The sequence below is a fragment of the Telopea speciosissima genome, chromosome 1, assembly GCF_018873765.1.
Source record: "Telopea speciosissima isolate NSW1024214 ecotype Mountain lineage chromosome 1, Tspe_v1, whole genome shotgun sequence".
NCBI classification, from domain to species: domain Eukaryota; kingdom Viridiplantae; phylum Streptophyta; class Magnoliopsida; order Proteales; family Proteaceae; genus Telopea; species Telopea speciosissima.
Genome location: NC_057916.1, coordinates 22,138,743 through 22,255,783, shown reverse-complemented (window position 1 = coordinate 22,255,783; position 117,041 = coordinate 22,138,743). Strand labels below are relative to the sequence as shown.

At 40.0% G+C, this 117,041-nt stretch overlaps 12 protein-coding genes and 2 pseudogenes across 12 annotated transcripts in view; 1 reads left to right on the top strand and 13 right to left on the bottom strand.

Annotated features, from left to right (window-relative positions):
* Nucleotides 1–2,883: 2,883 nt before the first annotated feature.
* Nucleotides 2,884–4,650, bottom strand: LOC122669410 (probable caffeine synthase 4). Its single transcript, XM_043866205.1, has 4 exons — nt 4,579–4,650; nt 4,019–4,441; nt 3,376–3,645; nt 2,884–3,231 (listed from the first exon to the last, which is right to left on the bottom strand). Exons 1-4 carry the CDS (start codon nt 4,648–4,650, stop codon nt 2,884–2,886), a joined length of 1,113 nt encoding a protein of 370 aa, XP_043722140.1.
* A 3,739-nt stretch (nt 4,651–8,389) lies between these two features.
* On the bottom strand, nt 8,390–10,111 carry LOC122669314 (probable caffeine synthase 4). Its single transcript, XM_043866097.1, has 4 exons — nt 10,040–10,111; nt 9,498–9,908; nt 8,846–9,115; nt 8,390–8,743 (listed from the first exon to the last, which is right to left on the bottom strand). The coding sequence occupies exons 1-4, from the start codon at nt 10,109–10,111 to the stop codon at nt 8,390–8,392; spliced, it is 1,107 nt and encodes a 368-aa protein (XP_043722032.1).
* Nucleotides 10,112–13,421: 3,310 nt separating this feature from the next.
* Nucleotides 13,422–14,492, bottom strand: LOC122669231 (7-methylxanthine methyltransferase PCS1-like; the record flags this gene model as incomplete). The annotated part of the gene is made up of 2 exons (XM_043865981.1): nt 13,422–13,717; nt 14,066–14,492. Coding segments are annotated over 2 exons (723 nt in total), but the record flags the coding sequence as incomplete, so codon positions are not given.
* Nucleotides 14,493–19,236: 4,744 nt separating this feature from the next.
* LOC122669145 (3,7-dimethylxanthine N-methyltransferase CkTbS-like) lies at nt 19,237–20,791 on the bottom strand (the record flags this gene model as incomplete). Its single annotated transcript, XM_043865863.1, has 3 exons — nt 19,237–19,584; nt 19,727–19,996; nt 20,405–20,791. Coding segments are annotated over 3 exons (1,005 nt in total), but the record flags the coding sequence as incomplete, so codon positions are not given.
* A 4,479-nt stretch (nt 20,792–25,270) lies between these two features.
* On the bottom strand, nt 25,271–26,423 carry LOC122669072 (annotated as a pseudogene).
* A 3,654-nt stretch (nt 26,424–30,077) lies between these two features.
* LOC122668985 (probable caffeine synthase 4) lies at nt 30,078–31,830 on the bottom strand. The gene is made up of 4 exons (XM_043865628.1): nt 31,759–31,830; nt 31,216–31,626; nt 30,575–30,844; nt 30,078–30,431 (listed from the first exon to the last, which is right to left on the bottom strand). The coding sequence occupies exons 1-4, from the start codon at nt 31,828–31,830 to the stop codon at nt 30,078–30,080; spliced, it is 1,107 nt and encodes a 368-aa protein (XP_043721563.1).
* A 3,639-nt stretch (nt 31,831–35,469) lies between these two features.
* LOC122668910 (probable caffeine synthase 4) lies at nt 35,470–37,225 on the bottom strand. Its single transcript, XM_043865518.1, has 4 exons — nt 37,154–37,225; nt 36,603–37,025; nt 35,965–36,228; nt 35,470–35,823 (listed from the first exon to the last, which is right to left on the bottom strand). The coding sequence occupies exons 1-4, from the start codon at nt 37,223–37,225 to the stop codon at nt 35,470–35,472; spliced, it is 1,113 nt and encodes a 370-aa protein (XP_043721453.1).
* A 3,638-nt stretch (nt 37,226–40,863) lies between these two features.
* Nucleotides 40,864–42,652, bottom strand: LOC122668823 (3,7-dimethylxanthine N-methyltransferase CkTbS-like). The gene is made up of 4 exons (XM_043865403.1): nt 42,581–42,652; nt 42,001–42,411; nt 41,429–41,626; nt 40,864–41,217 (listed from the first exon to the last, which is right to left on the bottom strand). Exons 1-4 carry the CDS (start codon nt 42,650–42,652, stop codon nt 40,864–40,866), a joined length of 1,035 nt encoding a protein of 344 aa, XP_043721338.1.
* Nucleotides 42,653–49,644: 6,992 nt separating this feature from the next.
* LOC122668738 (3,7-dimethylxanthine N-methyltransferase CkTbS-like) lies at nt 49,645–65,460 on the bottom strand. Its single transcript, XM_043865300.1, has 6 exons — nt 65,335–65,460; nt 64,613–64,882; nt 64,440–64,514; nt 59,255–59,665; nt 58,623–58,892; nt 49,645–49,806 (listed from the first exon to the last, which is right to left on the bottom strand). The coding sequence occupies exons 1-6, from the start codon at nt 65,458–65,460 to the stop codon at nt 49,645–49,647; spliced, it is 1,314 nt and encodes a 437-aa protein (XP_043721235.1).
* A 770-nt stretch (nt 65,461–66,230) lies between these two features.
* Nucleotides 66,231–78,472, bottom strand: LOC122668664 (annotated as a pseudogene).
* A 7,898-nt stretch (nt 78,473–86,370) lies between these two features.
* On the bottom strand, nt 86,371–87,900 carry LOC122652614 (3,7-dimethylxanthine N-methyltransferase CkTbS-like). Its single transcript, XM_043846434.1, has 3 exons — nt 87,482–87,900; nt 86,835–87,104; nt 86,371–86,724 (listed from the first exon to the last, which is right to left on the bottom strand). The coding sequence occupies exons 1-3, from the start codon at nt 87,728–87,730 to the stop codon at nt 86,371–86,373; spliced, it is 873 nt and encodes a 290-aa protein (XP_043702369.1). The 5' UTR covers nt 87,731–87,900.
* Nucleotides 87,901–93,838: 5,938 nt separating this feature from the next.
* On the bottom strand, nt 93,839–100,460 carry LOC122668602 (probable methyltransferase ICS2). The gene is made up of 4 exons (XM_043865163.1): nt 100,267–100,460; nt 100,084–100,189; nt 94,528–94,938; nt 93,839–94,156 (listed from the first exon to the last, which is right to left on the bottom strand). Exons 1-4 carry the CDS (start codon nt 100,458–100,460, stop codon nt 93,839–93,841), a joined length of 1,029 nt encoding a protein of 342 aa, XP_043721098.1.
* A 652-nt stretch (nt 100,461–101,112) lies between these two features.
* Nucleotides 101,113–102,836, bottom strand: LOC122668532 (7-methylxanthine methyltransferase ICS1-like). Its single transcript, XM_043865103.1, has 4 exons — nt 102,765–102,836; nt 102,216–102,626; nt 101,567–101,836; nt 101,113–101,466 (listed from the first exon to the last, which is right to left on the bottom strand). Exons 1-4 carry the CDS (start codon nt 102,834–102,836, stop codon nt 101,113–101,115), a joined length of 1,107 nt encoding a protein of 368 aa, XP_043721038.1.
* A 6,820-nt stretch (nt 102,837–109,656) lies between these two features.
* Nucleotides 109,657–117,041, top strand: part of LOC122649165 (eukaryotic translation initiation factor 3 subunit F-like) — a 10,010-nt gene continuing 2,625 nt past the window's right edge. Inside the window, exons 1-3 of the mRNA XM_043842542.1 lie at nt 109,657–109,953; nt 115,069–115,148; nt 116,154–116,383. Of these exons, the coding sequence (XP_043698477.1) occupies nt 109,732–109,953; nt 115,069–115,148; nt 116,154–116,383 (532 nt within the window). The 5' untranslated portion in view covers nt 109,657–109,731. The remainder of the gene's footprint in view (nt 109,954–115,068; nt 115,149–116,153; nt 116,384–117,041) is intronic.

Here is a 117,041-nt window from a genome sequence, read left to right as displayed (position 1 = left end):
TTGTGAGAGTTTTAAGAACCTTGCAGAGTTCTTGTTTTCCAAAGAAACCACGGTGAGTTTTTCCTTCGATCTTGAAGAATTGAGGGTTCTTTTGGATCGATTCCATCAATCATTCTTTTGGTGTGCTCGGAAAGTCGCTCTCCCGATCCGTGCCTTCCAACCAGGCTGCATTATATTAGTGTATAAATATTGTATAGTCTTTTCTTTTTGTAATGTGTCTGTGTGCTGTGTGTGTATAGAGGTAGCTATCAAGTCATTTATGATAATATCTTAAATGGGAGTGTCTGAATGACACCTCTGTAAGTGTCTTAATTTATAACTTGAAATCATCGTAATTGACTCTCTTTTTTTTAATTCTCAAAAGTTCGATATAAAAGGGTTTTAAGAAATAATTTGAAAACAAACTAAGATGAAAAATAGATCTAAATTAAGTACAAGAGGATGTTGAACTTGTTGCCTAACTTTGTGTGTAGGGTATGGGGCTCCTAACATTGTCAACACCCCTCTTCTGTCTAAGCTACAGGCACATGTAGTGAATATGAGTCGGCATGCATTGGTGAAACTCAAGGATCCACATCCTCTACTTCCATGTGTTGTACTTACATCCTACTTCCACGATTTCTCAACACACCACCTGTCTTTATGATCATCCAACGGCTGTACTTGAATTAATTCAAACTTTTTTGAAAACCTGATGAGACCTATCTAGACCACCATAAACCCAAAAAACAACCCAGCCCAACCGGCTCATCTCACTCAAACTAAACCCACTTTTAACCCAACCATTTTCACTCAAACTAAACCCCCACTCATCCCCATTTCTATTAGAAAGAAATGCCCTAAAACTTTGAGTTGCAGAAGAACTCCATCGCTCCACTCAGGTGCAGGATGAGGAAAAATAGTTGTAAAGCATAGTTGTAGAAATAGTTTAGTTCACACAGATTGCAGAGGGTCATCAACCATAGAGGCTGAAATTTACTCTCTTATTCTTCTCCCCTCCAGTTCTCTCATCTCTTATGTTCTATTTCTGCTGCTGCTACTTATAATAAAACATCATCTCCCTCTACCCTCTGTTTCTGTTATCTGGAACTTCATGTTTTTTAATCTGTAAATTCTGATCTCTCTGCTGCAATCTCTTATCACATCTTCTATTCTAAGTAAACTGAACAGATTTGATCCCAACAATCAAAAGGATCAACTATGGACCCTTCTCGACACCCTCATCAACCTTGTTTATTGCAACCATAAATCCAATTTCTTGATAGCATGAACCAGTAAAATCACACTCAGTCATCCCATTTCCACCTCCATCTGACCTCCCTCAAGAACCTTTGCACATGCTTGGTTTTTCCTCGCTTTGTCCTCAACCCAAGACCTTCACATAAATTGCATTTGTAGGTGTGAGAGGAACTATATCACAACCATTGTCCATTTCACAGGGAACAAATAAATAAACCATAACCATCCTAACACTGGAAATTGACCCGTCATTTACTCAGCTCAGAACAAGTTTTAGACTATAGCATTGAAGATAATCATATTTAATAATGGTTTAATACTTACCATAATATAATTTCAAGGCTAAGAACAGGGGTGGGGTTGGGTTTCAGAAGAAGATGAGGGCAAGGCCACAAGGGCATGTTCGTGTTTGCAGAAGAAGAAGATGGGGGTTTTTGAGTGTTCAGTTTAACCTATCCAAAAAAAAAAAAAAAAGAAGAAGAAGACAAATGGAAGATGGCGGAGCGGATGGAGAAAGGGGCAACCAGAGTCTTGCCACAAAGGCATGTTCGTGTTTGCAGAAGAAGATGGGGGTTTTTGGGTGTTCTGTTTAAACTATCAAAAAAGAAAAGAAAAAAAAGAAGAGATTATTCATCCACAGAAAGGGAGTAAAATGAAAAAATACAATTGGAGCGATGGAGTTTTTCTGCAACACAAAGTTTTAGGGTATTTCGTTCGAAAAGGGTTTTGAAGGGAGAAGGGTGGATTGCGAAGTAGGGTTTCATTTTTTCTCCATGATGGTTGCCGCGGCTCAGATGGACGCTGCAATGTCACCCATTTCCGGTATGGTTCAGGCAGATTTGGAGAAGAAGAGAGCGAGGGAAGAAGAAGGTCGAGATTTTGGGAAATTTGGGATTTCAAATCTTTTTGAAACCTTATCACTTGCGTGTAATGGGTTGGGTTTGGTTTTGGGTCGTTTGGGTCGGTCGGGGTTGTTTTTGGGTTTAATAAGGTTTAAAAACCATTTGAAATTTTGAACTAACAACCGTTGGATGGTTGTCAGGACAGGTGTCGCTCCCAGAAATCATGGAAGTAGGATGGAAGTACAAGTGATGGAAGTAGAGGATGTGGATCCGAAAGTCAAACCATCCTCTACTACATGTCATTAGCCCTCATATAGTCTTTGGCATGTCTGGCAATAATGTTTCATTACCACCATTCCTGGTAGAACGGATACCATCCGAAGTAGAAGGACATGTAGAGGGGGCACACGTGTGTGTGTGAGAGAGAGAGAGAAATGGATCCTCTGCTGCCGCTCTCGTCGTGCACCTCACATAGTAGGGCATGGACCCCACCCGATAGGGAGGTGGGGCAGTGGGTAGGGCGGTCATTACACCTCTGCCTTTGTGAGGCCACACAGGCAGAAGGCGAGAGAGAGAGAGAATTAAATGGACAAAGATTTTTTCAGCTAAATCTTCCCTGTTTTTAACCAAGAAACTCGATATTGTGAGCAGTTGTTCCGATAACTTTATTAATGGTGAAAAATTAAAAGTACAAAGATTTTTTCCTTGGGGAAGGACATCCACCTTAACCAGGAGCCAATTATTTCACACTCAAAACAAATCTAAACCCAAACTAGCTTCTTACATTGAAACTCAATTACTTCTAGCCCTTTCTTTGAAGTGTGATGGCAATGCTCACAAGTTCAATAGGAAGCTTCTTGACCATGTCATCAATTACCAAACAAGTAAATTTCTCATACAATGGTTCTATAATCTCATGTCCAAAGTGGTGAGAAATCAGGGGTTCTGAAACTGATCTGATATTTTTAGCTACCTTATCTCCCTTAACTTGCATGTTTGTCTCTTCCTTGTCCCCAATATCTAGAGCAAATGTTACCAATTGTTTTGTGTCGAAGGAGCCTTCCTTGTCTATTACTTCTTGAATTTCCTTGCATGATGCCGTGTAATATGGCACATTAAAAGAATCTAACTTCTCTTCCTCAATTAGTCCCTGTTGCCAAAAAGAAAAAAAAAAAAAAAAAAAAACTCCTAATTAGTTAAAAAGAAATATATACGCATGCATGGAAGGAACTTTAGCAATAAGCTAATGGAGTTTCTTAAAGCCCAAAGATATGTAAGTAGTAGTACTACGTACCTCTGAAACCATAGCTATGAGGGCCTCTGATAATAGTTCCCAATAATCACAGGTAGCTGAGGAGGGGTCGCCGCCTTGTCTACCATGAAGTATCAAGACCATACGAGCGTTGGGGATCAACTCTTTTGATCTCAACATGATGAACGAAGTAAAATCCTCTTGAAATTGTTCCAGGTAAGCTTTGCTGACGGGAGGGGGGCTAGTATTGGAGATGTAGATTTTCCCCTTGTTTATTGGAATACCTACTTCATTTGTGAGCCCTGGTGGAACCTGTCAACGATTTCCATTAATTTATTAAAAAATATTAGTAATTTATGTCGTGATCTAAATTAAGGACTGGACGCTTAAAGCAAGTTAATAAAAAAAAAAAAGAAATATAAAAGAGAACACCAGGCCAAAAATGAGAAAGACATATCTCGACTTGGTTTCGACCGAAACCCCTCCAACCTAGCGAGAATGGTTCCATCAGGTTCTCGTATGAGAACTATTCTCGTACACCAGAGATATGGCATATAGATGGAATCCACTAACTATTTAGGGCGTACCCAGTGCACGATGCTCAATGCATACCGGCCTTGATTTGTTGGTGCTTGGTGGGGCCAAGTGAAATAGTTGGGAAGTGATGAAACTTAAATTTACTTACCCGAGAGAGCCAGTGCGCACTGTAGCAAGAATGGACAAGGTGTAAACTATTCAAGGGGAATAGTCTCTCGTAGAAGGAGCCAGGAGCACCTGCAATGAAACACTTCTTACCATCTTCGCCGATCCTTTCTCCTTCAAGTTGTTGATAATTTTCAAAAAAGAACTTGAACGTTGAGTTGAAATCATTTCCAGGAAGATCATTTAAGAAAACTTGAAGCTCTGGCTGTTTTACACCTAATTCGTTGCACCTTTTCTCTACTTTTCGTTTGATCGTAGTGATCACTGTGAACGTATTAGGACCGAAGGCGCAACCCAAGTCCGCAATGGTTAAGACATTAGAGGGAAGGCCCTCGCTCACGAGATCTTCAATGGCCTTCTCTAGGATAGGTTTTGCAGTTGATATCACCGATCTCTGCTCCAACCATCAAAAAAAAAAAAAAAAAAAAAATATAAATTTAATCACAATATATACAGCAAAAGTAATAGGATATAGATTTCGTTCACCATAAGAGGGGGAAAAAAAAATTTGAAAATGAGTTAGAGAGCTTAAGATGTACTAACATTGAAAGAATTCTGAGCATAGCTTGTATCTCGTTCTCCGTTACTCATGCGTAGGAATTCCTTCACCCCCATGATTTCAGTGATGAATCAATGTATACTCTGATCACTCGATAACGTTTCTATATATGTTTTGAGTTATTACTTCAACTATGCATGTATATATAATAAGAGAAAGTTAGTTTTGTCTTCCACCAGTAGGGAGGAAAGCAACCGGAAGGCGCACATCCGATGGCGTGCGAGACCAATGTTCTTCACATGTGTTCTTCAATCACATGTCGTTGTTGACCATATCTGACTAATAAAAAAACCAAAACATGTATGTAGTTGTTACTTGTTAGAGAAGGAGTTGTATCGGATGTGGCGATAAGGAATGAAGAGACAAGAACCCCTTCAATTATTGTGGCTTGTGGAAAACACTTGGAATTTTCCATGGGGATTAAAATGTATTAAATAAATGTTGATGGAAGACAATTGGAATTTTGCATGGGGACTATAACGCATTAAACGTGCTTTACCCCAAAAAAAAAAATGTATTAAATATGTTAGTGAAAGACAATTTAGTTGTCAAACTGGAAAATACTAGACTTGGGGTGGGGTGTCTTTCTAAGGATCGTTTTTTCTTCTTGAAGGTCCTTTACCTGTACCTTATCTGCTGATGAGTGAGAAGTTATAGTCAGACTGGTGGTGCTCCCTATTTGGAAGGTCCACAATCTGATCGAGATTTGTATTTCAAATTCAAATATTTCGGATCATGGATTTGTGACTCTTGATCTGGGTAGTGGTGGATCCCATGTGATGGGTCATGGTCACGGTGTGGTGTCCTAGGGGCAAGTCTTCCAGGGGCATGCATGGGGATAAACTCTTTTGATCTCAACTTGATGAACGAAGTTCGATCCTCTTGAAATTGTTTGAGGTAAGCTTTGCTTGACGGGGGGCTAGTAGGATTAGGATCCTCTGCAGATCGGCGGGGTGGCAATGCACATCCGACGGCACAACAGAGGCTAGGTGGCACACTTGGCTGGCCTCCGCTCTGCGGGCCGTCGGATGTCCGCCCCCCGCGCGTACTACAGAGGATTTTAATACAAGCTAATATTGGAGATGTAGATTTTCCCCTTGCTTATTGGAATACCTACATCACTTGTGAACCCTAGTGAAACATGTCAACAAGTTCCATTAATTCATTAAAAAATATCAGTAATTTATGTAGTGATCTAAATTAAGGACTGAACGCTTAAAGCAAGTTAACAAAAAAAAAATATATATATATATATATAAAAGAGAACACCAGGCCAAAAATGAGAAAGACATATCTCGACTTGGTTTCGACAGAAACCCCTCCAACCTAGTGAGAATGGTTACATCAGGTTCTCGTATGAGAACTATTCTCATACACCAAAACTATGACACATAAATGGAATCCACTAACTATTTAGGGCGTACCTAGTGCACGAGACTCAATGTACACCTTGATTTGCTGGTGCTTGATGGGGCCAAGTGAAACAGTTGGTATATGATGAAACTTAAACTTACTTACCTAAGAGAGCTAGTGCGCAGTATAGCAAGAATGGACAAGGTGTAAACTATTTATTAACTTACTTATTTTCCAAAGTCCTATTAGGAATGCTATTTTTGTTCCAATACATGACATTTGAGGCCATTCTCTTATTAGGTCAGCATGAGTCCGATTTTTCCTTAATCACATGTTGTTGACAAAGGAAACCATGATCGAGAAGGTTTAATTTCTTAATAGCGAGTGCCGATTGAGTTCCAGAAGATACTTACATTGAGGAAGATGGAGTTAACCCACCGGGTTGTCGCTCACTCAGTCAAAACTCGGGAATTATCTCGGCTGAAGTGGACACAAGTTGCTAGCAAAAGTCTTGCCGTGCAATGTAATTCAAAAGATAAAGCGGTTAGAGATGGGATTGGGGTCACCTCAATTGACTGTAATCTTTTCAAAGGGATAGCTGTTAGAGAAGGAGTTGTAGGATCGGATGTGGCGATAAGGAATGAAGATCGACGCAGCGGGTCCTAGAGATGATAACGTCATTGGCTTATGCGAGCTTATACCGACGCTTCCACGGATTCCACATGTATTAAAATGGCATCGTTATTGAAATGGGACCCACATGCTTTGACTGGTGGTGTTCCCTACATGGAAGGTCCACAATCTGAGATTTGTATTTCAAATTCAAATATTTTGGATCAGGGATTAGTGACTCTTGGTCTGGATCGTGGATCGGGTAGTGGTGGTTCCCATGTGATGGGCCATGGTCGTGGTGTGGTGCCCTAGAGGCAAGTCTTTCAGGGGCATGCATAGGGACATTATCCGGGGGGGTAGGTAGGTCTGTGGGCTGTTCTCCACTACCTGCTCATGGTGTGGAGGCTTCAGCTTTGGCTGGAGGCATCTTGGAGGTGGTTTTGCCAACTGGGGAGTCTCATGTTGTGGATACTATTGCTCCTACGTACGTCTATTCGTAATGGCATGGTGGTGATGCATGGGATCAGGATCGTCTACGGCCTGCTGTCCATAGCAGTCGTAGCAGCCTCTTAATGAGGCACGGTGCAATGACTGCCTTACCCTTGCTCGGGCAAGGTGCTCGGGCAGGGGTAAGGCGGTCATTGCACTGTGCCTCATTAGGAGGCTGCTACGGCTGCTATGCGCAGGCAGGCTGTAGATGATCCAAATTGAGATGCATGCGACAGAGGTTGCGGAAATCGAGCAAATGGCTATTGTAGTTGAGAAGAGGGGTTTACAGAGGTAAACCAAGCAACGTCAAGGGAAGACACAGGATGTTAACAATGCTGGTCGCAAGCATTCTGAGCGGTTGGCATCTAAATTGACAAGTTGTCAATTAAGATCTTTTTTTGGAACATTAGAGGCATCTATAACAATGGACGTCTCTTGTAACAGTAGTATTTGGCTAGGGTGGTTCCAATTTACCCTTAATCAAAGCCGCCTTGATAATTACTATTGGCCATTGGCAGTATTGAGCACTATCAACCCTGTTCTCTTTGTTATCATTGCCCGTTACTACCCATACAAGGATGGTGAAATTGAAGATGAACAACTGAAAGTTTGAGAAACCCCCAACACAAAAAGAGAAAAAAAATAAAAAAAAGCTTTTTCTGCTTGACACCCAATTAATTTGCAACTTTTTCTTTTTTCCAATCATATTACTTAAAATTTCCAAAAAATAAAAATTGAAGTATGTTGCTTCTACAATTCTTAGAAACCGTAATGCCTATATCTCATTTATGGAGTTGTTAAGCCTAATGTTTTAATTATTGCTTTTATATATGTGGATGCAACCTTATGGCGATCCTCAACCCTGCCCCTTCTTTCCAAATTTTGGGTGTCTGTGTGTGAATTCAGATCCTCTTCAATGACATTGAACCATCAAAGTCGATCTCCCACCATCCATGGGGTGTGGTCCCCACATCCTAGATGTACTCCCCACACCCCATGGATAGTGGGAGATCGACTCTGGTGTTTAAATGTCATTAGAGAAGATCCGTAGTGAGTGAGTGAGTGTGTGTGTGTGAGGCAGCACGAGCACAAGGCAACACAGAGAGAGCATGATAGAAAAAAAGAAAATTAAAAGGACAAAGATTTTTTCTGCTAAAACTTCCCTGTTTTTAACCATGAAACTCGATATTGTGAGCAATTGCACGGATAACTTTATTAATGGAAAAAAATTAAAACGTACAAAGATTTTTTCCTGGCAGAGAGGACATCCACCTTAACCAGGAGCCAATTATTTCACACTCAAAACAAATCTAAACTCAAACTTCTTACATTGAAACTCAATTACTTCCAGCCCTTTCTCTGAAGTGTGATGGCAATGCTCACAAGTTCAATAGGAAGCTTCTTGACCATGTGATCAATTACCAAACGAGTAAATTTCTCATACAATGGTTCTATAATCTCATGTCCAAAGTGGTGAGAAATCAGGGGTTCTGAAACTGATCTGATATTTTTAGCTACCTTACCTCCCTTAACCTGCATGTTTGTCTCTTCCTTGTCCCCAATATCTAGAGCAAATGTTACCAACTGTTTTGTGTCGAAGGAGCCCTCCTTGTCTATTACTTCTTGAATTTCCTCGCATGATGCCGTGTAATATGGCACATTAAAAGAATCTAACTTCTCTTCCTCAATTAGTCCCTGTTGCCAAAAAAAAAAAAAAAATGCATGCATGGAAGGAACTTTAGCAATAAGCTAATGGAGTTTCTTGAAACCCAAAGATATGGTAAGTAGTAGTACTACCTCTGAAACCATAGCTATGAGGGCCTCTGATAATAGTTCCCAATAGTCACAAGTAGCTAAGGAAGGGTCGCCGCCTTGTCTACCATGAAGTATCAAGACCATACGAGCATTGAGGATCAACTCTTTTGATCTCAACTTGATGAACGAAGTAAAATCCTCTTGAAATTGTTCCAGGTAAGCTTTGCTGACAGGAGAGGGGCTAGTATTGGAGATGTAGATTTTCCCCCTGTTTATTGGAATACCGACTTCACTTGTGAGCCCTGGTGGAACCTGTCAACGATTTTCATTAATTCATTAAAAAAAATCAGTAATTTATGTAGTGATCTAAATTAGGGACTGAACGCTTAAAGCAAGTTTAAAAAAAAATATATATATATATATATATATAAAAAAAGAGAACACCAGGTCAAAAATGAGAAAGACATATCTCGACTTGGTTTTTAACAAAAACCCCTGCAACCTAGCGAGAATGGTTCCATCAGGTTCTCGTATGAGAACTATTTTCGTACACCAGAGATATGGCACATAGATGGAATCCACTAACTATTTAGGGTGTACCCAGTGCACGAGGCTCATTGCACACCTTGATTTGCTAGTGCTTGGTGGGGCCAAGTGAAACAGTTGGGAAGTGATGAAACTTAAACTTACTTACCCGAGAGAGCCAATGCGCACTGTAGCAAGAATGGACAAGGTGTAAACTATTTAAGGGGAACAGTCTCTCGTAGAAGGAGCCAGGAGCACCTGCAATGAAACACTTCTTACCATCCTCGCCGATCCTTTCTCCTTCAAGTTGTTGATAATTTTTAAAAAAGAATTTGAACGTTGAGTTGAAATCATTTCCAGGAAGATCATTTAAGAAAACTTGAAGCTCTGGCTGCTTTACACCTAATTCGTTGCACATTTTCTCTACTTTTCGTTTGATCGTAGTGATCACTGTGAACGTATTAGGACCGAAGGCGCAACCCAAGTCCGCAATGGTTAAGACATTAGAGGGAAGACCCTCATTGACGAGATCTTCAATGGCCTTCTCTAGGATAGGTTTTGCAGTTGATATCACCGATCTCTGCTCCAACCATAAAAATAAAAAATTTAAATCACAATATATAGAGCAAAAGTAATAGGATATAGATTTCCTTCACCATAAGAGGGAGAAAAAAAAATGAAAATGAGTTAGAGAGCTTAAGATGTACTAACATTGAAAGAATTCTGAGCATAGCTTGTATCTCGTTCTCCATTACTCATGCGTAGGAATTCCTTCACCCCCATGACTTCAGTTATCAATCAATGTATACTCTGATCACTCACTCGATAACGTTTCTCTTTATGTTTTGAGTTATTACTTCAACTATGTATGTATTTATAATAAGAGAAAGTTAGTCTTATGCTCGTTTGGTGATTATAATATAACTCAGCTGATATTTAGAAAAAAAAAAGAAAGCAACCGGATGGCGCACATGGCCTGCGAGAGCAATGTTCTTCACATGTTAGTTATGTGAGAGATGGCATATACAAAGTCTTATTAGGAAGAAGTCATATATAATAAGAAAAAGTTAGTCTTCCACCAGTAGTTGAAGGTGTGAACAGGTTTCTTCTAAGAGACAAACGGTGAATCCCTTCAATGGATCGGGTAGTGGTGGTTCCCATGTGATGGGCCATGGTCGTGGTGTGGTGCCTTAGAGACGAGTCTTCCAGGGGCTGCAATTATCTCCGTGTTTCTTTCTTTTTTGAGTATTTTTCGCAAGAAGTCATTATCACTCCAATATTCTCTCTCTTTCCCACGTTTCCTTATCAACAGTCCCACTCCAATATTCTGTCTCTTTTTTCTCCACGTTTCTTTTTTTGTTTTGAGTAATTTTTTTTCAAGAAATCCTTATAACCACTCCCACAATTCTTACTCCATTTATAAAAAACAAATAAGTTAATTCTCTCTCTCTCTCTCTCTCTCTCTCTCTTCTCTGGTGAGTCCACAAACTAAATGAGAGTTGAAGGTGATTAACTTACTAAATCTTTATCTTTATTCTCAACGACCTCACACAATCAAGTAGAATAAGAAAACATTGTTGAATTATTTTTTGGGTAATTTACACATACCACCCCTAAGGTTTGACGAAAGGATATTTTCACCCCCAGTTTTGGAAAATTCTGCGTACCCCCTGAGGTTTACAAACGGTAACAAATAAGCCCATTCTGTTAGTTCATGACTAACACTATTAAAAATTAGACTTGAATTGACGGAATTGCCCGTCTAAGAAGAACCAAAAAAAAAAAAAATGAATAGACAAAATTACCCTTACAAAGGGGGGAAAAAAAAAAAAAAACCTACAACTCATCTTCCCCAATCGAATTGGGGAAGTTGAGTTGCAGGTTTCAAAACCAAAGGGATGAAATACTTCAAATGTAATTCCAGAACAGCAATTCGATAGAAGGAAATCAAGTGTGCAGAACAGACGCAGTTGAGGGATGAAATTGATAGATTAAAAATTGGGCAATTTGGGTAGGTGCACTTGTAATAACTATGTGGGTTTTCACTCCCTTTCACTTGTTTCTGTCCATACTTTCTCCAATTATACCCATCTTCCAACCTCCTTTGATCTCTAATGGACATAGTGTTCTAAGGGTATTGATTGTCCTCAGATTGAAATCCACTACTGACTTGGGTATTAGTTTGAATCGTGGCAATCTCAGAAGAAAAGCTCTGGTTTGGGGCGAATTCGGATTTCACTATAGGCTTTGAATCAGTTTGCTTGTTGGATTCCTGCAGATTCCATCCTTGTTGCTGTCCTTTCAAGGTTTCTTCCTGTTTTCATCGAAACCAAAATCAATTAAGAAGCTCTAAGACCAAAATTAAATGAAACCCATAAATGGAAAGAAGAGACTAGAGAGAATCAGTATACCATAGAAGATGATGATGTTGCAGAAGTCTGAAACATCGAACCAGAAGACATAGCAGATCTTATTTGGGGCTGGAAAGAGAAATTGGAGTTATTTCCCTCGTCATTTTTTACACTTTGCTGAAAGCTACTCTTCCAATTGAATCCCTAGGCAGGCAATGAACCTTAACAATTAATAGAAATCAAGAACCAGAAAACTTGGCCGGACTTAGAGATTTTAGGGAACTAGACTTGAAGTAGTTCTAGGAAATCGATGGCAGAATCAAATGAAGAACTGAAACCCTGACGAATAGAAGGGTAGAGGGAAAGGAAGGAGAGTAAATTAGGATCGGTTCCATGGTGTTCCCTACAAGGATACCTGCAACTCATCTTCCATGGGTTTTATGGATTATATGATTTTATTTGGCAGCACAACCTTTTCACAAGTTACAGTTGTTGCATTCTTCAACAATCTTGCTGAGAGCCCGCTTTCTTCTTCGTTATTGGTACTTCCCCACCATGAAACCCAAGTAGGAATTAAATTAAGGGTAATTGACGAATCAATGGGGCGCTGGGATGGTTGCAACTCATGTTCCCCAATCGATTTTGGGGAAGATGAGTTGCAGGTTTTGGTTTTATTTTTTTTGGGGTTCTTCTTAGAAGGGCAATTTCGTCAGTTCAAGTCTAACTTTGAACAGTGTTAGACTGTTAGTCATGAACTAGCGGAATGGGCTTATTTGTTACCGTTTGCAAACCTCAGGGGGGTACGCAGAATTTTTCAAAACTGGGAGGTGAAAATATCCTTTTGTCAAACCTCAGGGGGGGTATGTGTAAATTACCCTTAATTTTTTTTTCAATAGAGAGAGACTCATCATTTTTGTTCTAATGTTCTACAACAGTTTTATCATGATCACATAGAGATATTAATGACAGGGTATACTTGGAGAATTTGAAGAAATTAGCATAAAACCAGCTCACATTTGCTAGAAAATAAATGATAGGGTGGCGTTCTCTTTTCCTTTCTATTAATTGAATAGATGAGCACTAAGCCAAAGATAACCAACAATAGGTACCATAAATCAAAATTAGTCACAACTTGGTGCTTTCCAATAATAAGCACCTTAAAAAAACAGAATTAATAAAATCGACTTTAAATTTAGACGAATATTGGAGTGGGAGTACCGGTGATAATTAAGGAAACATGGAGAAGAGAGAGAACATTGGAGTGATAAGGATTTCTTACAAAAAAAACTCAAAACAAGGAAAGAAACGTGGAGAAGAGAGAATATTGGAGTGAGATATGTCTTAATTGTCCCTTGTTTTATTTATGGTAAACCTTAATTAACACAACCTTTAACTTGCACAACAATTATTCAAGTAATATTCAAAATCTTATTTAACTAAATTGAGTATTTTTTATTGCCTAAATTGCATCAAAGGTCATTATCACTTAATTCTAATCCAACAATTCACTAGTTGGTTGATTGTCGGAATTTACAAAATTGTCATTGATCTTATACATTTTTCACATTATTGCTTTGGTGGGCCTTCGATCGCATCAGTTTGGGATTTACAATTTTTTTAATGATTGGTACTTGCATGGAAATTACTTGCTACTGTAAGGGGAGATTGAAGATTGTTTATTAGAGTTTATTTGCAGTTGCTCTTGATTATGTGATTTTTTGTAATGCTCATCCCTTGAAAGGCTAATTATTGGTAAGTAGTAGTACTACCTCTCCGAAACCATCGCTATGAGGGCCTCGATAATAGTTCCCAATAATCACAGGTAGGCGATGAGGGTCGCCGCCTTGTCTACCATGAAGTATCAAGACCATACGAGCGTTGGGGATCAACTCTTTTGATCTGAACTTGATGAATGAAGTAAAATCCTCTTGAAATTGTTCCAGGTAAGCTTTGCTAACGGGAGGGGGGCTAGTATTAGAGATGTAGATTTTCCCCTTGTTTATTGGAATACCTACTTCACTTGTGAGCCCTGGTGGAACTCACAACGAGTTTCATTAATTCATTCAAAAATATCGTAATTTATGTAGTGATCTAAATTAAGGACTGAACGATTAAAGCAAGTTAATAAAAAAAAAAAAAAGAAATAAAAAAGAGAACACATGGCCAAAAATGAAAAAGAAATATCTCGACTTGGTTTCGACAAAAACCCCTCCAACCTAGCGAGAATGGTTCCATCAGGTTCTCTTACACCAGAGCTATGGCACATAGATGGACTCTACTAACTATTTAGGGTGTACCCAGTGCACGATGCTCAATGCACACCTTGAGTTGTTGGTGCTTGGTGGGGCCAAGTGAAACAGTTGGGAAGTGATGAAACTCAACTTACTTACCCGAGAGAGCCAGTGGGCACTGTAGCAAGAATGGACAAGGTGTAAACTATTTAAGGGGAACAGTCTCTCGTAGAAGGAGCTAGGAGCACCTGCAATGAAACACTTCTTACCATCCTCGACGACCCTTTCTCCTTCAAGTTGTTGATAATTTTCAAAAAAGAACTTGAACGTTGAGTTGAAATCATTTCCAGGAAGATCATTTAAGTAAACTTGAAGCTCTGGCTGCTTTACACCTAATTCGTTACACCTTTTCTCTACTTTTCGTTTGATCGTAGTGATCACTGTGAACGTATTAGGACCGAAGGCGCAACCCAAGTCCGCAATGGTTAAGACATTAGAGGGAAGGCCCTCGCTCACGAGATCTTCAATGGCCTTCTCTAGGATAGGTTTTGCAGTTGATATCACCGATCTCTGCTCCAACCATCAAAAAAAAAAAAAACAACATTTAAATCACAATATATACAGCAAAAGTAATAGGATATAGATTTCCTTCACCATAAGAGGGAAAAAAAAAAAAGAAAAAGAAAATGAGTTAGAGTTTAAGATGTAACAACATTGAAAGAATTCTGAGCATAGCTTGTATCTTGTTCTCCATTACTCATGCGTAGGAATTCCTTTACCCCCATGACTTCAGTGATCAATCAATGTATACTCTGATCACTCGATAACGTTTCTATGTTTTGAGTTACTTCAACTGTGTATGTATATATAATAAGACAAAGTTAGTCTTCCACCAGTAGTTGTTGAAGGTGTGAACAGGTTTCTTCTAAGAGACAACGAGAATCCCTTCAATTATTGTGGCTTGTGGAAGACAATTTGAATTTTGCATGGGGGCTCAAATGTATTAAATATGCTTTACCAAAAAAAAAATGCATTAAATATGTTAGTGGAAGACAATTTACCTTATCTACTGATGAGTTGGATGCATAGTTTGAGGTATCGGATCGGATCGGTCGATATTGGTTGGATCGGATCGGTATCAGTCGAGACCGATCGTGATACCGATCTGATCCAGCTGTACGGACAGGGGTAAAAATGTAAAAAATTAAAAATTTTTTTATAAGAGAACAGGGACAAAAGTGTTATATTTGCCCGAGTTGGGCGATCCCGATTTGTATCGGTCGATCCGAACCGATCCAGCCGATACCGAGATCACAAACCATGGTTGGATGGGAGAAGTAATAGTCAAACTGGTGGTGTTCCCTATTTGAAAGGTCCCACAATCTGAGATTTGTATTTCGTCGTCAAATATTTCGGATCAGGGATTTGTGAATCTTGGTTTGGGTCGTGGATCGGGTAGTGGTGGTTCCCATGTGATGGGCCATGGTCGTGGTGTGGTGCCCTAGAGGCGAGTCTTCCAGGGGCATGCATGGGGACGTTATCCGTGGGGGTGGGTCTACGGGCTGTTCTCCTCCACTACCCCTAGTCATGGTGTGGAGGCTTCGACTTTGGTGGAGGATTCTTGGAGGTGGTTTTGCCACGGGGGGAGTTTCATCTCGTGGATACTATTGATGTACGTGCATTTGGTGATGGCATGGTTGTGGTGCATGCAGCAGGTTGCGGAAATCGATCAAATGGCTATTGTAGTTGAGAAGAGGGATTTACAGGGGCAAAGCAAGCATTGTCACGGGAAGACACAAGATGTTAACAATGCTGGTCACAATCATTATGAGTGGTTGGCATCTAAATCGAAGGTGAGCAGTACCTCCTTCATCATTTGGTAAAAGGGTCTTATAAGTTATTTTTAAGGATGTCAGGATGATTTGGCTTAGATGTAGGGCAAAAGTCCTTCTTCAGAGAGATATCGATGTCTGTCCGTGTCCTATTATCATCAGAGCTGGGGGGTGACAAAATTCAGTGTCGACAATAGTCGTTATTTTATCTGTATACAGATAACGAAAATCCCATATATAGCCGTTACTCTGCCTGAAGTCTGAGTAACGATACCCATATAGCCTTTACTTTGTCCGACAAGAGAGAGGCAAGTCGATCATCCGTCTCTACCTGAGCCGTGGGACATCGCATATTTCGTATTTGGTACATTTTCCATTCATTTCTTTTATTTCTTTACAGGTATTTGTCTATTTTCTTTTTATTATTTTTTGCATAATGTAGACCATTAAAGTAGTTCGCTTTAGTGTACATAGTCAATGATTTTTTTCTTTCTTTATCATATTTAGTGCATAATAATTTAGTCTTACATGTTGGTATATGACATATTAAGGGAGAATTTTTTAAATCTAACATCTAGTAGAAAGATCGGTTTAACTGGGAGAGATGGGGTGCTAATACCTTCCCATGTTCGTAACTTGACCACTTACCCATTATCTCCAGTCAGACCATATGGAATCACATAGCCCTTTCCGCTAACTCCGGATGGGGCTACACCCATTGGGTCCTAGGCCCTAATCCTAGGTGGCGACTCCTTTTTTTTTATGAAGCATGATTTCAATCCCCATAATGATGTATCAAAATGATACGTGATAATCCATCGAAGGAAAATCCTGTCGCCATAAGGCCGAGGAAACCTCCTCCGAGGACCACAAGATTTACACATAGGTTGTGGATTGAGTGTGACTCGATGGCGGTGTTGTTGGTGGTCCAATTTGGGTCTATTCCTTGGTTTATGCGTCAACTATGGAATAGCCTTCTTCGTATTTGAAAGCTATCCATTGAAAGATTTCTCACTGTTTCAGAGAAGTGAACTCGGTGGCAGATTTTTTTGCTAAGTACTCGGCAAAGCATCGTTCATCTTTTGTTTAGGATGATGATTTCCCTTTCCCTGTGAAAGGTTATTTATTAGATGATGCTCTAGGGCGCCAAAGAATCAGGTTTGACTAGAACCTCTTTCTTTGGTGCGGACACCTAAAATTCCCTTTTACACTCTTTCTATATTGGCACGGTTATTCAAGTTCGCTGGCCAACAATTTCTACATTACATCAAGGTTAATATTATGTTACTAAAATTCCCCCCACCCCCACAAAAAAAAAGAAGAAAAAAATGAAGGATGCTGTTTTTACAATTCGTAGCAACCGTTATGCCTATATCTCATTTATGGAGTGGTTGAAGCCTAATGTTTAATTATTGGAAAAGCTGGTAATCATAAATAATAGAAAGAGTAATCACAGTAAAAAAAGTTTTCCATAAATCTTTTCTGGTTTGACTGTGCAATTAGAGTTCTTACGGAATACTAATGAAGTGATATGTCAGTGTTATTTGTATGAGATATCTCTAGATATAATCTTAGATATCCTTTATAATTAGGCAATGCCAGATGAATATAGGTACTGGATATGACCTATGTTATATTGATCATCAACTCCCTTGCGACTTGCGACTTGTTCAGATCAGCTCCACATATGTAGAGAGTAGATATTCTTCAAAGAAAAAAAAAAGAAAAAAGAAAAAAGGTTAGCCTCTTAGTACTACATATCCAAAACGCTAACCTCACATATATGTGAGCTTCATGAACATTACGAGCCAATTTAGATGTTAGAAAATAATTATTTTTGATTTTTCATATCACAATGGTACGGGTTTCCTGGGTCAAAGTGTATTATATATATAGTCTTATGTGTTCTTATTGGCTTGCGAGAGCAATGTTTGATCTTCGCATGTTATGTGAGATAGCATGCTGTTTTTGTTCCAATACGTGACATTTGAGGCCATAAATAGATCAGCATGCATGAGTCCCATTTTTTCCTCAAACACATGTTGACCATATATTGAGGGGCATGGAACTGTTCATAACCACCTGTTTTATTTTTGTCATTTACAAGGGGATGAGGGGTTTTTATGGAAACAAAATTAAATTGTGATTGAGTCTAAGATGTACATTCACTTGTTGATACCTGTTGATGATCCATTCTCCTCAATATGAGCATTGAAGGGGTGTTGCACGGTTCATTAATTGGTGCTATCTTTAGTTCATCTTTTGGACAGACTAAATCAATTCTTCATTCGCATCTGAAAATTATTCTATACTTTATATTAGGACTGCTCGGTTGTTTCGTTTTATGAAAAGTTCTGGGGTTGTATTTTCATGAGCCGTAATTACATGTCGCCCACTTGACTCATTCTTTCATAAATGATATTTTGATATTATATTCTTTTGGCACATGTATATATGGAGAATGTTGTCTATCTTGAGGAAATATTATATTATTAAATTTCATGACCTCACATGTTGGAGTGATCCATGCCCTTTCAAATTCATCTAAACGCTCTTATATTCTCTTTCCTCCCTGATAGTGTCTCTCCTCCAATTCCAACCTCCCTCACTTCCATTGACAAACAATGATTTAAATAGTGAATGTGAAGAGGCACAAAGTACGCCTTAGGCTCGAAGAACCTTTTACCTTAGAATATTCACTACACATATCCCTTTAGCAACTTGTTACATGACTTACATCATAAGTTCCTATCCGGTAAGATCCCATGGAGTTTCATGCAAAGCTGGTGGTCTATTTCCCCTTTCCTAAACTCTATCCATTGGAGAATCACACACTGCTACAGGGAAACTAATGCTGCAGCGGATGCCCTTGCAAACCATGCCGCAAGAAGAAAGGAGTCAAGCTCTTGGCAACCCTCCCCGGGTTTCATCTCCCACGTTATAAGCTGGGATGCCATAGGCCGGCCCTATTACAGATTCACTTAGGCTGCTTCTGTGTGGTGGGGGCTTATGCCCATTTTTGTTTTTGTCTTAACTGATATGAAGTCCTTTTTGTAACACATCCTTTTTATTTTTCATATCAATACATTCCTGATCTTAAGCCAAAAAAAAAAAAGGCTTACATCATAAGTAGAGGCGTAAACTGAAAGATATAAAGAAAAAACAAATCTAAGATATAAATAGATGGACTAGAAGAAGCCCTACCATAACCCCCTCCCAGCAAAATAGTGTGAGGCCACACAGGCAGAAGGCGAGAGAGAGAGAGAGAGAGAATTAAATGGACAAAGATTTTTTCAGCTAAATCTTCCCCGTTTTTAACCAAGAAACTCAATATTGTGAGCAGTTGTTCCGATAACTTTATTAATGGTGAAAAATTAAAAGTACAAAGAATTTTTCCTTGGGGAAGGACATCCACCTTAACCAGGAGCCAATTATTTCACACTCAAAACAAATCTAAACCCAAACTAGCTTCTTACATTGAAACTCAATTACTTCTAGCCCTTTCTTTGAAGTGTGATGGCAATGCTCACAAGTTCAATAGGAAGCTTCTTGACCATGTCATCAATTACCAAACAAGTAAATTTCTCATACAATGGTTCTATAATCTCATGTCCAAAGTGGTGAGAAATCAGGGGTTCTGAAACTGATCTGATATTTTTAGCTACCTTATCTCCCTTAACTTGCATGTTTGTCTCTTCCTTGTCCCCAATATCTAGAGCAAATGTTACCAATTGTTTTGTGTCGAAGGAGCCTTCCTTGTCTATTACTTCTTGAATTTCCTTGCATGATGCCGTGTAATATGGCACATTAAAAGAATCTAACTTCTCTTCCTCAATTAGTCCCTGTTGCCAAAAAGAAAAAAAAAAAAAAAAAAACTCCTAATTAGTTAAAAAGAAATATATACGCATGCATGGAAGGAACTTTAGCAATAAGCTAATGGAGTTTCTTAAAGCCCAAAGATATGTAAGTAGTAGTACTACGTACCTCTGAAACCATAGCTATGAGGGCCTCTGATAATAGTTCCCAATAATCACAGGTAGCTGAGGAGGGGTCGCCGCCTTGTCTACCATGAAGTATCAAGACCATACGAGCGTTGGGGATCAACTCTTTTGATCTCAGCATGATGAACGAAGTAAAATCCTCTTGAAATTGTTCCAGGTAAGCTTTGCTCACGGGAGGGGGGCTAGTATTGGAGATGTAGATTTTCCCCTTGTTTATTGGAATACCTACTTCATTTGTGAGCCCTGGTGGAACCTGTCAACGATTTCCATTAATTTATTAAAAAATATTAGTAATTTATGTCGTTATCTAAATTAAGGACTGGACGCTTAAAGCAAGTTAATAAAAAAAAAAAAGAAATATAAAAGAGAACACCAGGCCAAAAATGAGAAAGACATATCTCGACTTGGTTTCGACCGAAACCCCTCCAACCTAGCGAGAATGGTTCCATCAGGTTCTCGTATGAGAACTATTCTCGTACACCAGAGATAATGGCATATAGATGGAATCCACTAACTATTTAGGGCGTACCCAGTGCACGATGCTCAATGCATACCGGCCTTGATTTGTTGGTGCTTGGTGGGGCCAAGTGAAATAGTTGGGAAGTGATGAAACTTAAATTTACTTACCCGAGAGAGCCAGTGCGCCGTAGCAAGAATGGACAAGGTGTAAACTATTCAAGGGGAATAGTCTCTCGTAGAAGGAGCCAGGAGCACCTGCAATGAAACACTTCTTACTATCTTCGCCGATCCTTTCTCCTTCAAGTTGTTGATAATTTTCAAAAAAGAACTTGAACGTTGAGTTGAAATCATTTCCAGGAAGATCATTTAAGAAAACTTGAAGCTCTGGCTGTTTTACACCTAATTCGTTGCACCTTTTCTCTACTTTTCGTTTGATCGTAGTGATCACTGTGAACGTATTAGGACCGAAGGCGCAACCCAAGTCCGCAATGGTTAAGACATTAGAGGGAAGGCCCTCGCTCACGAGATCTTCAATGGCCTTCTCTAGGATAGGTTTTGCAGTTGATATCACCGATCTCTGCTCCAACCATCAAAAAAAAAAAAAAAAAAAAAAAAAAAAAAAAAAAAATTTTAATCACAATATATACAGCAAAAGTAATAGGATATAGATTTCGTTCACCATAAGAGGGGGAAAAAAAAATTTGAAAATGAGTTAGAGAGCTTAAGATGTACTAACATTGAAAGAATTCTGAGCATAGCTTGTATCTCGTTCTCCGTTACTCATGCGTAGGAATTCCTTCACCCCCCATGATTTCAGTGATGAATCAATGTATACTCTGATCACTCGATAACGTTTCTATATATGTTTTGAGTTATTACTTCAACTATGCATGTATATATAATAAGAGAAAGTTAGTTTTGTCTTCCACCAGTAGGGAGGAGAGCAACCGGAAGGCGCACATCCGATGGCGTGCGAGACCAATGTTCTTCACATGTGTTCTTCAATCACATGTCGTTGTTGACCATATCTGACTAATAAAAAAACCAAAACATGTATGTAGTTGAAGGAGTTGTATCGGATGTGGCGATAAGGAATGAAGAGACAAGAACCCCTTCAATTATTGTGGCTTGTGGAAAACACTTGGAATTTTCCATGGGGATTAAAATGTATTAAATAAATGTTGAAGGAAGACAATTGGAATTTTGCATGTGGACTATAACGCATTAAACGTGCTTTACCCCAAAAAAAAAATATATTAAATATGTTAGCGAAAGACAATTTAGTTGTCAAACTGGAAAATACTAGACTTGGGGTGGGGTGTCTTTCTAAGGATCGTTTTTTCTTCTTGAAGGTCCTTTACCTGTACCTTATCTGCTGATGAGTGAGAAGTTATAGTCAGACTGGTGGTGCTCCCTATTTGGAAGGTCCACAATCTGATCGAGATTTGTATTTCAAATTCAAATATTTCGGATCATGGATTTGTGACTCTTGACCTGGGTAGTGGTGGATCCCATGTGATGGGTCATGGTCACGGTGTGGTGTCCTAGGGGCGAGTCTTCCAGGGGCATGCATGGGGATAAACTCTTTTGATCTCAACTTGATGAACGAAGTTCGATCCTCTTGAAATTGTTTGAGGTAAGCTTTGCTGACGGCAGGGGGGCTAGTAGGATTAGGATCCTCTGCAGTACTGGCGGGGTGGCAATGCACATCCGACGGCACAACAGAGGCTAGGTGGCACACTTGGCTGGCCTCTGCTCTGCTGGGCCGTCGGATGTCCACTGCCGCCCCGCCGGTACTACAGAGGATTTTAATACAAGCTAATATTGGAGATGTAGATTTTCCCCTTGCTTATTGGAATACCTACATCACTTGTGAACCCTAGTGAAACATGTCAACAAGTTCCATTAATTCATTAAAAAATATCAGTAATTTATGTAGTGATCTAAATTAAGGACTGAAAAAGCTTAAAAAGTTAACAAAAAAATATATATATATATATATATAAAGAGAACACCAGGCCAAAAATGAGAAAGACATATCTCGACTTGGTTTCGACAGAAACCCCTCCAACCTAGTGAGAATGGTTCCATTAGGTTCTCGTATGAGAACTATTCTCATACACCAAAACTATGACACATAAATGGAATCCACTAACTATTTAGGGCGTACCTAGTGCACGAGACTCAATGTACACCTTGATTTGCTGGTGCTTGATGGGGCCAAGTGAAACAGTTGGTAAATGATGAAACTTAAACTTACTTACCTAAGAGAGCCAGTGCGCACTATAGCAAGAATGGACAAGGTGTAAACTATTTATTAACTTACTTATTTTCCAAAGTCTTATAAGGAATGCTATTTTTGTTCCAATACATTACATTTGAGGCCATTCTCTTATTAGGTCAGCATGAGTCCGATTTTTCCTTAATCACATGTTGTTGACAAAGGAAACCATGATCGAGAAGGTTTTATACCCTAATAGCGAGTGCCGATTGAGTTCCAGAGGCTACTTACATTGAGGAAGATGGAGTTAACCCACGGGTTGTCGCTCACTCAGTCAAAACTCGGGAATTATCTCGGCTGAAGTGGACACAAGTTGCTAGCAAAAGTCTTGCCGTGCAATGTAATTCAAAAGATAAAGTGGTTAGAGATGGGATTGGGGTCACCTCAATTGACTGTAATCTTTTCAAGGGATAGGTGTTAGAGAAGGAGTTGTAGGATCGGATGTGGCGATAAGGAATGAAGATCGACGGCGGGTCCTAGAGATGATAACGTCACTGGCTTATGCGAGCTTATACCGACGCTTCCACGGATTCCACATGTATTAAAATGGCATCGTTATTGAAATGGGACCCACATGCTTTGATTCTTGGTCTGGATCGTGGATCGGGTAGTGGTGGTTCCCATGTGATGGGCCATGGTCGTGGTGTGGTGCCCTAGAGGCAAGTCTTTCAGGGGCATGCATAGGGACATTATCCGGGGGGTAGGTAGGTCTGTGGGCTGTTCTCCACTACCTGCTCATGGTGTGGAGGCTTCAGCTTTGGCTGGAGGCTTCTTGGAGGTGGTTTTGCCAATTGGGGAGTCTCATGTTGTGGATACTATTGCTCCTAAGTCTATTCGTAATGGCATGGTGGTGATGCATGGGATCAGGATCGTCTATGGCCTGCTGTTCATAGTAGTCGTAGCAGCCTCTTAATGAGGCACGGTGCAATGATCGCCTTACCCTTGCTCGGGCAAGGTGCTCGGGCAGGGGTAAGGCGGTCATTGCACTGTGCCTCATTAGGAGGTTGCTACGGCTGTATATGCTGCAGCAGTCAGTAGATGATCCAAATTGAGATGCATGCGACGGAGGTTGCGGAAATCGAGCAAATGGCTATTGTAGTTGAGAAGAGGGATTTACAGAGGTAAACCAAGCAACGTCAAGGGAAGACACAGGATGTTAACAATGCTGGTCGCAAGCATTCTGAGCGGTTGGCATCTAAATTGACAAGTTGTCAATTAAGATCTTTTTTTGGAACATTAGAGGCATCTATAACAATGGACGTCTCTTGTAATGAGAGTATTTGGCTAGGGTGGTTCCAATTTACCCTTAATCAAAGCCGCCTTGATAATTACTATTGGCCATTGGCGTGTTGAGCACTATCAACCCTGTTCTCTTTGTTATCATTGCCCGTTACTACCCATACAAGGATGGTGAAATTGAAGATGAACAACTGAAAGTTTGAGAAACCCCCAACACAAAAAGAGAAAAAAAATAAAAAAAAGCTTTTTCTGCTTGACACCCAATTAATTTGCAACTTTTTCTTTTTTCCAATCATATTACTTAAAATTTCCAAAAATAAAAATTGAAGTATGTTGCTTCTACAATTCTTAGAAACCGTAATGCCTATATCTCATTTATGGAGTTGTTAAGCCTAATGTTTTAATTATTGCTTTTATATATGTGGATGCAACCTTATGGCGATCCTCAACCCTGCCCCTTCTTTCCAAATTTTGGGTGTCTGTGTGTGAATTCAGATCCTCTTCAATGACATTTAACCATCAAAGTCGATCTCCCACCATCCATGGGGTGTGGTCCCCACATCCTAGATGTACTCCCACACCCCATGGATAGTGGGAGATCGACTCGTGTTTAAATGTCATTAGAGAAGATCCGTAGTGAGTGAGTGAGTGTGTGTGTGTGAGGCAGACGAGCACAAGGCAACACAGAGAGAGCATGATAGAAAAAAGAAAATTAAAAGGACAAAGATTTTTTCTGCTAAAACTTCCCTGTTTTTAACCATGAAACTCGATATTGTGAGCAATTGCACGGATAACTTTATTAATGGAAAAAAATTAAAACGCATAAAGATTTTTTCCTGGCGAGAGGACATCCACCTTAACCAGGAGCCAATTATTTCACACTCAAAACAAATCTAAACTCAAACTTCTTACATTGAAACTCAATTACTTCCAGCCCTTTCTCTGAAGTGTGATGGCAATGCTCACAAGTTCAATAGGAAGCTTCTTGACCATGTGATCAATTACCAAACGAGTAAATTTCTCATACAATGGTTCTATAATCTCATGTCCAAAGTGGTGAGAAATCAGGGGTTCTGAAACTGATCTGATATTTTTAGCTATCTTATCTCCCTTAACTTGCATGTTTGTCTCTTCCTTGTCCCCAATATCTAGAGCAAATGTTACCAATTGTTTTGTGTCGAAGGAGCCTTCCTTGTCTATTACTTCTTGAATTTCCTTGCATGATGCCGTGTAATATGGCACATTAAAAGAATCTAACTTCTCTTCCTCAATTAGTCCCTGTTGCCAAAAATAAAAAAAAAAAAAAAAAACTCCTAATTAGTTAAAAAGAAATATATACGCATGCATGGAAGGAACTTTAGCAATAAGCTAATGGAGTTTCTTAAAGCCCAAAGATATGTAAGTAGTAGTACTACGTGCCTCGAAACCATAGCTATGAGGGCCTCGATAATAGTTCCCAATAATCACAGGTAGGCCGAGGAGGGTCGCCGCCTTGTCTACCATGAAGTATCAAGACCATACGAGCGTTGGGGATCAACTCTTTTGATCTCAAATGATGAACGAAGTAAAATCCTCTTGAAATTGTTCCAGGTAAGCTTTGCTCACGGGAGGGGGGGCTAGTATTGGAGATGTAGATTTTCCCCTTGTTTATTGGAATACCTACTTCATTTGTGAGCCCTGGTGGAACCTGTCAACGATTTCCATTAATTTATTAAAAAATATTAGTAATTTATGTCGTTATCTAAATTAAGGACTGGACGCTTAAAGCAAGTTAATAAAAAAAAAAAGAAATATAAAAGAGAACACCAGGCCAAAAATGAGAAAGACATATCTCGACTTGGTTTCGACCAAACCCCTCCAACCTAGCGAGAATGGTTCCATCGGGTTCTCGTATGAGAACTATTCTCGTACACCAGAGATAATGGCATATAGATGAAATCCACTAACTATTTAGGGCGTACCCAGTGCACGATGCTCAATGCATACCGGCCTTGATTTGTTGGTGCTTGGTGGGGCCAAGTGAAATAGTTGGGAAGTGATGAAACTTAAATTTACTTACCCGAGAGAGCCAGTGCGCACTGTAGCAAGAATGGACAAGGTGTAAACTATTCAAGGGGAATAGTCTCTCGTAGAAGGAGCCAGGAGCACCTGCAATGAAACACTTCTTACCATCTTCGCCGATCCTTTCTCCTTCAAGTTGTTGATAATTTTCAAAAAAGAACTTGAACGTTGAGTTGAAATCATTTCCAGGAAGATCATTTAAGAAAACTTGAAGCTCTGGCTGTTTTACACCTAATTCGTTGCACCTTTTCTCTACTTTTCGTTTGATCGTAGTGATCACTGTGAACGTATTAGGACCGAAGGCGCAACCCAAGTCCGCAATGGTTAAGACATTAGAGGGAAGGCCCTCGCTCACGAGATCTTCAATGGCCTTCTCTAGGATAGGTTTTGCAGTTGATATCACCGATCTCTGCTCCAACCATCAAAAAAAAAAAAAAAAAAAAAAAAAAAAAAAAAAAAAAAATAATCACAATATATACAGCAAAAGTAATAGGATATAGATTTCGTTCACCATAAGAGGGGGAAAAAAAAATTTGAAAATGAGTTAGAGAGCTTAAGATGTACTAACATTGAAAGAATTCTGAGCATAGCTTGTATCTCGTTCTCCGTTACTCATGCGTAGGAATTCCTTCACCCCCATGATTTCAGTGATGAATCAATGTATACTCTGATCACTCGATAACGTTTCTATATATGTTTTGAGTTATTACTTCAACTATGCATGTATATATAATAAGAGAAAGTTAGTTTTGTCTTCCACCAGTAGGGAGGAAAGCAACCGGAAGGCGCACATCCGATGGCGTGCGAGACCAATGTTCTTCACATGTGTTCTTCAATCACATGTCGTTGTTGACCATATCTGACTAATAAAAAAACCAAAACATGTATGTAGTTGAAGGAGTTGTATCGGATGTGGCGATAAGGAATGAAGAGACAAGAACCCCTTCAATTATTGTGGCTTGTGGAAAACACTTGGAATTTTCCATGGGGATTAAAATGTATTAAATAAATGTTGAAGGAAGACAATTGGAATTTTGCATGTGGACTATAACGCATTAAACGTGCTTTACCCCAAAAAAAAAATATATTAAATATGTTAGCGAAAGACAATTTAGTTGTCAAACTGGAAAATACTAGACTTGGGGTGGGGTGTCTTTCTAAGGATCGTTTTTTCTTCTTGAAGGTCCTTTACCTGTACCTTATCTGCTGATGAGTGAGAAGTTATACTCAGACTGGTGGTGCTCCCTATTTGGAAGGTCCACAATCTTATCGAGATTTGTATTTCAAATTCAAATATTTCGGATCATGGATTTGTGACTCTTGACCTGGGTAGTGGTGGATCCCATGTGATGGGTCATGGTCACGGTGTGGTGTCCTAGGGGCGAGTCTTCCAGGGGCATGCATGGGGATAAACTCTTTTGATCTCAACTTGATGAACGAAGTTCGATCCTCTTGAAATTGTTTGAGGTAAGCTTTGCTTGACGGCGGGGGCTAGTAGGATTAGGATCCTCTGCATATGGCGGGGTGGCAATGCACATCCGACGGCACAACAGAGGCTAGGTGGCACACTTGGCTGGCCTGCTCTCGCTGGGCCGTCGGATGTGCACGCGCCGCCGGTACTGAGAGATTTTAATACAAGCTAATATTGGAGATGTAGATTTTCCCTTGCTTATTGGAATACCTACATCACTTGTGAACCCTAGTGGAACATGTCAACAAGTTCCATTAATTCATTAAAAAATATCAGTAATTTATGTAGTGATCTAAATTAAGGACTGAACGCTTAAAACAAGTTAACAAAAAAAAAAAAAAAAAAAAATATATATATATATATATATATATATATATATATAAAAGAGAACACCAGGCCAAAAATGAGAAAGACATATCTCGACTTGGTTTCGACAGAAACCCCTCCAACCTAGTGAGAATGGTTCCATTAGGTTCTCGTATGAGAACTATTCTCATACACCAAAACTATGACACATAAATGGAATCCACTAACTATTTAGGGCGTACCTAGTGCACGAGACTCAATGTACACCTTGATTTGCTGGTGCTTGATGGGGCCAAGTGAAACAGTTGTTAAATGATGAAACTTAAACTTACTTACCTAAGAGAGCCAGTGCGCACTATAGCAAGAATGGACAAGGTGTAAACTATTTATTAACTTACTTATTTTCCAAAGTCTTATTAGGAATGCTATTTTTGTTCCAATACATGACATTTGAGGCCATTCTCTTATTAGGTCAGCATGAGTCCGATTTTTCCTTAATCACATGTTGTTGACAAAGGAAACCATGATCGAGAAGGTTTTATACCCTAATAGCGAGTGCCGATTGAGTTCCAGAGGCTACTTACATTGAGGAAGATGGAGTTAACGCACCGGGTTGTCGCTCACTCAGTCAAAACTCGGGAATTATCTCGGCTGAAGTGGACACAAGTTGCTAGCAAAAGTCTTGCCGTGCAATGTAATTCAAAAGATAAAGCGGTTAGAGATGGGATTGGGGTCACCTCAATTGACTGTAATCTTTTCGAAGGGATAGCTGTTAGAGAAGGAGTTGTAGGATCGGATGTGGCGATAAGGAATGAAGATCGACGCAGCGGGTCCTAGAGATGATAACGTCACTGGCTTATGCGAGCTTATACCGACGCTTCCACGGATTCCACATGTATTAAAATGGCATCGTTATTGAAATGGGACCCACATGCTTTGATTCTTGGTCTGGATCGTGGATCGGGTAGTGGCGGTTCCCATGTGATGGGCCATGGTCGTGGTGTGGTGCCCTAGAGGCAAGTCTTTCAGGGGCATGCATAGGGACATTATCCGGGGTAGGTAGGTCTCAGGCTGTTCTCCACTACCCGCTCATGGTGTGGAGGCTTCTTGGAGGAGGCTTCTTGGAGGTGGTTTTGCCAATTGGGGAGTCTCATGTTGTGGATACTATTGCTCCTAAGTCTATTCGTAATGGCATGGTGGTGATGCATGGGATCGGGATCGTCTATGGCCTCACTGTTCATAGTAGTCGTAGCAGCCTCTTAATGAGGCACGGTGCAATGATCGCCTTACCCTTGCTCGGGCAAGGTGCTCGGGCAGGGGTAAGGCGGTCATTGCACTGCGTGCCTCATTAGGAGGCTGCTACTGGCTACTATCTGCAGCAGTATAGATGATCCAAATTGAGATGCATGCGGCGAGGTTGCGGAAATCGAGCAAATGGCTATTGTAGTTGAGAAGAGGGATTTAGAGGTAAACCAAGCAACGTCAAGGGAAGACACAGGATGTTAACAATGCTGGTCGCAAGCATTCTGAGCGGTTGGCATCTAAATTGACAAGTTGTCAATTAAGATCTTTTTTTGGAACATTAGAGGCATCTATAACAATGGACGTCTCTTGTAACAGTAGTATTTGGCTAGGGTGGTTCCAATTTACCCTTAATCAAAGCCGCCTTGATAATTACTATTGGACATTGGCAGTATTGAGCACTATCAACCCTGTTCTCTTTGTTATCATTGCCCGTTACTACCCATACAAGGATGGTGAAATTGAAGATGAACAACTGAAAGTTTGAGAAACCCCCAACACAAAAAGAGAAAAAAAATAAAAAAAAGCTTTTTCTGCTTGACACCCAATTAATTTGCAACTTTTTCTTTTTTCCAATCATATTACTTAAAATTTCCAAAAAATAAAAATTGAAGTATGTTGCTTCTACAATTCTTAGAAACCGTAATGCCTATATCTCATTTATGGAGTTGTTAAGCCTAATGTTTTAATTATTGCTTTTATATATGTGGATGCAACCTTATGGCGATCCTCAACCCTGCCCCTTCTTTCCAAATTTTGGGTGTCTGTGTGTGAATTCAGATCCTCTTCAATGACATTTAACCATCAAAGTCGATCTCCCACCATCCATGGGGTGTGGTCCCCACATCCTAGATGTACTCCCCACACCCCATGGATAGTGGGAGATCGACTCGTGTTTAAATGTCATTAGAGAAGATCCGTAGTGAGTGAGTGAGTGTGTGTGTGTGAGGCAGCACGAGCACAAGGCAACACAGAGAGAGCATGATAGAAAAAAAAGAAAATTAAAAGGACAAAGATTTTTTCTGCTAAAACTTCCTGTTTTTAACCATGAAACTCGATATTGTGAGCAATTGCACGGATAACTTTATTAATGGAAAAAAATTAAAACGCATACAAAGATTTTTTCCTGGCAGAGAGGACATCCACCTTAACCAGGAGCCAATTATTTCACACTCAAAACAAATCTAAACTCAAACTTCTTACATTGAAACTCAATTACTTCCAGCCCTTTCTCTGAAGTGTGATGGCAATGCTCACAAGTTCAATAGGAAGCTTCTTGACCATGTGATCAATTACCAAACGAGTAAATTTCTCATACAATGGTTCTATAATCTCATGTCCAAAGTGGTGAGAAATCAGGGGTTCTGAAACTGATCTGATATTTTTAGCTATCTTATCTCCCTTAACTTGCATGTTTGTCTCTTCCTTGTCCCCAATATCTAGAGCAAATGTTACCAATTGTTTTGTGTCGAAGGAGCCTTCCTTGTCTATTACTTCTTGAATTTCCTTGCATGATGCCGTGTAATATGGCACATTAAAAGAATCTAACTTCTCTTCCTCAATTAGTCCCTGTTGCCAAAAAGAAAAAAAAAAAAAAAAAAAACTCCTAATTAGTTAAAAAGAAATATATACGCATGCATGGAAGGAACTTTAGCAATAAGCTAATGGAGTTTCTTAAAGCCCAAAGATATGTAAGTAGTAGTACTACGTACCTCTGAAACCATAGCTATGAGGGCCTCTGATAATAGTTCCCAATAATCACAGGTAGCTGAGGAGGGGTCGCCGCCTTGTCTACCATGAAGTATCAAGACCATACGAGCGTTGGGGATCAACTCTTTTGATCTCAGCATGATGAACGAAGTAAAATCCTCTTGAAATTGTTCCAGGTAAGCTTTGCTCACGGGAGGGGGGCTAGTATTGGAGATGTAGATTTTCCCCTTGTTTATTGGAATACCTACTTCATTTGTGAGCCCTGGTGGAACCTGTCAACGATTTCCATTAATTTATTAAAAAATATTAGTAATTTATGTCGTTATCTAAATTAAGGACTGGACGCTTAAAGCAAGTTAATAAAAAAAAAAGAAATATAAAAGAGAACACCAGGCCAAAAATGAGAAAGACATATCTCGACTTGGTTTCGACCGAAACCCCTCCAACCTAGCGAGAATGGTTCCATCGGGTTCTCGTATGAGAACTATTCTCGTACACCGAGATAATGGCATATAGATGAAATCCACTAACTATTTAGGGCGTACCCAGTGCACGATGCTCAATGCATACCGGCCTTGATTTGTTGGTGCTTGGTGGGGCCAAGTGAAATAGTTGGGAAGTGATGAAACTTAAATTTACTTACCCGAGAGAGCCAGTGCGCACTGTAGCAAGAATGGACAAGGTGTAAACTATTCAAGGGGAATAGTCTCTCGTAGAAGGAGCCAGGAGCACCTGCAATGAAACACTTCTTACCATCTTCGCCGATCCTTTCTCCTTCAAGTTGTTGATAATTTTCAAAAAAGAACTTGAACGTTGAGTTGAAATCATTTCCAGGAAGATCATTTAAGAAAACTTGAAGCTCTGGCTGTTTTACACCTAATTCGTTGCACCTTTTCTCTACTTTTCGTTTGATCGTAGTGATCACTGTGAACGTATTAGGACCGAAGGCGCAACCCAAGTCCGCAATGGTTAAGACATTAGAGGGAAGGCCCTCGCTCACGAGATCTTCAATGGCCTTCTCTAGGATAGGTTTTGCAGTTGATATCACCGATCTCTGCTCCAACCATCAAAAAAAAAATTTTAATCACAATATATACAGCAAAAGTAATAGGATATAGATTTCGTTCACCATAAGAGGGGGAAAAAAAAATTTGAAAATGAGTTAGAGAGCTTAAGATGTACTAACATTGAAAGAATTCTGAGCATAGCTTGTATCTCGTTCTCCGTTACTCATGCGTAGGAATTCCTTCACCCCCATGATTTCAGTGATGAATCAATGTATACTCTGATCACTCGATAACGTTTCTATATATGTTTTGAGTTATTACTTCAACTATGCATGTATATATAATAAGAGAAAGTTAGTTTTGTCTTCCACCAGTAGGGAGGAAAGCAACCGGAAGGCGCACATCCGATGGCGTGCGAGACCAATGTTCTTCACATGTGTTCTTCAATCACATGTCGTTGTTGACCATATCTGACTAATAAAAAAACCAAAACATGTATGTAGTTGAAGGAGTTGTATCGGATGTGGCGATAAGGAATGAAGAGACAAGAACCCCTTCAATTATTGTGGCTTGTGGAAAACACTTGGAATTTTCCATGGGGATTAAAATGTATTAAATAAATGTTGAAGGAAGACAATTGGAATTTTGCATGTGGACTATAACGCATTAAACGTGCTTTACCCCAAAAAAAAAAATATATTAAATATGTTAGCGAAAGACAATTTAGTTGTCAAACTGGAAAATACTAGACTTGGGGTGGGGTGTCTTTCTAAGGATCGTTTTTTCTTCTTGAAGGTCCTTTACCTGTACCTTATCTGCTGATGAGTGAGAAGTTATACTCAGACTGGTGGTGCTCCCTATTTGGAAGGTCCACAATCTTATCGAGATTTGTATTTCAAATTCAAATATTTCGGATCATGGATTTGTGACTCTTGACCTGGGTAGTGGTGGATCCCATGTGATGGGTCATGGTCACGGTGTGGTGTCCTAGGGGCGAGTCTTCCAGGGGCATGCATGGGGATAAACTCTTTTGATCTCAACTTGATGAACGAAGTTCGATCCTCTTGAAATTGTTTGAGGTAAGCTTTGCTGACGGCGGGGGGCTAGTAGGATTAGGATCCTCTGCAGATCGGCGGGGTGGCAATGCACATCCGACGGCACAACAGAGGCTAGGTGGCACACTTGGCTGGCCTCTCTCTGCTGGGCCGTCGGATGTGCACCGCCCCGCCGGTACTACAGAGGATTTTAATACAAGCTAATATTGGAGATGTAGATTTTCCCCTTGCTTATTGGAATACCTACATCACTTGTGAACCCTAGTGGAACATGTCAACAAGTTCCATTAATTCATTAAAAAATATCAGTAATTTATGTAGTGATCTAAATTAAGGACTGAACGCTTAAAACAAGTTAACAAAAAAAAAAAAAAAAAAAATATATATATATATATATATATATATATATATAAAAAAGAGAACACCAGGCCAAAAATGAGAAAGACATATCTCGACTTGGTTTCGACAGAAACCCCTCCAACCTAGTGAGAATGGTTCCATTAGGTTCTCGTATGAGAACTATTCTCATACACCAAAACTATGACACATAAATGGAATCCACTAACTATTTAGGGCGTACCTAGTGCACGAGACTCAATGTACACCTTGATTTGCTGGTGCTTGATGGGGCCAAGTGAAACAGTTGGTAAATGATGAAACTTAAACTTACTTACCTAAGAGAGCCAGTGCGCACTATAGCAAGAATGGACAAGGTGTAAACTATTTATTAACTTACTTATTTTCCAAAGTCTTATTAGGAATGCTATTTTTGTTCCAATACATTACATTTGAGGCCATTCTCTTATTAGGTCAGCATGAGTCCGATTTTTCCTTAATCACATGTTGTTGACAAAGGAAACCATGATCGAGAAGGTTTTATACCCTAATAGCGAGTGCCGATTGAGTTCCAGAGGCTACTTACATTGAGGAAGATGGAGTTAACCCACGGGTTGTCGCTCACTCAGTCAAAACTCGGGAATTATCTCGGCTGAAGTGGACACAAGTTGCTAGCAAAAGTCTTGCCGTGCAATGTATTTCAAAAGATAAAGCGGTTAGAGATGGGATTGGGGTCACCTCAATTGACTGTAATCTTTTCGAAGGGATAGCTGTTAGAGAAGGAGTTGTAGGATCGGATGTGGCGATAAGGAATGAAGATCGACGCAGCGGGTCCTAGAGATGATAACGTCACTGGCTTATGCGAGCTTATACCGACGCTTCCACGGATTCCACATGTATTAAAATGGCATCGTTATTGAAATGGGACCCACATGCTTTGATTCTTGGTCTGGATCGTGGATCGGGTAGTGGCGGTTCCCATGTGATGGGCCATGGTCGTGGTGTGGTGCCCTAGAGGCAAGTCTTTCAGGGGCATGCATAGGGACATTATCCGGGGGGTAGGTAGGTCTGTGGGCTGTTCTCCACTACCTGCTCATGGTGTGGAGGCTTCTTGGAGGTGGTTTTGCCAATTGGGGAGTCTCATGTTGTGGATACTATTGCTCCTAAGTCTATTCGTAATGGCATGGTGGTGATGCATGGGATCAGGATCGTCTATGGCCTACTGTTCATAGTAGTCGTAGCAGCCTCTTAATGAGGCACGGTGCAATGATCGCCTTACCCTTGCTCGGGCAAGGTGCTCGGGCAGGGGTAAGGCGGTCATTGCACTCGCGCCTCATTAGGAGGTGCTACGGCTGCTATGCGCAGTGCTGTAGATGATCCAAATTGAGATGCATGCGACGAGGTTGCGGAAATCGAGCAAATGGCTATTGTAGTTGAGAAGAGGGATTTACGAGGTAAACCAAGCAACGTCAAGGGAAGACACAGGATGTTAACAATGCTGGTCGCAAGCATTCTGAGCGGTTGGCATCTAAATTGACAAGTTGTCAATTAAGATCTTTTTTTGGAACATTAGAGGCATCTATAACAATGGACGTCTCTTGTAACAGTAGTATTTGGCTAGGGTGGTTCCAATTTACCCTTAATCAAAGCCGCCTTGATAATTACTATTGGACATTGGCAGTATTGAGCACTATCAACCCTGTTCTCTTTGTTATCATTGCCCGTTACTACCCATACAAGGATGGTGAAATTGAAGATGAACAACTGAAAGTTTGAGAAACCCCCAACACAAAAAGAGAAAAAAAAAAAAAAAGCTTTTTCTGCTTGACACCCAATTAATTTGCAACTTTTTCTTTTTCCAATCATATTACTTAAAATTTCCAAAAAATAAAAATTGAAGTATGTTGCTTCTACAATTCTTAGAAACCGTAATGCCTATATCTCATTTATGGAGTTGTTAAGCCTAATGTTTTAATTATTGCTTTTATATATGTGGATGCAACCTTATGGCGATCCTCAACCCTGCCCCTTCTTTCCAAATTTTGGGTGTCTGTGTGTGAATTCAGATCCTCTTCAATGACATTTAACCATCAAAGTCGATCTCCCACCATCCATGGGGTGTGGTCCCCACATCCTAGATGTACTCCCCACACCCCATGGATAGTGGGAGATCGACTCGTGTTTAAATGTCATTAGAGAAGATCCGTAGTGAGTGAGTGAGTGTGTGTGTGTGAGGCAGCACGAGCACAAGGCAACACAGAGAGAGCATGATAGAAAAAAAGAAAATTAAAAGGACAAAGATTTTTTCGCTAAAACTTCCCTGTTTTTAACCATGAAACTTCGATATTGTGAGCAATTGCACGGATAACTTTATTAATGGAAAAAAATTAAACCGTACAAAGATTTTTTCCTGGCAGAGAGGACATCCACCTTAACCAGGAGCCAATTATTTCACACTCAAAACAAATCTAAACTCAAACTTCTTACATTGAAACTCAATTACTTCCAGCCCTTTCTCTGAAGTGTGATGGCAATGCTCACAAGTTCAATAGGAAGCTTCTTGACCATGTGATCAATTACCAAACGAGTAAATTTCTCATACAATGGTTCTATAATCTCATGTCCAAAGTGGTGAGAAATCAGGGGTTCTGAAACTGATCTGATATTTTTAGCTATCTTATCTCCCTTAACTTGCATGTTTGTCTCTTCCTTGTCCCCAATATCTAGAGCAAATGTTACCAATTGTTTTGTGTCGAAGGAGCCTTCCTTGTCTATTACTTCTTGAATTTCCTTGCATGATGCCGTGTAATATGGCACATTAAAAGAATCTAACTTCTCTTCCTCAATTAGTCCCTGTTGCCAAAAAGAAAAAAAAAAAAAAAAAACTCCTAATTAGTTAAAAAGAAATATATACGCATGCATGGAAGGAACTTTAGCAATAAGCTAATGGAGTTTCTTAAAGCCCAAAGATATGTAAGTAGTAGTACTACGTGCCTCGAAACCATAGCTATGAGGGCCTCGATAATAGTTCCCAATAATCACGTAGGCGAGGAGGGTCGCGCCTTGTCTACCATGAAGTATCAAGACCATACGAGCGTTGGGGATCAACTCTTTTGATCTCAGCATGATGAACGAAGTAAAATCCTCTTGAAATTGTTCCAGGTAAGCTTTGCTCACGGGAGGGGGGCTAGTATTGGAGATGTAGATTTTCCCCTTGTTTATTGGAATACCTACTTCATTTGTGAGCCCTGGTGGAACCTGTCAACGATTTCCATTAATTTATTAAAAAATATTAGTAATTTATGTCGTTATCTAAATTAAGGACTGGACGCTTAAAGCAAGTTAATAAAAAAAAAAAAGAAATATAAAAGAGAACACCAGGCCAAAAATGAGAAAGACATATCTCGACTTGGTTTCGACCGAAACCCCTCCAACCTAGCGAGAATGGTTCCATCAGGTTCTCGTATGAGAACTATTCTCGTACACCAGAGATAATGGCATATAGATGAAATCCACTAACTATTTAGGGCGTACCCAGTGCACGATGCTCAATGCATACCGGCCTTGATTTGTTGGTGCTTGGTGGGGCCAAGTGAAATAGTTGGGAAGTGATGAAACTTAAATTTACTTACCCGAGAGAGCCAGTGCGCACTGTAGCAAGAATGGACAAGGTGTAAACTATTCAAGGGGAATAGTCTCTCGTAGAAGGAGCCAGGAGCACCTGCAATGAAACACTTCTTACCATCTTCGCCGATCCTTTCTCCTTCAAGTTGTTGATAATTTTCAAAAAAGAACTTGAACGTTGAGTTGAAATCATTTCCAGGAAGATCATTTAAGAAAACTTGAAGCTCTGGCTGTTTTACACCTAATTCGTTGCACCTTTTCTCTACTTTTCGTTTGATCGTAGTGATCACTGTGAACGTATTAGGACCGAAGGCGCAACCCAAGTCCGCAATGGTTAAGACATTAGAGGGAAGGCCCTCGCTCACGAGATCTTCAATGGCCTTCTCTAGGATAGGTTTTGCAGTTGATATCACCAATCTCTGCTCCAACCATCAAAAAAAAAAAAAAAAAATTTTAATCACAATATATACAGCAAAAGTAATAGGATATAGATTTCGTTCACCATAAGAGGGGGAAAAAAAAATTTGAAAATGAGTTAGAGAGCTTAAGATGTACTAACATTGAAAGAATTCTGAGCATAGCTTGTATCTCGTTCTCCGTTACTCATGCGTAGGAATTCCTTCACCCCCATGATTTCAGTGATGAATCAATGTATACTCTGATCACTCGATAACGTTTCTATATATGTTTTGAGTTATTACTTCAACTATGCATGTATATATAATAAGAGAAAGTTAGTTTTGTCTTCCACCAGTAGGGAGGAAAGCAACCGGAAGGCGCACATCCGATGGCGTGCGAGACCAATGTTCTTCACATGTGTTCTTCAATCACATGTCGTTGTTGACCATATCTGACTAATAAAAAAACCAAAACATGTATGTAGTTGAAGGAGTTGTATCGGATGTGGCGATAAGGAATGAAGAGACAAGAACCCCTTCAATTATTGTGGCTTGTGGAAAACACTTGGAATTTTCCATGGGGATTAAAATGTATTAAATAAATGTTGAAGGAAGACAATTGGAATTTTGCATGTGGACTATAACGCATTAAACGTGCTTTACCCCAAAAAAAAAAATATATTAAATATGTTAGCGAAAGACAATTTAGTTGTCAAACTGGAAAATACTAGACTTGGGGTGGGGTGTCTTTCTAAGGATCGTTTTTTCTTCTTGAAGGTCCTTTACCTGTACCTTATCTGCTGATGAGTGAGAAGTTATAGTCAGACTGGTGGTGCTCCCTATTTGGAAGGTCCACAATCTGATCGAGATTTGTATTTCAAATTCAAATATTTCGGATCATGGATTTGTGACTCTTGACCTGGGTAGTGGTGGATCCCATGTGATGGGTCATGGTCACGGTGTGGTGTCCTAGGGGCGAGTCTTCCAGGGGCATGCATGGGGATAAACTCTTTTGATCTCAACTTGATGAACGAAGTTCGATCCTCTTGAAATTGTTTGGGTAAGCTTTGCTGACGGCGGGGGCTAGTAGGATTAGGATCCTCGCATCGGCGGGGTGGCAATGCACATCCGACGGCACAACAGAGGCTAGGTGGCACACTTGGCTGGCCTCCTCTCGCTGGGCCGTCGGATGTGCACCGCCCCCGCCGGTACTACAGAGGATTTTAATACAAGCTAATATTGGAGATGTAGATTTTCCCCTTGCTTAATGGAATACCTACATCACTTGTGAACCCTAGTGGAACATGTCAACAAGTTCCATTAATTCATTAAAAAATATCAGTAATTTATGTAGTGATCTAAATTAAGGACTGAACGCTTAAAACAAGTTAACAAAAAAAAAATATATATATATATATATATATATAAAAGAGAACACCAGGCCAAAAATGAGAAAGACATATCTCGACTTGGTTTCGACAGAAACCCCTCCAACCTAGTGAGAATGGTTCCATTAGGTTCTCGTATGAGAACTATTCTCATACACCAAAACTATGACACATAAATGGAATCCACTAACTATTTAGGGCGTACCTAGTGCACGAGACTCAATGTACACCTTGATTTGCTGGTGCTTGATGGGGCCAAGTGAAACAGTTGTTAAATGATGAAACTTAAACTTACTTACCTAAGAGAGCCAGTGCGCACTATAGCAAGAATGGACAAGGTGTAAACTATTTATTAACTTACTTATTTTCCAAAGTCTTATTAGGAATGCTATTTTTGTTCCAATACATGACATTTGAGGCCATTCTCTTATTAGGTCAGCATGAGTCCGATTTTTCCTTAATCACATGTTGTTGACAAAGGAAACCATGATCGAGAAGGTTTTATACCCTAATAGCGAGTGCCGATTGAGTTCCAGAGGCTACTTACATTGAGGAAGATGGAGTTAACGCACCGGGTTGTCGCTCACTCAGTCAAAACTCGGGAATTATCTCGGCTGAAGTGGACACAAGTTGCTAGCAAAAGTCTTGCCGTGCAATGTAATTCAAAAGATAAAGCGGTTAGAGATGGGATTGGGGTCACCTCAATTGACTGTAATCTTTTCGAAGGGATAGCTGTTAGAGAAGGAGTTGTAGGATCGGATGTGGCGATAAGGAATGAAGATCGACGCAGCGGGTCCTAGAGATGATAACGCCACCGGCTTATGCGAGCTTATACCGACGCTTCCACGGATTCCACATGTATTAAAATGGCATCGTTATTGAAATGGGACCCACATGCTTTGATTCTTGGTCTGGATCGTGGATCGGGTAGTGGCGGTTCCCATGTGATGGGCCATGGTCGTGGTGTGGTGCCCTAGAGGCAAGTCTTTCAGGGGGCATGCATAGGGACATTATCCGGGGGTAGGTAGGTCCAGGGCTGTTCTCCACTACCTGCTCATGGTGTGGAGGCTTCTTTGGTACGGAGGCTTCTTGGAGGTGGTTTTGCCAATTGGGGAGTCTCATGTTGTGGATACTATTGCTCCTAAGTCTATTCGTAATGGCATGGTGGTGATGCATGGGATCGGGATCGTCTATGGCCTCACTGTTCATAGTAGTCGTAGCAGCCTCTTAATGAGGCACGGTGCAATGATCGCCTTACCCTTGCTCGGGCAAGGTGCTCGGGCAGGGGTAAGGCGGTCATTGCACCGGCCTCATTAGGAGGTTGCTACGGCTCTATGCTGAGCAGTAGAGATGATCCAAATTGAGATGCATGCGACAGAGGTTGCGGAAATCGAGCAAATGGCTATTGTAGTTGAGAAGAGGGATTTACAGAGGTAAACCAAGCAACGTCAAGGGAAGACACAGGATGTTAACAATGCTGGTCGCAAGCATTCTGAGCGGTTGGCATCTAAATTGACAAGTTGTCAATTAAGATCTTTTTTTGGAACATTAGAGGCATCTATAACAATGGACGTCTCTTGTAACAGTAGTATTTGGCTAGGGTGGTTCCAATTTACCCTTAATCAAAGCCGCCTTGATAATTACTATTGGACATTGGCAGTATTGAGCACTATCAACCCTGTTCTCTTTGTTATCATTGCCCGTTACTACCCATACAAGGATGGTGAAATTGAAGATGAACAACTGAAAGTTTGAGAAACCCCCAACACAAAAAGAGAAAAAAAATAAAAAAAAGCTTTTTCTGCTTGACACCCAATTAATTTGCAACTTTTTCTTTTTTCCAATCATATTACTTAAAATTTCCAAAAAATAAAAATTGAAGTATGTTGCTTCTACAATTCTTAGAAACCGTAATGCCTATATCTCATTTATGGAGTTGTTAAGCCTAATGTTTTAATTATTGCTTTTATATATGTGGATGCAACCTTATGGCAATCCTCAACCCTGCCCCTTCTTTCCAAATTTTGGGTGTCTGTGTGTGAATTCAGATCCTCTTCAATGACATTTAACCATCAAAGTCGATCTCCCACCATCCATGGGGTGTGGTCCCCACATCCTAGATGTACTCCCCACACCCCATGGATAGTGGGAGATCGACTCTGGTGTTTAAATGTCATTAGAGAAGATCCGTAGTGAGTGAGTGAGTGTGTGTGTGTGAGGCAGCACGAGCACAAGGCAACACAGAGAGAGCATGATAGAAAAAAAGAAAATTAAAAGGACAAAGATTTTTTCTGCTAAAACTTCCCTGTTTTTAACCATGAAACTCGATATTGTGAGCAATTGCACGGATAACTTTATTAATGGAAAAAAATTAAAACGTACAAAGATTTTTTCCTGGCAGAGAGGACATCCACCTTAACCAGGAGCCAATTATTTCACACTCAAAACAAATCTAAACTCAAACTTCTTACATTGAAACTCAATTACTTCCAGCCCTTTCTCTGAAGTGTGATGGCAATGCTCACAAGTTCAATAGGAAGCTTCTTGACCATGTGATCAATTACCAAACGAGTAAATTTCTCATACAATGGTTCTATAATCTCATGTCCAAAGTGGTGAGAAATCAGGGGTTCTGAAACTGATCTGATATTTTTAGCTATCTTATCTCCCTTAACTTGCATGTTTGTCTCTTCCTTGTCCCCAATATCTAGAGCAAATGTTACCAATTGTTTTGTGTCGAAGGAGCCTTCCTTGTCTATTACTTCTTGAATTTCCTTGCATGATGCCGTGTAATATGGCACATTAAAAGAATCTAACTTCTCTTCCTCAATTAGTCCCTGTTGCCAAAAATAAAAAAAAAAAAAAAAAAACTCCTAATTAGTTAAAAAGAAATATATACGCATGCATGGAAGGAACTTTAGCAATAAGCTAATGGAGTTTCTTAAAGCCCAAAGATATGTAAGTAGTAGTACTACGTACCTCGAAACCATAGCTATGAGGGCCTCCGATAATAGTTCCCAATAATCACGGTAGGCGAGGAGGGGTCGCGCCTTGTCTACCATGAAGTATCAAGACCATACGAGCGTTGGGGATCAACTCTTTTGATCTCAACATGATGAACGAAGTAAAATCCTCTTGAAATTGTTCCAGGTAAGCTTTGCTGACGGGAGGGGGGCTAGTATTGGAGATGTAGATTTTCCCCTTGTTTATTGGAATACCTACTTCATTTGTGAGCCCTGGTGGAACCTGTCAACGATTTCCATTAATTTATTAAAAAATATTAGTAATTTATGTCGTGATCTAAATTAAGGACTGGACGCTTAAAGCAAGTTAATAAAAAAAAAAAAAGAAATATAAAAGAGAACACCAGGCCAAAAATGAGAAAGACATATCTCGACTTGGTTTCGACCGAAACCCCTCCAACCTAGCGAGAATGGTTCCATCAGGTTCTCGTATGAGAACTATTCTCGTACACCAGAGATATGGCATATAGATGGAATCCACTAACTATTTAGGGCGTACCCAGTGCACGATGCTCAATGCATACCGGCCTTGATTTGTTGGTGCTTGGTGGGGCCAAGTGAAATAGTTGGGAAGTGATGAAACTTAAATTTACTTACCCGAGAGAGCCAGTGTGCACTGTAGCAAGAATGGACAAGGTGTAAACTATTTAAGGGGAACAGTCTCTCGTAGAAGGAGCCAGGAGCACCTGCAATGAAACACTTCTTACCATCTTCGCCGATCCTTTCTCCTTCAAGTTGTTGATAATTTTCAAAAAAGAACTTGAACGTTGAGTTGAAATCATTTCCAGGAAGATCATTTAAGAAAACTTGAAGCTCTGGCTGTTTTACACCTAATTCGTTGCACCTTTTCTCTACTTTTCGTTTGATCGTAGTGATCACTGTGAACGTATTAGGACCGAAGGCGCAACCCAAGTCCGCAATGGTTAAGACATTAGAGGGAAGGCCCTCGCTCACGAGATCTTCAATGGCCTTCTCTAGGATAGGTTTTGCAGTTGATATCACCGATCTCTGCTCCAACCATAAAAAAAAAATAAATAAATAAATAAAAAATAAAAATAAATAAATAAAAAATTTTAATCACAATATATACAGCAAAAGTAATAGGATATAGATTTCGTTCACCATAAGAGGGGGAAAAAAAAATTTGAAAATGAGTTAGAGCTTAAGATGTACTAACATTGAAAGAATTCTGAGCATAGCTTGTATCTCGTTCTCCATTACTCATGCGTAGGAATTCCTTCACCCCCATGACGTCAGTTATCAATCAATGTATACTCTGATCACTCACTCGATAACGTTTCTCTTTATGTTTTGAGTTATTACTTCAACTATGTATGTATTTATAATAAGAGAAAGTTAATCTTATGCTCGTTTGGTGATTATAATATAACTCAGCTGATATTTAGAAAAAATAAAGAAAGCAACCGGATGGCGCACATGGCCTGCGAGAGCAATGTTCTTCACATGTTAGTTATGTGAGAGATGGCATATACAAAGTCTTATTAGGAAGAAGTCATATATAATAAGAAAAAGTTAGTCTTCCACCAGTACTTGAAGGTGTGAACAGGTTTCTTCTAAGAGACAAACGGTGAATCCCTTCAATGGATCGGGTAGAGGTGGTTCCCATGTGATGGGCCATGGTCGTGGTGTGGTGCCTTAGAGACGAGTCTTCCAGGGGCTGCAATTATCTCCGTGTTTCTTTCTTTTTTTGAGTATTTTTCGCAAGAAGTCATTATCACTCCAATATTCTCTCTCTTTCCCACGTTTCCTTATCAACAGTCCCACTCCAATATTCTGTCTTTTTTTTCTCCACGTTTCTTTTTTTGTTTTGAGTAATTTTTTTTTCAAGAAATCCGTATAACCACTCCCACAATTCTTACTCCATTTATAAAAAACAAATAAGTTAATTCTCTCTCTCTCTCTCTCTCTCTCTCTCTCTCTCTCTTTTGGTGAGTCCACAAACTAAATGAGAGTTGAAGGTGATTAACTTACTAAATCTTTATCTTTATTCTCAACGACCTCACACAATCAAGTAGAATAAGAAAACATTGTTGAATTATTTTTTGGGTAATTTACACATACCACCCCTAAGGTTTGACGAAAGGATATTTTCACCCCCAGTTTTGGAAAATTCTGCGTACCCCCTGAAGTTTACAAACGGTAACAAATAAGCCCATTCTGTCAGTTCATGACTAACACTATTAAAAATTAGACTTGAATTGACGGAATTGCCCGTCTAAGAAGAACCAAAAAAAAAAAAAAAATGAATAGACAAAATTACCCTTACAAAGGGGGGGGGGGAAAAAAAAAAACCTACAACTCATCTTCCCCAATCGAATTGGGGAAGTTGAGTTGCAGGTTTCAAAACCAAAGGGATGAAATACTTCAAATGTAATTCCAGAACAGCAATTCGATAGAAGGAAATCAAGTGTGCAGAACAGACGCAGTTGAGGGATGAAATTGATAGATTAAAAATTGGGCAATTTGGGTAGGTGCACTTGTTATAACTATGTGGGTTTTCACTCCCTTTCACTTGTTTCTGTCCATACTTTCTCCAATTATACCCATCTTCCAACCTCCTTTGATCTCTAATGGACATAGTGTTCTAAGGGTATTGATTGTACTCAGATTGAAATCCACTACTGACTTGGGTATTAGTTTGAATCGTGGCAATCTCAGAAGAAAAGCTCTGGTTTGGGGCGAATTCGGATTTCACTATAGGCTTTGAATCAGTTTGCTTGTTGGATTCCTGCAGATTCCATCCTTGTTGCTGTCCTTTCAAGGTTTCTTCCTGTTTTCATCGAAACCAAAATCAATTAAGAAGCTCTAAGACCAAAATTAAATGAAACCCATAAATGGAAAGAAGAGACTAGAGAGAATCAGTATACCATAGAAGATGATGATGTTGCAGAAGTCTGAAACATCGAACCAGAAGACATAGCAGATCTTATTTGGGGCTGGAAAGAGAAATTGGAGTTATTTCCCTCGTCATTTTTTACACTTTGCTGAAAGCTACTCTTCCAATTGAATCCCTAGGCAGGCAATGAACCTTAACAATTAATAGAAATCAAGAACCAGAAAACTTGGCCGGAATTAGAGATTTTAGGGAACTAGACTTGAAGTAGTTCTAGGAAATCGATGGCAGAATCAAATGAAGAACTGAAACCCAGACGAATAGAAGGGTAGAGGGAAAGGAAGGAGAGTAAATTAGGATCGGTTCCATGGTGTTCCCTACAAGGATACCTGCAACTCATCTTCCATGGGTTTTATGGATTATATGATTTTATTTGGCAGCACAACCTTTTCACAAGTTACAGTTGTTGCATTCTTCAACAATCTTGCTGAGAGCCCGCTTTCTTCTTCGTTATTGGTACTTCCCCACCATGAAACCCAAGTAGGAATTAAATTAAGGGTAATTGACGAATCAATGGGGTGCTGGGATGGTTGCAACTCATGTTCCCCAATCGATTTTGGGGAAGATGAGTTGCAGGTTTTGGTTTTATTTTTTTTGGGGTTCTTCTTAGAAGGGCAATTTTGTCAGTTCAAGTCTAACTTTGAACAGTGTTAGACTGTTAGTCATGAACTAGCGGAATGGGCTTATTTGTTACCGTTTGCAAACCTCAGGGGGGTACGCAGAATTTTTCAAAACTGGGAGGTGAAAATATCCTTTTGTCAAACCTCAGGGGGGGTATGTGTAAATTACCCTTAATTTTTTTTTCAATATAGAGAGACTCATCATTTTTGTTCTAATGTTCTACAACAGTTTTATCATGATCACATAGAGATATTAATGACAGGGTATACTTGGAGAATTTGAAGAAATTAGCATAAAACCAGCTCACATTTGCTAGAAAATAAATGATAGGGTGGCGTTCTCTTTTCCTTTCTATTAATTGAATAGATGAGCACTAAGCCAAAGATAACCAACAATAGGTACCATAAATCAAAATTAGTCACAACTTGGTGCTTTCCAATAATAAGCACCTTAAAAAAACAGAATTAATAAAATCGACTTTAAATTTAGACGAATATTGGAGTGGGAGTACCGGTGATAATTAAGGAAACATGGAGAAGAGAGAGAACATTGGAGTGATAAGGATTTCTTACAAAAAAAACTCAAAACAAGGAAAGAAACGTGGAGAAGAGAGAATATTGGAGTGAGATATGTCTTAATTGTCCCTTGTTTTATTTATGGTAAACCTTAATTAACACAACCTTTAACTTGCACAACAATTATTCAAGTAATATTCAAAATCTTATTTAACTAAATTGAGTATTTTTTTATTGCCTAAATTGCATCAAAGGTCATTATCACTTAATTCTAATCCAACAATTCACTAGTTGGTTGATTGTCGGAATTTACAAAATTGTCATTGATCTTATACATTTTTCATATTATTGCTTTGGTGGGCCTTCAATCGCATCAGTTTGGGATTTACAATTTTTTTAATGATTGGTACTTGCATGGAAATTACTTGCTACTGTAAGGGGAGATTGAAGATTGTTTATTAGAGTTTATTTGCAGTTGCTCTTGATTATGTGATTTTTTGTAATGCTCATCCCTTGAAAGGCTAATTATTGGTCATTATTTGTCCATGTGTAATGTTACACGTGAAGGAGAGATTGAAGACTATTATTCTTATCTACTCAAGAAATCAGTTGGAGATTATTATTATTTATTTCTTCGTGTCTTCAATAACAGTTTTATATGTGAAGATGCTATCCAGCAGCAAAGCATATTTAATTTAGTTTATAACAACTTGATGTTGTCTGGTCTCTAGCAACATGATGCTCCTAGTTGATTCGTTCCTACTTGGGTAACCTATACTATCTGTTTTTCAATGGATCTGATCTTTACTAATTATGTGATCTTTATTAGTCATATCATTGTTATCATATTGATTGGAGTGCCTTCCTTTAGAAGGAGCAAAAAGAGCTAGGGGTAGGCCTAAAATGACCATCGGAGAAGTTTTGAACAAGGACATGCATAGTCTAGGTCTTGTACCAAGTATGACCTCGAATATAGCCTATTGGAGGGCAAAGATCCACGTAATTGATCCCATTTAGTTGAGATCCTCTTGACTTGATGGGCTGTGCCTCTCACCTCTTACGTTTATCTTTTATCTTTTTTTCTTTCATCGTTCAATTTTCTTTTTATTTTCTACCTCTCTCGTCTGTCAAATTTCCATTTTTCATTTCACATTTCATTTCCCATCCCTTCATTCCCCCTCCCCCCTTTTTAGACCTTAGTTGTCCCTACTTTGTTTGTTAGGATCCATGAAACTGACCCCATTAAGTTGGGATAAAGCTAAGTTTGATTTTGTTGTATAGCTGGGATTTTTAGGCCTAAGGTCGGGCTTGGGCTGAAACCTCTGGTTGACTCCAACCCAACCTGACCCTGATTTTATTATTACATATTAAATTTAAGACTTTAAGCCATAGGGAATATTTTTAAAATGATGGATTTTTTTTTTTTTTTTGAACAAAAGGATAAAATTTTATTTATATTAAAGACCGAGAGAAACTCCCAGCTGAGATTAAAAGATGGATGTTGATGATGTGTATTCCCCCCCCCCCAACCTTTTTTTGGGTGCATATGAGGATACAAATGGTGAAAAAAGGGCTAACCATGATCAATTAGGGCCAGCCCAGCTCTTGGCAAAAATCAGGGTCAATCAGAGCCACTCATGTCCAACCTGGCCCAGTCGAGCTTGATTAGGGACAGTCAAGGCCGGGCTAGGTTGGCTTGAGCCTGATAGGGTTGGGCCTGGGTTGAGATATTTGAGCTCGACCTCAAGGTTAGGTTGGGCTTGGGCTGAGTTAAGAGGACTCAGAGTTGGCTAGGGTTTTAAAAAACCAAGTCCAACCCAACCCTGTTTCACCCTTGCTTTTCCCTTTCTAAAAAGTTTGCATTTGGCCATATAGAGGGGAGTCAATTGGTCGGGCCAGGTCGGTTTCGATCAGTCCTAATCAGGCTTTCCCACTTTAGGACTTCACACTGTGACCGGCCCGTTTAAGTAATTGATCATCATAGGCTAGGCATTGATCTTTAATTGGGTTAAACAGACCTTAAATGGGCTAATGACACATTTATATTTAAAAGAGCCTTTTTTTTTTTTTTGGGTGACATGAAGCTTTACTGATAACCATGTGAGGGCCCTTGAACTCCAAACATGTCTTGGAGCCAAGGAGTGGAAATGGGCCAATCTGTCATACACGCGCTAGGCAGGCCCTCCTGCCAGGTTATCTGCAGTAGTATTTAGATCCCATGGAATAGATGAAAATGAAACAGCAGTAAAAGAATTACATAGGCAGATTACATCATCTAGAATTACAACTGCTTCAAGAGGATGGTGCATAAGAGAACCCTCAAGGTAGAGAATTGCCTCTCTGCAGTCAGATTCTACAACAAGGTGTGTTTTTCCCAGAGTGGCCACTTTAGCAATGGCCATTCTGATGGTAAGAGCTTCACCTGGAAGTGCAGAAGTGAAATTTAGGGGAGCAGATAATGAATGTAAGGACCTTCCCACATTTGATCGAAACACCAAGCCAATGCCTCCCTCCAAGCTATATTGTTTCAAAGCCGCATCACAATTTACTTTTACAAAGCCTGTTGGAGGCGGGAACCAATGCGAGACATGTGGAGGTTGCAAAGGAGTTGTTATCATGTTGTATTGCAACCCTTTCGCTGAAGCTTTGTGGTATTCCAGGAACGCACTCTCCGCCACCAAAATGACTTCTTGAGGGGTCCATTCCTTCGTGCCAAAGACATAGTCGTTACGCACTCACCAAAGAGCTTTAAACTTGTCAAGCTGAGTAAACATGCTATAAATGAGTTTTAAAAATGTTGGGTTGGATCGGGTCGGGCTATTAGTCAATCGGTCTTGATCGGGTGACTGTTGGTTTGGACCCTTGCACCAGGAACGACCGACTGTTATTCAGTCTGAGCTCAAGCCTAACATGTTTAATAAATGGCCTGGGCCAGTGCGGGCCTGAAATTGACACCCTTAGGCCATATTTAACCTTTTCCAAAACCTTTATTCGTTGGATTGGAGCCGGTTGAACCGTCTTGAACCGAGGTGAGCAGTTCAGGTCGCCCTAACTATGTCGCTACTCTCTCTCCTTTTTGGTTTTGGGTGTGGAGGTGCTTAAATTAGAAAATCTCCTATTCTAAAGTCTGTAGGAAACATCCTCCACTATCCATTATTCTTCGACTTCCAAAACCCTAGTCACCTTTTCTCTGTTATCTCCATCTCTACGGCTTGGTGTGCAAACATGGCAGGGGATCGAATGTTTGCAGCTTTGTTCCATCGTCGATGAGTTTGTCCGCGAAGATTCACCCTATATTGATCTTCAACATCTGTGATTGCTACGTTAGATGCCCGGATCAAGCGGAGAGAGTCATAGGAACTCTTCTTGGTTCGATCTCCCCCGATGGAACCGTTGATATTCGGAACTCTTATGCGGTTCCCCACAACGAATCTTCTGATCAGGTTTGTTGCTTCCATCTCGTCCCTTCTGACCTAATTTTTTCTTCCACTCCTATTGTGTTATAGAACCTTGCACTGGGACAATGTTTCTCTTTATTTAAAGATGTCGTATACCCCTCTGATTGTTACGGTTTTACATTATCCAAACTCGCTACCGCGACCTCTGTGGCGGCTCGCATGCACTGACACACAGGTATGGACCCCACCAGCAGAGTAGTGGGGCAAGGATAGGGCAGTCATTTTGCCCCTACATGTGAGGCGCACGCCGTGAGTGAGAGAAAGAGAGAAAGAGAGAGAGAGGGAGTGAGAAGAGAGAGAGAGAGAGAGAGAGAGAGAGAGAGAGAGAGAGATTAAAAGGATAGATTTTTTTAGCTAAAACTTCCCTGTTTTTAACCATGAAACTCGATATTGTGAACAGTTGCTCGGATAACTTTATTAATGGCAGCAAATTAAAACTACAAAGATTTTTTCCTTGGGGAAGGACATCCACCTTAACCAGGAGCCAATTATTTCACACTCAAAACAAATATAAACCCAAACTTCTTACATTGAAACTCAATTACTTCCAGCCCTTTCTCTGAAGTGTGATGGCAATGCTCACAAGTTCAATAGGAAGCTTCTTGACCATGTTATCAATTACCAAACGAGTAAATTTCTCATACAATGGTTCTATAATCTCATGTCCAAAGTGGTGAGAAATCAGGGGTTCTGAAACTGATCTGATATTTTTAGCTACCTTATCTCCCTTAAACTACATGTTTGTCTCTTCCTTGTCCCCAATATCTAGAGCAAATGTTACCAATTGTTTTGTGTCGAAGGAGCCCTCCTTGTCTATTACTTCTTGAATTTCCTCGCATGATGCCGTGTAATATGGCACATTAAAAGAATCCAACTTCTCTTCCTCAATTAGTCCCTGTTGCCCAAAAAATAAATAAATATGCATGCATGGAAGGAACTTTAGCAATAAGCTAATGGAGTTTCTTAAAGCCCAAAGATATGTAATAGTAGTACTACGTACCTCTGAAACCATAGCTATGAGGGCCTCTGATAATAGTTCCCAATAATCACAGGTAGCTGAGGAGGGGTTATCGCCTTGTCTACCATGAAGTATCAAGACCATACGGGCGTTGGGGATCAACTCTTTTGATCTCAACTTGATGAATGAAGTAAAATCCTCTTGAAATTGTTCCAGGTAAGCTTTGCTGACGGGAGGGGGGCTAGTATTGGAGATGTAGATTTTCCCCTTGTTTATTGGAATACCTACTTCACTTGTGAGACCTGGTGGAACCTGTCAACGATTTCCATTAATTCATTCAAAAATATCAGTAATTTATGTAGTGATCTAAATTAAGGACTGAACGCTTAAAGCAAGTTTTTTTTTTTAAAAAAAGGAAATATATAAAAGAGAACACCAGGCCAAAATTGAGAAAGACATATCTCGACTTGGTTTCGACAGAAACCCCTGCAACCTAGCGAGAATGGTTCCATCAGGTTCTCATATGAGAACTATTCTCGTACACCAGAGATATGGCATAGATGGAATCTACTAACTATTTAGGGCATACCCAGTGCACGATGCTCAATGCACACCTTGATTGGCTAGTGCATGGTGGGGCCAAGTGAAACAGTTGGGAAGTGATGAAACTTAAACTTACTTACCCGAGAGAGCCAGTGTGCACTGTAGCAAGAATGGACAAGGTGTAAACTATTTAAGGGGAATAGTCTCTCGTAGAAGGAGCCAGGAGCACCTGCAATGAAACACTTCTTACCATCCCCGCCGATCCTTTCTCCTTCAAGTTGTTGATAATTTTCAAAAAAGAACTTGAACGTTGAGTTGAAATCATTTCCAGGAAGATCATTTCAGATAACTTGAAGCTCTGGCTGTTTTACACCTAATTCGTTGCACCTTTTCTCTACTTTTCGTTTGATCGTAGTGATCACTGTGAACGTATTAGGACCGAAGGCGCAACCCAAGTCCGCAATGGTTAAGACATTAGAGGGAAGACCCTCATTGACGAGATCTTCAATGGCCTTCTCTAGGATAGGTTTTGCAGTTGATATCACCGATCTCTGCTCCAACCATAAAAATAAAAAAATAAAAAAAACATTTAAATCAAAATATATACTGCAAAAGTAATAGGATATAGATTTCCTTCACCATTAGAGGGGGGGAAAAATGAAAATGAGTTTGAGAGCTTAAGATGTACTAACATTGAAAGAATTCTGAGCATAGCTTGTATCTCGTTCTCCATTACTCATGCGTAGGAATTCCTTCACCCCCATGACTTCAGTGATCAATCAATGTATACTCTGATCACTCGATAACGTCTCTCTTTATGTTTTGAGTTATTACTTCAACTATGTATGTATTTATAATAAGAGAAAGTTAGTTTTCTATGTGTTATACAAAGTCTTATTAGGAATGCTATGTTAGTTCCAAATTCCAATCAGTCCGGATTTTTCCTCAATCACATGTCGTTGTTGACCATATCTTACCAATAAAAAACAAAACATGTAGTTGTTAGAGAAGGAGTTGTATTTTTTATCAAAAAAAAAAAAAAAAAAAAGTTATATCGGATGTGGCGATAAGGAATTGGATGTGGCTTGTGGAAGACTATTGGAATTTTGCATGGGGATTAAAATGTATTAAATAAATATGTTGGTAGAAGTCAATTTGAATTTTGCATGGGGACTCAAATGCAATAAACACAAAAAAATGCATTAAATTGGTAGAAGACAATTTGAATTTGATTTTTGCTTGGGGACTCAAATGCATTAAATATGTTATCCAAAAAAACACGCATTAAATATCCTACACTTGGGGTGGGGTGTCTTTCTAAGGATCGTGTTTTTCTTCTTCAAGGTCCTTTACCTTATCTGCTGATGAGTTGGATGGCAGAAGTAATAGTCAAACTGGTGGTGCTCCCTATTTGTAAGGTTCACAATCTGATCGATCGAGATTTGTATTTCAAATTCAAATATTTCGGACCAGGGATTTGTGACTCTTGGTCTGGGTCGTGGATTGGGTAGTGGTGGATCCCATGTGATGGGTCATGGTCATGGTGTGGTGTCCTAAGGGTGAGTCTTCCAGGGGCATGCATGGGGACGTTATCCGTGGGGGTCTAAATCGACAAGTTGTCAATGAAGATCTTTTTTTGGAACATTAGAGGCATCAAAAAGAATGCCGCTTGGTTGGCTTTGTCGGTTCTATTGTTGGAGCGTGGTCCAGATTTGATCTGCATTGGGGAACCAAAGGTGAAGGCTAGTAGTTTTCCTGCGCTATATTTTAATAAACTAGGTTATGTGGCGCGCCAACCTAATTCATAATGTTCGCCCTGGAATGGTTCCTAATATGTCGGTAGTTTGGAAATTGGGATTGGATACGCCTTCAATGATTTCTTTGTCAGATCAACAGATTACTTTTTCAGTGGTTTGGAAAGGTATCATGTCTTTCCTATCTGTGATTCATGCAAGCTGCTTTAGAGTGAATTGTAGGGATGTGTGGTTTGGACTCGGTTCCTGAATCAGTGTAGGTTAAGAAGGCTGTCTGGGATTTAGACCCTGATAGTTCGTCTGGACCTGATGGTTTCAGTGGTGCTTTCTTCAGGCGATGTTGAGATATCATTGAAACGGATGTGTGCAAAGCCATTAGGAATTTCATTTAGGAGAGCAGAATTCCTCAAAGGAATAAACAATAGTTTTATTTTCCTGATTCCGAAGGTGGATTGGGTTGTGGCCTTCAATAAATTTTGCCCAATTTGAATGGGTAATTTTATCTGTAAAATTATTTCTAAAATTCTGGCCAACAGGTTGGGGGTGCTGCTGCCTAGGCTGATATCAGAGAAGTAGGGGGCTTTTCTAAAGGGGAAGGTTATCTTCTCTAATATAAGACAGATGAATATAGCTAGGTACTGGATATGACATGCTATATTGATCATCAACTCCCTTGCTACTTGTCCAGACCAGCTCCACATATGTAGAGAGTAGATATTCTTCAAAGAAAGAAAGAAAAAAAAAGGTTAGTCTCTTAATTAGTACTTGTTGCGTCAAGAACTAGTGCTGGAGCGAACTATTCCTGCAAATATGGAATTTAGCAAGAGAGGCCAGGCCAAGCCGGTTTAGCCACTCCGATGCTTAAGTCAATCCTCTTAGCAACAGATAAGGACAGTAGAGTTCATAGGCGATGAGTGAGGCTCTGGGGACAGAGACGTGCCCTATTAGGAAAGGAGAGTCCGCGGCATGGAGTGAGATAATTTAGGAGTGATTTTAGAAATAAGGTTAATCCCCTTATCCCATTATGCCTTATTAGGCGGCGTTTGAGCGACAATCTTGGGCCATTGAGGCCCATCCGGCTATCGTGCTCTTTCTCAATAAAGTGTGGTGTCTGGGTCATCCCATATAGGTCGTCCTCGTCCCCGTATAGGGTGGTCATGGTCTTGATCTGGTCGTACCTTTTGGACAATTTAGTTTGACAATCTCTCACTGCTCGAACGTGCCTGACCTCGTGCCAACGGTCTTTGGGGTCTTGCGTATGTACTCGACCTCGCTCTCCTGGACAAGGATAGCCTACTCGATCTCGCTCTCCTAGACTGGGATAGACCGTGCATGTTTCGCACGACCTCACCCCATTCCTAATACACATGTCAGCCTCTCATTGGCTGGTAGTTTTATGACGTATCAATACTACATACCCAAAACGCTAACCCAACATATATGTGAGCTTCATGAACATTACGAGCCAATTTAGGTGTTAGAAAATATTTTATTTTGATTTTTCATATTACAATGGTACGGGTTTCCTAGGCCAAAGTGTATTATATATATCTAGTCTTATGTGTTCTTATTGGCCTGCGAGATCGAGCAATGTTCGATCCTCACATGTTATGTGAGATAGCATGCTGTTTTTGTTCCATAAAAACAAAAACAAAAAAGGCTTTTTCTCCTTGACACCCAATTAATTTGCAACTTTTTCCTTATTCCAATCATGCGACTTAAAATTTCCAAAAAAATAAAAAAATAAAAATGACGTATGTTGCTTCTACATGCAACCTTATGGCGATCTTCAACCCTGCCCCTTCTTTCCAAATTTTTGGTGTGTGTGTGTGTGTGTGTGTGTGTGTGTGAATTCAGATCCTCTTCAATGACTTGTAACCACCAGAGTCGATCTCCCACCATTCATGGGGTGTGGTCCCCACATCCTAGAGGTGCTTCTCACACCCCATGGATGGTGGGACATCGACTCTTGTGTTTAAATGTCAATGGAGAAGATCCATAGTGAGTGAGTGAGTGAGTGAGTGAGTGTGTGTGTGTGTGTGTGTGTGTGTGTGTGTGTGTGTGAGAGAGAGAGAGAGAGAGAGAGAGAGAGAGAGAGAGAGATCCTCTGCTGCCACCTGCTCGTGCGGCCTCACACGACAGGGTATGGACCCCACCTAGGTAGGGTGGTGGGGCAGTGGGTAGGGCGGTCATTTCACCTCTGCCTGTGAGGCCGCATAGGCAGGAGGCAGCAGAGAGAGAGAGAGAGAGAGAGAGAGAGAGAGAGAGAGAGAGAGAATTAAAATGACAGATTTTTTCAGCTAAAACTTCCCTATTTTTAACCATGAAATTCGATATTGTGACCAGTTGCTGGGATAACTTTATTAATGGCGGAAAATTAAAATGTACGAAGATTTTTTCCTGGGGGAGAGGCCAACCACCTTAACCAGGAGCCAATTATTTCACACTCAAAGCAAATCTAAACCCAAACTTCTTACACTGAAACTCAATTACTTCCAGCCCTTTCTCTGAAGAGTGATGGCAATGCTCACAAGTTCAATAGGAAGCTTCTTCACCATGTCATCAATTACCAAACGAGTAAATTTCTCATACAATGGTTCTATAATCTCATGTCTGAAGTAGTGAGAAATCAGGGGTTTTGAAACTGATATGATATTTTTAGCTACCTTATCTCCCTTAACCTGCATGTTTGTCTCTTCCTTGTTCCCAATATCTAGAGGACATGTTACCAATTGTTTTGTGTCGAAGGAGCCCTCCTTGTCTATTAGCTCTTGAATTTCCTCCTATGATGTTGTGTAATATGGCACATTAAAAGAATCTAACTTCTCTTCCTCAATTAGTCCCTGTTTCCAAAACAAAAATGCATGCATGGAAGGAACTTTAGCAATAAGCTAATGGAGTTTCTTAAAGCCCAAAGATATGGTAAGTAGTAGTACTACCTGTGAAACCGTAGCTATGAATGCCTCTGATAATAGTTCCCAAAAATCGCAGGTAGCTGAGGAGAGGTCGCCGCCTTGTCTACCATGAAGTATCAAGACCATACGAGCGTCGGGGATGAACTCTTTTGATCTCAACTTGATGAACGAAGTAAAATCCTCTTGAAATTGTTCAAGGTAAGCTTTGCTGACGGTAGGGGGGCTAGTAGGACCAGGATCCTCGATCTGCAGCACCGGCGGGGCGGCAGTGCACATCCGACGGCACAACAGAGGCCAGGTGGCACACTTGGCATACATGGCCTCTGCTGTGCCTTCGGATGTGCACTGCCGCCGGTAATGCAGAGGACTTTAATACGGGCTAGTATTGGAGATGTAGATTTTCCCCTTGTTTATTGCAATACCTACTTCACTTGTGAGCCCTGCTGGAACATGTCAACGAGTTCCATTAATTCATTCAAAAATATCAGTAATCTAAATTAAGGACTGAACGCTTAAAGCAAGTTTACAAAAAAAATATATATATATATAAAAGAGAACACCAGGCCAAAAATGAGAAAGACATATCTCGACTTGGTTTCGACAGAAACCTCTCCAACCTAGCGAGAATGGTTCCATCAAATTCTTGTATGAGAACTATTCTCGTACACCAAAGCTATGGCACATAGATTGAATCCACTAACTATTTAGGGCATACCTAGTGCACGAGGCTCAATGCACACCTTGATTTGCAGGTGCTTGGTGGGGCCAAGTGAAACAGTTGGAAAGTGATGAAACTTAAACTTACTTACTTGAGAGAGCAGTGCGCACTCTAGCAAGAATGGACAAGGTGTAAACTATTTATTAACTTACTTATTTTCCCAAGTCTTATTAGGAATGCTATTTTTGTTCCAATACATGACATTTGAGGCCATTCTCTAATTAGGTCAGCATGAGTCCGATTTTTCCTTAATCACATGTTGTTGACAAAGGAAACCATGATCAAGAAGGTTGTATACCCTATTAGCGAGTGCAGATTGAGTTCCAGAGGCTACCTACATTGAGGAAGATGGACTTAACCCACCGGGTTGTCGCTCACACAGTCAAAAGTCAAATCTTGGGAATTAACTCGGCTGAAGTGGACACAATTTGCTAGCGAAAAGTCTTGCCGTGCAATAGATAAAGCGGTTAGAGATGGGATTGGGGTCACCTCAATTGACTGTAATCTTTTGAAAGGGACAGCTGGTAGAGGAGTTGTAGGATCGGATGTGGCGATAAGGAATGACGATCGACGCAGCGGGTCCTAGGGATGATAACGTCACTGGCTTATGTGAGCTTATTATACCGACGCTTCCACGGATTCCACATGTATCAAAATGGCATCTTATTGAAATGGGACCCACATGCTTTGACTGGTGGTATTCCTTATTTGGAAGGTCCACAATCTGAGATTTGTATTTCAAATTCAAATATTTTGGATCCGGGATTTGTGACTCTTGGTCTGGATCGTGAATCGGGTAGGTGGTGGTTCCCATGTGATGGGCCATGGTCGTGGTGTGCTGCCCTAGAGGCAAGTCTTTCAGGGGCATTCATAGGGACGTTATCTGGGGGGTAGGAAGGTCTGTGGGCTGTTCTCCTCCACTACTTGCTCATGGTATGGACGCTTTGGCTTCGGCTTTGGCTGGCGGCTTCTTGGAGGTGGTTTTGCCAACTGGGGAGTCTCATATTGTGGATACTATTGCTCCTACGTCTATTCGTAACGGCATGGTGGTGATGCATGGGATTAGCATCGTCTATGGCCTGCTGCCCATAGCAGCCGTAGCAGCCTCCTAATGAAGCACGGTACAATGATCGCCTTACCCCTGCTTGGGCAAGGCGCTCGGGCAAGGGTAAGGCGATCATTGCACTGCGCCTCATTAGGAGGCTACTACGCGCAGGTAGGCCGTAGACAATCCAAATTGAGATGCATGCGATAGAGGTTGCGGAAATCGAGCAAATGGCTATTCTAGTTGAGAAGAGGGATTTATAGGGGCAAACCAAGCAACGTCAAGGGAAGACACAGGATATTAACAATGCTGGTCGCAAGCATTTTGAGCGATTGGCGTTTAAATCGACAAGTTATCAATAAAGATCTTTTTTAGGAACATTAGAGGCGTCAATAACAATGGACGTCTCTTCTACCAATAATATTTGGCCAGGGTGGTTCCAAATTACCCGTAATCAAAGCCGCCTTGATAATTACCATTGGACATTGGCAGTATTGAGCACTATCAACCCTGTTCTCTTTGTTATCATTGCCCGTTACTACCCATACAAGGATGGTGAAATTGAAGATGAACAACTGGAAGTTTGAGAAACCCCTACCACAAAAAGAAAGAAAAAAAAAAAAACTTTTCCTCCTTGACACCCAATTAATTTGCAACTTTTTCTTTTTTCCAATCATATTACTTAAAATTTCCAAAAAATAAAAATTGAAGTATGTTGCTTCTACAATTCTTAGAAACCTTAATGCCTATATCTCATTTATGGAGTTGTTGAGCCTAATGTTTTAATTATTGCTTTTATATATGTGGATGCAGCCTTATGGCGATCCTCAACCCTGCCCCTTCTTTCCAAATTTTTGGTGTGTGTGTGTGTGAGAATTCAGGTCCTCTTCAATGACATTTAACCATCAAAGTCGATTTCCCACCATCCATGGGGTGTGGTCCCCACATCTTAGAGGTACTCCCTACACCCCATGGAGGCATGGATAGTGGGAGATCGACTCTGGTGTTTAAATGTCATTGGAGAAGATCCATAGTGAGTGAGTGTGTGTGTGTGTGTTTCAGACCGCACAGGCACAAGGCAACACAGAGAAAGAATGATAGAAAAAAAAGAAAATTAAAAGGACAGATTTTTTCAGATAAAACTTCCCTGTTTTTAACCATGAAACTCGATATTGTGAGCAATTGCACGGATAACTTTATTAATGGGAAAAAATTAAAACGTACAAAGATTTTTTCCTGGGAGAGAGGACAACCACCTTAACCAGGAGCAAATTATTTCACACTCAAAACAAATCTAAACCCTAACTTCTTACATTGAAACTCAATTACTTCCAGCCCTTTCTCTGAAGAATGATGGCAATGCTCACAAGTTCAATAGGAAGCTTCTTGACCATGTGATCAATTACCAAATGAGTAAATTTCTCATACAATGGTTCTATAATCTCATGTCCAAAGTGGTGAGAAATCAGGGGTTCTGAAACTGATCTGGTATTTTTAGCTACCTTATCTCCCTTAACCTGCATGTTTGTCTCTTCCTTGTCCCCAATATCTAGAGCAAATGTTACCAATTGTTTTGTGTCGAAGGAGCCCTCCTTGTCTATTACTTCTTGAATTTCCTCGCATGATGCCGTGTAATATGGCACATTAAAAGAATCTAACTTCTCTTCCTCAATTAGTCCCTATTGCCAAAAACAAAACAAAAAAAAAAGCATGCATGGAAGGAACTTTAGCTAATGGAGTTTCTTAAAGCCCAAAGATATGGTAAATAGTAGTACTACCTCTGAAACCATAGCTATGAGGGCCTCTGATAATAGTTCCCAATAATCACAGGTAGCTGAGGAGGGGTCGCCGCCTTGTCTACCATGAAGTATCAAGACCATACGAGCGTTGGGGATCAACTCTTTTGATCTCAACTTGACGAACGAAGTAAAATCCTCTTGAAATTGTTCCAGGTAAGCTTTGCCGACGGTAGGGGGGCTAGTATTGGAGATGTAGATTTTCCCCTTGTTTATTGGAATACCTACTTCACTTGTGAGCCCTGGTGGAACCTGTCAACGAGTTGCAATAATTCATTCAAAAATATCAGTAATTTATGTAGTGATCTAAATTAAGGACTGAACGCTTAAAGCAAGTTAACAGAAAAAAAAAAAGAAATGTAAAAGAGAGAACACCAGGCCAAAAATTAGAAAGACATATCTCGACTTGGTTTCGACAGAAACCCCTCCAACCTAGTGAGAATGGTTCCATCAGGTTCTCGTACACCAGAGCTATGGCACGTAGGTGGAATCCACTATCTATTTAGGGTGTACCCAGTGCACGAGGCTCAATGCACACCTTGATTTGTTGGTGCTTTGTGGGGTCAGGTGAACAGTGAAACAATTCGAAATTGATGACACTTAAACTTCCTTACCCGAGAGAGCCAGTGCGCACTATAGCAAGAATGGACAAGGTGTAAGGTATTTTTGGGGAACAGTCTCTCGTAGAAGGAGCCAGGAGCACCTGCAATGAAACACTTCTTACCATCTTCGCCGATCCTTTCTCCTTCAAGTTGTTGATAATTTTCAAAAAAGAACTTGAACGTTGAGTTGAAATCATTTCCAGGAAGATCATTTAAGAAAACTTGAAGCTCTGGCTGCTTTACACCTAATTCGTTGCACCTTTTCTCTACTTTTCGTTTGATCGTTGTGATCACTGTGAACGTATTAGGACCGAAGGCGCAACCCAAGTCCGCAATGGTTAAGACATTAGAGGGAAGGCCCTCATTGACGAGATCTTCAATGGCCTTCTCTAGGATAGGTTTTGCAATTGATATCACCGATCTCTGCTCCAACCATAAAAATAAAAAAAAATAAAAAAAATTTAAATCACAATATATACAGCAAAAGTAATAGAATATATATATAGATTTCCTTCACCATAAGAGGGAGAAAAAAAAATGAAAATGAGTTAGAGAGCTTAAGATGTACTAACATTGAAAGAATTCTGAGCATAGCTCGTATCTCGTTCTCCATTACTCATGCGTAGGAATTCCTTCACCCCCATGACTTCAGTGATCAATCAATGTATACTCTGATCACTCACTCGATAACGTTTCTGTATATGTTTTGAGTTATTACTTCAACTATGTATGTATATATAATAAGAGAAAGTTAGTTTTGTCTTCCACCAGTAGGGAGGAAAGCAACCGGATGGCGCACATGTTCTTCACATGTGTTCTTCAATCACCTGTACGTCGTTGTTGACCATATCTTATCAATAAAAAACAAAACATGTAGTTGTTAGAGAAGGAGTTGTATCGGATGTGGCGATAAGGAATGAAGAGACAAGGATCGTTATCAATGTTCTTCACATGTGTTCCCTTCAATTATTGTGGCTTGTGGAAGACACCTGGAATTTTCCATGGGGATTAAAATGCATTAAATAAATATGTTGGTAGAAGACAATTGGAATTTTGCTTGGGGACTCTAATGCATTAAACGTGCTTTACCCCCAAAAAATTAATGTATTAAATATCTTAGTGAAAGACAATTTAGTTGTCAAACTGGAAAATACTGGACTTGGGGTGAGGTGTCTTTCTAAGGATCGTTTTTTCTTCTTCAAGGTCCTTTACCTTTACCTTATCTACTGATGAGTTGATTGGGAGAAGTAGTAGTCAAACTGGTGGTACTCCCTATTTGTAAGGTCCACAATCTGATCAGATTTGTACTTGATGGTTTCAGTGGTTCTTTTTTCAAGCGAGGTTGGAATATCATTGAAATGGATGTGTGCAGAATCATTAGGAATTTTTTTCAGGAGAGCTGAATTTTTAAAGGAATCAACAATTGTTTTATTTTCCTGATTCCGAAGGTGGATGGAGTTGTGGTCTTGAATAAATTGTCTAATTTATATGGGTAATTTTATCTGTAAAATTATTTCTAAAATTCTGACCAATAGGTTGGTATAAACTCACATAAGCCAGTGACGTTATCGTCCATGCCATGAATGATGACCCAATTGGTCAACCCATCCAACTCATCAACAAGGACCTTGAAGAAAAAACAATCCTTAGAAAGACCAATTCGATTCCTCTAATTCTGCCTGCCCCTACTCTTGTGTACGTTTCACACACAAGCAAGATTGAATGTACCGCCTTATCCCTGTCTAAATGCCTTGCCTAAGCGGAAGGTACAGCGATACTTTCCACCGCATTTGATTCGTTTAGCCGTAGGAGCAATCTAATGGCGGTGGTTATCCATCGGATTCCAAGCCTTAAGCAGGTGGGCGTAGATCTGTATTATTGTAGGATTAAAGCCTCTAATGAACTTCACAGTGGGGGATCTAGAACGGTATGGAAAGTCCCCCTTCAATGGATCATCTCTAGGACCCACTGTCTCGATCTTCATTCCTTATAGCCGCATCCGATCGTACAACTCCTTCTCTAACAGCTTTCTCTTTTGAAAGATTACAGTTAATTGAAGTGACCTCCCCAATCCCATCCCTAACCGCTTTATCCTTTTTGTTTTTTGGGTTAAAAGGAGCTTACATATTATAACTTAAAGTAACAGAACCGCTTTGTCTTTTGAATTATTGCACGGCAAGACTTTTGCTAGCAAATCTTTTCCACTCCAGCCGAGTTAACTCCCGAGTTTTGACCTAATTACAGAATGGCCTCAGATGTCACGTATTGGAACAAAAATAGCATTCCTAAATATTAGAATCAAGTGATAATGATCTTTGATGCAATTTAGGTAATAAAAAAATACTCAATTTAGTTAAATAAGATTTTGAATATTACTTGAATAATTATTGTGCAAGTTAAAGAATGTATTAATAAAGGTTTACCATAAATAAAACAAGGGACAATTAAGGTATATCTCACTCCAATATTCTCTCTCTCTCTTCTCCACGTTTATTTCCTTGTTTTGAGTATTTTTTTGTTTTGTAAGAAATCCTTATCACTCCAATAGTCTCTCTCTTCTCCATGTTTCCCACTCCAATATTCATCTAAATTTAAAATCAATTTTATTAATTCTGTTTTTTTTAAGATTATTAGAAAGCACCAAGTTGTGATTAATTTTGATTTAAGGTACCTACTGTTGGTTATCTTTGGCTTAGTGCTCATGTATTCAATTAATAGAAAGGGAAAGACAACGCCACCGTATCATTTATTTTCTAGCAAATGTGAGCTGGTTTTATGCTAATTTTTTCAAATTCTTCAAGTATATACCCTGTCATTAATGTCTCTCTGTGATCATGATCAAATTGTTATAGAACATTAGAACAGAAATGATGAGTCTCTCTCTATTGAAAAAAAAAATAATTCAATATTATTTTCTTATTCTACTTGATTGTGTGACATCGTTGAGAATAAAGATAAAGATTTAGTGAGTTACTCATCTTCAAGTCTCATTTAGTTTGTGGACTCACCAAGAGAGAGAGAAAGTGAATCTGTCTTATTTGTTTTTAATAAATGGAGTAAGAATTGTCGGAGTGGTTATAAGGATTTCTTGCAAAAAACAATACTCAAAACAGAAACGTCCGAAAGAAAGAGACAGAATATTGGAGTGGGATTGATAAGGAAACGTGGAAAAAAGAGAGAATATTGGAGTGATAATGACTTCTTGCGAAAAATACTCAAAAAAAAAAAAAGAAAAAGAAGAACACGGAGAAGAGAGAGAGAGAGAGAGAGAGAATTGGAGTGCTAAGAATTTCTTGTTAAAAAAAAATAAAAAAAATTCAAAACAAGGAGAGAAACGTGGAGCAAGGAGAGAGTGAGAGAATTTTGGAGTGAGATCTACCTTAATTGTCCCTTGTTTTATTTATGATAAACCTTTATTAACAAAACCTTTAACCTGCACAATCATTATTCAGGCAATATTCAAAATCTTATTTAACTAAATTGAATATTTGTTATTGCTTAAATTACATCAAAGTCATTATCCCTTGATTCTAATCCATTGATTCACGGGTAGTATGATGTTCCCTTGCCCTATAATATATGGTCAAACATGTGATTGAGGAAAAATCAGACTCATGCAAAAATAAAAATAAATAAAAAATCAAACTCATGCTAATCTAACCATGGAACAAAAATAGCATGCGTAATAAGACTTTGTGCTATCTCACATAACATGTGAAGATCGAGCATTGCTCTTGCAGGCCAATAAGAACACATAAGACTAGATATATACTTTGGCTCAATAAACCGAATCATACTGATATGAAAAATAAAAATTATTTTCTAACATCTAAATTGGCTTGTACTGTTCATGAAGGTCACATATTTGTGAGGTTAGCGTTTTGGATATATAGTACTAAGAGGCTAACCTTTTCTTTGGAGCTGATTTGGATAAGTAGCAAGGGAGTTGATGGTCAATATATCATACGTACGTCACATCCCGTACCTAGCTATATTCATCTAGCATTGCCTAATTATAAAGGATATATATCTAACCAAACACGCTAATGTTTCAAAAAAAGTCCTACGTTGACAACCTATCGATTTAGCCCCCCACGGATAATGTCCCCATGCATGCCCCTGAAAGACTCGCCTCTAGGGCACCACACCACGACCATGGCCCATCACATGGGAACCACCACTACCCGATCCACGACCCAGATCAAGTGTCACAAACCCTGATCCCAAATATTTGAGGACGAAATACAAATCTCAGATTGTGGGACCTTTCAAATAGGGAACACCACCAGTTTGACTATTACTTCTCCCATCCAACCGTGGTTCATGATCTCGGTATTGGCTGGATCTGATCGGATCGGCCGATACAAATCGAGATTGCCTAAATTCGGGCAAATATAACACTTTTGTTCCTGTTTTCTTATAAAAAAAAACTAATTTTTTATATTTTTACCCTTGTCTGTATAGTTGGATCAGATCGATATCAAGATCGGTCTCGCTTGATACCGATCCGTTCCAATACCTCAAACCATGCATCCAACTCATTAGTAGATAAAGGTAAATTGTCTTCCACTAACATATTTAATGCATTTTTTTAGGGTAAAGCATATTTAATGCATTTGAGCCCCCATGCAAAATTCAAATTGTCTTCCACAAGCCACAATAATTGAAGGGATTCCCGTTGTCTCTTAGAAGAAACCTGTTCACACCTTCAACTATTGGTGGAAGACTAACTTTCCCTTATTATATATGACTTCTTCCTAATAAGACTTTGTCTATGCCATGTCTCACATAACTAACATGTGAAGAACATTGCTCTCGCAGGCCAATTGCGCCATCCGGTTCCTTTCTTTTTTTAGCTAAATATCAGCTGAGTTATATTATAATCACCAAACGAGCATAAGACTAATTTTCTCTTATTAAATATACATACATAGTTGAAGTAACTCAAAACATAGAAACGTTATCGAGTGATTATACATTAATTGATCACTGAAGTCATGGGGGTGAAGGAATTCCTACGCATGAGTAATGGAGAACGAGATACAAGCTATGCTCAGAATTCTTTCAATGTTAGTACATCTTAAGCTCTCTAACTCATTTTCATTTTTTTTTCTCCCTCTTATGGTGAAGGAAATCTATATCCTATTACTTTTGCTGTATATATTGTGATTTAAATTTTTTTTTTTATTTCTATTACTTCTTGAATTTCCTCGCATGATGCCGTGTAATATGGCACATTAAAAGAATCTAACTTCTCTTCCTCAATTAGTCCCTGTTGCGAAAAACAAAACAAAAAAAAAGCATGCATGGAAGGAACTTTAGCTAATGGAGTTTCTTTAAGCCCAAAGATATGGTAAGTAGAAGTACTACCTCTGCAACCATAGCTATGAGGGCCTCTGATAATAGTTCCCAATAATCACAGGTAGCTAAGGAGGGGTCGCCTCCTTGTCTACCATGAAGTATCAAGACCATACGAGCATTAGGGATCAACTCTTTTGATCTCAACTTGATGAACAAAGTAAAATCCTGTTCAAATTGTTCCAGGTAAGCTTTGCTGAAGGTAGGGGGGCTAGTATTGGAGATGTAGATTTTCCCCTTGTTTATTGGAATACCTACTTCACTTGTGAGTCCTGGTGGAACCTGTCAACGATCGAGTTTCATCAATTCATTAAAAAATATCAGTAATTTATGTAGTGATCTAAATTAAGGACTAAACGCTTAAAGCAAGTTAACCAAAAAAAAAAAAAAAAAGAAATATAAAAGAGAACATTAGGCCAAAAATGAGAAAGACATATCTCGACTTGGTTTCAATAGAAACCACTCCAACCTAGCGAGAATGGTTCCATCGGGTTCTCGTATGAGAACTATTCTCGTACATGAACCCACATCATCTATTGTTATAGCACGGTGCTGTAGCGCATCGTGCGGCGCAGCAGAGGCCATGTGGCACAGCAGGACCCATATGGTGCACATGGCCTCTGCTGCGCCGCACGATGCGCTACAGCACCGTGCTGTAAAAGCAGAGGATAAAAATTCCTCGTACACCAAAGATATGGCACATAGATGGAATCCACCAACTATTTAGGGCGTACCCAATGCACGAAGCTCCCTTCCTCTTGCTTTTGCCAACCATATGTGCACTGGTAGCCACTCTTGTGTTCCTCTGTGGAACCTCTTCTTACATCCGTGTCAAACCACACAGAAGCTCCCTTCCTCATGCTTTTGCCTCAAAGATTACTATAAGAATGGTTCCTTTGTTGATGATCCTCATTGTTTGTGGTGTTGTGTTGGCCATTGGGAGCACTTATTTTCTTGAGCAAGCAAACCACATGAATCTTATGGTCGGACACCTAAAATTCCCAGCTTATACATTCTTTCTATTTTATTACGGGTGCTCAAGTTCGATGGCCAAATATTACTGTTACAAGAGGCGTCCATTGTTATTAGGTGAGACAAGACGCACGCAAGTATGTTGCAACAATTGGAATTGGAAGTGGAATGATCATATCCATCTTTTGTTGCATACATGCAGTGAAGGTGGAGGTCAGCAGGATCGATGTTATCGAAAGATCGATATGGTTCAGTAGAGAAGCCTTATGACACAATTCCCATGACCATCTTCAAGTTGCTTCCACAGACAGGGTGGTGGGGCAGTCGGTAGGGCGGTATTTCACCTCTGCCTGTGAGGCTGCACAGGCAGGAGGCAGCACAGAGAGAGAGAGAGAGAGAGAGAGAGAGAGAGAGAGAGAGAGAGAGAGAGAGAATTGAAATGGAATTAAACTGACAAAGATTTTTTCTGCTAAAACCTCCCTGTTTTTAACCATGAAACTCGATATTGTGAGCAGTTGCTCGGATAACTTTATTAATGGCGGAAAATTAAAACGTACGAAGATTTTTTCCTGGAGGAGAGGACAACCACCTTAACCAGGAGCCAATTATTTCACACTCAAAGCAAATCTAAACCCAAACTTCTTACATTGAAACTCAATTACTTCCAGCCCTTTCTCTGAAGAGTGATGCCAACGCTCACAAGTTCAATAGGAAGCTTCTTGACCATGTCATCAATTACCAAACGAGTAAATTTCTCATACAATGGTTCTATAATCTCATGTCCAAAGTGGTGAGAAATCAGGGGTTCTGAAACTGATATGATATTTTTAGCTACCTTATCTCCCTTAACCTGCATGTTTGTCTCTTCCTTGTCCCCAAGATCTAGAGCAAATGTTACCAATTGTTTTGTGTCGAAGGAGCCCTCCTTGTCTATTACTTCTTGAATTTCCTCGCATGATGCCGTGTAATATGGCACATTAAAAGAATCTAACTTCTCTTCCTCAATTAGTCCCTGTTGCCAAAAACAAAACAAAAAAAAGCGTACAAGGAAGGAACTTTAGCAATAAGCTAATGGAGTTTCTTCAAGCCCAAAGATATGGTAAGTAGTAGTACTACCTCTGAAACCATAGCTATGAGGGCCTCTGATAATAGTTCCCAATAATCACAGGTAGCTGAGGAGGGGTCGCCGCCTTGTCTACCATGAAGTATCAAGACCATACGAGCGTTGGGGATCAACTCTTTTGATCTCAACTTGATGAGCGAAGTAAAATCCTCTTGAAATTGTTCCAGGTAAGCTTTGCTAACGGGAAGGGGGCTAGTATTGGAGATGTAGATTTTCCCCTTGTTTATTGGAATACCTACTTCACTTGTGAGCCCTGGTGGAACCTGTCAACGAGTTCCATTAATTCTTCCAAAAATATCAGTAATTTATGTAGTGATCTAAATTAAGGACTGAATGCTTAAAGCAAGTTAACAAAAAAAAAAAAAGAAATATAAACGAGAACACCAGGCCAAAATTGAGAAAGACATATCTCGACTTGGTTTCGACAGAAACCCCTCCAACCTAGCGAGAATGGTTCCATCAGGTTCTCGTACACTAGAGATATGGCAAATAGATGGAATCCACTAACTATTTAGGGCATACCCTGTGCACGAGGCTCAATGCACACCTTGATTTGCTGGTGCTTGGTGGGGCCAAGTGACACAGTTGGGAAGTGATGAAACTTAAACTTACTTACCCGAGAGAGCCAGTCAGCCTTGTGGCAAGAATGGACAAGGTGTAAACTATTTAAGGGAACAGTCTCTCGTAGAAGGAACCAGGAGCACCTGCAATGAAACACTTCTTACCATCCTCGCCGATCCTTTCTCCTTCAAGTTGTCGATAATTTTCAAAAAAGAACTTGAACGTTGAGTTGAAATCATTTCCAGGAAGATCATTTAAGAAAACTTGAAGCTCTGGCTGCTTTACACCTAATTCGTTGCACCTTTTCTCTACTTTCCGTTTGATCGTAGTGATCACTGCGAACGTATTAGGACCAAAGGCGCAACCCAAGTCCGCAATGGTTAAGACATTACAGGGAAGGCCCTCGCTCACGAGATCTTCAATGGCCTTCTCTAGGATAGGTTTTGCAGTTGATATCACCGATCTCTGCTCCAACCATAAAAATAAATAAATAAATAAATAAATGAATAAATCACAATAAATACAGCATAGTAATAGGATATAGATTTCGTTCACCATAAGAGTAAAAAAAAATGAAAATGAGTTAGAGCTTAAGATGTACTAACATTGAAAGAATTCTGAGCATAGCTTGTATCTCGTTCTCCATTGGTCATGCATAGGAATTCCTTCACCGCCTCCATGACTTCAGTGATCAATGTATACTCTCACTCGATAATTTGAGTTATTACTTCAACTATGTATATGTATATATAATAAGAGAAAGTTGTCTTCCGCCAGTAGGGAGGAAAGCAACGGGATGGCACACATCCGATGGCCTGCGAGACCAATGTTCTTCACACGTGTGTTATACAAAGTCTTACTAGGAATGACATTTGAGGCCATTCTCTAATTAGGTCAGCATGAGTCCCATTTTTCCTCAATCACAAGTTGTTGATCACATCTTTCCAAATAAAAAAAAAATGTTGTTGACAAAGGGGACCATGATCGAGAGGGTTGTATACCCTGATAGCGAGTGCAGATTGAGTTCCAGAGGCTACTTACATTGAGGAAGATGGTGTTAACCCACCGGGTTGTTGCTCACTCAGTCAAATATTTCGGATCAGGGATTTGTGATTCTTGGTCTGGGTCGTGGATCGTGTAGTGGTGGTTCCCATGTGGATCGGGTAATGATGGTTCCCATGTGATGGGCCTTGGTCGTGGTGGTGTGCCCCAGAGGCGGGTCTTTTGGGGCATGGCCACGCTTCTTTCTAATGAAAAGCGTGGTTCGGGGGCCTTTTTTCTTAGGATCGGCTTTGAAGTTTGGTGCTGTGAGCGATTCTTGTTCTCTTATTGCTGTCTCTTTCACATGGGAGAAATTTATCTGGTCCAACAACATGAAGCGTGGTCGAGTGGATACGGTCTTGGACCGTAGTTTTTGTAATTCTAAATGGTTGGAAGATTTTCAATCATGTTGTCAACAGGTGTTGCACAGATAGTGGTTTCGGATCACTCTCCTTTGGCTATTGCTTCAGACTCTTTGGGGAGGCTTAAAAATGCTCCTTTTAAGAACTTTATCTGAAACTTACCCCTGAGAGTCTGAGTGAACTACAGCTCATTATGAACTACTAATTACAAATCTTCGTGCCGTAAAGGTTGCTTGTCATGCTTCAGATGCTTTCTACAACAAGGACTACCTGTGTTTCCTAGACGATGATCTTAGTTGGTTCGAGGCATCCTCTCAATGAATCATGACCAAGTTGTGCCCTTTCGTTGTCCCCAATGTAAAAAATGAGGCCCGTGCGGGTGATTAAAATAGTGTGGTATAGCCCCGTGCTAATTTGAGAAATGTGGTGGGCTCTTAAGCTATCAGGGACTCGGGGCTTCATAACTTTATCAGAGATCCCTCTGTCAGCAAATCCTAAGCTCCCAAAGCCCATCCACCCAAAACCAAAAATATGGAGCCATTGTCCACAAGGACTTTCCTCTTTCTCACACAGACCTGCACAAGGTTCAGATCAAAATTTATACCACTAAAATATTTAGTATGTCACCATATGTGACTACAGACTCACAGTCATGGAAAGAAATTGAAGGACAAAAAAGCAAGCAAAAAAAAGTGTCAAGGATAGGGTCCGTGATGTACCAATAAGATAATTAAATTAAGGGGAAAATATAGGGACACCCCCTCAAATATGGCATGTTTTCATGTACACCCCCTTATCTTTAAAACCTTTCAAACACACCCCCTCATCTAGTGAAAGTAAGTAAATTAGTGCATCAAACTAACTGCCGCTAGTTTTAAACGTTAATAATCACCCACCTATTTTTTTTAAGACCAAATTGCCCAAATTAAAAGTTTGAAAACTAAAATACCCTAGATTACAACTGTTATTCTGTCTGTATACAGATAACGAAAATCCCATATGTGGCCGTTACTCTACCTGAAGTCTGAGTAAAGATACCCATATTAGCTTTACTCTGTCCGAGAAGAAAGAGGCAAGTCTATCATCCGTCTCCACCTGAGCCGTGGGACATCGCATATTTCGCATTTGATACATTTTTCATTCATTTCTTTTATTTCTTGATAGGTATTTGTCTCTTTTCTTTTTATTATTTTTGGCATAATGTAGACCATTAAAGTAGTTCTCTTTAGTGTACATAGTCAATGATTTTTTCTTTTCTTTGTCGTGTTTAGTACATAATAATTTAGCCGTGCATGTTGGTATAGGACATATTAAGGGAGAATTTTTTAAATCCAGCATATAGTAGAAGATCGGTTTAACTGAGCGAGATGGGGTGCTAATGCCTTTCCATGCTCGTAACCTGACCACTTACCCATAATCTCTAGCCAGACCATATGGAATCACATAGCCCTTTCCGCTAAACCCGGATGGGGCTACACCCATTGGGTCTTTGGCGTTAATCCTAGGTAGCGACTACTTTTTTATTTATAAAGCATGATCTCAATCCCCATAATGATGTATCAAAACGATACGTGATAATCCATCAAAGGCAAATCCTGTCGCCATAAGGCCGAGGAAACCCCCCTCCGAGGACTACGGTACTCACACATAGGTTGTGGATTGACTCTGACTCAGTGGCGGTGTTGTTGGCTGTCTAGTCTGGGTCTATTCCTTAGTTTGTGTGTCAACTATGGAATAACCTTCTTCCGTATTTAAAAACTATCCATTGGAAGATTTCTCACTGTTTTAGAGAAATAAACTCGGTGGCAGATTTTCTTGATTGCTAAGTACTCGGCACAGCACAGTTCATCTTTTGGTGGGGATGATGATTTCCCTTCCCCTGTGAAAGGTTATTTATTAGATGATGCTCTAGGGCGCCAAAGAATCAGGTTTGACTTGAACTTCTTTCTTTGGTGTGGACACCTAAAATTCCCTTTTACACTCTTCCTATATTGGTACGATTATTCAAGTTCGCTGGCCACCAATTTCTACAACACATCAAGGTTAATATTAGGTGAGACAAGACGTAAGTATGATGCACCAATTGGAATTGGAATTGGAATGATCCTATCCATCTTATGTTGCATAACTGCAGCAAAAGGTGTAGGTTAGAAGGATAGACTTTTTCTCCTTGACACCTAATCAATTTTTAACTTTTTATTTTTTTTTCTAATCATGTTACTAAAATTCTCTTCCCCCACCTCCTCGCCAAGAAAAAAAATGAATGGATGTTGTTTTTACAATTCATAGCAACCGTTATGCCTATATCTCATTTATGGAGTGGTTGAAGCCTAATGTTTAATTATTGGAAAAGCTGGTAATCATAAATGGAAAGAATACTCATAGTAAAAAAGTTTTCCATAAACACTAACCTGACATATATGTGAGCTCTATGAACATTACGAGCCAATTTAGTCCTTCTTGGCCTGCGAGATTGAGCAATGTTCGATCTTCACATGTTATGTGAGATAGCATGCTGTTTTTGATCCAATACGTGACATTTGAGGCCATAAATAGATCAGCATGCATGAGTCCCATTTTTTCCTCTAACACATGTTGACTATATATTGAGGGGCATGGAACGGTTCACTTATTGAGGGGCATGGAACAGTTCATAACGAGGAGAGAGTGTGTCAAAGGGGACCGTGAGAAGGTTGGATTCGTTCAATGTCGATTCTAGCTCTAGATATGTATAATCTATGTAAAAGATTTACAAAATTGGTAGATATAAATTATGTTTTACAATTACAAGTTACAACCTTAAAAAGATTTACCAAATCCCTATGAGTAAAAATTGTTAAATGAACAACCAAAAATACTCTCATCATCCTTCTCTTTTCTTGCTTTTATTTTTAATTGATTCCCACCTTTCTTTCTTCGTCTCATTCTCGGGCCTTCTCCTTCCTCTTGATTTGATGAACGATCACGTCTGCAACCACTCAATCCTCCCTCCCCCTGCAACCCCGTCCCACCCTCCCTTGCAAATCGGGCCCGCACCACCACCGCCAAGCACCCCCTCCCTCCCTGCCATCGCCCCTCTTCTCTTCTCTGCAACTCCACCCCCCACTAAGCCCAACCAAAACATTTTTACCCTCAAAATTCATTGAAAAAAAGAATTTTTTTTTAATTAAAAGGTGGGAAAATACAGAGGAAAAGAGTAACAGTACTTTCAAGTTGACTGGAGGCGATTAGTATTCGGTGGAAACCTACATTCAAGCTGCCACAATGGCGAAGGAATTGTAAAGGAAGAAACAAAAAATAACGAAAATCGATTCATTTCAATTTTTAAAATGTATTTTATTTTAATAAAAAAATGGAAGGAGAAATGAAGGAGTTGAATACTATAAGAGGAAGCATTTAAAAGTGGAAGAAGTTGTTGGGATCCGAGTAAAGTGTTGGTTCAGACTGCAGCTATGGTGAACAAGGCCCTCTTGCGATGGTGGTAGTGGCGGTTGGCTGAGGATGAAATTGGGACTGCTTAGGGTTTTAAATAGAAGAACAAAGCAAATTGGAGGTGTTTCTCCGATATGCAACTTTTCTTATTTCAGTAATATGAAATGGAAATATCTGTTTTCACTTCAATTATTTCTTGCTGGTATAACATTTGAGTCGATTGCGGAAAATTCCCGATGGCATTGAGCAGCCTTCACATCTGTCTTCTTTCCCTAGTGAGCTCTTATGCTAAAGAGGTCATGATCTTCCGAGGATAATGATTTCATTGGATGCGGACTGGTGAAGCTATTGAGAAACGGTTTGAGTTTTCCTATGAAGAATCAATCGTTACATAGATCTCGCTTTAATGCTAGCTACTCCCACCCATCACCATCAAGTAAGTCTTAAGGGAAAACAAAATTTGAGAGTTTCATTATTTTCAGAACTCGGTTTATGAGATTTTAGTGCTACAGTTGCACAGGGATTTGCAGAGATAATGGAGTCAGCTGCGCAGGGTCGAGGCTAATGACAAGGGATCATGGTGGGGCAGGTTTACAGGGGAAGGAGGAAAATTGAGTGAGCAGGAGTGTGCCAGAGGGAAGAAATGATGGGTAGAGGTGGCGGTGGTGATGGTGGTGCGGGTTTGTAGGGGAGGGGGAGGGAGTGGTTGAGGAGGTGTTCATCGGAGGAGGAAGAAGAAGAAGAAGGGTGGGTCAATAAAAATTAAAATATTAGGAAAATTAAATAAAGAATAAAAAAAGAGGGGAGGGAGAATGACACTGATGGTATTTTAGGTTGTTAGTTTGGCATTTTTTAGTCAAATGGGGATTTGGTAATTCTTTTCAACGTAGTAATTTGTATTTGTAAAACATAATTTTCATCTACCGATTTTGTAAATCTTTTTGCTATCTAAGTAGATCTAAGCAATTTCCCCTATATATATTAGGACAGCCCACTTGCTTTGTTTCATTGATATATATTTATGTAAATGAGCCTTATATGTCGCCCACTTGAGTCTTTCATAAATGATATTTTGATATTATATTTTTTTAAATTTCACGATCTCACATGTTAGAGTGATCCATGCACTTTTAAATTCATCTAAACGCTCTTATATCATCTTTCCTCCCTGGTACTGTCTCTCCTCCAACCTCCCTCACTCCTATTGACATAACAATGATTTAAATAATCAATGTGAAGAGGCACAGAGTACTCGCCTTTGGCTCAAAGAACCTTTTGGGTTAGAATATTAATTCACTAGACATATCTCTTTTTTAGTTGCAGTAATGGTTTAGTAGAGAAGCCTTATGACACAATTCCCATGACCATCTTCGAGTTGCTTTCACAGTTTCTCCTGCTAGGGGCTTTCGATGGGCTTGTTCGAGTGGGTTTCAAAAATTTCTTCAGTGAACAAGTCTCTGCCTCTATGAAGACCTATATGGACTCATTCGTGGAAGCAGTGTTTGAAGTAGGCATCATTACCAGTGTACTTTTTGTTTATGTAACCAGCAAGATTAGTGAGACAGGTGGGAAACAGATCACCTCAATTTGTCTGTCCGTCAAGTTCCTCTATTCCCTCTAATAGAGCTAGGGAGGTGGACCCCATCCGGGCAGTGTGTTCGGGCAGGGGGTAGGATGGTCATTTCTGTCTCCCTATTAGATGGAATTGAGGAAATTGATGGGCAGGCAAATTAAAGGGATAAAGATCCGAGCCGGGTGGGCGACAAGGGTGGTTCCAATATACCCTAAATAAAAGCCGCCTTGATAATTACTATTGGACATTCACAGTATTGTGCACTATCAACCTTGTTTTCTTTGTTTTCATTTCCTGTTGTTGCTACTCATACAAGGATGATTATGAAATTGATCAAGATGAACAAGTGGAAGTTTGAGCAACCCCTAGCTACTACCTATGATGGATGATTTGCCCTGACTTCATTTTACATTCCTCCCCCAAAAGCAAAAAGGAAGCTTTGCTTGATTGACAAACGAACCCACACGGTCCATTTGAAGTTTTTTGGTCATTTTTTCTTTTTGTTTTAAAAAAAAAAAGCGAATCAAATCGGTTTAATCGAATCAAACCAAAATGAACCAAATCATACCTGAATAAGTAAACTGAACCGGGCCACCAGCCCACCCAAATGGGTCACCAGGGTCAGATTCCGGGTCAAAAAATGGATCACCATTTGGGTCTCGGGTCGGGTCAGCGTTGACCGGGTCAGGAATCTTTGACCTGGGTAGGGTCTGACCGGGTCAAGCTTGACCCGCAAGTAACCGCTGACGTCAGCCCTATGACGTCAGATGACGTTATAATCGTTACGAGTTTTTTTTTTTTCTTGCAACTGCCCCTGGCGCGTGGATCTCACTCGCGGCTTCGGCTGGCGGTGACAATCCACAGGTCACCACGATCGTCTCTCTGAGCCCTTGTCACCCATCTACAAATTTTTGACTTTCGCCGGTGGAAAAATCCGACAGCTGCCAAAACGTGCGGTTTCGCCCAAAATCCAACCAAAATCCCTATTTCCACCGTCAAAACTCTATCCAAGTTCTTAATCAATTGATCCTAGGTCTGTATAGTCGGCTCTGATGCCATTTGTTAGAACACGTAAGGGTTTTGTCAAACCCGAATCCACCCCCATACAGAGATCTTGAATACAATTGAATCAAATAACGCAGGGAAAGCCAAGTGTACCTGGCACCCACGTGTGCTGATGAATAACAAATAAGATCGCCTCCAATAGCTGCAACAATTCGTTAGATAATGAATGCAATCCGCGATGGGGATCTTCTGCCGTCTCCTAGATTCTCCCACAGCTCCCTTTCTTGTGGAGAAAAGAGAAAAGAGAATAGTGACAGTAGGGACCCCTCATCAGTAGTATTTATATTACTCCCCAACCCTAACCCACTTCCACAATGGGCCAGGCCGGTCTGATCCATCTCAATAAAATAGTAGCAACCACGTCAGCCCTTGTATTTCTTGGTCCCCATCAATGATCATCCTGATAATTAATTAAGCTCACACTCGTTTCATTTTGGGAAAATCCTAAAAAATGGTTCCTTTGTTGATAATCGTCATTGTTTGTGGTGTTGTGTTGGCCATTGGGAACACTTATTTTCTTGAGCAAGCAAACCACATGAATCTTATGGTCGGACACCTAAAATTCCCTTATACACTCTTTCTATTTTTTGATGGGTGCTCAAGTTCGATGGCCAAATATTATTGTTACAAGAGACGTCCATTGTTATTAGGTGAGACAAGACGCACGCAAGTATGTTGCAACAATTGGAATTGGAAGTATAATGATCATATCCATCTTTTATTGCATACATGCAGCAAAGGTGGAGGTCAGCAGGATAGATGTTATTGAAAGATCGATATGGTTTAGTAGAGAAGCCTTATGACACAATTCCCATGACCATATTCGAGTTGCTTCCACAGTTTCTCCTGTTAGGGGCTTTCGATGGGCTTGCTCGAGAGGGTTTCCAAAATTTCTTTAGTGATCAGGTCTCTGCCTCTATGAAGGCCTATATCAACTCAGTCGTGGAGGCAGTGTTTGGAGTAGGCATCATTTCCAGTGTCCTTTTTGTTTATGTAACCAACAAGGTTAGTGAGATGGGTGGGCGACAAGGGTGGTTCCAATTTGCCCTTAATCAAAGCCGCCTTGATAATTACTATTGGACATTGGCAGTATTGAGCACTATCAACCTTGTTCTCTTTGTTTTCGTTGCCTGTTACTTCCCATACAAGGATGCTGAAATTGAAGATGAACAACTGTAAGTTTGAGAAACCCTTACCACCCAAAGAAAACAAAAAAGGCTTTTTCTCCTTGACACCCGATTAATTTGCAACTTTTTCTTTTTTCCAATCATGTTACTTAAAATTTCCAAAAAAATAAAATAAAAATGAAGTATGTTGCTTCTACAATTCTTAACAACCTTAATGCCTATATCATATCTCATTTATGGAGTTGTTGAGCCTAATGTTTTAATTATTGCAACTATATATGGGGATGTCACCTTATAGCGATCTTCAACCCTGTCCCCTCTTTCCAAATTTTTGATGTGTGTGTGTGTGTGAATTCAGATCCTCTTCAATGACATTTAACCACCAGAGTCGATCTCCCACCATCCATGGGGTGTGGTTCCCACATCCTAGAGGTGCTCCCCACCCCCCATGGATGGTGGGAGGTCGACTCTAGTGTTTAAATGTCATTGGAGAAGATCCATAGTGAGTGAGTGAGTGAGTGAATGTGTGTGTGAGGCCTCTCGTGCAGCCTCACACAGCAAAGTATGGACCCCACCCAGGCAGGTTGGTGGGGCAGTCGGTAGGGCGGTCATTTCACCTCTGCCTGTGAGGCCGCATAGGCAGGAGGCAGCAGAGAGAGAGAGAGAGAGAGAGAGAGAAAAAAAGAAAATTAAAGTGATAGATTTTTTCAGCTAAAACTTCCCTGTTTTTAACCATGAAACTCGATATTGTGAGCAGTTACCCGGATAACTTTATTAATGGCGGAAAATTAAAACGTACAAAGATTTTTTCCTAGGGGAGAGGACAACTACCGTAACCAGGAGCTAGTTATTTCACACTCAAAGCAAATCTAAGCCCAAACTTCTTACATTGAAACTCAATTACTTCCAGCCCTTTCTCTGAAGAGTGATGGCAATGCTCACAAGTTCCATAGGAAGCTTCTTGACCATGTCATCAATTACCAAACGAGTAAATTTCTCATATAATGGTTCTATAATCTCATGCCCAAAGTGGTGAGAAATCAGAGGTTCTGAAACTGATATGATATTTTTATTTACCTTATCTCCCTTAACCTGCATGTTTGTCTCTTCCTTGTCCCCAATATCTAGAGCAAATGTTACCAATTGTTTTGTGTCGTAGGAGCCCTCCTTGTCTATTACTTCTTGAATTTCCTCGCATGATGCCGTGTAATATGGCACATTAAAAGAATCTAACTTCTCTTCCTCAATTAGTCCTTGTTGCCAAAAAAAAACTCCTAATTAGTTAAAAAAAAAAATATGCATGCATGGAAGGAACTTTAGCAATAAGCTAATGGAGTTTCTTAAAGCCCATAGATATGTAAGTAGTATTACTATGTACCTCCGAAACCATAGCTATGAGGGCCTCTGATAATAGTTCCCAATAATCATAGGTAGCTAAGGAGGGGTCGCCGCCTTGTCTACCGTGAAGTATCAAGACCATACGAGCATTGGGGATCAACTCTTTTGATCTCAACTTGATGAACGAAGTAAAATCCTCTTGTAATTGTTCCAGGTAAGCTTTGTTGACGGGAGGGGGGCTAGTATTGGAGATGTAGATTTTTCCCTTGTTTATTGGAATACCTACTTCACTTGTGAGCCCTGGTGGAACCTGTCAACGATTTCCATTAATTCATTCAAAAATATCAGTAATTTATGTAGTGATCTAAATTAAGGACTGAACGCTTAAAGCAAGTTAAAAAAAGAAAAGAAAGAAGAAATATATAAAAGAGAACACCAGGCCAAAAATGAGAAACACATATCTCGACTTGGTTTCAACAGAAACCCCTCCAACCCAGCGAGAAAGATTCCATTAGGTTCTCGTATGAGAATATAGATGGAATCCACTAACTATTTAGGGTGTATCCAGTGCACGATGCTCAATGCACACCTTGATTTGCTGGTGCTTGGTGGGGCCCAGTGAAATAGTTGGGAAGTGATGAAACTTAAATTTACTTACCCGAGAGAGCCAGTGCGCACTGTAGCAAGAATGGACAAGGTGTAAACTATTCAAGGGGAATAGTCTCTAGTAGAAGGAGCCAGGAACACCTGCAATGAAACACATCTTACCACCCTCGTCGATCCTTCCTCCTTCAAGTTGTTGATAATTTTCAAAAAAGAACTTGATCGTTGAGTTGAAATCATTTCCAGGAAGATCATTTAAGAAAACTTGAAGCTCTGGCTGCTTTACACCTAATTCGTTGCACATTTTCTCTACTTTTCGTTTGATCGTAGTGATCACTGTGAACGTATTAGGACCGAAGGCGTAACCCAAGTCCGCAATGGTTAAGACATTAGAGGGAAGGCCCTCGCTCACGAGATCTTCAATGGCCTTCTCTAGGATAGGTTTTGCAGTTGATATCACCGATCTCTGCTCCAACCATTAAAAAAAAAAATAAAAATAAAAATTAATCACAATATATATAGCAAAAGTAATAGGATATAGATTTCGTTCACCATAAGAGGAAAAAAAAAATGAAAATGAGTTAGAGCTTACGATGTACTAACATTGAAAGAATTCTGAGCATAGCTTGTATCTCGTTCTCCATTACTCATGCATAGGAATTCCTTCACCCCCATGACTTCAGTGATCAATTAATGTATACTCTGATCACTCGATAACGTTTCTATGTATATTTTGAGTTATTACTTCAACTATGTATGTATATATAATAAGAGAAAGTTTGTTGTCTTCCACCAGTAGGGAGGAAAGCAACCGGATGGCACACAGCCGATGGCCTGTGTGTTATACAAAGTCTTATTTGGAATGCTATTTTTGTTCCAAGACATGACATTTGAGGCCATTCCCTAATTAGGTCAGCATGACATTCTCTAATTAGGTCAGCATGAGTCTGGTTTTCGCTCACTCAGTCAAAACTCGGGAGTTAACTCGGCTAGAGTGGACAAGATTTGCTAGCAAAAGTCTTGCCGTGCAATATAATTCAAAAGATAAAGCGGTTAGAGATGGGATTGGGGTCACCTTAATTGACTGTAATCATTTAAAAGAGACAGCTCTTAGAAAAGGAGTTGTAGGATCGGATGTGGCGACAAGGATCCCTTCAATTATTTTGGCTACTTAAACTGTAGCAAACGAATTAAACATGTTAGTGGAAGAGTTCGAGATGGAGAGAGGCGGGACTGTTCCTCACACAGATCCATTGAAGGGGGACATTCCTTACCGTTTTAAATCCCCCACTGTGAGGTAGGGATGTAAATGGATAACCGAAATCCGAATCCGAATTTGCATCCGTATTCGTTTAGGGGCATCCGTATTCGTTTAGAGATATCCGGAAAATAATCCGAATTCTCCGATTAAAATCCGTCCGAAAAAAAATCCGAATACTTAATAATAAAAAATTAAGAAAATAATGATTTCAAGGGTTTTTGAAGATTAAATAAGTTCTAGAATATGATGAAAAGAGAATCATGATCTAAGAGATATGGATTGAGAGTGAATTGTATCCGCTAGGGGGAGGAAGGTCCGGGTTACACAAGGCAGAGATGTAAACGGATGGTCGAAAATCCGAATCCGATCCGCATCCGAATCCGTTTAGAGGTATCCGTATTCGACCAGGGAATATCCGGCTCCGATCACATCCGATCCGTATCCGATCCGAATCCGATCCGTTTACATCCCTACTGTGAGGTTCATTAGAAGCTTTAGTCCCACTATGATACAGGTCTACGCCCACATGCTCAAGGCGTGGAATCCGACGGATAACCACCGCCTACAGATTGTTTCTATGGCTAAACGAACCAAACACAATGGAAAGTACCATTTTACCCCATTTGGATAAGACATTTAGATAGGAATAAGACGGTACATTCAGCCTTGCTACAGTAGTAGGGGCAGACAGAGTTAGAGGAGTCGACTTGGTCTTTCAAAGGATCGTTTTTTCTTCAAGGTCCTTGCTGATGAGTTGGATGGGTTGACCGGTTGGACGATAATGTCACTGGCTTATGTGAGCTTATACTGACGCTTCCACACGTATTAAAATGGCATCATTATTGAAATGGGATCTACATGCTTTGACTAGTGGTGTTCCCTATTTGGAAGGTCCACAATCTGAGATTTGTATTTTAAATTCAAATATTTCGGATCAGGGATTTGTGACTCTTGGTCTGGGTCGTGGATCGGGTAGTGGTGGTTCCCATGTGATGGATCATGGTCGTGGTGTGGTGCCCTACAGGCGAGTCTTCCAGGGGCATGCATGGGGACGTTATCCGTGGGGGTCTAAATCGACAAGTTGTCAATGAAGATATTTCTTAGGAACATTAGAGGCATAAAAAAGAATGCCGCTTGGTTGGCTTTGTCGGCTCTGTTATTGGAGCATGGTTCAGATTTAGTCTGCATTATGGAGCCAAAGGTGGAAGTTAGTAATTTAATTTCCTGTGCTGTATTTTAATAAACTAGGTTATGTGGCACACGGACCTAATTCATAATGTTCGCCCTGGAATGGTCCCTAATATCTGGGTAGTTTGGAAATTGGGATTGGAAAAGCCTTCAATGATTTCTTTGTCAGATCAACAAATTACTTTTTCTGTGGTTTCAAAAGGTATCGTGTCTTTCCTATATGTGATTCATGCAAGCTGCTTTAGAGTGAATCGTAGAGATTTGTGGTTGGAATTGGTTTCCCTTAATTATGTGAATGTGCCTTGGTTGGTGGTAAGAGATTTTAATGCTACGCTTCTTTCTAATGAAAAGCGTGGTCCGAGGGCTTTTTGCTTAGGATCGGCTTTGAAGTTTGGTGCTATGAGCGATTCTTGTTCTCTTATTGCTGCCTCTTCACATGTGAGAAAATTAACTTGGTCCAACAACATGAAGTATGGTCGGGTGGATGCGGTCTTGGAACGTAGTTTTTGTAATTCTAAATGGTTGGAAGTTTTTCAGTCATGTTGTCAACGGGTGTTGCATAGGATGGTTTCGGATCACTCTCCTCTGGTTATTACTTTAGACTCTTTGGGGAGGCCTAAAAATGCTCCTTTTAGGAACTTTATATGAAACCTACGCTTGAGAAGCTAAGTGAACTGCAGCTCATTATGAACTACTAACTACAAATCTTCGTGTCGTAAAGGTTGATTGTCATGCTTCAGATGCTTTTCGCAATAAGGGCTACCAATGTTTCCTGGACGATGATCTCAGTTGGTTCGAAGCATCCTCTCAATGAATTGTGACCAAGTTGTGCCCTTTCATTGTCCCCAAAGCCAAAAATGAAGCCCCTGCAGGTGATTAAAACAGTGCGGTATAGCCCTGTGCTAATTTAAGAAATGTGGTGACTCTTAAGCTATCAAGGACTCAGGGCTTCATAACTTTATCAGAGATCCCTCTATCAACAAATCCTAAGCTCCCAAAGCCCATCCACCCAAAACAAAAAATAGAGCCATTGTCCACAAGGACAAAGGATTTCCTCTTTCTTGCACAAACCTGCACAAGGTTCAGATCAAAATTTATACCACTGTAGACACTGAATTTTGTCACCCCCCGGCGATGATGACAACAGGACACAGACAGACATCGGTATCTCTCTCAAGAAGGACTTTTGTCCCTACATCTGAACCAAATCACCCTAACATCCCTAAAATGACTTATCATACCCTTTTACTAAACGCTAAAGGAGGGCTCCTTCCCACGGCACCGTGGAGGCGTGTACTTGATTTCTACAGCACCATGAAGGGGTGTGACATCAGCCTGCTGATGTCACCCACGGTGCCGTGGACATCTCCACGGCACCGTGGAAGGCTTATCTGGCCAAGGGTGAGGGTCCCCCCTCCCTCATTTCTCAAGTTTTTCTCGGGTAAGGAGACCCTCCAGGGCTTGTTTTGCCCCCTTTTCACCCTCTTTTCCTCCGTCTTTCCCTCATGAGTATGTGAGTGAGTGGAGTTCTTCGACGTGGGTAGATCCTTCGGTTACCCATCCAAACATAGAGCGATTCTGCTATTGGGTATTGTTATCCCGTCAGTGTACGGATAACAAAAAACCCCCTTCACAGCTGTTATTCTGTCTGAATACAGATAACAAGAATCCCTTATATAGCCGTTACTCTGCCCGAAGTTTGAGTAGCAAAATCCATCTCATATAGTCCTTACTCTGTCCGACAAGAGAGAGACAAGCTGATCGTCCGTCTCCACTTGAGCCATGGGACATCACATATATGCATATTTCGCCCTCTATGCGCTTTCATTTGTTTCTTGCATTTCTAGACAGGTATCTGTCTCTTTTCCTCTCATTATTTTTGGCATAATATAGACAATTAAAGTAACTCGTTTTAGTGTACATAGTAAATGATTTTTCTTTCTTTGTCATGATTAGTGCATCATAACTTTGCCTTACATGTTAGTATAGGATATTATTAAGGGAGAATATTCGAAAACCAGCATCTAGTAGAAAGATCGGTTTATCCGGGCGAAGTGGGTGCCTAACACCTTTCCACCCTCGTAACCTGACTACTTACCCTGATTCTCTGACCAGACCATATGGAATCATGTAACCCTTTCCGGTAACCCCGGATGGGGCTACACCCATTGGGTCCTAGGCCCTAACCCTAGGTGGCGACTCCATTTTTTTATAAAGCATGATCCTAATCCCCATGATGATATATCAGAACGATACACCGTTTTTCACCGAACCCAATCCTTGTCGCCAAGAGGCTGAGGAACCCTCGTCCTGAGGACCACGGTACTTACAACCACTAAAATATTAGTATGTCACCATATGTGACTACAGACTCACAGTCATGGAAAGAAATTGAAGGACAAAAAAGCAAGCAAAAAAAAGTGTCAAGGATAGGGTCAGTGATGGACCAATAAGATAATTAAATTAAGGGGAAAATATAGGGACACCCCCTCAACTATGGCATGTTTTCATGTACACCCCCTCATCTTTAAAGCCTTTCACACACACCCCCTCATCTATTGAAAGTAAGTAATTAGTGCATAGTTCGATTTAGTGTACATAGTCAATGATTTTTTCCTTTCTTTGTCATGTTTAGTGCATCATAATTTAGCCGTGCATATTGGCATATAACATATTAAGGGAGAATTTTTTAAATCTAGCATCTAGTAGAAAGATCGGTTTAATTGGGCGAGATGGGGTGTTAATACCTTCCCATGCTTGTAACCTGACCATTTATCCATAATCTCTAGCCAGACCATATGAAATCACGGAGCCCTTTCCGCTAACTCCGGATGGGGCAACACCCATTGGGTCTTAGGCGTTAATCCTAGGTAGCGACTCCTTTTTTTTTTTATAAAGCATGATCTCAATCCCCATAATGATGTATCGAAACGATATGCGATAATCCATCAAAGGCAAATCCTATCGCCATAAGGCCGAGGAAACCCCCCTCCGAGGACTACGGTACTCACACATAGGTTGTGGATTGAGTCTGACTCAGTGGCGGTGTTGTTGGCTGTCCAGTCTGGGTCTGTTCCTTGGTTTGTGCGTCAATTATGGAATAGCCTTCTTCCGTATTTGAAAGCTATCCATTGGAAGATGTCTCACTGTTTCAGAGAAGTGAACTCGGTGGCAGATTTTCTTGCTAAGTACTCGGCAAAGCATGGTTCATCTTTTGTTTGGGATGATGATTTCCCTTCCCCTGTGAAAGATTATTTATTAGATGATGCTCTACGGCGCCAAAGAATCCGGTTTGACTAGAACCTCTTTCTTTGGTGTGGACACCTAAAATTCCCTTTTACACTCTTTCTATATTGGTACGATTATTCAAGTTCGCTGGCCACCAATTTCTACAATACATGAAGGTTAATAATAGGTGGGACAAGACGTAAGTATGCTGCACCAATTGGAATTGGAATTGGAATGATCCTATCCATCTTATGTTGCATAACTGCAGCAAAAGGTGTAGGTTTGAAGGATAGACTTTTTCTCCTTGATACCTAATCAATTTTTAAACTATTTTTTTTTTTTCTAATTATGTTACTAAAATTTCCCCCCCCCCCTCTCCTCCCCAAGAAAAAAAAAATAGCAACCGTTATGCCTGTATCTCATGTATGGAGTGGTTGAAGCCTCATGTTTATATAATTGGAAAAGCTGGTAATCATAAATGGAAAGAGTACTCATAGTAAAAAAGTTTTCCATAAACGCTAACCTGAGCCAATTTAGTATGTTCTGAGTTATTACTTCAATTATGTATGTATATAGAATAAAAGAAAGTTGTCTTCCACCAGTAGTAGGGAGGAAAGCAACCGGATGGCGCACATCCTATGGCGTGCGGGACCAATGTTCTTCACGTGTGTGTTATACAAAGTCTTATTTGGAATGCTATTTTTGAGTCCATTTTCTAGTTAGGTCAGCATGAGTCCGATTTTTCCTCAATCACATGATCGAGAAGGTTGTATACCCTGATAGCGAGTGCAGATTGAGTTTCAGAAGCTACTTACATAGAGGAAGATGGAGTTAACCCACCGGGTTGTCGCTCACTCAGTCAAAACTCAGGAGTTAACCCACCGGGTTGTCGTTCGCTCAGTCAAAATTCAGGAGTTAACTCGGCTGGCGTGAACAAGATTTGCTAGCAAAAGTCTTGCCGTGCAATGCAATTCAAAAGATAAAGCGGTTAGAGATGGGATTGGGGTGGGGTCACTTCAATTGACTGTAATCTTCTAAAAGAGACAGCTGTTAGAGAAGTAGTTGTAGGATTGGATGTGGCTGCGGGTCCTAGAGATGATCCTCAACAGGTGATCCCCTATAGTTGAAGCTGGGAATTGGTTTCTTCTTAGAGACAGGGATCCTTTCAATTATTTTGGCTACTCAGATAATTAAATTTGTTAGTGGAAGAGTACGAGAGAGGCGGGACTGTTTCTTACACAGATCCATTGAAGGGGGACATTCCATACCGTTCTAGATCCCCCACTGTGAGGTTCATTAGAAGCTTTAATCCCACTATGATACAGATATACGCCCACCTGCTCAAGGCTTGGAATCCGACGGATAACCACCGCCACCAGATCGCTCTTACGGCTAAACGAATCAAACGCGGTGGAAAGTACCGTTTTATCTTCACTTAGGCAAAGCATTCAGACAAGGGTAAGACGGTACATTCAACCTTGCTTGTGTGTGAAGCCCACACGACCCTAGGGGTAGGCGGAATTAGAAGAGTCGAATTGGTCTTTCTAAGGATCGTTTTTTTTTTCAAGGTACTTGCTGAAGAGTTGGATGGGTTGACCAGTAGTGTCATAATTCATGACATGGACGATAACGCCACTGGCTTATGTGAGCTTATACCATGCTTCCACATGTATTAAAATGGCATCGTTATGGAAATGGGACCCACATGCTTTGACTGGTGGTGTTCCCTATTTGGAAGGTCCACAATCTGATCGAGATTTGTATTTCGTCGTCAAATATTTTGGATCAGGGATTTGTGACTCTTGCGGAAATCGATCAAATGACTATTGCAGTTGAGAAGAGGGATTTATATGGGGCCAAGACACAGGATATTAACAATGCTGGTCGCAAGCATTTTGAGCGATTGGCGTTTAAATCGACAAGTTATCAATAAAGATCTTTTTTTGGAACATTAGAGGCGTCAATAATAATGGACGTCTCTTGTAACAATAATATTTGGCCAGGGTGGTTCCAATTTACCCGTAATCAAAGCCGCCTTGATAATTACCATTGGACATTGGCAGTATTGAGCACTATCAACCCTGTTCTCTTTGTTATCACTGCCCGTTACTACCCATAAAGGATGGTGAAATTGAAGATGAACAACTAGAAGTTTGAGAAACCCCAACCACAAAAAGAAAGAAAAAAAAAAAAAAAACCTTTTTCTCCTTGACACCCAATTAATTTGCAACTTTTTCTTTTTTCCAATCATATTACTTAAAATTTCCAAAAAATAAAAATTGAAGTATGTTGCTTCTACAATTCTTAGAAACCTTAATGCCTATATCTCATTTATGGACTTGTTGAGCCTAATGTTTTATTTATTGCTTTTATATATGTGGATGCAACCTTATAGCGATCCTCAACCCTGCCCCTTCTTTCCAAATTTTTGGTGTGTGTGTGTGTGAGAATTCAGATCCTCTTCAATCACATTTAACCATCAAAGTCGATCTCCCACCATCCATGGGGTGTGGTCCCCACATCTTAGAGGTACTCCCCACACCCCATGGAGGCATGGATAGTGGGAGATCGACTCTGGTGTTTAAATGTCATTGGAGAAGATCCATAGTAAGTGAGTGTGTGTGTGTGTGTCAGACCACACGGGCACAAGGCAGCACAGAGAAAGAATGATAGAAAAAAAGAAAATTAAAAGGACAAAGATGTTTTCAGCTAAAACTTCCTTGTTTTTAACCATGAAACTCGATATTGTGAGCAATTGCTCGGACAACTTTATTAATGGCGGAAAATTAAAAGTACAAAGATTTTTTGCTTGCGGAAGGCTATCCACCTTAACCAGGAGCCAATTATTTCACACTCAAAACAAATCTAAACCCAAACTTCTTACATTGAAACTCAATTACTTCCAACCCTTTCTCTGAAGAGTGATGGCAATGCTCACAAGTTCAATAGGAAGTTTCTTGACCATGTGATCAATTACCAAACGAGTAAATTTCTCATACAATGGTTCTATAATCTCATATCCAAAGTGGTGAGAAATCAGGGGTTCTGAAACTGATCTGATATTTTTAGCTACCTTATCTCCCTTAACCTGCATGTTTGTCTCTTCCTTGTCCCCAATATCTAGAGCAAATGTTACCAATTGTTTTATGTCGAAGGAGCCCTCCTTGTCTATTACTTCTTGAATTTCCTCGCATGATGCCGTGTAATATGGCACATTAAAAGAATCTAACTTCTCTTCCTCAATTAGTCCCTGTTGCCAAAAACAAAACAAAAAAAAAAAAAAGCGTACATGGAAGGAACTTTAGCAATAAGCTAATGGAGTTTCTTAAAGCCCAAAGATATGGTAAATAGTAGTACTACCTCTGAAACCATAGCTATGAGGGCCTCTGATAATAGTTCCCAATAATCACAGGTAGCTGAGGAGGGGTCGCCGCCTTGTCTACCATGAAGTATCAAGACCATACGAGCGTTGGGGATCAACTCTTTTGATCTCAACTTGATGAACGAAGTAAAATCCTCTTGAAATTGTTCCAGGTAAGCTTTGCTGACAGTAGGGGGGCTAGTATTGGAGATGTAGATTTTCTCCTTGTTTATTGGAATACCTACTTCACTTGTGAGCCCTGGTGGAACCTGTCCACGATCGAGTTCCATTAATTCATTCAAAAATATCAGTAATTTATGTAGTGATCAAAATTAAGGACTGAACGCTTAAAGCAAGTTAACAAAAAAAAAAAAAAAAGAAATATAAATGAGAACACCAAGCCAAAAATGAGAAAGACATATCTCGACTTGGTTTCAACAGAAACCCCTCCAACCTAGCGAGAATGGTTCCATCAGGTTCTCGTATGAGAATTATTCACGTACACCAAAGATATGGCACATAGATGGAATCCACTAACTATTTAGGGCATACCTAGTGCACGAGGCTCAATGCACACCTTGATTTGTTGGTGCTTGGTGGGGCCAAGTGAAACCGTTGGAAAGTGATGAAACTTAAATTTACTCACCCGAGAGAGCCAGTGCGCACTGTAGCAAGAATGGACAAGGTGTAAACTATTTATGGGGAACAGTCTCTCGTAGAAGGAGCCAGGAACACCTGCAATGAAACACATCTTACCACCCTCGTCGATCCTTCCTCCTTCAAGTTGTTGATAATTTTCAAAAAAGAACTTGAACGTTGAGTTGAAATCATTTCCAGGAAGATCATTTAAGAAAACTTGAAGCTCTGGCTGCTTTACACCCAATTCGTTGCACATTTTCTCTAATTTTCGTTTGATCGTAGTGATCACTGTGAACGTATTAGGACCGAAGGCGCAACCCAAGTCCGCAATGGTTAAGACATTAGAGGGAAGGCCCTTGCTCACGAGATCTTCAATGGCCTTCTCTAGGATAGGTTTTGCAGTTGATATCACCGATCTCTGCTCCAACCATCCCAAAAAAAAAAAAAATTTAAATCACAATATATACAGCGAAAATAATAGGATATAGATTTCCTTCACCATAAGAGGGAAAAAAATAATGAAAATGAGTTAGAGCTTAAGATGTACTAACATTGAAAGAATTCTGAGCATAACTTGCATCTCGTTCTCCATTACTCATGCGTAGGAATTCCTTCACCCCCATGACTTCAGTGATAAATCAATATATACTCTGATCACTCGATAACGTTTCTATATATGTTTTGAGTTATTACTTCAACTATATATGTATATATAATAAGAGAAAGTTGTCTTCCACTAGTAGGGAGGGAAGCAACTGGAAGGCGCACATCCGATGGCGTGCGAGACCAATGTTCTTCACATGTGTGTTATACAAAGTCTTATTTGGAATGCTATTTTTGTTCCAATACATGACATTTGAGTCCATTCTCTAATTAGGTCAGCATGACATTTGAGGCCATTCTCTAATTAGGTCAACATGAGTCCCATTTTTTCTCAATCACATGATCGAGAAGGTTGTATACCCTGATAGCGAGTGCAGATTGAGTTCCAGAGGCTACTTACATTGAGGAAGATGGAGTTAACCCACCGGGTTGTCACTCACTCAGTCAAAACTCGGGAGTTAACTCGGCTGGTGTGAACAAGATTTGCTAGCAAAAGTCTTGCCGTGCAATATAATTCAGAAGATAAAGCGGTTTGAGATGGGATTGGGGTGGGGTCACCTCAATTGACTGTAATCTTTTGAAAGAGACAACTGTTAGAGAAGGAGTTGTAGGATCGGATGTGGCGACAAGGAATGAAGATCGAGGCTGCGGGTCCTAGAGATGATCCTCAACAGGTGATCCCCTATAGTTGAAGCTGGGAATTGGTTTCTTCTTAGAGACAGGGATCCTTTCAATTATTGTGGCTACTCAGATAAGTAAATATGTTAGTGGAAGAGTTCGAGAGAGGCGGGACTGTTTCTTACATAGATCCATTGAAGGGGGACATTCCATACCGTTTTAGATCCCCCACTGTGAGGTTCATTAGTAGTTTTAATCCCACTGTGATACAGATCTACGCCCACCTGCTCAAGGCTTGGAATCCGATGGATAACCACCGCCACCAGATTGTACCTACCGCTAAATGAACCAAACGCAATAGAAAGTACCGTTTTATCTTCGTTTGGACAAGGCGTTCAGACAGAGGTAAGGTGGTACATTCAGCCTTACTTGTGTGTGGAGCCTACACAACAGTAGGGGCAGGCGGAATTAGAAGATTCAAATTGGTCTTTCTAAGGATTGTTTTTTCTTCAAGGTCCTTGCTGATGAGTTGGTTGGGTTCACCGGTTGGATCGTAATTCATGACATGGACGTTAACGTCACTGGCTTATGTGAGCTTATACCAACGCTTCCACACATATTAAAATGGCATCGTTATTGAAATGGGACCCACATGCTTTGACTGGTGGTGTTCCCTATTTGGAAGGTCCACAATCTGATCGAGATTTGTATTTCGTCGTCAAATATTTCGGATCAGGGATTTGTGACTCTTGGTCTAGGTCGTGGATCGGGTAGTGGTGGTTCCCATGTGATGGGCCATGGTCGTGGTGTGGTGCCCCAAAGGCGAGTCTTCCAAGGCATGGCCATGCTTCTTTCTAATGAAAAGCAGCATGGTCTGGGGGCTTTTTCCTTAGGATCGGCTTTGAAGTTTGGTGCTATGAGCGATTCTTGTTCTCTTATTGCTGTCTCTTCACATGGGAGAAAATTTACTTGGTCCAACAACATGAAGTGTGGTCGAGTGGATGCGGTCTTGGACCGTAGTTTTTGTAATTCTAAATGGTTGGAAGTTTTTCAGTCCTGTTGTCAACGGGTGTTGCACAGGGTGGCCTCAAATCAGTCTCCTTTGGCTATTGCTTCAGACTCTTTGGGGAGGCATAAAAATGCTCCTTTTAGGAACTTTAACTGAAACTTACCCCTGAGAAGCTAAGTGAACTGCAGCTCATTATGAACTACTAACTACAAATCTTCGTGCCGTAAAGATTCCTTGTCATGCTTCAGATGTTTTCTACAACAAGGGCTACCTATGTTTCCTGGACGATGATCTCAGTTGGTTCGAGGCATCCTCTCAATGAATCGTGATCAAGTTGTCCCCTTTCGTTGTCCCCAATGCCAAAAATGAGGCCCCTGCGAGTGATTAAAATAGTGTGATATAGCCCCGTGCTAATTTGAGAAATATGGTGAGCTCTTAGCTATCAAGGACTCGGGGCTTCATAAATTTATCAGATATCCCTCTGTCAGCAAATCCTAAGCTCCCAAAGCCCATCCACCCAAAACCAAAAAACAGAGCCATTGTCCACAAGAACAAAGGATTTCCTCTTTCTCGCACAGACCTGCACAAGGTTCAGATCAAAATGTATACCGCTGAAATATTAGTATGTCACCATATGTAACTACATACTCACAGTCATGGAAAGAAATTGAAGGACAAAAAAGCAAGCAAAAAAAAGTGTCAAGAATAGGGTCAGTGATGGACCAATACGATAATTAAATTAAGGGGAAAATATAGGGACACCCCCTCAACTATGGCTTTTTTCATGTACACCCCCTCATCTTTAAAACCTTTCAAACACACCCCTCATCTATTGAAAATATGTAAATTAGTCCATCAAACTAACTGTCGTTAGTTTCAAACGTTAATACTCACCCACTTATTTTTTTAGGACCAAATTGCCCAAATTAAAAGTTTGAAGATGAAAATACCCTTGATTACAACCGTTATTCTGTCTATATATAGATAATAAAAATCTCATATACAGTCGTTACTCTGTCTGAACTCTGAGTAACGAAACGCATATAGCCTTTACTCTGTCCGACAAAAGAAAGGCAAGTCGATCATCCGTCTCCACCTAAGCCGTGGGACATCGCATATTTCGCATTTGGTACATTTTTCATTCATTTCTTTTATTTCTTGACAGATATTTGTCTCTTTTCTTTTTATATTTTTTGGCATAATGTAGATCATTAAAATAGTTCTCATAAGTGTACATAGTAAATGATTTTTCCTTTCTTTGTCACGTGTAGTGCATAATAATTTAGTCTTGCATGTTGGTATAGGACCTAACATCTAGTAGAAAGACGGGTTTAACCGGACGAGATGAGGTGCTAATACCTTCCCATGCTCGTAACCTGACCACTTATCCATAATCTTTGATCAGACCATATGGAATCACGTAGCCCTTTTCGCTAATCCTTAATGGGGCTACACCCATTGGGTCCTAGGCCCTAATCCTAGGTGGAAACTCCTTTTTTTTGTATGAACCATGATCTCAATCCCCATAATGATGTATCGAAACGATTTGCGATAATCCATCAAAAGCAAATCATATCACCATGAGGCTGAGGAAACCCCCCTCCAAGGACCGCAGTACTTACACTTAGATTGTGGATTGAGTGTGACTCAGTGGCGGTGTTGTTGGCGGTCCAGTTTGGGTCTATTCCTTGGTTTGTGCGTCAACTATAGAATAGCCTTCTTCCGTATTTGAAAGCTATCCATTGAAAGATTTCTCACTATTTCAGAGAAGTGAACTCGATGGCAGATTTTCTTACTAAGTACTCGACAAAGCACGGTTCATTTTTATATTTGGGATGATGATTTTCCTTCTCCTGTGAAAGATTATTTATTAGATGATGCTCTAGGACGCCAAAGAATCAGGTTTGACTAGAACCTCTTTCTTTGGTGTGGACACCTAAAATTCCCTTATGCACTCTTTCTATATTGGTACAGTTATTCAAGTTCGCTGGCCACCAATTTCTACAATACATCAAGGTTAATATTAGGTGAAACAAGACGTAAGTATGCTGCACCAATTGGAATTGGAATTGAAATGATCCTATCCATCTTATGTTGCATAACTGCAGCAAAGGTGGAGGTTAATTAGAAGGATAGACTTTTTCTCTTCTTTTTTTTTTTCTTTTCTTTTTTTTTTTGGTAGAATAGACTTTTTCTCCTTGACACCTAATCAATTTGTAACTTTTTCTTCTTCTTTTTTTTTTTTCCAATCATGTTTACTAACATTCCTCCCCCCTCCCCCAACAAAAAAAATATGAAGAATGTTGTTTTTTACGATTCGTAGCAATTGTTATGCCTATATCTAGCTCATTTATGGAGTCGTTGAAGCCTAATGTTTAATTATTGCAAAAGCTGGTAATCATAAATGGAAAGAGTACTCACAGTAAAAAAGTCTACAAGAGCGATCTCCCATTCGGCTCCCTTTTGTAAGTAGCAAGCACAATCATTTGACTATTGCTCGGAGCTGCTGCTGCTGCTGCTTCTCTTCTACTTCTTCCCGCAAGCTTTATTATTACAATGTGGAAATGGCGACCACGAAAGGAACATGCATCAAAATCTCCAGTACTACTTTTCGATCCATTTTTTTAACTTTCTACAGTTCAAAGAAATTTTTATGCACTGATTCGAGGCAAAGCCTCTTAAATTGGTAAACACGTAGTTGGAACTTTGAGATAACCGAGAATTGCATCCTCAAAGTTCTTTCTTTCTTGGGTAGAGTACTGTGGGTGTGCTAACACCTTTGTGTCTCTTTCCTCTCACATGAAATTACCTCGTTGCATTGCTCTTCATATTCGTATGATACCGTTTTATTGTATCTCATTTATGGGGTGCTGTTTTCTGGGTGGGATGCAGGGGCCACATCGTACGCCCACCAATGAGAGCGCATGCAATGATACAAAAGGGGGCAGAATTTCCACCATACATGGGGGACATGGCAATCATTCCGGCACCTATTATGCATGGGTGTGACGCAGAAAACATTCTCCCCTCATTTATATATGCTTTCCTTTATACGGTTTGTTCAGAGAACCCTTCTTCAAATAGTTCAACCCAATCCAAAAGGGCTCAACTTTGGGCCTAAAACTCCCAAACCTAACCTAGTCCATGCCCTGAAATTTTCAGGCAGACTTCGAGAAGGTTCTGACTCGTCGGGTCAAACTTAATTTCATCCCTAATGTTTTCCAATCCCCAAAATGAGTTGAACTTGTGCTCTCGATTTTATCAAAATGGTTACCGGCCAATCCCTCTAATTATTAAATCGACTTTCAAGCAAGGCTAGGCATGATGGAGCATATCCCATTTATAATTAGTTTGGTTTAGAAATCCTACTGAACCTTTTAGGTGTCACATTGCCAAGTGACGTAGAACGCTTCACTATTTGCCACTTGGTATGACATTGGTTAGTCCATGTGATAGAGGATCCCACATACATTTCAATGGTTAAATCTTGGTCCAAAGTAAAAAAAAAAAAAAAGTTATTCAAACTCCAATTAAAAGTTTTAGTAAAATTACAAAAATACCATCAACTGGAGATGAATATAAAATATAAAATGACATCTTTTTGTAATTTTAGCTACTTCCTCTACTCATTTTAAGTTGTTATACCAATGAGATGCTTGTCCGACCATTTATTACATACACTAATCCAAGTAATACCATGTGGAAAATAGTGAAACGTTATCCTTAATGATATTAACGGTAGCACATTTCTGGTCTCTTTTTTCTGTGGAGACAATCCTGGGATTACCCATAATTAACTACACTTTTTGGTTGATGCAAACATACTTGACCAACGTTTGGAAGATAAGTTTCACCAATACCGGCCTAGCTTTCCTAGTCGACACAATGTGCGGCAATTATTGGATTCTCCTCGTCTCAAGTCTTTCATATAGTGTGGTATGTTTCTTGCTTTAGAAATTACATATTCTTATAGGTGCATCCATATGGTCAGGATTGATATACCATCCTTTCACGGATTCGGATACTTTAATAGCCAAGCAGGTAGCGGTCATTGTGTTGCCTACACCAAGATAGGGGCGAAATGACCATCCATATATATATATAAGCATGCATGGAAGGAACTTTAGCAATAAGCTAATGGAGTTTCTTAAAGCCCAAAGATATGGTAAGTAGTAGTACTATCTCTGAAACCATAGCAATGAGGGCCTCTGATAATAGTTCCCAAAAATCGCAGGTAGTTGAGGAGGGGTCGACTCCTTGTCTACCATGAAGTATCAAGACCATACGAGCGTTAGGGATCAACTCTTTTGATCTCAACTTGATGAACGAAGTAAAACCCTCTTGAAATTGTTCAAGGTAAACTTTGCTAACGGTAGGGGGGCTAGTATTGGAGATGTAGATTGTCCCCTTGTTTATTGGAATACCTACTTCACTTGTGAGACCTGGTGGAACCTGTCAACGATTTCCATTAATTCATTCAAAAATATCAGTAATTTATGTAGTGATCTAAATTAAGGACTGAACGCTTAAAGCAAGTTTTTTTTTAAAAAAAAAGGAAATATATAAAAGAGAACACCAGGCCAAAAATGAGAAAGACATATCTCGACTTGGTTTCGACAGAAACCCCTACAACCTAGCGAGAATGGTTCCATCAGGTTCTCATATGAGAACTATTCTCGTACACCAGAGATATGGCATGGATGGAATCCACTAACTATTTAGGGCGTACCTAGTGCACGATGCTCAATGCACACCTTGATTTGCTAGTGCTTGGTGGGGCCAAGTGAAACAGTTGGGAAGTGATGAAACTTAAACTTATGTACCCGAGAGAGCCAGTGCGCACTGTAGCAAGAATGGACAAGGTGTAAACTATTTAAGGGGAACAATCTCTCGTAGAAGGAGCCAGGAGCACCTGCAATGAAACACTTCTTACCATCCTCGCCGATCCTTTCTGCTTCAAGTTGTTGATAATTTTCAAAAAAGAATTTGAACGTTAAGTTGAAATCATTTCCAGGAAGATCATTTAAGAAAACTTGAAGCTCTGGCTGGTTTACACCTAATTCGTTGCACCTTTTCTCTACTTTTCGTTTGATCGTAGTGATCACTGTGAACGTATTAGGACCGAAGGCGCAACCCAAGTCCGCAATGGTTAAGACATTTGAGGGAAGGTCCTCATTGACGAGATCTTCAATGGCCTTCTCTAGGATAGGTTTTGCAGTTGATATCACCGATCTCTGCTCCAACCATAAAAATTAAAAAATTAAAAATTAAAAATTAAATCACAATATATACAGCAAAAGTAATAGGATATATATAGATTTCCTTCACCATAAGAGGGAGAAAAAAAAATGAAAATGAGTTAGAGAGCTTAAGATGTACTAAGATTGAAAGAATTCTGAGCATAGCTTGTATCTCGTTCTCCATTACTCATGCATAGGAATTCCTTCACCCCCATGACTTCAGTGATCAATTAATGTATAATCACTCGATAACGTTTTTATGTTTTGAGTTACTTCAACTATGTATGTATATATAATAAGAGAAAATTAGTCTTCCACCAGTACGGAGGAAAGCAACCGGATGGCGCACATGGCCTGCGAGAGCAATGTTCTTCACATGTTAGTTATGTGAGAGAAAGTTAGTCTTCCACCAGTAGTTGAAGGTGTGAACAGGTTTCTTCTAAGACACAAGGAGAATCCCTTCGATTATTGTGGCTTGTGGAAGACAATTTGAATTTTGCATGGGGGCTCAAATGCATTAAATATGTTAGTGGAAGACAATTTACCTTAGCTACTGATGAGTTGGATGCATGGTTTGAGGTATCGGATCGGATCGACCGATATTGTCGGATCGGATCGGTATCAATCGAGACCGATCCCGATACCGATCTGATCCAGCTGTACGAACAGGGGTAAAAATGTAAAAAATTAGTTTTATTTTATAAAAAAACAGGGACAAAAGTGTTATATTTGCCTGAGTTTGGGTGATCCTAATTTGTATCGGCCGATCCAATCCAATCCAGCTAATACCGAGATCACGAACCATGGTTGGTGGTGTTTCCTATTTGGAAGGTCCCACAATCTGAGATTTGTATTTCGTCGTCAAATATTTCGGATCAGGGATTTGTGACTCTTGGTCTGTGTCGTGTATCGGGTAGTGGTGGTTCCCATGTGATGGGCCATGGTCGTGGTGTGACGCCCTAGAGGCGAGTCTTTCAGGGGCATGCATGGGGACGTTATCCGTGGGGGTCGAACTCGATAAGTTGTCAATGTAGAATTTTTTTGGAACATTAGCGTGTTTGGTTAGATATATATCCTTTATAATTAGGCAATGCCAGATGAATATAGCTAGATACTAGATATTATGATCATCAACTCCCTTGCTACTTATCCATATCAGCTCCACATATGTAGAGAGAGAGAGTAGATATTCTTCAAAGAAAAGGTTAGCCTCTTAGTACTACATATGCAAAACACTAACCTCACAAATATGTGACCTTCATAATCATTACAAGCCAATTTAGGTGTTAAAAAATAATTTTTATTTTTCATATTAGTATGGTTTGGTTTCCTGAGCCAAAGTATAGATCTAGTCTTCTATGTTCTTATTGGCCTGCGAGAGCAAAGTTCGATCTTCACATGTTATGTGAGATAGCACAAAGTCATATTACTCATGCTATTTTTGTTCCATAATTAGGTTAGCATGAGTTCGATTGTTCCATAATTAGGTTAGCATGAGTCCGATTTCCATATGAAATCACGTAGCCCTTTCCGCTAACCCCGGATGGGGCTACACCCATTGGGTCTTAGGCGTTAATCCTAGGTAGCGACTCCTTTTTTTTTTTTTTTATGAAGCATGATCTCAATCCCCATAATGATGTATTGAAACGATACGCGATAATCCATCAAAGGCAAATCCTGTCGCCATAAAACCGAGGAAACCCCACTCCGAGGACTACGGTACTCATACATAGGTTGTGGATTGAGTCTGACTCAGTAGCGGTGTTGTTGGCTGTCCAGTCTGGGTCTATTCCTTGGTTTGTGCGTCAACTATGGAATAGCCTTCTTCCTTATTTGAAAGCTATCAATTGAAAGATTTCTCACTGTTTCAGAGAAATGAACTCGGTGGCAGATTTTCTTACTAAGTACTCGGCAAAACACGGTTCATCTTTTGTTTGGGATGATGATTTCCCTTCCCCTGTGAAAGGTTATTTATTAGATGATACTCTAGGGCGCCAAAGAATCAGATTTGACTAGAACCTCTTTCTTTGGTGTGGACACCTAAAATTCCCTTTTACACTCTTCCTATATTGGTACGATTATTCAAGTTCGCTGGCCACCAATTTCTACAATACATTAAGGTTAATATTAGGTGAGACAAGACGTAAGTATGCTGCACCAATTGGAATTGGAATTGGAATTGGAATGATCCTATCCATCTTATGTTGCAAAACTGCAGCAAAAGTTGTAGGTTAGAAGGATAGACTTTTTCTTCTTGACACCTAATCAATTTGTAACTTCTTTTTTTTTTCTAATCATGTTAATAAAATTCTCTCCCCCCTCTCCTCCCCAAGAAAAAAAAATGAATGGATGCTGTTTTTACAATTCGTAGCAACCGTTATGCCTATATCTCATTTATGGAGTGGTTGAAGCCTAATGTTTAATTATTGGAAAAGCTGGTAATCATAAATGGAAAGAGTACTGATAGTAAAAAAGTTTTCCATAAACGCTAACCTGACATATATGTGAGCTCTATGAACATTACGAGCCAATTTAGTCCTTCTTGGCCTGCGAGATCGAGCAATGTTCGATCTTCACATGTTATGTGAGATATCATGCTGTTTTTGTTCCAATACGTGACATTTGAGGCCATAAATAGATCAGCATGCATGAGTCCCATTTTTTCCTCTAACACATGTTGACCATATATTGAGGGGAACGGAACGGTTCACTTATTGAGGGGCATGGAACAGTTCATAACGAGGAGGGAGTGTGTCAAAGGGGACCGTGAGAAGGTTGGATTCGTTCAATGTCGATTCTAGCTCTAGATATGTATAATCTATGTAAAAGATTTACAAAATTGGTAGATGTAAATTATGTTTTACAATTACAAGTTACAACCTTAAAAAGATTTACCAAATTCCTATGAGTAAAAATTGTTAAATGAACAACCAAAAATACTCTCATCATCCTTCTCTTTTCTTGCTTTTATTTTTAATTGATTCCCACCTTTCTTTCTTCGTCTCATTCTCGGGCCTTCTCCTTCCTCTTGATTTGATGAACGATCACGTCTGCAACCACTCAATCCTCCCTCCCCCTGCAACCCCGTCCCACCCTCCTCCTTGCAAATCGAGCCTGCACCACCGCCGCCATCCACCCCCTCCCTCCATTGCCACCGCCCCGCTTCTCTTCTCTGCAACTCCACCCCCCGCTAAGCCCAACCAAAACATTTTTACCCTCAAAATTCATTGATAAAAAGGATTTTTTTTTTAATTAGAAGGTGGGAAAATAGTTGACTGGAGACGATTAGTATTCGGTGGAAACCTACGTTCAAGCTGCCACAATGGCGAAGGAATTGTAAAGGAAGAAACAAAAAATAAGGAAAATCGATTAATTTTAATTTTTCAAATGTATTTTTTTTTAATTAAAAAATGGAAGGAGAAATGAAGGAGTTGAATAGGTGTAAGAGGAAGCATTTAAAAGTGGAAGAAGGTGTTGGGATCCGAGTAAAGTGTTGGTTCAGACTACAGCTATGGTGAACGAAGCCCTCTTAGGATGGTGGTAGTGGCGGTAGGCTGAGGATGAAATTGGGACTGCTTAGGGTTTTAAATAGAAGAACAAAGCAAATTGGAGGTGTTTCTCCGATATGCAACTTTTCTTGTTTCAGTAATATGAAATGGAAATATCTGTTTTCACTTCAAATATTTCTTGCTGGTATAACATTTGAGTCGATTGCGGAAAATTTCCGAAGGCATTGAGCAGCCTTCACATCTGTCTTCTTTCCCTAGTGAGCTCTTATGCTAAAGAGGTCATGATCTTCCGAGGATAATGATTTCATTGGATGCGGACTGGTGAAGCTATTGAGAAACGGTTTGAGTTTTCCTATGAAGAATCAATCGTAACATAGATCTCGCTTTAATGCTAGCTACTCCCACCCATCACCATCAAGTAAGTCTTAAGGGAAAACAAAATTTGAGAGTTTCATTATTTTTAGAACTCGGTTTACGTGATTTTAGTGCTACAGTTGCACAGGGATTTGCAGAGAGAATGGAGTCAGCTATGCAGGGTCGAGGCTAATGACAAGGGATCATTGAGAAAAAACGCTATCATATTCGAAAAGGGAAAACAAAAAAATTACTAATTATTTGACACATTGAGGGATGTCAATAAGAAAATTCAGAAAATCCAATGAAAAAAATAGCTTATTTTAAAATTATATAGACCGACTAAAAATACAATGGAATACGTAATTACCTGAGAATGTATCCGATTGAATATGACTCTGAAATTTGATGTGGCTAATCTAGACCATCTTCTAGGTATCCATATGGTCAGGATTGATATACCATTCTTTTCATGGATTCTGATCGATACTCTACAGCCAGGCAGGTAGCGGCCATTGTGTTGCCTACACCCAGACAGGAGCGAAATGACCTCCCTACCCACTGCTCGAACACTCTGCCCGAGTGGGGTCCACGCCCATATCTGGGTGTAGGCAGCACAATGGCCGCTACCTGCCCAGCTGTAGAGGATCCAAATTGGCCTTTTCACATAGTAATACATGGTATTAGTCTAAAAATACTCTATAGTCTTGACTTTTTGTAATGTGTCTGTGTGTGTTTAGAGGTAGCTATCAAGTCATTTATGACAATATCTTAAAAGGGGGTGTCTGAATGACACATTGTAAGTGTATTTACAAATTGGCATTATCGTAATTGTTTTTTTTTTTTTTTTTTAGTCTCAAAAGTTCAATATAAAAGGATTTTCAGAAATAATTTGAAAACAAACTAAGGTTTAAAAAATAGACCTAAAATAAGTAGAAGAGGATGTTGAAGTTGTTATCTAACAATATTGTCAACACCCCCAGTTCTGACCAAGGCTACAGGCACATGTAGTGAATATGAGCCGGCATGCATTGGTGAAACTCAAACCATCCTCTACATTAGCCCGGAAGAGACTTCTTTACTTCCAAGGCGGGTTGTAATTCCGTGCGCCCAACTTTGCCCAGTATACAAGGCGGGCGGAAAGTACCGCCTTACCCCCGCTCGGGCAGGGAGCTCGGGCAAGGGCAAGGCGATACTTTTCACCGCCTTGTATGTAGGGCAAAGATGGGCGCACGGAAGTACTGCCTGCCTTGGAAGTAGAGGAGTCGGATCTTACTCTCATAGTCTTTGGCATGTCTGCCAATGTTTCATTTGCACCATTCCTGCTACAACAGAAACCACCCGAAGCAGAAGGAAACGTAGAGGCACACGAAGCACCATTCCTGCAAGAACAGATACCACCCAAAGCAGAAGGAAAGGTAGAAGCACACACAAAAGAGTCTACCTACTTTTATCTCACCGTCTTTGCAATGTTATTTGTTCCGTGGTTTTGGATTTTGCGCTCTGCCTTATATTAAACAATGGTCGATTCGGTTTGGGATCCCAGCCATATGTGGTCTGGTAGCTACTCTTGTGTTCCTCAGTGGAACCTCTTCTTCGTGCTTTTGCCTCTAAGATTACTATAAGAATGGTTCCTCTATTGATGATCGTCATTGTTTGTGGTGTTGTGTTGGCTATTGGGAACACTTTTTTTCTTGAGCAAGCAAATCACATGAATCTTATGGTCAGAAACCTAAAATTCCCTTATACACTCTTTCTATTTTTTAATGGCTCCTCAAGTTCGATGGCCAAATATTACTATTACAAGAGACCATTAATGTTATTAGGTGAGACAAGACGTAAGTATGTTGCAACACGTAAGTAGCGAGTGACTGAGTGAGTGTGTGTGTGTGTGTGAGAGAGAGAGAGAGAGAGAGAGTGAGAGAGAGAAATGGATCCTCTGTTGCCACCTGCTCGTGCGGCCTCACATAGCAGGGTATGGACCCCACTCAGGCAGGGTGGTGGGGTAGTGGGTAGGGCGGTCATTTCACCTCTGCCTGTGTGAGGCCGTAGAGGCAGGAGGCAGCAGAGAGAGAGAGAAAGAAAGAAAATTAAAATGACAAAGATTTTTTTAGCTAAAACTTCCCTGTTTTTAACCATGAAACTCGATATTGTGAGCAGTTGCTCGGATAACTTTATTTATGGCAGAAAATTAAAAGTACAATGATTTTTTCCTTGGGGGAGGACATCCACCTTAACCAGGAGCCAATTATTTCACACTCAAAACAGATCTAAACCCAAACGTACTTCTTACATTGAAACTCAATTATTTCCAGCCCTTTCTTTGAAGAGTGATGGCAATGCTCACAAGTTCAATAGGAAGCTTCTTGACCATGTCATCAATTACCAAACGAGTAACTTTCTCATACAATGGTTCTATAATCTCATGTCCAAAGTGATGAGAAATCAGGGGTTCCGAAACTGATCTGATATTTTTAGCTACCTTATCTCCCTTAACCTGCATGTTTGTCTCTTCCTTGTCCCCAATATCTAGAGCAAATGTTACCAATTGTTTTGTGTCAAAGGAGCCCTCCTTGTCTATTACTTCTTGAATTTCCTCGCATGATGCCGTGTAATATGGCACATTAAAAAAATCTAACTTCTCTTCCTCAATTAGTCCCTGTTTCCAAAAAAAAAAATGCATGCATGGAAGGAACTTTAGCAATAAGCTAATATTGGAGTTTCTTAAAGCCCAAAGATATGGTAAGTAGTAGTACTACCTCTGAAACCATAGCTATGAGGGCCTCTGATAATAGTTCCCAATAATCACAGGTAGCTGAGGAGGGGTCGCCGCCTTGTCTACCATGAAGTATCAAGACCATACGAGCGTTGGGGATCAACTCTTTTGATCTCAACTTGATGAACGAAGTAAAATCCTCTTGAAATTGTTCGAGGTAAGCTTTGCTGACGGTAGGGGGGCTAGTATTGGAGATGTAGATTTTCCCCTTGTTTATTGGAATACCTACTTCACTTGTGAGCCCTGGTGGAACCTGTCAACGAGTTCCATTAATTCATTCAAAAATATCAATAATTTATGTAGTGATCTAAATTAAGGATTGAATGCTTAAAGCAAGTTAACAAAAAAAGAAAAAAAGAACTATAAAAGAGAACACCAGGCCAAAAATGAGAAAGACATATCTCGACTTGGTTTCGACAGAAACCCCTCCAACCTAGCGAGAATGATTCCATCAGGTTCTCGTATGAAAACTATTCTCGTACACCAGAGCTATGGCACATAGATGGAATCTACTAACTATTTAGGGTGTACCCAGTGCACGAGGCTCAATGCACACCTTGATTTGTGGGTGCTTGGTGGGGCCAGGAGAACAGTGAAACAGTTCGAAAGTGATGAAACTTAAACTTCCTTACCCTAGAGAGCCAATGTGCACTGTAGCAAGAATGGACAAGGTGTAAGGTATTTTTGGGGAACAGTCTCTCGTAGAAGGAGCCAGGAGCACCTGCAATGAAACACATCTTACCACCCTCGCCGATCCTTTCTCCTTCAAGTTGTTGATAATTTTCAAAAAAGAACTTGAACGTTGAGTTGAAGTCATTTCCAGGAAGATCATTTAAGAAAACTTGAAGCTCTGGCTGCTTTACACCTAATTCGTTGCACTTTTTCTCTATTTTCCATTTGATCGTAGAGATCACTGCGAACGTATTAGGACCGAAGGCACAACCCAAGTCCGCAATGGTTAAGACATTAGAGGGAAGGCCCTCGCTCACGAGATCTTCAATGGCCTTCTCTAGGATAGGTTTTGCAGTTGATATCACCGATCTCTGCTCCAACCATCAAAAAAAATAATAATAATAATAATAAATCACAATAAATACAGCAAAAGTAATAGGATATAGATTTCCTTCACCATAAGAGGAAAAAAAAAACGAAAATGAGTTAGAGTTTAAGGATGTACTAACATTGAAAGAATTCTGAGCATAGCTTGTATCTCGTTCTCCATTGGTCATGCAAAGGAATTCCTTCACCCCCATGACTTCAGTGATCAATTAATGTATAATCACTCGATAACGTTTCTATGTTTTGAGTTACTTTAACTATGTATGTATATATAATAAGAGAAAGTAGTCTTCCACCGCTAGGGAGGAAAGCAACCACATCCGGCGGCTTACGAGAACAATGTTCTTAACACGTGTGGTATACAAAGTCTTATTAGGAATGCTATTTTTGTTCCAAATTCCAATACTTGACATTTGAGGCCATTCTCTAATTTGGTCAGCATGAATCCCCATTTTTCCTCAATCACATGTCGTTGTTGACCATATCTTACCAAAAAAAAAAACAAAGCATGTAGTTGTTAGAGAAGGAGTTGTATCGGATGTGGCGATAAGGAATGAAGAGGCTGCGGGTCCTAGAGATGATCCACAACAGGTTTCTTCTAAGAGACAAGGATCCCTTCAATTATAGTGGCTAGTGGAAGGCAACTGGAATTTTGCATGGGGATTAAAATGCATTAAATAAATATGTTGCTAGAAGACAATTGGAATTTTGCATGGGCACTCTAGTGCATTAAATGTGCTTTACCCCCCAAAAAAATGCATTAAATACGTTAGTGGAAGACAATTTGGTTGTCAAACTGGAAAATCCTAGACTTGGGGTTAAGGACTTCAGGGTAGGGTTGCAAGTTTGGCCGTGTCGGCCCTAACTCGTTTTGGCTCATCCTGAGCTCGAATAGGGTTTGGGCTAAGATTTTTGGCCCTGAGGGCAGGTTAGGACCAGAAATTCTTGGCCCTGAGTCAGGGTTGGATCGGGTCGGGTCATGGTTGAGACCTTGGGCTCAGCTCGATCCTGATTTTGACCCTGATTATTAACCCTGATGGTCTTGAAGAAAATTTTTTATTTATTAAACAATAGAAAGTATTATACCTATACACAAGTGCGTGGCACACTTGGTAGTTTGTGGTGCATAAAAGCCAATTATTATAAGGAGGTCTTGGGTTCAAGCCTCCTCTTTCATATCTTTATTACACTTGTTATTTTAATTTGCTTATTACAAGACCAATCAGGGCGGGCTTGGGCTAGGCTTGGCCGGTTACGTTCAAGGTATTTAGGCCCTGAGTCAGGATCAAGGCGGGCCTGGGCCTAGCTAAGGGGACTCAAGGTTGGGCTAGGGTTCTAAAAAGCCCGGCCCAACCCGACCTTGTTGTAGCCCTAGTTAAGGGTGTCAATTTGGAATCGAAATCGCACACTAAAATCGAAACCGCCTCCATAAAATCGTATCATATTGTATCGCTATAAAATGATATGGTACGATATGGTCAAACAGTATTGATCACGGGACGATATAATATCGATATTAGATACAATATTATTCGTATATATTGAAATCGTACCGTTATACCAAAATGGTACCGAAATCATACCATTTTGAAGAATATAATTGTAAAATTAAATAAATGAAATGGTAGTACAGCACGCAATTCGAATTCATGATGTAAAGGCAGGCGACGAACTTGACCAAACAATTTGAAACTATAAACAACCAACTCATTGTGCAAATCGAGAAATTATATTCGGCCTTTATTGTATTTATACGTTGGACAACCAACTTATACTGCTTCCTCTGTAGAATGAAGACCAGCCTACTTGGGGTGTCTTTCTAAGGATCGTTTTTTCTTCTTCAAGGTCCTTTACCTTATCTGTTGATGAGTTGGATAGGAGAAGTAATAGTCAAACTGGTGAGGTGTTCTCTATTTGGAAGGCCCACAATCTATCGAGATTTGTATTTCAAAGTCAAATATTTCGGATCAGGGATTTGTGACTCTTGGTCAGGGTCGTGGATCGGGTAATAGTGATTCCCATGTGATGGGCCATGGTCGTGGGAATTTTTTTTGTGTACGGCTCCCTAACCGGTGCGGTTTCCTAGTTTCTCTCACAAGAGGAGGGTGGATCCCACCTGGGCAGATTGTTCGGTCAGGTGCTCCAAGTGGATCTCACCCCTCTCTTGTGAGAGGAATGAGGGAAACGCACCGGTCAGGGAACCGTAGACGATAACGACTTTGGTCGTGGTGTGGTGCCTTAGAGGCGAGTCTTCCAGGGGGCATGCATGGGATGTTATCCGTGGGGTTCTAAATTGACAAGTTATCAATGAAGATCTTTTTTGGAACATTAGAGGCATCAAAAAGAATGCTGCTTGGTTGGCTTTGTCGACTCTATTGTTGGAGCATGGTCCAGATTTGGTCTGCATTGCGGAGCCGAAAGTGAAGGTTAGTAGTTTTCATGCGCTGTATTTTAATAAACTAGGTAATATGGCATGCGGACCTAATTTACAATGTTCACCCTGGAATGGTCCCTAATAACTGAGTAGTTTGGAAATTGAGATTGGATAAGCCTTTAGTGATTTCTTTGTTAGATCAACAGATTACTTTTTCTGTGGTTTGGAAAGGTATCGTGTCTTTCCTATCTGTGATTCATGCAAGCTGCTTTGGTGGACCTAATTCATAATGTTCGCCCTGGAATGGTCCCTCTTATTTGTTTTTGATAAATGGAGTAAGAATCGTGGGAGTAGTGATAAAGATTTCTTGCAAAAAAAAAAACTCATGACAAAAAAAGAAAAATGGAGAAGAAAGAAACAGAATATTGGAGTGGGACTGCTGATAAGGAAACGTGGAAAAGAGAGAGAATATTGGAGAGATAAGGACTTCTTGCAAAAACTACTCAAAAAAAAAAAAAAAAAAAAAAAAAAAAGAAGAGAAAAGAAAAGCGGAGAGAGAGAGAGAGAGAGAGAGAATATTCAAAATATTATTTAACTAAATTGAGTATTTTTTTATTGCCTAAATTGCATCAAAGGTCATTATCACTTGATTTTATTCCAACGATTCACAAGTTGGTTGGTTATCGGAATTTAAAAATTTGTCATTGATCTTATACATTTTTCATATTATTGCTTTGGTGGGCCTTCGATCACATCAGTTTGGGATTTACATTTTTTTTAATGATTGGTACTTGCATGAAAATTATTTGTTACTATGAAAGGAGATTGAAGATTATTTATTGGAGTTTATTTGCAGTTGCTCTTGATTATGTGATTTTTTGTGATGCTCATCTGTTGAAATGCTGATTATTAGTCATTATTTGTCCATGTGTAATGCTACACATGAAGGAGAGATTGAAGACTATTATTCTTGTCTGCTCAAGAAATCAATTGGAGATTATTATTATTTATTTATTCGTGTCCTCAACAACAATTTTATATGTGAAGATGCTATTCAGCAACAAAACATATTTAATTTAGTTTACAACAACTTAATGTTGTCTGGTCTCTAATAACATGCTATTCCTACTTGATTCGCTATAACCTATACTATCTATTTTTTCAGCAACTATGTTTGTTAAGTTATGATATTAAACATAAACAATAGAAGAGAGTAAAGGAAGTAGAAGAACACAAGTTTTACGTGGTTCAGGCCATAAGTCCTACGTCCACGAATCCAAGGCCTACACAGCCATATATTTCATTATGATCGAATTAATTTTAAATCAATTGGCACCCAAATATATAGAGGGTGAATGCACAATTACAGGAGGTAAGTATAGTAGGATATTTTAGGGTATCACCAACAATCTTGGTGATCAAATCAAGAAACATATTTGGTAGAATATCCTAGATATGGGAGATAATTAGGGAAGCATTATCACCAGTGAATCTTGGTGGCCCGGTCATAGACTCGGTCCACCCTTATCTTCACTATACACGTTAATATACCCCCGCAAGCGAAACTGGGGATCATCCTCAGTGAGCTTGATCCGGAAAACTTCAAAACGTGAAACAACAACATGCTTGGTGCGGTGGTGACAGTTTTGCGTTGAACCAGCATTGCACAGAGCTGGTGAGGAACATCAGTATTGCATAGAACCAACGTGTTTGGAGGCCATGATGAAGCCCTCAACCTGAGGCACGCCCCAATAAGGGACCTCAACTCAGGGCACGACTCAAGGACAACAGGAACAAAAAAGAAAGAGAGGGATAAAAGGAATAAGTTTCATTTCGTGGCCCAAATGGGAACCAAAGAGAAGAAGATATGGTTAGAAGTGCTACAATAGCACATCAATGAGTCTGGAATATGGGTACAGGTGAGATGGGAAAAGAAAATTAAAAAACAAAAAAAAAAAGGAATGGAAGAGAAATAAAAAAGGAAAAAGGTGACGTCCGTTTCAAAAGTTGGGTTGGATAGCCGAGAGAGAGAGAGAGAGAGATTGTTGCGATGTTGGATGGATTTTAGGCTGGATTAGAGGGAATTTAGGAGGGGGGGAAGAAAAAAAAGAAAAAAAAATGAAAGTCAATTTGGGAGGGATGGGCGGTTTCAGTGGGAGGGATTTTAGAGAAAAAAAGGTAGATATATATATATATATATGTGTGTGTGTGTGTGTGTGTGTGTGTGTGAAAAGAAAAAAAAAGGAAAGGAGAAGAACGGGTAGATGGATTGAGCAAACTAAAAGATAGGAAAAAATAAAAACCAATGAACGTGGGTGGGGGATTAAAAAAGGAATAATGGTATTAAATAGGGAAGGGAAATTGGGATTGGGATTTGTGGTGGGACTGATTGGGGTATTCGGGTAAGAGTGATTTGTAGACAATTGCAGCGGTGATAACGATGCGATAAAGACAGCGGTGATTGCAAAGGCAGAGAGCTGCAATTACAACCTCAGGCACGATAGCGCGATCAAGATCGGAAACCAGAAACAGCAAGTTGAAGACAAAGATCGAAGAGGACCGAACCTTTAAGCTGATACCATGTTAAGTTTATGATATTAAACATAAACAATGGAAGAGAGTAAAGGAAGAAGAAGAATACAAGTTTTACGTGGTTCAGGCCATAAGCCCTACATCCACGGATCCAAGGCCTACACAGCCACATATTTCATTATGATCGAATTAATTTTACATCAATTGGCACCCAAATATATAGAGGGTGAATGCACAATTACAGGAGGTAAGTATAGTAGGATATTTTAGGGTATCACCAACAATCTTGGTGATCAAATCAGGAAACATATTTAGTAGAATATCCTAGATATGGGAGATAATTAGGGAAACCTTATCACCAGCGAATCTTGGTGGCCCGGTCATGGACTCGGTCTACCCTTATCTTCAATATACATGTTAACAATGTTGCTACTTGAGTAACCTATACTGCCTATTTTTCAATGGATCTGATCTTTACTAATTATGTGATTATTGTTAGTCATATCATTGTTATCATATTGATTGGAGTGCTTTCCTTTAGAAGGAGTTGAGAGAGCTACGGGTAGGCCTAAAATGACCATTGGAGAAGTTTTGAGCAAGGACATGCATAGTCTAGGTCTTGTACTAAGTATGACCTTGAATAGAGCCTATTGGAGGGCAATGATCCACGTAGTTGACCCCATTTAGTTGAGATTCTCTTGACTAGATGGGTTGTGCCTCTTTCCTTACGTTTATCTTTATCTTTTTTCTTTCATCGTTCACTTTTCTTTTTATTTTCTACCTCTCGTTTGTCAAATTTCCATTTTTCATTTCACATCTCATTTCCCATCCCTTCATTCCCCCTCCCCCCCCCCCCCCTTTTTAGACCTTAGTTGTCGCTACTTTATTTTGTTTGGATCCATATAACCGACCCCATTAAGTTGGGATAAAACTGAATTTGTTTTTGTTGTATAGCTGGGATTTTTAGGCCTAAGGCCGGGCTTGGGCTGAAACCTCAGTTTGAGTCCAACCCAACCTGACTTTGATTTTATATAACAATATATTAATTATTACATATTAAGTTTAAACTTTTAGCCTTGGGGAATATTTTAAAAATAATGTACAAAATGATAGAATTTTATTTATATAAAAGCCCGAGAGAAACTCCCGGCTGAGATCAAATGATGGATGTTGATGATGTCTATTCCCCCCCACCCCCCCACCCCCTACCTTTTTTTTGGTGCATATAAGGATGGGTCAATCAGGGCCACTCATGTCCAACCTAAAGTAGTCGAGCCTGATTAGGGTCAATCAGGGCTGGTCTAGGTTGGGTTGAACCTAATATGGTTGGGCCTGGGTCTAGGTTGGGTTGAACCTAATATGGTTGGGCCTGGGTTGGGATATTTTAGCCCGACCTCAAGGCCAGGTTGGGCTTGGGCTGAGTTAAGAGGACTCAGAGTTGGCTAGGGTCTTAAAAAATTAGGCCCAACCCAACCTTGTTTCACCCTTGCTTTTCCCTTTCTAAAAAGTTGGTATTTGGCCATATAGGGGGGTGTCAATTGGTCGGGCCAGGTCGGTTTCGATCAGTCCTAATCGGACTTCCCCACTTTAGGATTTCACACTCTGACCGATCCGTTTAAGTAATCAATCATCATAGGCTAGGCATTGATCTTTAATTGGGCTAAACAGACCTTAAATAGGCTAATGACACATTTATCTCTAAAAGAGCTTTAAACGTGTCAGGCTGAGTAAACATGCTATGAAAGAGCTTTAAAAATGTTGGGTTGGGTCGGGTCGGGCTATTAGTCAATCGGTCTCGATTGGGTGACCGTTGGTTTGGACCCTTGCACCAGGAACGGCTGACTGTTTTTCAGTCCGGGCTCAAGCCTGACATGTTTAATAAACGGGCCGGGCCAGTGTGGGCCTGAAATTGACACCCCTAAGGCTATACCTTTTCCAAAACCTTAATTCGTTGGATTGGAGCCGGTTGAACCATCCTGAACCGAGGTGAGCAGTTCGGTTCGCCCTAACTACGACGCTGCTCTCTCTCCTTTTTGGTTTTGGGTTGGGAGCTGCTTAAATTACCAAATCTCCTGTTCTAAAGTCTGTAGGAAACATCCTCCACTATCCATTGTTCTTCGACTACCAAAACCCTAGTCAACCTTTCTCTGTTATCTCCATCTCTACGGCTTCAGTGTGCAAACATGGCAGCGGGGGATCGAGCTGTTCTGCAGTTTGTTCCATCGTCGATGAGTTTGTCCGCGAAGATTCACCCTGTAGTGATCTTCAACATCTGCGATTGCTACGTTAGACGCCCGGATCAAGCGGAGAGAGTCATAGGAACTCTTCTTGGTTCGATCTCCCCCGATGGAACCGTTGATATTCGGAACTCTTATGCGGTTCCCCACAACGAATCTTCTGATCAGGTTTGCTGCTTCTATCTCATCCCTCTGACCTAATTTTTTCTTTCACTCCTGTGTTATAGAACCTTGCACTGGGACAATGTTTCTCTTTATTGAAAGATGTCGTATACCCCTCTGATTGTTACGGTTTTACTTGATCCATACTAAACGTTTAAGTTTCTTTTGTGGGACGATATATATTTCTGATTATGGCGGAAATTTTGGAAGGAGATGTATGCCTTACTTACTTCTATGATTTTCTCCGTGATTATAATTCTGAGACTTGTCCTGTATTTCATACATGGAAAGAAGATTTATGGCTTACTTCTCTTTCTTCATGACTGGGAAGACTTGGAGTCATCTCCTGTATGAAAAAATATTTACCAAGAGACTTTTGCATTCTATAGGCGGATAATTGATAAGATCTTCATTGCAGCTGAGATTAAAGCTAGGGAGAGAAAATGTGAGCTAGGATCGTTTTGTTAGGTGCTTCAGAGAGATGTTGGGTTTGTTTGGTGGAAATTGATCATTGGGTGTATCGATTAATTCCTACTTCATCCTAGTGAGCGGTTCTCAATCTTTTTTTTTTAATTATCAGTAGGAGAGTTGGTAAGGTAGCTTGCCCTCCGCCTCCTCTCTTTTCTCTTCAATTATCGATAGGGGCATGTTCCTTGGGAAGTAGGCTATCTGGGATTAATCAGACTGTATGGGAACTGACTCCAATTTTTGACATGGTAAGAGGAATGAAGGGTGGTCTGGCTTCCAGTATCTTGGGCTCCCATTGGGTTGGAAGTTGATATTGTGTCCTCTTTTGGAATGCTGAGTGAAAGAGTGGAAGGACGCAGTAGAGTAGAAAAGAAAAAGAAATCCACCATGAGGAGACTTCTAGTATTGTTTAAGGTGCCTGGTTAGATCTGTTAGAAGTTAAAAAACTGTGAAGTGAGTCCTTGTGGGAGCCTGGAGGCGGAGGAAAGGACGCTTGGTCAAATTGGAGTTGGTTGGCTAACTTTTAGTGTTGCTTTGTTCTGGTGAACATCCAATAGAAGACTGAAGTGCTGCTGGCTGAATAGTGATTGAGATTTCCTTGGGAGATGGGCCTTTGTTAGGTGCACAGTTGTTAGTTAGCAATTTGTTTTGGAGAATGGTTGAGGTTTTTCTGTGGTTAATTTTGTTACTCTTGTTTGCCCTTTGGAAGATTGTTCGTAGGTTGATTTCCATAATTTCTTGATCATAAAATATGTTTGGAGGGGGGTGGGGAAGAGATAGAATTAAGCTCTGGGTTGATCGGTTTCCGGGGAGAAACCACATTTTGTCTGAGGATCTTGTGCTCTCCTTCTTCTCTCCTGAGGACCAAAGGTTGGTCTGTCGCTTGACTGTATCTTGGTTTTCCTTAGTTGTTTGGTTTGGAACTTTATTGTTGGGGGGGGGGGGGATGTGAGAGATATGGGCATTGAACATCGCAAACCTTGCTATCCTAGAGATTTTTATCTTGGAATTTGAGCAGGATATACATTTTGTGGATGAGTAACTAATTTGAGCTGTAGCCTCTGTGTGGGGTGTTTTTCTCCCACAACCTACCGTAGATAAATCTTTGGTGAACTTTACTCCCCTTTGAGAAAGTTTGAGGCCTTTTTCTGGGAAGTTGATTAAGAAAGGGTGGATATTTGTGGTAAGCTGCAAAAGAAGAGTTGGACCATCTTCCCTCAGGTTCATTTGTTGTGCCATATTGATGGAGTTGGTGATGCAATGTGCGACTGCAAAATAAAAATAAAAATTAATGGATATGGTAGATCTAAATGGCATCCTTTATCTGCCCCTGATTGTGCTTGGTTTTAGACCAAAACAGGGGCCTCTTAGTGGTCCACATTATTGGCCAATTGTTGTGCCTCTTCATGACTGTAATTGGCCCATGCCTAAGTAGCATATTCTATTAGCCTAATTGATAGTTGTTCCATTAGGTTCTTTAAGAGTCTCAAGTAGATCTCAATTATTTCACGGAGGTTATCAAAATATTATTTAAGATGATTTGAATCTATATTAAAGAGGATTCATCTTTCACTGGAGTGGAGATTGTTATTTGGTAGATTAGCTAGTGAGCCAGTTGTTTAATTAGGTTCTCTTGGATTAGAATTTAATAGGAGATAAGTAGTTTTGGTTTGTATTGCAAAGTTGGACACTTGCTTCCTTAAATCTTTATATCTGTGGAAGAGATGAGGATGCTTGAACTGATTTAGTTTAATTTGAAATTTTGAACATAGTAAATTGATCTGCATGCCGAATTGTTTTGCTCTCTTTTCCAAAAGGTTCATTTTAGAAGCATTATTTAGCTTTAAACTCAGATATGATTCTATTGAAGATTTTTGAGGTCTTATCTTTCTATTGAGTCAGATGTACTCACCGCAAGAGTGATGCTCGACCTGCACACTGTCCATCAGTCAGCTGCCATACCCAACCTATTGTAACCTGTTGATCTTTGCATATGAATGCCTTTTAAAACGCTGTCATCTCTTATCTCATCATTTGAATATAATCCAAATCTCCATTGAATCATATAATATCACTGTCTATCCTACAACAGTTACTCAACAATCCTTTCATCTACAATGGTATTGTTAGGGTAGTTTAGGTGTATTGTTAGGGTAGTTTAGGTCCATTCCCTTGCCTCTTTGGGGTAGGTTCGACATTTTCTGGTGATGTCCTTTACTTATGCTTTTGGCTCTGCTTTTTGGTATAAGAGGCAAGCACGTGCAATGATATATAATGTTAGGGCATTTGGAGCATATGGGATGACTACCCTAGATGGCAAGTACAGCAGATGTCTTCAATTCAACTTGAGACAATGAGTTGAAACAGCTGGTCCTCCCCTTTCTTATTCCATTACTGCTTCCGGGCCTAATGCAACATGAAAACCCAGATTATGGATCTTGGATGTAAACAGGCCCAATGATCAAATTTGTGATTAGATATGAGATAAAGGCAGCAATTGTGTTGTTAAGGGAAGAAATCCGATAGATGGAAGGGGAGGGAATAGAGATGAGATCGATCTATTTGAGAGGAATAAGAGAGAAATAAATATCAGATTTGGGAACCTAACCTGTATGCGCTGCTCAAAATAACCCGGACTCTACAAAAAAAACTATATTCTTTAGTCAAATCATCTCCCATTGATTTGGGGGGTGTATTACATATATAAAGACCTTCTAAAATTCCTAATGTAACTCATAAAAGGAAGGACTCTTAATCACATTCACAATTTCACACACTTAATAAAGTAAATAAACTCAAAATAGAACTCTAGCTATTTAGTATTCTGATCCAACTCAAACACTTAACTAGTAATCTCTTGTACTAACTTTATCCCCACTTTGGCTTATATATTAGGCCCATTTTAATGAAACCCAAAAACATAAAACACCCAACTTATAATATAACTGATGTAGGATAAAAACATGAAGAAAAAGAGGCCAAGACACTGTTCACTTGAACAGTGTCACAGCCCCTTATTTTGCCTTGGTGGAATATTATTAGAAGATCCTGTGGAGCCCAAGACCAGATCATGTGAAGACTTTTTAGAAGGGTCAATTTTGTATATGTGTGGGGAATTAGGAGTTTAGTGTAGTTTCTATTTTTAGAATTATTCTCTTAGATATTTTGTGGTTGTCTATTAAGCAACCTTAGCTTAGTTTAGTTTCTATTTTCAGATTTAGAAAGTGGCTTAAGTTTCTATTTTTTGTTAAGTTTCTATTTCTTTGTTACTTGAGTTGCAAGTATGGCCCTCTATATATTGTAAAGGCTTTAGAAGCCTCCCCACGATTTACATAGATTGAATGAAAATTTGCTTGCTGCAAGTATGATTGTTTCTCAAGTATGTATGACTTGTAGGGCTGAAGTAGCCTGGCTGGGAGAGCCAAATCCATCTATCCCCCAACCTTCTAATTTCTATCGTCTCCATCTTCTCTGTCCCACCATCGATTCCTGAGTGTTGCTGTGACATTGAGACTGCTCCAACCATTGAGAAGACCATCGGAGTGCTACTGCTGCTGCTGTTCTTCAGTAAAGAGGATCAAATCACTTTGCTGCTGCTGCGTCTGCAACTCCAGATTTGGTGTTGTGACTAGTGGAGATCATATCTCTACAAGTAACCATCAGTTTTGGTTGATTTTTGGAGCACACAACCTCCTCACAACCTCCTCACCTCGACCTCAGTTTGAGAGGGTTCAGTCAGCTGGTTAGGCCTGTAGGCCATCACCTTCTAATTTGGGAAATATCTCATATCTCACAAATCAACCAGTACAATTAGCTGAGACTTTCAGCATAGGGTTTTCTCCACTCCTTCACTCGATCTCCACAGGAGCTCAAATCCCGCACTATTTGGAGGGTTTCTCTTAACCTTCTATTTTAGTGTTTCACTGTTATCTCCACATCAGGTCATCAGAACTGAACCAAATTTGGAGTCAAGCATCCCCTTAACATCATCTACACTCGATCCAAGTTGGGTGACTATCACTTTGCTGGTTTGGCTGGAAACCCTAACCTTCTAATTCTGCCCTTGTTTCTAATTTGGTTTTTATTGGTATTTTGATGTTCTGCTGCAACCTTTCTCTATCCTACTGCATCAGGCCCTGCCTACTATTATGGATTTAATTTCGATTGAGTTGAGGCCTTTGACTTTTGATAGAACTTTCCTGTCTGTAGATGACCTCACTTGATCATGGAGGGTGATTGGCTTTGGCCGTTAAGTGGTGGTTCTCCTCATAAAGATGCCTATGGAGATGCACGAACCTTGTTAGGCTTGGGATGTCTCTGTATTGTGGAATATCTCATTCTGTTGGAGGAAGAGACCTGCTACAATGAGTTGGATAAGGAGGCGGATCTCTTAAGTATTTAGGGGCGTATACTACGACATGTTTCTCCATTTTGCATCGAAACTTTTTTTTTTTCCTTTCCTTTTTAATTAATGAAGTTGTTATTTGTAATAGAAAATTATGATTTTTAGGTTCTGCTGATACATCCTTAACTTTTACCTCCAAGGTTCAAGATTTTGGTTTCGACTGGGATTTCGTCCCTGGTCAAAACCGAAATATACCAACAATTGGTTTCCACAAGCACTCCTATTAATTTATGTTGAAATGCTTACAGGTTGCACTGGATATTGATTATCATCATAATATGCTGCTGTCTCACCAAAAGGTGAATCCGAAGGAAGTCATTGTTGGATGGTAATTTCCTTGGTCTCATTAATCATTTCATTTCATTATTGGTCTATATGAGTTGGCTGGTGTGAATCCTTGGCATTGGCTTCTTTGATATATGTATTATTTAATATCTTCTTTTTCAACCCATTTTTTTTTTCAATGACAATGACACCACTGCATATTAGTCGAGGAAAAAGATGTGATTGACCAGTTCTTGGAGGCACATCCTTTGGAAGTTGCCATGATCTGATACTGCTATGACAGTTAAAACTGCCCCAATTAGCTTATCAATTTAAACAGGGTCTCTCTGCTTGTTGCACCATTTGTCGCAAAATAGCTTTGTCACCATACAGCTTTGCCCTTTTGGTTAGTGAATAGATGCTTATCCTCGTATAAGGTGTATTTTCATTCATAATTTGTGGTCCAACCAAAAAATCTTCTAGAGAGAAATTTGGGCCAATTGGATTATCCTGACTTTGTTAAAGATCAGATTGCTTTTGCACAGCCAAAATTTTATTTCCACCAGTATTTTTTATATTAGAATAAGCTCATAAAGACGATTTTGGAAGTTGTTTAGCATTTATTCTCCCAGAAGTCTCTGATAAAGTCCATGAACTGTAGGTTCATATTGAATAATGCATGCCTCATTTGTTACATGCAGGCTTAAGTTCCATGAGATGTTTTTCAGATGGGGCTTTTTGGTTGAAAAATTGTATGCCATATAAGATTATCCCATGTCATATTCACCATGGTAACCATACTAATGTTATTATAATTTGTTCATACCCACTGGAATAACTTAAACTCAGTAGTTTTGCATTTGACTTTAGTCAAGTGTTATGATTTGGAGAAAAATTAGTCCCTGATTCTGTAGTCCGTAACAAGTTTGGTTGTCTTTTTTCCTACATGTTCCAAGGTTAATATAATGTTTAATGGTAATAACTAATAAAGCATCGTGATCGATAATTTAAAAAAAAATCCAATTGTCAAACATCATATATCATTGTGCTGCTTTTAATGTATTTGCAGGTATTCAACCGGGTTTGGTGTGTCAGGGGGTAGTGCTTTGATCCATGACTTCTATTCGAGAGAAATACCAAATCCACTTCATTTGACTGTTGATACGGGGTTCAAGAATGGGGAGGCCAGTATCAAAGCTTTTGTTTCTCTCAACTTGTTTCTTGGAGATCGACAACTTGCTGCACAATTTCAAGAAATTCCTTTGGATCTGAGGATGGTTGAAGCCGAGCGGGTTGGATGTACGTATTTTACTCTACTCCCTGGTTTCTCATGTCTTCTAGGTTTAGAACTAAAGTCACCTAGCTCTCATTGTCTGATCAATGGGTTTGGCTATGTAGTGGGATTCTTGCACATTTTCAGTTAATATTTCTGAATTAAATTAAATGAGTGAACGAATGAAGACAATTTTTGTACAAAGACCATCTACCTTTACTGGTCTGTCTTTGCATCCTTGATCAAATTTAGGGACATCCTACCATTAATAGTATGCCTGCAAACTTACACTTTATGATCACATAGAAAGTTTAGAAGCTTGGTTAAACATCAGCACCATTTATATTGTACCAGCAAGGTGGTCTTAAATTTTTTTAACGGTTGTTGACACTTTGCTAAAATAGAATGCAAACTTTCTTTCTCATACCCTCACCAGATATGAATCATGTTCTAGCCTACTATTGCATTGAAATCTAAATTAAATACTGTAAATTATTTTGAATAAGTCCACCAATGACCAAACAGATCGTTGTTAACCTTTAAACGACGACTACAATAGTAATTGTAACAACAATGATAACAATATAATAGTAAGTGTCTTGTGATTAAAGGTGATCATTTAATTCCTCTAGTGCCCTTGCCAATGGCTGAATAACATGATATCTGTTTGCATGTTCACTAACT

What these genes read in the sequence shown, in the direction of transcription:
- LOC122669410 (XM_043866205.1), bottom strand. Translation starts at nt 4,650, where the DNA reads ATGGGGGTGAAGGAATTCCTACGCATGAGTAACGGAGAACGAGATACA. An exon ending in GTGCGCACTGGCTCTCTCGG is followed by an intron (nt 3,646 to 4,018) that starts GTAAGTAAATTT and finishes AATCGTTGACAG; the next exon opens with GTTCCACCAGGGCTCACAAA. An exon ending in TCATAGCTATGGTTTCAGAG is followed by an intron (nt 3,232 to 3,375) that starts GTACGTAGTACT and finishes TTTTGGCAACAG; the next exon opens with GGACTAATTGAGGAAGAGAA.
- LOC122669314 (XM_043866097.1), bottom strand. Translation starts at nt 10,111, where the DNA reads ATGGGGGTGAAGGAATTCCTACGCATGAGTAATGGAGAACGAGATACA. An exon ending in ATGCTCAGAATTCTTTCAAT is followed by an intron (nt 9,909 to 10,039) that starts GTTAGTACATCT and finishes TGGTTGGAGCAG; the next exon opens with AGATCGGTGATATCAACTGC. An exon ending in TCATAGCTATGGTTTCAGAG is followed by an intron (nt 8,744 to 8,845) that starts GTAGTACTACTA and finishes TTTTGGCAACAG; the next exon opens with GGACTAATTGAGGAAGAGAA.
- LOC122668985 (XM_043865628.1), bottom strand. Translation starts at nt 31,830, where the DNA reads ATGGGGGTGAAGGAATTCCTACGCATGAGTAACGGAGAACGAGATACA. An exon ending in ATGCTCAGAATTCTTTCAAT is followed by an intron (nt 31,627 to 31,758) that starts GTTAGTACATCT and finishes TGGTTGGAGCAG; the next exon opens with AGATCGGTGATATCAACTGC. An exon ending in GTGCGCACTGGCTCTCTCGG is followed by an intron (nt 30,845 to 31,215) that starts GTAAGTAAATTT and finishes AATCGTTGACAG; the next exon opens with GTTCCACCAGGGCTCACAAA.
- LOC122668910 (XM_043865518.1), bottom strand. Translation starts at nt 37,225, where the DNA reads ATGGGGGTGAAGGAATTCCTACGCATGAGTAACGGAGAACGAGATACA. An exon ending in ATGCTCAGAATTCTTTCAAT is followed by an intron (nt 37,026 to 37,153) that starts GTTAGTACATCT and finishes TTTTTTTTTTGA; the next exon opens with TGGTTGGAGCAGAGATTGGT. An exon ending in CTCATAGCTATGGTTTCGAG is followed by an intron (nt 35,824 to 35,964) that starts GCACGTAGTACT and finishes TTTTGGCAACAG; the next exon opens with GGACTAATTGAGGAAGAGAA.
- LOC122668823 (XM_043865403.1), bottom strand. Translation starts at nt 42,652, where the DNA reads ATGGGGGTGAAGGAATTCCTACGCATGAGTAATGGAGAACGAGATACA. An exon ending in ATGCTCAGAATTCTTTCAAT is followed by an intron (nt 42,412 to 42,580) that starts GTTAGTACATCT and finishes TGGTTGGAGCAG; the next exon opens with AGATCGGTGATATCAACTGC. An exon ending in GTGCACACTGGCTCTCTCGG is followed by an intron (nt 41,627 to 42,000) that starts GTAAGTAAATTT and finishes AATCGTTGACAG; the next exon opens with GTTCCACCAGGGCTCACAAA.
- LOC122668738 (XM_043865300.1), bottom strand. Translation starts at nt 65,460, where the DNA reads ATGAGGAAGGGAGCTTCTGTGTGGTTTGACACGGATGTAAGAAGAGGT. An exon ending in CATGCGAGGAAATTCAAGAA is followed by an intron (nt 59,666 to 64,439) that starts GTAATAGAAATA and finishes TGGTTGGAGCAG; the next exon opens with AGATCGGTGATATCAATTGC. An exon ending in GTGCGCACTGGCTCTCTCGG is followed by an intron (nt 58,893 to 59,254) that starts GTAAGGAAGTTT and finishes ACTCGTTGACAG; the next exon opens with GTTCCACCAGGGCTCACAAG.
- LOC122652614 (XM_043846434.1), bottom strand. Translation starts at nt 87,730, where the DNA reads ATGTGCAACGAATTGGGTGTAAAGCAGCCAGAGCTTCAAGTTTTCTTA. An exon ending in GTGCGCACTGGCTCTCTCGG is followed by an intron (nt 87,105 to 87,481) that starts GTGAGTAAATTT and finishes GATCGTGGACAG; the next exon opens with GTTCCACCAGGGCTCACAAG. An exon ending in TCATAGCTATGGTTTCAGAG is followed by an intron (nt 86,725 to 86,834) that starts GTAGTACTACTA and finishes TTTTGGCAACAG; the next exon opens with GGACTAATTGAGGAAGAGAA.
- LOC122668602 (XM_043865163.1), bottom strand. Translation starts at nt 100,460, where the DNA reads ATGACGATCATCAATAGAGGAACCATTCTTATAGTAATCTTAGAGGCA. An exon ending in CAAATAACATTGCAAAGACG is followed by an intron (nt 100,190 to 100,266) that starts GTGAGATAAAAG and finishes CTGTTCTTGCAG; the next exon opens with GAATGGTGCTTCGTGTGCCT. An exon ending in GTGCGCACTGGCTCTCTCGG is followed by an intron (nt 94,157 to 94,527) that starts GTACATAAGTTT and finishes AATCGTTGACAG; the next exon opens with GTTCCACCAGGTCTCACAAG.
- LOC122668532 (XM_043865103.1), bottom strand. Translation starts at nt 102,836, where the DNA reads ATGGGGGTGAAGGAATTCCTTTGCATGACCAATGGAGAACGAGATACA. An exon ending in ATGCTCAGAATTCTTTCAAT is followed by an intron (nt 102,627 to 102,764) that starts GTTAGTACATCC and finishes TGGTTGGAGCAG; the next exon opens with AGATCGGTGATATCAACTGC. An exon ending in TCATAGCTATGGTTTCAGAG is followed by an intron (nt 101,467 to 101,566) that starts GTAGTACTACTA and finishes TTTTGGAAACAG; the next exon opens with GGACTAATTGAGGAAGAGAA.